Consider the following 136,637-nt stretch of genomic DNA (forward strand, 5'->3'; position numbering starts at 1 on the left):
AACAAATTAATATCAATAAACTACACATAATCCATAATCAATTCTTATGTATAAATGTTTCGAATTCTGATCAGATTAATTGTAGGCTTATTCTATAATCGTGTGTTTTGGATTAGGAAGTACTTCGACGAAGTACCCAGTAATTTTGAAGACATATTTTGGATGGAGGTAGTATTATTATTTCAATTATTATTTGTGAAGACAAGTCAAAAAACAGTAATTTTGTAGACATATTTTGGGTGGAGGTAGTATTATTATTTCAATTATTTTTTGTGAAAAGTCAAAAAAAAGTTATTGTTTGTGTAGAAATTTTCTTCTTCATGCATGCAACCTACCACTGAAAAACTCAGACTAGATCTAAAACTAAATTTTATCCTCTTGTTCAGTTTGCACCAATTCTCTCTCTCTCTCACACTCACACAGAGCAGAAACAATGGAAGGAGAAGCTGTTGCAGCCATCCTCAAAGTTCTGGTTCAAAACCTCATCGATCATTCCAAGAATGAATTCTCACTAATCCGAGGTCTCGACAAAGAAGCAGCAAAGCTAACTGGAAGTCTCGACACCATCCAGAAATTCCTCAACGACGCGGAGGCGCGCACCATCCCCGGGGAGGCTGTCAAGAGCTGGCTGAAGAAGCTTGAAGACGTGGCGTTCCATGCTGACAACGTTTTGGATGAACTCAACTATCATCTACTCTCAAAACAAATTAAGCGCACCAAACCCATGAAGGAGAAGGTATTGTCATGCTTCTCATCATCCTTCAATTCTATTGCGCGACCAAGAAATATGGCTGTTAAAATCCAAGAAATCAATGAGAGTTTGGACTCCCTTCACAAAGAGGGAGCCGGGCTTGGCCTCAATGAGAGGGTTGCTGCCGATGTGCCCACTTTGCTTAATGCTGCTATTTTTGAAACTGATTCATTCACTCTTGATCCAATTTTTATTGGAAGAGATGATGTTGCGTCGGAAATAGCTGAGATGCTTACCACCAATAGCATCACACCTGATGAACGCACAGTTTCCATCATTTCCATTGTCGGTATGGGGGGATTGGGGAAGACGACATTGACTAGAAAAGTCTTCAATCGTCTGAAGGATGAGACTCGGTTTGGATCACATATTTGGTTGCATGTTTCCCCAAATTTTGATCCAATCATTCTTTTCAAGAAAATTCTCAATGAGTTGACTTCTGACAAAGCTGAAAATACGAGTAGACAGGATATTCTTTCAAAGATTCAAAAAGCTTTGAAAGATAAATCCTATCTTCTTGTTCTTGATGATGTCTGGAATGAAGATGGTTCCAAATGGGAAGATTTTATGAATTCCTTATTGGGAGTTACTTCTGTCAAGAGAAATGCAATTGTTGTTACTACCAGAAGTATGGAGGTTGCTTCAATTGTGAATCCACTTTATACAAGTATGGAGGGTGCTTCAATTGTGAATCCACTCCATACACATGAGTTGAAAGGCTTATCGGAGGAAGATTGTTGGTCCATAATCAAAGTTAAAGCCTTCGGTGAAGGAAATGTTCCTATGGAATTTGAGAGCATTGGAAAAAAGATTGCAAGAAGATGCCAAGGTTCGCCATTAGCGGCCAACGTGGTTGGGGGAGTGCTGCGCAATAAATCCGAAGAAAAATGGCTCTCCATCGAGCAGAAATGGCTTTCACAAGATGAAGGAGCTAATATCTCAAAAATATTGAGATTGAGCTTTGATAATTTGTCTCCGCCATTACTTAAGAAGTGCTTTGCGTACTGTGCGTTATTTCCTAAAGGCTACGGAATCATGAAACAGGAACTGATTGAGTTGTGGATGGCAGAAGGTTTTCTTCAAGGTGATGGAAGGGATGACATGGAGTCCGTGGGCGAAATATTTATCAACGTTCTTCTGCACAACTCTTTACTGCAAGTTTTAGAGAGAGATGAGTACGGAGATGTAGAAAGTTGTAGCATGCACGATCTTGTGCGCGATCTCGCTTCTTCTGTTTCAAGTTCCTCTAACAATACTGGTGGTAGCAGCCGAGCTCGATACATGATGACTCTCGGAGACGACACCTCTGGAGATATAACAAATCTTATCCCAAAAGAAATGGCAAAATCTTTGCGTACATTATTCTTGGAAGGTGATATTTCTGGTATCAACTTCTCAGACTTTGAAAGTCTGCATGTTTTACGTCTTGATGACTATGGAGTTAAAGAGTTGTCAAGTTCGATTAGAAAGTTTATACATTTGAGAGATTTTTACATTTCATGGACAAGTATTGAATATTTGCCGGATTGGATTGGTGAATTCTTTCACTTGCAGACGTTGAGAGCAGAATGGGCGTTGAAGAAACTGCCAAGTACGATTAAGTACTTGATTAACTTGAGGCATCTTTATATTAGGGATAATGTAGAGTTGCCTGCGGGAATCGGGGGATTAACTTCTCTCCAAACGCTGAAGTACTTCCCAGTGGGGGACGAGAATGGGTGCAAAATTGAAGAGCTCGGAAGTTTGAATAATCTTAAAGGAGGGCTACGGATTCGCAATCTCGAAAGGGTTCATGACAAGGAAGAGGCTGCGAAAGCCAATTTATTCCAAAAGTCAAAAATATTGAATTTGTGTTTGGAGTGGGATTGGAAAAGAGAAGGTGAATCAAATGATGAGAATGTTTTGGAAGGCCTCCAACCTCACTCGGACTTGAAGAAGTTATGGATTCGTGGATTTAATGGCAGTAGATTTCCATTATGGACTCAGAAGATGGCAGTTGGAGATGTGGGACTTAACAAGTTAATGTCGTTATCACTCTGGGACTGCAGAGAATGTGAAGAGATCCCAATGTTGGGGCACTTGCCCAATCTCAAGTCCCTTGTGTTGTGTAGATTGAGCAATTTGAAGTGTATAAATTCATCATTCTATGGAATGGTGAACAACGACACACGCATTGTTTTTCCAGCTCTCGAAAGGATCGAATTGATTTTAATGCCTAAGCTGGCAGAGTGGGCAAAAATAGAAGTTTCGGGTGGTAGTGAAGTGAAGCTATTTCCTCGCCTCCGACATTTGGTAATTTGGCGGTGCTCGCAATTGATGAGTGTTCCGAGTCATGTCTCGTCATGCCTTCAACATTTGACAATTTATGACATCGGTGTGAAATGTCTCCCAGCTGATTGGTTATTCAGTAACAACCAGACTCTCTCTGAATTGTATATAATGCGGTGCCCCAATTTGAGAGAATTACGGCATAGAGATAGCGGTGGAGAAGAATCCCAACGAAGCTTCACATCCCTTCGCCTTCTCAGGATTGAGGAATGCAAAGCATTGGAGTATTTGCCATGTGAAATGATAGGATTCTCTCTTGAGGAGATATCGTTGGAGGGTCTAAGTAGCCTAAAGAATCTACCAAAGGTATTTGACAGCCTCCCAGAATCGCCTCGTCTGAAAAATTTATCAATCGTTGGCGTTCCTAAATTTATGGCCACTTGTTATGTTGAGACTCCACATTTTCCCAATTTGAGAGACGTAAAAGTCGGTGTCAGTATGAGCTCGATGGAGGCTGTAGATGGCATATTACAAGAATACTGTCACTCACTAAATAAGTTAACTCTGGTGGGGATGGAAAATTGGGAATGCCTGCCGGAATCAATTCAACTTCTCACTGCTCTTTCTGAGCTAGTGTTAGAGAATTTTGGAATGGAAGAGTTACCTGAATGGTTTGGGAACCTCTCATCTCTAAAGGAGTTGATTCTAAATAACTGCGAAAGGCTAAGGCGTCTACCCTCTATGGATGCAATGCTGTGCCTCACAACATTAAAAAAACTATCTGTTTATGGCCGTTGCCCAGAATTAGTGATTAAAAGTGAGGCAGCTGATTCTGAATGGCCCAAGGTTTCTCATATCCCCTACATCTACATTAATGGCCGCTTATACATTGACGGTGTCGGTAAGTATCAAATATATGTGTTTGTTTGTTTTAATAGAAACAATTAGTATATGTGTTTTATTTAAAAACAATTCTAATTATCATAAATTGAGATCACAGAGTTTCTAACTCGATTGCTGTTAATTTGGTGATCCACTTCATCTCAATATGCTTAAAGATATAGGAGATTAATTATTTTGAGTTTGTTTACTAACATTTTTACAGCCAGTCTCCTCAATTTACCTTTTCCCATTAATTCTTTATTGTGTAGATACAGAAAGTGGTACGAAGAAACAGTCGTGTTTGGGGTGCCTCTAAAGAATTAGGATATGAAGAAGCAATGAGTGAGTATCCATTTTCTACAAGGTAACTTGCTCAACCTCTCTTCATAATTTTTTTGCTAAGAATCATCACATTGTAGTTCGTTACATATTCCCAAACTTTCGTCTTTTATTCAAAAATCCTCTAACTTCTGACTTTTTAAAAAAAAAATGTTCCACTATACAAAATTCAACGACAAAATAATGAGTTATTTCGACAGATTATTAGGTGGAAGGACCTCATTTTATTAGATGAGGTGAGAAAAAAAAAATATTCATCTAAGAATTCAATGAGGTTGGCTCATTTTTCTGCCTTCGAATTTGTATAGCGGGACATTTTATAAAAAATATTAATAGTTGAGGATTTTATTTTTTTTGTTCTAAAACATTAAAATTTTAGAATACAAAACATGATTAATTATTTTTATTTTTGTTGATTGGATTATTATTATGTGGAGGGTTGACGAAGATGTGGATACTGATCTGTTTTTTTTGTTAATAAAGAGTATTTTATTACCAATGTACAGAGTCGCAAAACTTTATAAGTAAACAAGCAAAACAACTACCAAACTAATTCTAATTCTTCAATTACATCATTACTGTCGTGTTACTTGCACCCATTGTAGCTATGTGAATTTGGCACTGCCTTACTACTTTCTCCACAGAGCAAACACTATCACCAAATTTCCTCCCATATATTTCTTTCTTTCAGTAGACAATCCCAATAAATCCCAATTTTCTCCAGCTTGTCCACAGTAGACAATCTTCTCAAAATAGCCAACCAAGTAATGAATACAAACTTTGGTGGAGCTCTATATTTCTTGTAATCATCATTTGCCAAGTCACGTTAGGAGCATCTCCCCTCATTTCCACATACATTCTCCTAATAGAAAATGTAGATTGAGTTAAGTTACTATTGAGTTGGGCAAAATAGGACCTAACACCCAATATTTTCTGTATAATCCACGAAGTTTGTGTAGGAATGACTCATGTAGTAATGATCTACCCTTTTATACACCAATCTGTTTCAAACAGACATAACACTTACACTTGTACTCATGTTTTTACACGTTCGTTATGTATGTTTTTGTCTACCCTTTGATTGCAAAACAGATTTTCATTCGTAGACATAATTTTTTGACTTGGCTATCTGTCGTTGGAAAGACTTTTTGACGTCTTCTTTAGCATGGAGCTTGAGTTGCTTGGTTTTTATTTTCGTTTCAGGAGGTCCTTTAGTGTGTTATGGCAAAAAAATTTACAAGTCTCCGGTGAGCTGGAACTTGGATCTTGCCACGTCACGTCCGTTTCTTTCCCGTTTGTTGTTGGGTTGGCGTCACATTTATGATAGGTTTGCTCCCCTTCGATGCGCTGAATCGGGATGACAAGGCAGGTTTTTAGACAGGGTGCCGGTGCGCTGGACCTTCGGCCTCGTCTTTCTGTGATTGTCAGCAGGATTGGCGAGATGACTTCCCAAGCTCTCATGTCAAGGGCATTGCTAAATACGGGGTGATGGTTAGTTCGAAGCTTTGTTTCTGGTTGTGTTTCTAGCATGATATGTGGGGATTTTCTAGGTGATGGTTAGTTTGAATCTCTAAAAGACACTCCCATCTTTGTTTCTTATTGGTTTTTTCGGTTGTTTCGATTTTTCTTAAGACAAACACTCTTTTTACGATCTTAATGTTTTTTCTATTCGATTTTCATTAAGATGATTTTAAAGAGGATTGGCCCTTCAATTGTGTCTTGTGCATTTTATATAATAAAGCTCTATTCATGTCAAAGTCTTTGATAATTTTTATTATTTAAGTTAGTTTTTGCTTAATTTATTTCTGATTGAAATCCGAAGATTGAAAAAAAGTTTGAGTTCATATTTTGTATTTCCAAAAGTAATTTCAAACATAATCCCAAAATCAGTACAGTCCATTGGGCTATCCAAGCTCGATCCAGCGAATTGCGATCCATTTTTATTTTTATTTTTGGGAGGAAATCCTGCGATCCATTTGTGAATTCAGTTTGTAAAATGATGTTAAAAGATGTTGCTCCTTAATTTGTTAAAATAAAAATACAAACAGTATACCACAATATAGCTTATGACATTAATAATCAATTGCCACTAATTAATTAATTTGACCATTTTTGAATTAATTAGTGTAACTAATTACACTTTTATTATTTCTAAAAGAGGAAACAAGTCATTATATATGAGACAGCTCAAAAAAAAGAAAACAGACAATGAATAATAGAACAAGATGAGTAATAAAAATTTTGAAAAAAAATAGTTTACAAATTTCCAAACATTAACTTATAGTGAAAATATATAATGATAACGTGAAAATATATAATGATAATTTATCATATTCTGATAAATATGAAACTCCCTCCATTCCACAATGCATGACCCATTTTTTTTTTTTGATTTGTCACACAAAACTTGACTTCTTTTTAAAAATAATAAAAATTTTACTTTTTATTCACATTTTCACTCAAGACGCTTAACACGCAAAATATCAATCTCTTAATTCTCATGCCGCAAAAAACTGAGTCACACTTCATGCAGCAGGATGGAGTAAAATTTAAGCTCCCTCAATAATTTGGTTAATATTTAAATATCAATCTCTTAATTCTCATGCCCCAAAAAACTGAGTCACACTTCATGCGGCATGATGGAGTAAAATTTAAGCTCCCTCAATAATTTGGTTAATATTTCTTAATTTTCGTGCCGCAAAAAACTGAGTCACACTTCATGCAGGATGGAGTAAAATTTAAGCTCCCTCAAAAATTCAAACCAAGATACAAAAATATCATTCTCGCTTAATCCTCTTTCATTTAATAGATACTATATTGCATTGTTTATTATTATTATTATTGACACTATTTAAAATGCTCGACCTTACTACAATTGTTTTTCATTATTCTAATTAGGAATTCAATATGCTAATTTTGTTATAAATTTCCAATCACAGATTAAATTTTAGGATTAAGCAAATAAGATTAAAATCCTAATCGGGTGCTCGATCTGTATATCTGCAGAAGTTATTGATATTCGCAACACTAACGTTATATATTTATATATATGAAAAAATACCAACGTTGCACATAGAAATCTCGCAACTATAGTCGTATAATATAGTTCAATTCTAAAACCCAAACAAAAATGGTCATATAAATTTAATAAAGTTTAAATATAATAATATTAACAAATTAACTGTATAAATTACAAAACCAGAAGCACAAAAACACAAACTGAAAATATATTTAAAAAAAAAACGAAAAAACGGTGATTATGAAATTATTATCGTTATCCCTTTGATTGTGGAAAGAAGAAAAATATGTTTCAGCTCTACTGATCTGCAACTCCACATAAAAGAAGAAGCCGAGAACAGTTTAGAGTGACATTTGATATTAGTCCATTAGCATTCAAAGCTGCTCATTGCCCAAAGAGCTCTAAGCCTTGCCAAGAATGGACTGCTAATTCCACCACATTCAAAACAAACTCATCCAAAATAGAAAAAAAAAAATCAGTAAATAACTAAAAGCTGCTTGCGGCGCAGAAGAAGGATTAAGCTTTCGGAGCTGAATAAGAGAAGCTGCGAATTGATGGAGAAACCCTAGAAATGCTGGGTATTTTATAGAGTTTTATTGGGCTGGGCTTGAATGTTTATGGGCCTATTGTATATTTGAACTGGGGAATACTTTTTATTTTATTGTTTGAATTTTATTTTATTTTTGAAACGTATATTGATAAATTATTATCAGGTTGTATTCGGATCATCGGATGCATGTATGATGTATATTTAAAGTTGAAATTTAACTATAGATTGTTAAATTTTAATTTTGAATAAATAAATTTTAATTAACCATAATTTTAATTTTAAACAGGTCCAATTTTGCACCAACCGGGGATTGAATTACACGAGTTTTAATAAATAATGAGAAATGTGTATTACAAAAGAGTTTATTAAAATTGAGTGATGAAAGATATCCACAAGAGTTCATGTGATAAATGGTTGGATATTTTGTAAATATTGAATATAGATAAGATTTAAAATATAAGGAAGCATACGATACTTGTGAACGTACGAAAATAGTACTCCCTCTGTCCCTAAAATGTCTTTCTATGTTTCTATTTTCTTATGTCCTCAAAACAACTTTCTAATCCATTTTTGAAAATAATTTCACTAACTATATTATCTTTAATTTGTGGGACAGTTTATTCTCTAATAAAACACACAACTAATTTTTATTAAAAATTGTGTAACCTCCCTTAGGAAGATATTTCAGGAACGAATGGAGTGATAAACATACAATATATCATAGATAGGGGAGTATAATTGAAGTATTTTACACTTAACACATAGATTTGTCTATAGAGATATTTGTATCTTCATGGGGAAACTTTAATAACCACACACAAAGAGATTTTAGAGCTGCTTTTGCGTAAAGATAGTAGTATATAAACATAAACTGGTGTCATGGTTTACATAGAATACTACATAATATGGTTCAAGATAAATCCAAGCAATATACCAAAAGATAAGTAGCAGTGAAGAAAAGCAAAGAATGGTGTTTGCTATTTCTGTGGCTTCTTCCACAACACCCCAAACCTCCTCAGCATGTTGGCATTCTTCTTCTTCATCAACTCCTCGTCGAGCTCGTCCCCGTACGGCGAGCTTATCTTCCCCGTCCGCGGGCTGTTGTAGTGGCTGTCCATCGACCCCGTCCTCTCCATCATCTGCCCGTTGTTCCCGGCCGATAGCATTGCAGCCGCAGCCTCGGCAGCCTTCCTCCACTGATCCGACTGCACTTTCAGCCTCCTCAGCTCGCCTTCCATCTCCGCGTTCGCTGCCTGCACCGCCTCCAGCTGCTCCCCCACTCTCGCCGCCTTCCTGTTGCTCTTCTCCACCTCCTCCGCCATGTAGCTCACCTTCACGGCCACCTCTCTCTCCGCGGCCCTAGCCGACTCCTCCACCTCACCGGCACTCATCATCTCCTTCAGCTCGTTCTCTCTCTGCCCCGACACGGAGCTCTCGAGCTTCGTGGTGAGGCCCTCGTTCTCCTCGCATATACCCTGCAGTTCGGTTTCCTTGTCCATTAGGTTCGCCTTCAGCTCCTCGATCTCGTATTTGGATCTCCGTATCTCCACCTCCAGCTCGGCCTCTCTCTGGCTCGATGCAGATTTGAACTTCTCCACCGTCTCCATGGCATCCCGTATCTGCTCTGCACTGTGGCTTCGTTCCTCGTTGTATCTTATCTCACCGGCTTCTAAAGCCGATCTCAGTTGCTCGACTTCAAGTTTCAAAGAACTAACTTCTGTTTCACCTACGTCTTCGCGTTGGGAGTCCTTGAGCTTGCTCACCAGATCTTCGAGAAAATTAACACGGGCTCTCGACTGCTCCAGCTCAGCAGCAATGGCGTTATACGCTTCCGTGGCTCTCAACAACTTTCTAACTTTCAACAACTTTAAACGACATCATAACATGAGTATTATGTGACAAACTAATTCATGTAAGCTCTAATTCAACAATCCGACGACCATAAATAATTAATGGGACAAAATTATAAAAATTTTAAAAAAATGTTGATTTAATTTGTCACATTTCAAAATTCATATTAAAATTATAATTTTGAAATTATTTGTGATTTTCTTTCGACAAACTCCAACTTATTGGGAGTGGATTTAATGATTTATACACTCATTTTTGTTCGACTTTTTCTTTTTTTTTTAAATCTCTATTTTATGATGTACACAATACATAATTTGATTGAATTTAAGACCCACAAACTAGCATCAAAATAGGCCCCTATTTCCACATGAGTATTATTTAATAGTGATGAATGTTGGTCTAGAGTCTTGTTTGTCTATTCACATAAGTCTGGAAAGGAGAAAATGACATGTGCAGTGAATTTCTTACAAGAGAGTATCAATATCTTGACAGTGCTAAATTTTTGGTGTCATTTTATTACCACAAATAGTAATGTCTCCAAATAAGTCTAATTTAGGGTATCAATATAATTAATTATGATTATTAACAGTATTTTTTGAGTGTAATACTTTCTTCACTTCTAATACATTCAATCATTTTTATTATAAATCATCTAGTATTAATTTTTGTGAACGAATAGAATGATATTTTCGGGAGACCGAATCATGCCAAAAATTTGCTGAGATTCAAGGTTAAGACACTACTCTTCTTTCTTCTCTTTCTTGCCCTCATTCTTTATGTTTATTTTTATATTCTGTACGTAATATAGAAAATTGGGTTTATGTTTGATTTAAAATGACCAAGGGTGTTTCTGCAGATGATAATAATAATAAGGGTGCATTGTCTCTGGTTACAAATTTATCATGAGAAAATGAGGGATAAAAGAAGATGAGAAAATCTATCATAGTTATCTTTTGTTTTACATATACTTTAAAATTGACAATATAGTTTATCACATCAATACCCCAAGAAAAATATTACTCCCTCCGTCCCAATAATCTTGTCCCACTTTCCTTTTTGGGTTGTCCCAATAATCTTGTCCCATTTCCTTTTTGGGTAAAATTTAGGGGATAATTAATAACTTAATTAAAGCACTAAATATGTACTCCCTCCGTCATTTCTCACTCGGCTCTCTCTCTCTCTACTGCCCACCTTCTCCTACCTCGTCGAAAACCCCAATCTCACCGGCGCCGCCTACCCCTTTCCTCCTCCGTTCCGCCGGAGTCTCGCGGCGTACCGCATCTCGGTGTACCAGCGCCGGCTTGGATCGGTAAATCCCAATCGATCGGTGCTCTATTTCGGTAAATCCGGGGTATCGCCGCCTCCTCCCTTGACCCTTCTGTTCCGCGGTGATGAGCGACCTCTGGGAGGGCTACCTGAGCGGGGGAGGCGTCGTCCGTGGTTGGTGATATTGAAGCTGTGTGCGATTCGCCGGAAGCCTTAGATCCGCCGAAATCAAGGTTTTGCGGGCGGCGGAGAAGCGAAGGTGAGGGTGGAGAGGTGAAGGTGAGGCGACATAGAAGCTCAGATCTCGGATCTCTCTCTCTCGAGCTCAAGGCACAGGAAGTTGTGGTTTGATTTATGTATCTTTGATTTTGGGGATGAAGATTTTATGTATCTTTGATTTTTGTGGAGGATGATGCCTTTATGTATCTTTGATTTTGGGGATGAAGCTTTGATTTAGAGTACAGTTTTTTTTTTCTGTGATAATTTTCGTTCTGCATTTGTTCTGCATTTTAGTGTTTATAATTTGTTCAACATTTTAGGGATGAATTCTTGTTTGAGTTCGTTGAATCTGCATCAGTCGAGCTTCATTTAGGCATTTGTTTTCAATAATTAAGCTGTACTTACTTTTTGTTAAACATGTGGGGTCATCTACTTTACAACACTAATTTAACACTCCTTAATCTCCGTGCCCAAAAGAAATGGGACAACATTATTGGGACGGAGGGAGTATTACATTAATCCCCCTTGATAATATTATTATGAATCGAAGTAAAAATGAAGAAAAATAGGCTGCTCGAAAAAAAATATCCTTCTTACAAAAGATATTAAAATAATAAAAAATATATATATTTTCCCCTCTTTTTCGTCAAAGAGAATGCACCCTAAAAGAAAAAGATCAATTCGATTTTAAGCAATTTACATTGTTGGTATTCGAAAATACTAACCTGAATATATTATCAAAATGTAAATTAGTCGATTCACGCCCAGACCAAGTTGCTAGGCCCAAACAACCATCAACAATATATTCATTAAAATATCATTTATTTCTAGCAAAGTAGCCATGAACAGAAGTTGAAAATGTAAGCAACTATACCCTAAAAATTTATGCGAGATTGTCCAGAGCTTACAGGTCAAGAACAAATTACTAGTTTTTTATTATATGCTAACTGCTAAAAACGCGACACATGCATGACGGAGAGCTTTCAAAATACACGCAGAAGTAAAATCATAATAAAATTTTTGGATATTACAAACAAAAAAATGCTTTTTTTTAGATTTCTCGAAGCTAATATATATTTTACATGCATATATTTGCGCACAAAAATATACTTCTTCCGTCCCATAAGCTTAGGCTTGTTTTCCTTTTTTGAATGTCTCATTTATATAGGCTTGTTTCCATAAAAAGTAATATTTTTTTACTCATTTATTATTGTATCCCTATTTAATTCTTTAATTTACTCCCACTTTAATACATCATTAAATAATAAATATGGGCATACTAAAAAATTTACTTATATATTTTCATTTCCAATGATTTTTCTTAATCTTTGTGAAAATCCCAATCAGCCTAAGCTTATGGGACGGAGTGAGTATATCATTACACATAAAAATGCATTGTATGTATCGACGGATTATGTATTTCTCGCCGCCGCTGACCCCACCCAATACCTCCCTCTTTGCTTATTAATTCTTTATATTTATTTAAAGTTAAATTTTTATTATATTTATAAATATAATAATTGAGTTAGTACCGATTGTATATATAAAAAAATATAAAAATATTTTTCATATATTATACGGTGTAAATACTAATTGTCTATGAATTAAGAAATGATGACCAACTCCAGAAAGGCAAGCTACCACATGTTCACGCAAAAAATTGCCTCGATGAGATTGAAATCCATTAAAAAAATAAACAAAGACTAGATCAAAAAATGAAAAATAAAGACTAGATCTAGATAGAAATTTTGTCAACTCTTTCGGAAACGGATGTTAATAGACATCTAGAAAATGTTTGGAGAAACATATCTTCTTGAAAAAGCAGAGAAGATAAAGGAGTTGCAGCTAATTACTATCTTATGATGCTTAATTCAACACTTATTAAACTGTCTTGTACAATAATGTATTCATACCTGCTGAAATAAAATTTTATTAAAGAAAAAGGAAGGAAGGAGAAAAGCCTAAAACGAACCCACCCAATACACAGAGAAGTAAACTGAGAGTCAGGCCGCATTAAAACATTCTTGGAGAAAATCCCGTGGGAAATAATGTATTCATATCATTGACTATATTATCTCTATTAATAACATTAATGAGCTCTCATTGGCTTAAAGCCTCTTACTTTGAACATTTCATTATACCAGCTAATGTTTAATCACCTTAATTATCATTTTTAAACCTTATTATAGAGTTTTCCTCCTCGGAGTGGTTGAGAGATGGCCTGCCCTCACATGGTAATAAATATTTTTAATGTATATTCCCTTTGAGTGAATAGACTAATGAAGGATATTTTTTTCTGTTTTTGATAAATTACAATTATTAAATAAAAAAAATTAAAGATAGCGCCACAATAGATTCGAGTCCAAGACCTTTGGTGTTAAGCATTAATCACTCTATCGCTAGATCAAACACACTTACACAATTGTTGAATGAAGAAGAAGAAAAAAATAAGGTTGAAACAAAACAAGTGGAATTTAATAACATAATGTTCTTTCTCATAAGTTAAATTACTACATTTTGTTCCCAACCTCCCAATATCTCTCTTTTTTGAGAGAACATTTCTCTGTTCCAAAATTCGAATTTTTGGCAAGCTCGATTGAAGAATTTGTATTCACGACGACAATCTCTTTATCCTTATTCCTCTCTATATACTTTCACCAGTAGTAAATCAATTTGACAAAAGAAATTTGAATTCAGAATTGTTGCAATCAGAGGCGGATCCAGGATTGGAGGTTAGGGAGGGGCTGAATTTATTAATCTACGACGTCTGAAGACATTTACACTCGCCCCCAAAGCAAATTTTTTTGAGCATTCCTTACACTTCATTTTCATGCATTTTTTAACAATCACTTGATATAATAGATAATTGTTTGCAATTCAATTAATTCAACATTAAGTAGATTGAAAGCATACAAAAACATACTTTTATGCATTCTTTTAAAAAAATATATTTCATTTTCTAAACAAATAAACTAACTTTCATTGTTAACAATTAGTAATTTTACTTTTAACTTTAGAATGGACTCAAATTCAACATTAAAAATTAAATAAGAAAAAAATAGGATAAAAATAACATAAATATAACAAATCAATGTACAATGTCAAATAATTAATATGGATAGTTGGATATACTATAAATAATGTATCATATTTTTTCTTCTATTTCTTATTTATATACACATATACATATATAAAATAAAATATATATCTATAAAATAAAAACTCAAAAATTGGGAGGGGGCTTCAGCCCCCCCCCAATCTGCCACTGGTTGCAATGTAGAAGCAACAAGACTCCATTTTAGAATAAAATAGTATATTCTTAATTATTATTTTAAATAAAGGGCTATATTGAGTACAACAATGAATGTTATTGAACCCCACAAGTATAATCTTTCCTTCACTATCCTAGGAAAATTTGTAAAAATAAGTCAATTAATTTAAATTTCTAGCGTTTGTGAACCATATTTGAACTGCTAAAATTTATTTTTTAAGATAAATTAGGGTACAAAAGTATTTAATTATTTTCAGTAACAAAGATCAATTAGATTTTGTTATTTAACAAATATTTATACAAGTGGAATAAGTATGTCATATAAGTTTTTGTTAGAAAGAGATTTCGTTAGGTGGTATAGTTGATCAGTGTTAGTGTTTTGATTTATTAGCAGCAAGACTCTGTTTTCATATTGCTGCCTTGTTGATATAAAACAATTGGTTTCATAAAAAAATATTGTTATTTCAGAAATGATGACATTGGAATCTATTTTAAAAATGAAAAACAAAGACTAGATCTAGAAATGGAAAACAGAGTCTAGATCTAAATAGAAATTTTGTAACTCTTGTTCATTTTGCACCAACTCATTCTCTCTCTCACACACAGAGCAGAAAGAAACTCTCTCCCACACACACAAAGAGCTCAGAAACAATGGAAGGAGAAGCTGTTGCAGCCGTCCTTCAAGTTCTGGTTCAAAACCTCATCGACGTTTCCAAGAATGAAATCTCACTAATCCGAGGTCTCGACAAAGAAGCAGCGAAGCTAACTGGGAGTCTCGACACCATCCAGAAGTTCCTCAACGACGCGGAGCAGCGCACCATCCCCGGCGTCGGCGAGGCTGTCAAGAGCTGGCTGAAGAAGCTTGAAGACGTGGCGTTCCATGCTGACAACGTTTTGGATGAGCTCAACTATCATCGCCTCTCCAAACAAATTAAGCGCACCAAACCCTTGAAGGCGAAGGTACTATCGTGCTTCTCATCATCCTTCAATTCTATTGCGCGACCAAGAAATATGGCAGTTAGAATCCGAGAAATCAATGAGAGTTTGGACTCCCTTCACAAAGAGGGAGCTGGGCTTGGCCTCAATGAGAGGGTTGCTGCCGATGTGCCCACTTCGATTAATGCTGCTATTTTTGAAACTGATTCATTCACTCTTGATCCAATTTTTATTGGAAGAGATGATGTTGCGTCGGAAATAGTTGAGATGCTTACCACCAATAGCATCACAACTGATGAACGCACAATTTCCATCATTTCCATTGTCGGTATGGGGGGATTGGGGAAGACGACATTGACTAGAAAAATCTTCAATCGTCTCAAGGATGAGACTCGGTTTGGATCATATATTTGGGTGCATGTTTCTCCTAATTTTGATACAATCATTCTTTTCAAGAAAATTCTCAATGAGTTGACTTCTGACAAAGCTGAAAATACGAGTAGACAGGATATTCTTTCAAAGATTCAACAAGCTTTGAAAGATAAATCCTATCTTCTTGTTCTTGATGATGTCTGGAATGAAGATGGTTCCAAATGGGAAGATTTGATGAATTCCTTATTGGGAGTTAGTTCTGTCAAGAGAAATGCAATTGTTGTTACTACCAGAAGTATGGAGGTTGCTTCAATTGTGAATCCACTTTATACACATGAGTTGAAAAGCTTATCAGAGGAAGATTGTTGGTCCATAATCAAAGTTAAAGCCTTCGGTGAAGGAAATGTTCCTATGGAATTTGAGAGTACCGGAAAAAAGATTGCAAGAAGATGCCAAGGTTCGCCATTAGCGGCCAACGTGGTTGGGGGAGTGCTGCGCAATAAATCCGAAGAAAAATGGCTCTCCATCGAGCAGAAATGGCTTTCACAAGATGAAGGAGCTAATATCTCAAAAATATTGAGATTGAGCTTTGATAATTTGTCTCCGCCATTACTTAAAAAGTGCTTTGCGTACTGTGCGATGTTTCCTAAAGGCTCCGAAATCATGAAACAGAAACTGATTGAGTTGTGGATGGCAGAAGGTTTTCTTCAAGCTGATGGAAGGGATGACATGGAGTCTTTGGGCGAAAACTTTGTCAACGTTCTTCTGCACAACTCTTTGCTGAAAGTTTCAGAGAGAGATGAGGACGGAGATGTAGAAAGTTGTAGCATGCACGATCTTGTGCACGATCTCGCTTCTTCTGTTTCAAGTTCCTCTAACAATACTGGTGGTAGCAGCCGAGTTCGATACATGACTCTCGGAGATATAACAAATCCTATCCCAAAAGAAATGGCAAAATCTCTGCGTACATTATTATTGAATGGTGATATTTCTGGTATCAACTTCTCAGACTTGGAAAGTCTGCATGTTTTACGTCTTGAGTATGGAGTTGAAGAGTTGTCAAGTTCGATTCGAAAGTTGATACATTTGAGACATTTTGACATTTCAGAGACATGGGTTCAATATTTGCCGGATTGGATTGGTGAATTCTTTCACTTGCAGACGTTGAGAGTAGTCTCAGAATATTTGAAACTGCCAAGTACGATTAAGTACTTGATTAACTTAAGGCATCTTTATATTCACTGGAGTCATGAGTTGCCTGCGGGAATCGGGCGATTAACTTCTCTCCAAACGCTGAAGTACTTCCCAGTGGGGGACGAGAATGGGTGCAAAATTGAAGAGCTCGGAAGTTTGAATAATCTTAAAGGAGAGCTAAGGATTAGGAATCTGGAAAGGGTTGATGACAAGGAAGAGGCTCGGAAAGCCAATTTATTCCAAAAGTCAAAAATATTGAACTTGCGTTTGCAATGGGGTAATGAGAGAGAAGGTGAAAGAAATGATGAGAATGTATTGGAAGGCCTGCAGCCTCACTCGGACTTGAAGAAGTTAGAGATTTATAGATACAAAGGCAGTAGGTTTCCATTATGGACTCAGAAGATGGCAGTTGGAGATGTGGTACTTAACAAGTTAATGTCGTTATCACTCTATGACTGCACAGAATGTGAAGAGATCCCAATGTTGGGGCACTTGCCCAATCTCAAGTCCCTTGAGTTGACTTGGTTGAGCAATTTGAAGTGTATAAATTCTTCATTCTACGGAATGGTGAACAAGGACACACGCATTGTTTTTCCATCTCTCGAAAAGCTCAGATTGGAACACATGCCCAAGCTGGAAGAGTGGGCAGAAATAGAAGTTTCGGGTGGAAGTGAAGTGAAGCTATTTCCCCGACTCCAACATTTGATAATTGAGAATTGCGAGCAATTGATGAGTGTTCCAAGTCATGTCTCGTCATGCCTTCAACATTTGACAATTCGTTGGACCGGTCTGGAATGTCTCCCAGCTGATTGGTTATTCAGTAACAACCAGACTCTCTCTGAATTGTATATAAGGGAGTGCCCCAATTTGAGAGAATTAGGGGATAGAGATAGCGGCGGAGAACAATCACAAGGAAGCTTCACATCCCTTCGCTATCTCGGGATTGTTGAATGCAAAGCATTGGAGTATTTGCCATGTGAAATGCTAGGATTCTCTCTTGAGGAGATGTGGTTGGAGGGTTTAAGTAGCCTAAAGAATCTAGCAAAGGTATTTGACAGCCTCCCAAAATCGCCTCGTCTGAGAAATTTATCAATTGAAGGCGTTCCTAAATTTATGGCCAATTGTTATGTTGAGACTCCGCATTTTCCCAATTTGAGAGACGCGAATCTGGATGTTAGTATGAGCTCGATGGAGGCTGTGGATGGCATATTACAAGGATGCTGCCACTCACTAAATATGTTAAGATTGACGGGGATGGAAAGTTGGGAATGCCTGCCGGAATCAATTCAACTTCTCACTGCTCTTTCTCAGCTAGAGTTATATAATTTTGGAATGGAAGAGTTACCTAAATGGTTTGGGAATCTCTCATCTCTAAAGGAGTTGAAGTTAGAGAATTTTGGAATGGAAGAGTTACCTGAATGGTTTGGGAGCCTCTCATCCCTAAAGGAGTTGTCTTTATGGAACTGCAAAAGGCTAAGGCGTCTACCCTCTGTGGATGCAATGCAGCGTCTTACAACATTAAACAAACTACATATTAAGGATTGCCCGGAATTAGTGATTAAAAGGGAGGCAGCTGATTCTGAATGGCCCAAGGTTTCCCATATCCCCAACATCTACATTAATTTCGTCAAATACAACTACATTGCCGGTGTCGGTAAGTATCAAATATATGTGTTTGTTTGTTTTAATAGAAACAATTAGTATATGTGTTTTATTTGAAAAAAATTCTAATTATCATAAATTGAGATCACAGAGTTTCTAACTCGATTGCTGTTAATTTGGTGCTCCACTTCACCTCAATATGCTTAAATATATAGGAGATTAATTATTTTGAGTTTGTTTACTAACATTTTTACAGCCAGTCTCCTCAATTTACCTTTTCCCATTAATTCTTTTTTTGTGTAGATACAGAAAGTGGTACGAAGAAACAGTTGTGTTTGGGGTGCCTCTAAAGAATTAGGATATGAAGAAGGAATGAGTGAGTATCCATTTTCTACAAGGTAACTTGCTCAACATCTCTTCATAATTTTTTTGCTAAGAATCATCACATTGTAGTTCGTTACATATTCCCAAATAAGTAATCATGTTGTGTCTTCAACTTTTATCATTTTTTTAAAAAATGTCCGAACTTTCGTCTTTTATTCAAAAATCATTTTTACACACAAAGAGCTCAGAAGGAATGGAAGGAGAAGCTGTTGCAGCCGTCCTTCAAGTTCTGGTTCAAAACCTCATCGACGTTTCCAAGAATGAAATCTCACTAATCCGAGGTCTCGACAAAGAAGCAGCGAAGCTAACTGGGAGTCTCGACACCATCCAGAAGTTCCTCAACGACGCGGAGCAGCGCACCATCCCCGGCGTCGGCGAGGCTGTCAAGAGCTGGCTGAAGAAGCTTGAAGACGTGGCGTTCGATGCTGACAATGTTTTGGATGAGCTCAACTATCATCGCCTCTCCAAAGAAATTAAGCACACCAAACCCTTGAAGGCGAAGGTACTATCGTGCTTCTCATCATCCTTCAATTCTATTGCGCGACCAAGAAATATGGCAGTTAGAATCCGAGAAATCAATGAGAGCTTGGACTCCCTTCACAAAGAGGGAGCTGGGCTTGGCCTCAAAGAGAGCCTTGCTGCCGATGTGCCCACTTTGCTTGATGCTGCTACTTTTGAAACTGCTTCATTCACTGTTGATCCTATTTTTGTTGGAAGAGATGATGTTGCGTCGGAAATAGTTGAGATGCTTACCAATAGCATTGCAACTGATGAACGCGCAATTTCCATCCTTTCCATTGTGGGGATGGGGGGATTGGGGAAGACGACATTAACTAGGGAAGTCTTCAATCGTCTCAAGGATGAGACTGAGACTCGGTTTGGATCACATATTTGGGTGCATGTTTCTCCTAATTTTGATGCATTAACTCTTTTCAAGAAAATTCTCAAAGATTTGACTTCTTCTGATCAAGTTGAAGTTGAGAGTAAGCAAGATATTCTTTCAAAGATTCAACAAGCTTTGAAAGATAAATCTTATCTTCTTGTTCTTGATGATGTCTGGAATCGAGATGCTTCAAAATGGGAAGATTTTATCAATTCCTTGATGGGAGTTACTTCTGTCAAGAGAAATGCAATTGTTGTTACCACCAGAAGTATGGAGGTTGCTTCAATTGTGAATCCACTTTATACAAGTATGGAGGGTGCTTCAATTGTGAATCCACTTCATACACATGAGTTGAAAGGCTTATCAGAGGAAGATTGTTGGTCCATAATCAAAGTTAAAGCCTTCGGTGAAGGAAATGTTCCTACAGAATTTCAGAGTATTGGGAAAAAGATTGCAAGAAGATGCCAAGGTTCGCCATTAGCGGCCAACGTGGTTGGGGGAGTGCTGCGCAATAAGTCCGAAGAAAAATGGCTCTCCATCGAGCAGAAATGGCTTTCACAGGATGAAGGAGCTAATATCTCAAAAATATTGAGATTGAGCTTTGATAATTTGTCTTCGCCATTACTTAAGAAGTGCTTTGCGTACTGTGCGTTATTTCCTAAAGGCTGGGAAATTATGAAACAGGAATTGATTGAGTTTTGGATGGCAGAAGGTTTTCTTCAAGCTGATGGAAGGGATGACATGGAGTCTGTGGGAGAAAAATTTATCAGCGTTCTTCTGCACAACTCTTTACTGCAAGTTTCAGAGAGAGATGAGGACGGAGATGTAGAAAGTTGTAGCATGCACGATCTTGTGCATGATCTCGCTTCTTCTGTTTCAAGTTCCTCTAACAATACTGGTGGTAGCAGCCGATTTCGATACATGATTCTCGGAGTCGACCCCTCTGGGGATATAACAAATCCTATCCCAAAAGAAATGGCAAAATCTTTGCGTACATTATTAATATCCCAAAAGAAATGGCGAAATCTCAAAGTTGATATTTCTGGTATCAACTTCTCAGACTTTGAAAGTCTGCATGTTTTACGTCTTGAGTATGGAGTTAAAGTGTTGTCAAGTTCGATTCGAAAGTTGATACATTTGAGAGATTTTGACATTTCAGTAACAATGATTGAATATTTGCCGGATTGGATTGGTGAATTCTTTCACTTGCAGACGTTGAGAGTCTCATATAAGTTGGAAAAACTGCCAAGTACGATTAAGTACTTGATTAACTTGAGGCATCTTTATATTCACGAGGATGTAGAGTTGCCTGCGGGAATCGGGAGATTAACGTCTCTTCAAACGCTAAGGCATTTTCCAGTGGGCGATGAGAATGGGTGCAAAATTGAAGAGCTGGGAAGTTTGAATAATCTTAAAGGAGAGCTAAGGATTAGGAATCTAGAAAGGGTTCATGACAAGGAACAGGCTCGGAAAGCCAATTTATTCAAAAAGTCAAAAATATTGAATTTGTGTTTGCAATGGTATAGATACAGAGCAGGGGAAACAAATGATGAGAATGTATTGGAAGGCCTCCAACCTCACTCGGACTTGAAGAAGTTACGTATTGATGGATTTAATGGCAGTAGATTTCCATTATGGACTCAGAAGATGGCAGTTGGAGATGTGGGACTTAACAAGTTAATGTCGTTATCACTCGTTGACTGCACAGAATGTGAAGAGATCCCAATGTTGGGGCACTTGCCCAATCTCAAGTCCCTTGAGTTGAATGGATGGAGCAATTTGAAGTGTATAAATTCTTCATTCTACGGAATGGTGAACAACGACACACGCATTGTTTTTCCAGCTCTCGAGAGCTTCTATTTGTGGGACATGCATAAGCTGGCAGAGTGGGCAAAACCTGAAGTTTCGGGTGCAAGTGAAGTGAAGCTATTTCCTCGCCTCCGAAATTTGGAAATTCGGGGGTGCCCGCAATTGATGAGTGTTCCAAGTCTTGTCTCGTCATTCCTTGAATATCTGAGGATTGATGGAATTGGTGTGGAATGTCTCCCAGCTGATTGGTTATTCAGTAACAACCAGACTCTCTCTGAATTGTATATAAGGGAGTGCCCCAATTTGAGAGAATTACGGGATAGAGATAGCGGTGGAGAACAATCCCAACGAAGCTTCACTTCCCTTCGCCATCTCGGTATTGTTAACTGCAAAGCATTGGAGTATTTGCCATGTGAAATGATAGGATTCTCTCTTGAGGAGATATCGTTGGAGGGTCTAAGTAGCCTAAAGAATCTACCAAAGGTATTTGACAGCCTCCCAAAATCGCCTCGTCTGAAAAATTTATCAATCGTTGGCGTTCCTAAATTTATGGCCAATTGTTATGTTGAGACTCCACATTTTCCCAATTTGAGAGACGTAAAAATGGGTGTCAGTATGAGCTCGATGGAGGCTGTAGATGGCATATTGCAAGGATGTTGCCACTCACTTGATAAGTTAACTTTGAAGGGGATGGAAAGTCGGGAATGCCTGCCGGAATCAATTCAACATCTCACTGCTCTTTCTCGGTTATGGTTATATAATTTAGGAATGGAAGAGTTACCTGAATGGTTTGGGAACCTCTCATCTCTAAAGGAGTTGAAGTTAGAAAACTGCAAAAGGCTAAAGCGTCTACCTTCTATGGATGCAATGCAGCGCCTCACGAAATTAGAAAAACTATCTATTAAGGGTTGCTCGGAATTAGTGATTAAAAGTGAGGCAGCTGATTCTGAATGGCCCAAGCTTTCCCATATCCCTGAAATCTACATTAATGGCGACGAATACAGATACATTGCCGGTGTCGGTAAGTATCAAATATATGTGTTTGTTTGTTTTAATAGAAACAATTAGTATATGTGTTTTATTTGAAAAAAATTCTAATTATCATAAATTGAGATCACAGAGTTTCTAACTCGATTGCTGTTAATTTGGTGCCCCACTTCATCTCAATATGCTTAAAGATATAGGAGATCAATTATTTTGAGTTTGTTTACTAACATTTTTACAGCCAGTCTCCTCAATTTACCTTTTCCCATTAATTCTTTTTTTGTGTAGATACAGAAAGTGGTACGAAGAAACAGTTGTGTTTGGGGTGCCTCTAAAGAATTAGGATGTGAAGCAAGAGATCAATGAAGAAGGAATAAGTGAGTATCCATTTCCTCCATCATTGACTTGCTCAACATAACTTTCGTCTTCTATTAAAAAATCCTCAACTTTCAACTTTTTCTATAAAAAAAGTTTCTGTTATACGAAATTCGACGACAGAATGATGAGTTATTTCACCAAATTATTACACGGAACAACATCATTTTATTAGGTGAGGTGAGAAAAACTTCATCCATGCAAGAATTCAACGAGGTGGATTGCGGGTCATTTTATTGAAAATACTAATAGTTGAGGTTTTTTTATTTTTGTTTTTGTTCAAAGATATTGAAATTTGAGAATACAAAACATGATTAATTATTTTCATTTTAGTTGATAGAATACAGAAGTTGTTGATGACATTGGTTTCTTTGATGATTTTAAGGTGGTTTACCTGTCTGGGCTTACATGCACAGCGTGTTGCTTCTGCTGAGGGAGTTTCTCTGATAGCCACACACACTTCTCCTAGTGAGCCCTTTTTCTTTTGGATTGAATTCTATATATATATTAATGTTTGCTATATTTCACTTTGTGTGAGTATTGTTCTCAAGAATTTGTGGCAGAATGCTTTTTTTGCTTTGTTTAATGTTTAGAAGGTATTCTCAGACACCATAAATGAACTCGTTTGAAAGATTCTTACATGCTCCTTCATCCTCGAGAGTTTCAAGTATCTGAGTTTTCAATTATAGTTGATGGCAGTTGAGATTCTTTTGCCGATTATGGGTTCATAAATTTATTGCATCTTTGATTTTCTTAATGACTATGCATTGAAGGTGATTTGAATTTGGCACCAACTTGGATTGAAGATTTCTATGTAGTGTAATGCATTATAATGAGAATGAGGTGGGAGAATGGGACGTGGGAGTGGGATTTGAGATGGAGAAGAGAGCTCCGGGCGAGAGATGTCGAAGCCTCTAAAAATCTGGTTGCTTGTCTCTTTGATCCTGATCCTTGTGCAGGTGTCAAAGATAGATGGACGTGGAGAGCAGATAAAGATGGGGAGTACACGACAAAATCAGCATACTCGGTGATCAAAGCTTCAAGGATTACTTTCCAGCCGGTGATCACTAATAAGGAGGAGTTGGCAAAAATCTGGGATACACCTGCGATCCAAAAAGCAAAAGTCTTAGCTTGGAGGATTCTGAGGCGAAGATTACCAACTTGTGATAATCTTAGGAAGAGGAATGTGCTGCTAGGGGTGGAGGAGGCGACGTGCAATGCGTGCTTCCACAAACTTGAATCGATTGAGCACGTCTTCTTACTCTGCCCAAAAACTGGAATGCTTTGGGACAAGATCCAAAAGTGGCTCGGATGTAGCGCGGCTCGACCTCAAAGTATCTCCTCTCACTTTCAAACCTTTACTCATCTGGGCGGGGGGAAGGAAAGTGAGCTCTTCCTCAAGGCTTTGTGGATGTGCACCATTTGGGTGTTGTGGAAGAAAAGGAACGAGAGTCGCTTTGAAGGAAAAGGGTGGCAGATTGACGGTGCTCTCATGGAGGTCAAAAGGAGATCATGGAGCTGGGCTAACGAGTTTAGCAGTCTCGGTAAAGATTTTAGTTTCTGTAATTGGTGCTCTGATGACTTGTTGTCAAGACTGATGTAAGTTTCTTGTTCATGGTACCTCTGGTACCTAAGTTCCTTTTAATGAATTTTCTTGATCAAAAAAAAAAAAAATTATAATGAGAATGACTAATTGCATAACGATATGCTAATTTTTAAATGTGATGTGAATTTGGTTTAGGAATTTGATTTTTAATCTGTAATACGGCGTTTAGTTTGAAAGATAGCCTTGATAGATAAGAATAGTAAAGTTAATCCATTATTTACTTTAATGGATATCAACTTTGAGATATTCCAAGACATTTGATTATTTTTACCATTTAAACTAGTTTTGCTTTATTTTTATCTCATTGTAAGGTAAACACCCCCTAATTGTCTTGTAGATGCGACGCTCGTCTGCACCCTCGTGTCGTCAACTACCACAAGAAGAAGTGTGGACACAACAATCAGTTGAGACCGAAGAAGAAGAAGTAGACTACTGGATTGCTCGCTTATCTTGTTGCCATTTTGTCCCCTCTTCTTTAGTTATTGCCAATGAAAACTCTTCAGCTTGCACCAATCATATGTCCAATTCAATAACAATCATTCATTTTCACTCAACAAATTATCTTAAAACCCGCGTCATTTTACATGTGATACATTTTTACAAGATGGATGGAATATATAATATCACTTTTCATTTATAATAATAATGATTGATAAATATAGAGGAAGTACATGTCCTCTATGAATCCTAATCATCTTTCAGATATATGCCACTTCGGAATTCCAACACGACAAAATCTATTGAAAAGAGGTGTGATTCGCGAGCTTGATGACAAGTGTCCTTTTTGTTCAACACAAGGTGAATATGTTGAACATTTATTTTTCTCCTGCTCGTTTGCATATAGAGTGTGGGTCGAGTGTTATAGTTGGTTTGGAATTTATTATGTCAAGCATGAGACTCCGTCTTGTCACTTTTTGCAACATTTGGGAATTACAAGGAAGAAAAGTTCGATGGAATGGTGAAAAGCTCTATGGATTTGTGTCATATGGAACTTATGGACTCATCGAAACGCGATAGTATTCAAGAACTCGTCGAGCTGCTACGAGAACCTTGAGATGAATAAAGTGAAGTTTTGGTTTTGGGTATCTAATCTGTTTCCTAGTGTTGCTTGTTATATTGTGTTAAGTTGTTGTAATTTGGCTCTTTTTTCCGTGTAACTCTGGTTTTCGCTTTTGGGTTGCACTTCTCATGCGTGAATAAAATTTTCATTTACCAAAAATAAAAATATGTCACTTTAGATTGAATTTAGAGGAAATGAGGTCAATGTTAAAAATCAAGTAAGTATTGAAGTTCATGTATTTTAATTAAAAAAAAATTAAAAGTTAATATTAAAATTTGAAATTATAGGAAAGTTGGTGTATTTAAACAATAATAACCCTTTATTTATTTAATATTGAAGCTTTTATTTTGTATTAATTTTTCTGCACATAGGACATGAACAAATTAATATCAATAAACTACACATAATCCATAATCAATTCTTATGTATAAATGTTTCGAATTCTGATCAGATTAATTGTAGGCTTATTCTATAATCGTGTGTTTTGGATTAGGAAGTACTTCGACGAAGTACCCAGTAATTTTGTAGACATATTTTGGATGGAGGTAGTATTATTATTTCAATTATTATTTGTGAAGACAAGTCAAAAAACAGTAATTTTGTAGACATACTTTGGGTGGAGGTAGTATTATTATTTCAATTATTTTTTGTGAAAAGTCAAAAAAAAATTATTGTTTGTGTAGAAATTTTCTTCTTCATGCAACCTACCACTGAAAAACACAGACTATACCTAAAAATAAATTTTATCCTCTTGTTCAGTTTGCACCAATTCTCTCTCTCTCTGACACTCACACAGAGCAGAGAAGGAGAAGTTGTTGCAGCTAGGGGTGAGCAAACCCGAACCGGACCCGCCGAACCCGCCCGGACCGGACCGACCCATTGTATATGTATGGTCCGGGTCGGGTCTAATTCTTAGGACCGATTTTTTTGGGTCGGTCCGGGTCGAGACCCGGTCGAACCCGCCGAACCCGGACCGACCCATATCATTAAAAATTAATTATTTATTTTATATATTTAATATTTATAATAATATTAATAATATTAAATTTCAAAATTTTCTAAAACCTGAAGGAGGAATAATTTTGATTTATATTTTTTGTTGTGATTGTGGATTGCGAATGGTGAAACTATGATATTGATATGTGTTTGTATCGTATTTATTATGTTTTATGTATGAAAATTAAGTGCGAAAACAGGAAAAAAAATAATTTTGGCTTCGGCGGGTCGGACCCGGACCGAACCGGACCCGTTGCTCGGGTTCGGTCCGGGTCCGGGTCGGCCCGCACACATTTTTCGGTCCGGGTCGGTCCTTCATTTTAAAATTTTCGGTCCAACAAACCCAACGGGTCGGTCCGGGTCGGTCCGGGTCCGACCCGCTGCACACCCCTAGTTGCAGCCATCCTCAAAGTTCTGACCACGACATGAAGGTCTATAAAAGCAGCAAGAAGCCTCATTCATTCTTACGTTTTGAAAGTGCGAAATCAACGACCCAACATTCACTCACAACCAACTCGTCATTTCTTGCTGCAAACGTGACACCGATTCTTCAAGGATTGCTTTGACGAAAGAGGCTTAATCAGTCAATCTGTAAAGTCTCACTTTGTATTGATGGGAGGTCAAGGGCAAGAATTAAAGTACAAGGCCAGTGGAGCGTAGCAGATTGTGTGTTTGTCCGAGTAACATTTGTTATTCGGCTGCTTTGATTTCTGTGTTGATATCATTCTAGTATAGTGAGTAGATAGGTAGATTTATCTTAGGCAGCCAATCTGTAAAGATAGATCACCAGAGATGTCTAAATATGCACTCTGTATTGGTGATGATCATAGTGATTTTTGCCTTGAGACACTCACGAGTTATATTTATATAATACGTGAAAAATTACTTATGTGTATTATTCTTTCCGCTGCATGTTGGTATCAATGTTATTAACATTCTGTTGATCAACATTCGTACCAACATTACTCTTTTTGCACAGTTTTACTTTTTATTGGTAATTACGATCAACTCTACATTTCACTCAATAGAATATTCTATTTTCATGCTTTCCATCATTAAATAATTTTTTTCATTTAATTATTATAGTATCACATATATTTATAAATAATTATAATTATGCTCAATCATATTTAATTATAATTTAATTTTAATGATAAAAAATGATAAATTTATATTTCATTATATTATTATTTTATTTAGAGGGATAAAAATTAAATACACCTCGACGTATCATGTGAAACGGGAAAAAGAAGAATGTTCAATTTTCTTGTCTTTAATTGGAAAAAATTGCATTATAAAGAGGTAATGCATAGAAATTTCTATGTAACCGATTTATAAAGGTATCACATTTATATATTTTAATACGTTTACCACATAGTCAAAGTCATAGTTTTAAAAAAATGTCGGCAAAGATTAAAATATATAAAATAAAAAAAGAAAACTATATCTTTAATTGAATGAAAGGCTGTAAACTCTTCTGCTTAAACACTCACCCAATTCTATTCCTTAGCTTTCTCTCTCTCACTCAATTTCTCTTTCTCTCTCTAAGTTATCCGCACAAAGAATGGAAGAAGCTGCTGCTGCCGCCGTCCTTCGAGCTTCAATTCAAAACCTGATCGACTTTTGCAAGAATGAGATCTCTCAAATCCAAGGTGTCGACGAAGAAGCAGCAAAGCTAGCTGGGACTCTCGAAATCATGCAGAAGTTCTTGAACCACGCGGAGTCGGGCACCATCACCGGCGAAGATGTCAAGAGCTGGCTGAAGAAGCTTGAAGACGTGGCGTTCGATGCTGACAATGTTTTGGATGAAATCAACTATCATATTCTCTACAAACAAATCAAGCCCAAGAAGGCAAAGGTACTATCATTCTTCAACCATATTCCACGTTCTCGAAAGATGGCTCTTAAAATTAAAAAAATGCGTGAGAATTTGGACTGCATTAACAAAGATGCAGCTGTTCTTGGCCTCAAAGAGAGGCTTGCTGCCGCTGTGCCCACTTTACTTGATGCTGATGCTTCGGAAACTGATTCATACGCTGTTGATCCTATTTTTATTGGAAGAGATGATGTTGTGTCGGAAATAGTTGAGATGCTTACCAATAGCATCACAACTGATGAACGCAGAGTTTCCATCCTTCCCATTGTCGGGATGGGCGGATTGGGGAAGTCCGCATTGACTAGGAAAGTCTTCAATCATGAAATGGTGAAGTCTCGGTTTGAATCGCATATTTGGGTGCATGTTTCTCCAAATTTCGAACCAATCACCCTTTTAAAGAAAATTCTCAATAACTTGACTTCTCATCAAGTTGAAAATGCGAGTAGACAAGTTGTTCTTACAAAGCTTGAAGAAGCTTTGAAAGATAAAACGTATCTTCTTGTTCTAGATGATGCATGGAATGAAGATCTTTTCAAATGGGACGATTTTATGAATTCCTTCTTGGGAGTTGGTTGTGTCAAGGGAAATGCCATTGTTGTTACCACCAGAAGCATGAAGGCTGCTTCGATTGTGAATCCACTTCATGTACGTAAGTTGAAAGGGTTATCGGCGGAGGATTGTTGGTCGATAATCAAAGTTAAAACCTTTGGAGAAGGAAACGTTCCATCAGAATTTGAGACTATTGGGAAAAAGATTGCAACCAAATGTCAAGGTTTGCCACTAGCTGCCAATGTAGTTGGGGGAACACTGACCAATCAATCCGAGGAAAAATGGCGTTCAATCGAGGAGAAATGGCTTTCGCCATATGAAGGAGGAGATTATATGACAAAAATATTAAGATTGAGCTTTGATAATTTGTCTCAGCCCTCACTTAAAAAGTGCTTTGCGTACTGTGCAATGTTTCCTAAAGGCTCCAGAATCATAAAGCAGGAACTGATTGAGTTGTGGATGGCAGAAAGTTTTCTTCAAGCTGATGGAAGGGATGACATGGAGTCTGTGGGCGAAAAATTTATCAACGTTCTTCTGCACAACTCTTTACTGCAAGTTTCAAAGAGAGATGGCTACGGAGATGTAAAAAGTTGCGGGATGCACGATCTTGTGCACGATCTCGCTTCTTCTGTTTCAAGTTCCTCTAACAATACTGGTGGTAGCAGCCGAGTTCGATACATGACTCTCGGAGACGACACCTCTGGAGATATAACAAATCCTATCCCAAAAGAAATGGCAAAATCTTTGCGTACATTATTCTTGGGATGTGATATTTCTGGTATCAACTTCTCAGACTTGGAAAGTCTGCATGTTTTATGTCTTAATTACTATGGAGTTAAAGAGTTGTCAAGTTCGATTGGAAAGTTGATACATTTGAGACATTTTGACATTTCATGGACAAGTATTGAATATTTGCCGGATAGGATTGGTGAATTCTTTCACTTGCAGACGTTGAGAGTACCTTATGGATATAAGGGAAAACTGCCAAGTACGATTAAGTACTTGATTAACTTGAGGCATCTTTATATTAATGAGAAGGTAGAGTTGCCTGCGGGAATCGGGAGATTAACGTCTCTTCAAACGCTAACGCATTTTCCAGTGGGCGATGAGAATGGGTGCAAAATTGAAGAGCTGGGAAGTTTGAATAATCTTAAAGGAGAGTTGCAGATTCACAATCTCGAAAGGGTTCGTGACAAGGAAGAGGCTGGGAAAGCCAATTTATTCAAAAAGTCAAAAATATTGAATTTGTGTTTGGAGTGGGATTGTAAAAGAGAAGGTGAATCAAATGATGAGAATGTATTGGAAGGCCTCCAACCTCACTCGGACTTGAAGAAGTTAGAGATTCGTGGATTTAATGGCAGTAGATTTCCATTATGGACTCAAAAGATGGCAGTTGGAGATGTGGTACTTAACAAGTTAATGTCGTTATCACTCTATGATTGCGGAGAATGTGAAGAGATCCCAATGTTGGGGCACTTGCCCAATCTCAAGTCCCTTCAGTTGGGACGATTGATAAATTTGAAGTGTATAAATTCTTCATTCTACGGAATGGTGAACAAGGACACACGCATTGTTTTTCCAGCTCTCGAGAGGTTGACATTGTGGTTCATGCCTAAGCTGACAGAGTGGGCAGAAGTAGAAGTTTCGGGTGGAAGTGAAGTGAAGCTATTTCCTCGCCTCCAACATTTGGAAATTTGGTGGTGCGAGCAATTGATGAGTGTTCCAAGTCATGTCTCGTCATGCCTTCAACATTTGAAAATTGATGGAATTGGTGTGGAATGTCTCCCAGCTGATTGGTTATTCAGTAACAACCAGACTCTCTCTGAATTGTATATAAGGGAGTGCCCCAATTTGAGAGAATTATGGCATAGAGATAGCGGTGGAGAACAATCCCAACGAAGCTTCACATCCCTTCGCCGTCTCAGGATTGAGGAATGCAAAGCATTGGAGTATTTGCCATGTGAAATGATAGGATTCTCTCTTGAGGAGATATCGCTGGAGGGTCAAAGTAGCCTAAAGAATCTACCAAAGGTATTTGACAGCCTCCCAAAATCGTCTCGTCTGAAAAATTTATCAATCGTTGGCTTTCCTAAATTTATGGCCAATTTTTATGTTGAGACTCCACATTTTCCCAATTTGAGAGACGTAAAATTCGGTGTCAGTATGAGCTCGATGGAGGCTGTAGATGGCATATTACAAGAATACTGCCACTCACTAAATAAGTTAACTCTGGTGGGGATGGAAAGTTGTGAATGCCTGCCGGAATCAATTCAACTTCTCACTGCTCTTTCTGAGTTAGAGTTAAATAATTTTGGAATGGAAGAGTTACCTGAATGGTTAGGGAACCTCTCATCTCTACAGCAGTTGTCTTTATGTTATTGCAAAAGGCTAAGGCGTCTACCCTCTATGGATGCAATGCATCGCCTCACAACATTAAAACTACTATTTATTTGGCGTTGCTCGGAATTAGTGATTAAAAGTGAGGCAGCTGATTCTGAATGGCCCAAGCTTTCCCATATCCCTGAAATCTACATTAATGGCGACGAATACAGATACATTGCCGGTGTCGGTAAGTATCAAATATATGTGTTTGTTTGTTTTAATAGAAACAATTAGTATATGTGTTTTATTTGAAAACAATTCTAATTATCATAAATTGAGATCACAGAGTTTCTAACTCGATTGCTGTTAATTTGGTGCTCCACTTCATCTCAATATGCTTAAAGATATAGGAGATTAATTATTTTGAGTTTGTTTACTAACATTTTTACAGCCAGTCCTCAATTTACCTTTTCCCATTAATTCGTTTTTTGTGTAGATACAGAAAGTGGTACGAAGAAACAGTTGTGTTTGGGGTGCCTCTAAAGAATTAGGATATGAAGAAGGAATGAGTGAGTATCCATTTTCTACAAGGTAACTTGCTCAACCTCTCTTCATAATTTTTTTGCTAAGAATCATCACATTGTAGACTTGTAGTTCGTTACATATTCCCAAATAAGTAATCATGTTGTGTCTTTAACTTTTATCATTTTAAAAAAAATGTCCCAACTTTCGTCTTTTATTCAAAAATCCTCTTACTTCTGACGTTTTTATAAAAAAAATGTTCCATTATAGTACAAAATTCAACGACAAAATAATGAGTTATTTCGACAGATTATTAGGTGGAAGGACCTCATTTTATTAGATGAGGTGAGAAAAAAAATATTCATCTAAGAATTCAACGAGGTTGGCTCATTTTTTTGCCTTCGAATTTGTAGAGCGGAACATTTTATAAAAAAATATTAGTAATAGTTGAGGATTTCTTTTTTTGTTCAAAAACATTAAAATTTGAGAATACAAAACATGATTAATTATTTTTTATTTTTGTTGATTGGATTATTAATACGTGGAGGGTTGACGAAGATGTGGATACTAATCTGTTTTTTTTTGTTAATAAAGAGTATTTTATTACCAATGTACAAAGTCGCAAAACTTTATAAGTAAACAAACAAAACAACTACCAAACTAATTTTAATTCTTCATTTACATCATTACGTACTGTCCTGTTACTTGCACCCATTGTAGCTATGTGAATTTGGTACTGCCTTACTACTTTCTCCACAGAGAAAACACTATCACCATACTTCCTCCCATTTCTTTCTTTCCATATTCAATACACAGCAGTAGATAATACAAGCATGTATAATAGTTGCTTCTCGGATTTGGATTTGCACTGTGATACCATAACAATATGCTCTCCTTGCCCATCAAAAACCTGCTCATGAACTCCACTCCAATCAGCTAACATCTTCCAAACACTTGCCGAAAATGTACATTTAAAAAATAAGTGATCAATTGTTTCATCCTCATTCATGCACAAGCAACACTCTTTTGTGGCCAATTTCGTGTAATCATCATTTGCCAAGTCACCTTAGGAGCATCTCCCCTCATTTCCACATACATTCTCATGATAGAAAATGTAGATTGAGTTAAGTTACTATTGAGTTGAGCAAAATAGGACCTGACACAAGTTTGTGTAGGAATGACACATGTAGTAATGCTATGCCCTTTTATATACCAATCTGTTTCAAACAGACATAACACTTTCACTTGTACTCATGTTTTTACACGTTCGTTATGTATGTTTTTGTCTACCCTTTGATTGCAAAACAGATTTTCATTCATATGCATAATTTTTTGGCTTGGCTATCTGTCGTTGGAAAGACTTTTTGACGTCTTCTTTAGCATGGAGCTTGAGTTGCTTGGTTTTTATTTTCGTTTCAGGAGGTCCTTTAGTGTGTTATGGCAAAAAAATTTACAAGTCTCCAGTGAGCTGGAACTTGGATCTTGCCACGTCACGCCCGTTTCTTTCCCGTTTGTTGTTGGGTTGGCGTCGCATTTATGATATGGTTCGCTGCGCTGAAACTTGGGCCTCGTCTTTCTGTGATTGTCAGCTGGATTGGCGAGCTGACTTCCCAAGCTCTCATGTCAAGGGCATTGCTAAATACGGGGTGATGGTTAGTCCGAAGCTTTATTTATGGTCGTGTTCCTGGCATGATCTTGATGAAGGGATTTTCTAGGTGATGGTTAGTTTGAATCTCTAAAAAACACTCCCATCTTTGTTTCTCATTGGTTTTTTTCGGTTGTTCCGATTTCTCTTAAGACAAATACTCTTTTTTCGATCTTAATGTTTTTTTCATTCGATTTTCGTTAAGATGATTTTAAAGAGGGTTGGCCCTTCAATTGTGTCTTGTGCAATTTATATAATAAAGCTCTATTCCATGTCGAGGTCTTTGATAATTTTTATTATTTAAGTTATTTTTTGCTTCATTTATATCTGATTGAAATCCTAAGATTGAAAAAAAAAATTGAGTTCATAATTTGTATTTCCAAAAGTAATTTCAAACATAATCCCAAAATCAGTACAGTCCATTGATACCAGCTCCCTTTTTATTTTTAATTTTGGGCGGAAATCCTGCTATCCATTTGTGCATTCAGTTTGTAAAATGATGTTAAAAGATGCTGCTCCTTAATTTGTTAAAATAAAAATACAAACAGTATACCACAATATAGCTTAAGACATTAATAATCAATTGCCACTAATTAAGTAATTTGACCATTTTTGAATTAATTAGTGTAACTAATTACACCTTTATTATTTGATAATTTACCATATTCTGATAAATATGATACTCCCTCAATTTCATCAAGCATATCAAGCATACCCAATTTTCCTTTTAGTTTGTTCAATGAAACTTCACTTGTTTTTAAAAATGACAAAAAATTTAGACAAAAAATTTATTTTTTATTCACACTTCATGCGAATGGAGGTAGTAAAATTTAAGCTCCCTCAAAAATTCAAACCAAGATACTAAAATATCATTCTCGGAATCCTCTTTCATTTAATAGATACTATATTGCATTGTTTCTTATTATTATTATTGACACAATTTAAAATGCTCGGCATTACTACAATTGTTTTTTATTATTCTTATTAGGAATTCAATATGCTAATTTTGTTATAAATTTCCAATCACAGATTAAATTTTAGGATTAAGCAAATAAGATTAAAATCCTAATCGGGTGCTCGATCTGTATATCTGCAGAAGTTATTGATATTCGCAACACTAACGTTATATATTTATATATATGAAAAAATACCAACGTTGCACACAGAAATCTCGTAAGTATAGTCGTATAATATAGTTCAATTCTAAAACCCAAACAAAAATGGTCATATAAATTTAATAAAGTTAAAATATACTAATATTAACAAATTAACTGTATAAATTACAAAACCAGAAGCAAAAAAACACTAACTGAAAAAATAATTTTTAAAAAACGAAAAAAAAAAAGGTGATTATGAATTATCGTCGATATCACTTTGATTGTGGAAAGAAGAAAAATATGTTTCAGCTCTACTGATCTGCAACTCCACATAAAAGAAGAAGCCGAGAACAGTTTAGAGTGACATTTGATATAAGTCCATTAGCATTCAAAGCTGCTCATTGCCCAAAGAGCTCTAAGCCTTGCCAAGAATGGACTGCTAATTCCACCACATTCAAAACAAACTCATCCAAAATAGAAAATAAAAATAAAAATGAGTAAATAACTCAAAGCTGCTTGCGGCGCAGAAGAAGGATTAAGCTTTCGGAGCTGAACAAGAGAAGCTGCGAATTGATGTAGAAACCCTAGAAATGCTGGGTATTTTATAGAGTTTTATTGGGCTGGGCTTGAATGTTTATGGGCCTATTGTAAAATTTGAACTGGGGAATATTTTTTATTTTATTGTTTGAATTTTATTTTATTTTTGAAACGTATATTGTTAAATTATTATCAGGTTGTATTCGGATCATCGGATGCATGTATGATGCATGTTTAAAGTTGAAATTTAACTATAGATTGTTAAATTTTAATTTTGAATGAATAAATTTTAATTAACCATAATTTTAATTTTAAATAGGTCCAATTTTGCACCAACCGGGGATTGAATTACACGAGTTTTAATAAATAACGAGAAATGTGTATAAAATATACAAAAGAGTTTATTAAAATTGAGTGAAGAAAGCTATCCACGAGAGTTCATGTGATAAATGGTTGGATATTTTGTAAATATTGAATATAAATAAGATTTAAAATATAAGGAAGCATACGATACTTGTGAGCGTACGGAAACAATACTCCCTATGTCCCTAAAATGTCTTTCTATATTTCTATTTTCTTATGTCCTCAAAACAACTTTTTAATCCATTTTTGAAAATAATTTCATTATCTATTATTATCTTTAATTTGTGGGACCTTTTATTCTCTGATAAAATACACAATTAATTTTTATTAAAATTTGTGTCACCTCTCTTAGGAAGATATTTCAGGAACGAATGGAGTGATAAATATACAATATCATAGATAGGGGAGTATAATTGATGTATTTTTCACTTTAGACATAGATTTGTCTAAAGAGATACTTGTATCTAGGGATGGCAATCTACCCGCGGGTAGTGGATATCCGCGAAAACCCGAACCCATTAGGGTGGGTTTGGATACCATTTGATATCCACGGATAGTTTCGTGGGTACAATTCACTATCCATTTAGTTCGTGGGTATGGGTTTGGATACTTACTATCCATACCCGCGAAACCCGTTTACCCGCGAAAAATACCCGCCAATTACCCGTCAATTATCCGTCAATTACCCGTCAAATATCCACAAAAAATTCTATAAAATATGGGCTTTAAATACATATTTTGAGATTATGGGCTAGTATTTTATATTTTAAAATAGGCCCCAAACAATAAGGCTCAAAGTCTAATACTGAGCTAAATGAAAGAATGGAAGCTTTTGGACTTGTCTTGAAGATGAAGAAGAAGAGTTCAATGAAGAGGGTTCTATTTCTACTGTCGAGCAATTATAGACATTGTTCTTTGTTGGATTTTATATTTTAGTTGATGAATTTGAACATTGTTCTTTGTGAATTTGAATTTAAACATTGTTCTTTGTGGATTTGAACTATGTTATTTGTGTTGATTTTTTTTTTCTATTAAATTTGTTGTAAATTTATATTTAAATTCTATTTCGTGGGTATCCAACGGATAGTGGGTATCCGGCGGATAGCGGGTATCCGGCGGATAGCGGGTGACGGATACCCGTCGGATAGCGGGTTTCGTGGATACCCGACGGGTAGCGGGTATCCGCGGGTAGCGGGTTTGGATACCATTTGATATCCATGGATAGTTTCGTGGGTAGCAACCACTATCCATTTAGTTCGTGGGTATGGGTATGGATAGTCACTATCCGTACCCGTCGTACCCGATTGCCATCCCTACTTGTATCTTCATGAGGAAATTTTAATAACCACACACAAAGATTTTAGAGCTGGTTTTGAGTAAAGATAGTAGTATATAAACATAAACTAGTGTCATGGTTACATAGAATACTACATAATATGGTTCAAGATAAATCCAAGCAATATACCAAAAGATAAGTTGCAGTGAAGAAAAGCAAAGAATGGTGTTTCCTATTTCTGTGGCTTCTTCCACAACACCCCAAACCTCCTCAGCATGTTGGCATTCTTCTTCTTCATCAACTCCTCGTCGAGCTCGTCCCCGTACGGCGAGCTTATCTTCCCCGTCCGCGGGCTGTTGTAGTGGCTGTCCATCGACCCCGTCCTCTCCATCATCTGCCCGTTGTTCCCGGCCGATAGCATTGCAGCCGCTGCCTCGGCGGCCTTCCTCCACTGATCCGACTGCACTTTCAGCCTCCTCAGCTCGCCTTCCATCTCCGCGTTCGCTGCCTGCACCGCCTCCAGCTGCTCCCCCACTCTCGCCGCCTTCCTGTTGCTCTTCTCCACCTCCTCCGCCATGTAGCTCACCTTCACGGCCACCTCTCTCTCCGCGGCCCTAGCCGACTCCTCCACCTCACCGGCACTCATCATCTCCTTCAGCGCCTCGTTTTCCTTCGATGTGTTTTGCCACTCCGCCTCCTTCTGTTGCAGGCTGGCCTTGAGGGCTTCTACCTCCGCCTTTGAGTCGTGGAGCCTCTTCTCCAGCTCGTTCTCTCTCTGCCCCAACACGGAGCTCTCGAGCTTCGTGGTGAGGCCTTCGTTCTCCTCGCATATACCCTGCAGTTCGGTTTCCTTGTCCATTAGGTTCGCCTTCAGCTCCTCGATCTCGTATTTGGATCTCCGTATCTCCACCTCCAGCTCGGCCTCTCTCTGGCTCGATGCAGATTTGAACTTCTCCACCGTCTCCATGGCATCCCGTATCTGCTCTGCACTGTGGCTTCGTTCCTCGTTGTATCTTATCTCACCGACTTCTAAAGCCGATCTCAGTTGCTCGACTTCAAGTTTCAAAGAACTAACTTCTGTTTCACCTACGTCTTCGCGTTGGGAGTCCTTGAGGTTGCTCACCAGATCTTCGAGAAAATTAACACGGGCTCTCGACTGCTCCAGCTCAGCAGCAATGGCGTTATATGCTTCCGTGGCTCTCAGTCCATCTGACCTAAGCGTCTCCATCATCTTCTTCGCCGTTTCCAGCTGCAACAGAGTTTCTCCAACAAGCGCCTGAGCCTCAGCTTCGGATTCTTTGCTATGCATTACCTGCTGTTTCATTTCTTCCACAATCAAGAGTGTTTCGGTCAAGTTCTCTTTCAGTTTAAGGAGATCGCTTTGCTCAGATTCCAAGTTCTTCGATTGAGTAGCCTCGGATTCAGCTACAGTCTCAATCTGCAGCTTAAGCTGCTCGATCTCATCCAATGCAGATGCCAAAGCAGCGGACTCGTGAGAGCTCTTCTTCTTGATAGCCTCGAGCTCAAATTGTATGCCCGATTCTTGTTCCTCCGAGAGCTGTTTCTGCAATTCCTCGAGCTTCAAAGAGAGCGACAAGAGCTGCTGGTTCGACTCCTCTGCATCTTTCTGTGCTTGCTTCTTCTGCGCTTCCGTAGAGATCAACTGGTCCTTGACAACTTTCAGATCATGTTCGAGCTGAGAAATCTGACTCTCGAGCTCGGGAACTTTGCTAGGCCGCTTCTTCTGAACATCAGTCGAATTAGGACTGCTCGCGAGCACATTATGATTCTCGTTACACAAGTAGAGAAAAATGAAGCATCAGTACCTCAGACAGCGGGCTTCTAGGGGATTTGTGTTCGGCTACTTTAGGACTTCTCTCTTTTGGTGCTCGGCTCGCTTGGTTGGATGAAGACGCGGTAGGGTCTAAGAAACGGGGACCTGTCTTGAGCTGACGCACCACTTTAGGCGAAACCTTCTCCGAGGAAGCGGCTTGAGGGGACGAGCTTTTTAGAGAAGCCTCTGATGAAATTGATCGAGGAGAGCTCTTCTGGGGCGCGCTGGAGGGACTGCCTCTGCACTCGCATCAAATTACATACATTTAACAGTCGTTCAATACGAAAACGGTAGCAATTATCCTCAAGAACAGCATACAAACATAGATATCGAGTCTCTACAATGAGAGCATAAAAGCAAAAGAGCAACAACTAGATAGAATTCCCAAAAATGAATTAAAGCCAAGAAGCATATTGCAAGGTGCTAAAATGCAGATTCTAAGCGGAAACACAACCATGGTTTGCTACAAATAATATGCATTTCAAAATACAAAAGAACTCTTAGCTTGCTCTCACCAATTTCAAGACTCACACTAATTCAAATGAATGTTGTAAAACTACATAAATCTTGCAAGAAGCATATTGCAAGATGCTAAAAAGTAGATTCTAAGTGGAAACACAACAATGGTTTTGCTAGTTCTTGCCCACAAACAATATGCATTTCAAAACACAAAAGAAAACAACTCTTAGCTTGCTCTACAATAAGAGTGTACAAAGAGGAGCTCAAGCAAGTCAAAGAATGTATAGTCCAACTACTAAAACAAAAGCTTCACATACACCAATATGCATAAGAGCAACAACTAGATAGAATTCCCAAAATAAGTCAAAGCCAAGAAGCACATTGCAAGATGCTAAAAAGTAGATTCTAAGGGGAAACACAACCATGGTTTTGCAAGTTCTTGCCTACAAACAATAAGCATTTCAAAACACAAAAAAACCAACTCTTAGCTTTTGCTCTCACCAATTTCAAGACTGACACTAATTCAAATGAATGTTGTAAAAACTACATAAATCTTGGAAGAAGCATACCTTGCTTTAGGGGTCTGCATATTCTTAACTAGAGTAAATTCAATGTAGTAAAAGAAAACGGCTTGAGCTCCTTAAATGCCTCCTACCACACAACCTGCAACACTGCAGCAATTTCACAAGCTAGATTAGATAAAAATATATATATACAGATAAAAACATGAGAATCCAATGAAATTAAATGCAGTAGGGCATCCGAAATCCACACATTTAAGGCCACCAAATGCATCTACCTAGACGAAGACATTTAATCAATTCACGCAGCCACTAACGGTGTTGTGATGAAAAAAGAGTGCAATAACTCAATGATCAAGAATTGTAGGCGTGCTACATATGCCAGTGTAAATGCAGTCACGAGGCAAATGCAATCACAGCTATAAAAGGGGAGGGGCAAGTTGGCAGATGGTGTGGGGACACGAGGGGGGAAATATCATTTTCCAACAGGGGCAGTTTCGACAAACTACAGCATCCCCCATTGCAGCCGAGATTGGTGGGGAAAAAAATTGAATCTTTTTTCATTATAGTAATGCAGATGATGAAACAAGTCAAAAGTGGCAGTTGCAAAGGAGTAATCTAAGTCAAATGCAAAGGGGTAATGTAATCTAAGCAGTGTTTATGTTTGGAGATTAAATTAATGGCCATTTCTGCTCATAATTATACAAGCTGAGAGATTATTTACTTTTTTTCTTCCTTCATTATTTTTTTAGAGAGAGAGTTGCAATTAGAGATGGCAATGGATCCTGGACCCGGTCCAGATCCGTGATCCGACGGATCTGGGTCGGATCTGGATCTCAATTTTTAAAACGGATCTGGATCTGGATCTTAAAATTTTAGATCCGGATCCGACCCAGATCCGACCCGTGGACCCGTTTATTTTAATATATATTATTTATTTTTTATATTTAATTTAGTAATAATATTAAATATATTAAAAATTAATATATAATACACCAAATAGAATACAAACCCTAGTTTCTACATTTGTCTCCCAAATCTCTCGGTTCCTCCTTCTCCAGCCTCCATTTCGCCGCCCTCCCTCACCCATCTGGCCGTCCCTGCTCGTCTCCCTCCCGGCCTCCCTTCCAGTTCACCGGCGAAGGTGAAGTCACATGTCGCCGTCCTCCCTCACCCCTGCCCATCTGACGACGCTCCTCCTCTGCCGTCCCTCCAGTTCGTCGGCGGTCGGCCTCACCCTGCCGGCCTCCCTCTCAGTTCACCGGCGAAGGCGGAGTTACAGGTCGCCGCTTTCTCTTTCACACTCAGAATCTAAAGTTAGCCATTTTGTTAAATAAATTGTTAGATTTAAGACTATATTTGAAACTTATTGTTAGATTTGTTGATTTGGCAGCCATTAAATTGTTAGATTTTGTTAGAAAAATTGTTGATTTCAGCCATTTTTGAGAGATTGAGTTTGTTTGATTCAACCATTTCAGATTGGATTTATCGAAACTTGTTGATTTTTTGAATTTTTTTTAAATTAATTAAAAAATAGTAGATCCATGGATCTGGACCCGCGTACCCGCGGATCTGACGGATCTGGATCTGGATCCAAAATTTTCAGATCCGCGGATCTGGATCCGGATCTGGATCTGGTATATGCAAACGGATCTGGATCTGGTATTGGCCAGACCCGGTCCAGATCCGGCCCGTTGCCATCCCTAGTTGCAATCAGAAAAAAAATAACATAACATGGAAAGAAGACGAAAAGGGAAAACCGGAACCAAAAAATATCATTCATTTATCAGAAATGAGTTTGAAAAAAAAGATTCCATTTTTTCACCAGCCCACTATTTTTCAGCTCTTGAAAAGTTCAAACACCAAATAAAAGAGTGGCATTTTCCATATTCGACGATTCCCAGTTGAAGGAGGCTTAGAAACCATTTTTCTCCAAACCCATTTTCTGAAAACCAAGAATTATGGGGAGAAATCCATTTTTGAATAATTTGCTAGTTTCAAGAAGAGAGGGAGAGGGAGAGAGAAAGAGAGAGAGAGAGAGAGGGAATGTGTGTAGGCCTTTACCAAGAAAATGTTGGAAAAGAGAAGCTGGAATTAATGTTGCGCTGCAGCAGAAGAATTTAGAGGCATTTTTGGAAGAAAAAAGAAGCCATTGTTAGTGGGGGAAGGAGCTCGATTTTCAAGGCGAATGGTGGGGGTAATTTCATGTGAGTGGGTGGGGTGTGTGGAAGTGTGCTTCATTAGATAGAGTTTAAGACAAAAAATTTGGGATATACGACGACATCCACACTTGTCGTTTTGGCTTACGAAAATTTGCTCCAATTTGGCCATTTCTTTTCCCCTACAATTATTGGTTTTGTTCCTTTTGTTTATCATGATTTTGGTTTATTAAAAAACCAAAAAAAAAAAAAACTTTTGGCAAATAACGAATTATAATTTTAAACAATTTTTTGAAATATAAGAGCATTCACACTGGTACGCCCATTTTCGCCCTTAAAAGATAGCCCACCTTAAGATAGCCTTTTTTCCTACACTGAAGAGCTCATAGGGGCTCACTTCAAATTTTTTATTCATTCCAGTCATTTCAATTTTTATTTTTATTTTAATCCGTCTCAAAATTTTTATTGGGCGATGCGTCGGATGCGCTCATCCATTTCTCCTTTCGAGTCAGGCGCGGCGAAGAAGCCCGAAACGAGCCAGGGCGGAGCGGCATTAGGGTGGGCTGGGCTGAGTTCGGTGCGCATCGACTCCCGAGCCCCTTAGTATAGATGCTCTAATGAATGAAATTATCATCTTTTTTAGTTTTTTCGATCGCCGAATATTTTTGAGTTAAAGCTTACGTAGATTAGTAAAACGATGTCGTTTTTGTGAAGGTTAAACAACGTTATTTTATATATTTTTAATTAAAAAAAATTAGATTATAAATAGATTATATTCTATATCTGAAAGAAATTGAAAAAATAGTGATTTAATTTGTCACACTTCAAAAGTTACGTTTTATTTTTAATTTTAAAATAATTCGTGACTTTATTTGTCAAAATCCAAAAAAACAAAAAATTATTGGAAGGTTAAAAGGACGACGACTTTTTCTTAACGGCCTTTTTAGATAATTTTATTAACGGCCTTTTTTCTAATATAGAGTCGTTTATTGCTTGTATCCATCATAATATTCGAATGGAATAATACTATAAAATTTATATTCGTCTCCTAGAAGCCCATCTAGATTCTTATTGGTTTTTTTTTATTGTTATTTTGTTGAGTTTTCAGAACTTGAATCTTCACGGATTGAACATGAAATCGAATCAATATTTGAATTTAATCTCACTCGTTTAATTATTATTTTATTATGGTTTATAGCATGGCATCATTATGCGATGATTAATAAGTCATTCTCGTATATTGAATTAATTGGTCTTTAATCGAAATACTAAACACTACTATTATAAATCATTAATGACCGTTACCGTTAATTAAAAAACACGATAATTTGGCTTTGGGGAAACACAGTTCGGCTACACTATGTTCGTGTCTCCATTAAAAAAATAAAATATCTGGATAAGTTTGGAAAAAGTTAAATCATTTTTTTTTAAGTGGGAAAAAGTTAAATCATTATTAGGTTGTCTATGTTTCAAATTATTAATAGAAAAACATCGATGTGACGTTCGAGAATCCATTTGATATTTTAGGTTTCGATTTAATATTTGTATTCCTAGGAATCCATTTGATAAGTTTGAAAAAGTAATTAATTCATTGTTTAGGTTTATGTCTGTATATAACATTTGTTCTTCTTTTTTATAAAAATAAAAAAATTAAGCATTGAGTTTTGAAATTGTAAGTTTGTAACAAATGTATTAGTAATATATTCCTGTAGACAGTATAAAATATAATTGAAATATTTGAATTTGATTTACCGTAAGAATATATACTTCACAGTTTCAAAATTCTAGCACCTATAGACACACACAAAGAGGAAAACAACAATGCAAAATAGATATCATACTTAAATAGATAGGGGGCTTCTGATTGAATAGGTATTATTGTGATTAAATGTTTGAAATTTGAATTTTATTAAAATTTTATAAATTGAGTTGATTGTAGTATTACTTTTCTTATGCGATATATACTCCCTCTGACCTCTGTCCCAACGAAGATGAGACATTTTTTTTAATACATAATTTAAGGAATTAGTGTTTAGTGTTTTAAGTATATTTTTAATTTTGTAGATAGATAATTATATGTATAATTAGTGACTTTGAATCAATTTTAAGGTCGTTTTTTTAATAATACGTTAATTTTCAAATTTATAATAAAATTAATTAACCTTTCATTTAGATTATTAATGTTGCCTATTTTTTTTAAGTAAATTAAATATTGAAAATAAAATAATTTGTGCACCCCCTGCGACCATCGTTGCTGAGTTTTTTAGAGCGAAAAACTGTTTTGGGTTAATTAAGAGATGTAATTAGTTTTATAATTATTACTTTAAATTGTCTAATTATATTTTAAAAAAGAAATGACTCATTTTCGTTGGAACGACTCGAAAAGAATACGACTCATCTTCTTTTTAATGAAGGTGTAATTTACAATCTATTATCATCCTAATGAGCAATACTAATAATCAAACTTTTTTACTCTCTCGTTTCTAGTGGTGAAATACATATGATCTCATAATAAATTGAAAGATTGGAACTCGGTTGAAATTTTAAATCCAACCACAGCCAGCCTAATGCATGCTCATGATTAGTGACAGCATGTAATTTCAAAATCGAAAAACAAAATAGTAGTAAATTAATTATAAAAAAAAGACAAAATTATAATATGACCTAGTTTGTAACTCAAAGTTTGGTTGGAAGATTTTGAAGGGAAAGTGTGGGCCCATAGCCTGCAGGATTCTCGTAGTTGCTCACATGGGTGTATGTTTAAGGCCAATTCCGTCTATTTCAGGTCAGTGTCCTTGTTTTTGTAATTTTTACTATTTTTCACAAAATAATCTCATTACTTATCACTTTTAAAATATTTAAATCATTATAGTACTATATATTTATATTAATTGATTCACATAAATACACTTACTATCGTCATTTTTTCTAAATTACTAAACTTTTTCTCGATTCAATAAATACATAATTAACTTTTTTTAATAATTACGTCTACTTCGAAGAAGAGTTTTTGTTGAACGAGAAAATCTTTACTATTTCGTTCATCTCTTATTTTTTATTTTCACTATCATAACATTACAAAAAAAATTTAGAGTATTATTTTCTTCATTCATAACATACTTAACTATTCCCTCTGTCCCGCCGAAGATAATGTGTTTCTTTTCGACACGGAAATAAAGGAATTAGTGTTTAATAGTTTAGTGTTTAGTGTATTTATGATTAAGTCATTACCTAAACTGAATTTTAAGTAAAATAATGAATGATTAAATTATCTCTAATCAAATGCTTAATATCCCTAACTTTTTACCAAATATAAAAACGTAGCAACTTCGTTGGAACGACCCGAAAGGAACACACATCATCAACTTCGGTGGGACGGAGGGAGTAATATTTATTAAAATTCGTGTCATAAAAACCGATGCTCAATCTACGGAAATGGATTGAGTAGTATTTTTGTTAAGAGTAAATGGGCTCAATTAGCCTATCCCACATAACAAAAGGAAAAATTGTCCACCAAAAACAAATTATGGAAATAGTAGCCTTTATGACTTTTCTACCCTTATTTAAATTTTCTGGAATTTAGAAAAACTGAAAAGTTTTATTTAATATATTTGAATTAAAATACAAAATTACTTTACATAAAATTACTTCAAACAAAATTACTACCAAAAATTTACTACATCTAAATTTCAAAAAACTCAATCCCTAGAATTCAGCCGCCATTTTCACACCTCCGCCACCGGGCCGCCGCCGTCACCGTCTCAGACCGAACGTGCCGCTGCCTTCACCTGCGCCGGAAGCCCCCGAACATAGATCCAGCCAAGTCAAACCCTTGAATTTTGCCGCCGTCTTCACGCCTCCGCCCCACCGCGCCGCTGCCGCCACCTTCTCTGACCTAGGCGCCGCTGTCACCGCCTCAGACCGCGCCGCTGCCTTCACCCGCACCGGAAGCCCACATAGATTTTCAGACGCCGCTGACTTCACCCGCGCCGCTGCCTTCACCGCCTTAGACCGCGCCGCTCTCCCTCTGCAATTTTCATTATTACACACATTTTTTGGCCGATAATGTGTGTAATAAAGCATTTTGTATTGTTACACACAATTTCGAACGATAATGTGTGTAACAGTGAAGTTTGAACCATTACACACAATTGTGGTCGATAATGTGTGTAACAGTAAGCAATTTCCATTATTACACACATTTTTGATCGATAATGTGTGTAATAAAGCATTTCGTACTGTTACACCCAAATTCGGACGATAATGTGTGTAATGGTTAATTTCTTACTGTTACACACAATTGATGACGATAAAGTGTGTAACAGTGTTACACACATTATTTTCTAAAATTGTGTGTAACCATCGTTTTTGTGTGTAACCATCAGTTTTGTGTGTAACCAAAAACACATTGCGAAAAAATCGAATCAAAAACCAAGAACTTCATAAATATTCACTAATAATATAACAAATCAAACATATCTCGTGGTTTTGAACATCATTACAAAGAGGATTAACATATTTTTCTATTATCAACATTTTCCCAACAAATTTTTTGAAATTCTACTTTTTCAAAAACCTCACAACAAATTCAAAAGATACATGAAATTAGAAGGAAGTAACTTACCGGAAACGAGATGAAGAGGAGTAAGACGGCCGTGGAGACCGCCTTGCGAAACCGCCGGAATGAGGTCGCCGGAAAAGGTCGTTGGTAATGAAGGTGACTTGGGGAAGAATGATTTCACCCAAAATCTAGGTTTTGTTTTTACTATTTCTCTTTTTAATATTTTGTTATATTTTCGAAAATTATAAAATATTAATTAATCAAAATATATTAGTAAGGATAACTTAGTCATTTCAACACTAAAAAGGCTATATTTTCCACATTTTTATCTTCATGAACATTTTTTCCTACAACTAAAAGGTTTTGGCTAGAGTAGGGGTTTCACTCTTTTGTTAATGCCTATAAATTTTCATGTAATACTAATAGTAATTTATAGTACTACTAATTAGCCTCTAGTTAGTATAAATTAACATCTCCAATCTCAACATATTCACTCTCATGTAATGGCTCTTTCATATCATATCAAAAGCAGGAATTTTCCTTAAAAGAAAAACAGTACATATGTTTATATATATGAGTTGTTATTGTGGGCTGTACTGACTTGTTTTGAAATAGACAAAAAATTATAGTGGATCTAGATTAATAGTGATGAAGTCCACCAATTATTACTTTAAATGAATTTTGAAATCTTCTCTAGGCACCTGCTTCTGACATAAATGAATTATAGTCTACCACATCACATGACAAAAAAATGGACTAACATTGGAGCTATAGGTGTCACTTTCTCCGACAAACATAAACTTGGACACATTAAAATAAGTCACACAAATGTATCATGTATCTGCAATGCTCACCACTGATATATTAAAATAGCACATAATTTAAGTTTCATTTCTAACTATATGTTCTACTATATAAAGAAAAATAAATTTTCCAAAATCATTTTTTTAATTATTTATTAATGATTAATAGGTGTAATTTATTACAAATAATAATAATACTAATAATAAATAGAGCAATGAACAATATCGGTCTATTAATAATGTAACGTTGTACATTGCACCAAAATAGCGCTGTAAAAAAGAATAGGATATGGGCATTTATAAACTATTTTCGTTGCTCTATGGATAATGATTCATTTTTTTTTTTGTTCTATGGATAATGATATGATTTATTTTTAGTTTTTAATCACTTTTTTTCTCAATAACCTTGCGACGTTATCAATGGAATGGGGAGAGTATAACATGATTTGAGATGATCTTACAATTAATTCAAACTATTTGTAACACATCTAGTTTCGTTATGGCCAAGAAACTAGACTCGCATGAAGTGAAAGTTTGGGATCATATCTAAGAAACCCATAATTGAAAGCTCAAATCTTATCCAAGCTTGAAAATTCTCAAAATAGAACATTTATAATACATGTAATGTTAATTTCACACTAAAAATAGAAGATGAATTATTTATTTACAAATACAATAACCCGTTTAGTCTGTTTTTCCAAGCAATAAATGTCTCAAAATAGCACTATGAGTTGCCCAAAGCCAAATGCCCAAGAATATCGATAAATTAGGCTCTAAATCAAGCAGCCCAAAATTGATAAGCTCAAATTATTAACACAGTTTAATTGGTCATGGACTCAACTTATCCTGTTATCCACACTAGAAAAATGGAATTAAAATCTTAGCACAGTTTTGAATTGGCCATTAGTATCTTCTTTAAATCGTTACATGCTTCTTTAAATCGTTACATGAATTATGTAATTTTTTTAAAAAAATGTCATTAGTCAAAGGCTAGTCAACGTCATTCTTAGTAATCATAACTAGTGTTTATAATTAATTTAATTAGTATTAGTAGTTAATTAGGATTTATAATTATAATTTAATAACTAATTTAATTAAAATAAAGGAAGCGCATGGTGCACATGCATGCACACTCAACATGCATTAATAAATATTTGTGAGATATATTTTCTTTTTCTTTTTTTTTTGAAAAGAAACAATACTTTATACAATTGTATATATATAAATGAATAAAATAAAAATGAGAAAATGAAAACCATAAAAGGTGGGCTTTCCACATTTCCTATATATAGTATATCTTGATAAATTAAAGTTGCAAAGAATAAGTGAGTCACCCAAAAAAAAAAAAAAAAGATGGCGAAGAGCAACAACCTAATCGGATTCCTCAATTTCCTGAGCTTCCTCCTCTCCCTTCCGATCATCGGCGGCGGCGTGTGGCTGAGCAGCCGCGCCAGCAGCACTGACTGCATGAGGTTCCTCCAGTGGCCGCTCATCCTGATCGGCGTCGCCGTGATGGTGGTGTCGCTGGCCGGCATCGCCGGCGCCTGCTACCGCAACACCTTCCTCATGTACGTCTACCTGTGGGCCATGTTCTTCGTCATCGCCGCCCTCGTCTTCTTCGTCATCTTCGCCTACTCCGCCACCGAGAAGGGCTCCGGCCGCCCCGTCATGAACCGCGTCTACCTCGATTACTCCATCCAGGACTACTCCGGCTGGCTCGCCGACCGCGTCTCCGCCCCGGCGTACTGGGCCAAGATCAGCGACTGCATCCGCGCCTCCCACGCCTGCCGCCGCCTCCATAGGTTCGTCGGGGGAGTCCCCGAGTCCCCCGAGCTCTTCTACCTCAGGAAACTCACCCCTATTCAGGTAATGGTTGCCCATTCCCCCCGACCTATTGGTTAAAGGGGAAGCGTTTTATCAATTGAATTGCGCTTCGTTATCTTCGTTTATTCGTTTACTCGAAAATTCGATCGTTAAAAATCATAAAGGATGAAAATTTGAGAACAAAATCGATATTTATAACCGATCGAATTTTCAATCGTTAAAAGACGGAACGATCATCCAAATAGCGACACCTCAAATTTATCGTCAATCATTTTAACGATCGAATTCTCATTTTTAACGATCGATTTTTCAGTTGTTAAGGCCGTTTTCACTAGTAGTGACCAAATATCACATTAAAGTTATTTGGCTCGATGTTGTTTAAATTATGTGATGTTCCAATTTAAATTTCATAGTTAGTTTTTGAGGCATTTATGCATTACGTATATCATTTGCATGCTGATTAAACTTATAGTTCCAACCGAGAAAATATATTATAGGAACTTCACTTTTGTTATTTCTTTTTTGGGAGTATTTTGACAAATATATTCATATATATAAAAAAGAATTAGATCGTGAGAAAGAGAAGAAGCTTACTAGTTAAGAAATTTCCCTTATTTGGGAATATGGATATATAAAAACCTTCGATCAAACTACAATAATTAGATTATTCTTGTAAAATTTAGTGTATAATAGTGGTGGTGCCACTTTTGTGTCACTTTAGTTTTTTTTATTTGATTCCGTGAAAGTAGAAATGCTTTATTTTGAGAGAATCCAAACAAGTTAATGTGTCTCCCCCAATTGGTCACTTCATTTGTGCCATGCATATCATAGATACGAAACGAATTGCAAATTAATATTGCTTTCATATAAATCTAAATATAGTTAGGTCTATTTGATTATAGTCGAATTCTTGAAAAAAAGAATAATTTCAATTGGTTAATTACATACATATTTCACCAAATCGAGTCCCTATAAATTACCTATAGCAGTCTAATGGAGTATAATTTTCAGAATATAAAAAAGTAGTTTTTTTTTTAATTGCTTGTTTCTACTTTTTTTTTTTTTTTATCGGATAAAATTATGTTAGATGTTAACAATGAGGCAAATGCAAGTTTTTTTTAATTGCTTGTTTCTACTAATGAGGCAAATGGTAGATAAGCAACATAGTGAGATAACCTTTTATGTTTTTTGTCTTTTTTTTTACTTTTTATTTTTCTCGCTTTATTCCCAGCCCACTATAAAATCTCTTTTTTCTTTTTTGCTTCAAAAATGTTGGTATGTTTTATCTTTGAGATTTCTGTTTCAATATGCAGGTTTTTTCTTTCTTTTTTGCCTTTCTAGAAAGCTTATCTCAAAGTGGTATTTATGATTCTTTCGAGTTCAAAACTTTGAATCGCACTTTTGAATATTATTATGCTTTTGGATAATAATAATAAAATTTTAAATATAAATATACAATATACTATATTATAGCAAGAAATAATAATTTTAAACTACTGATAAATGTGTGATCACATATATCAAATGTTTATTAGCTTATTATGCAAATCCTTGCAATACCATTCTTTGTTGACATCTCACAATCAAAATCCATAATTTTTTTCTTTCTTTTTTTTCCCCCTTTATTTATTTATTTATTTATTATTACTAATTTCAAAACCGTAGTCGGGATGTTGCAAGCCACCAACGTCGTGCGGATACACGTACATGAACGAGACGTTTTGGATCTCGGGCGGGGGGATGACGGGAACGGACCCCGACTGCGCGCAGTGGAGCAACGACCAGCATCAGCTGTGCTACAGCTGCGGCTCGTGCAAGGCCGGCGTAATAGCCAGCCTCAAGAAGAGCTGGAGAAGAGTCTCCGTCGTCAACGTCATCATCCTCATCATCTTAGTTTTGGTTTACGTCGTCGCCTTGGCTGCCGTAAGACACAACAACCGGCTCGACGAGCCCCATGGCGAGACCCGGATGCAGAAAGCCCGCCCTAGCGTGCTTTTCTGAGGCCGGGCCCGCCCTAATGAGGAAAGCTTTTCTAGCTATAAATCTGTGGATACTTATTGTAAGTTATGTGTATGTTGTAAGATTTGTAATTGTCTTGTTTAATTTAATTTAACCTTTGTGAGCTTTTGAGATATGAATAAATAATTTGTATCCAAAAATTACAACTCTTTCCCATTTTTTCCATTAAAGCAATAATCAGAAATGATAGTCTAAATCAATTATTTACACGAGGCAACATTAACTATATGTATTAACAATTCGAACAAGAATAGTAATAAATTACAACTAGAATCTATATAGGGTTCAAATACTCCAATGCATCTCCAAAAATGTGGACAAAAAATGCATCAAAGCAGCAGCTTTTGTGATCATCTAAATTTGTGTTTCAGCTTCTAACCAAAAAGAAGAGGTGGAAAGGAAATTTGACCTGTTTATAGGTGCCGATGTCTGCCTAAGGTCTTCTACAGTCGAACACGCGCCGGTGTCTTCGCGAAACGAGAACCTAACTTTTACCCTCAGCTGAGCAAGATCAGAAGCATGAATACTCCTACAAAATTCCCAGAATCAGCACCTTCTAGAAGTTCAGCTACCATCAGATTCCTCCCCGTTCGCCACTAGACCAGGCCGACCTAGTTTCTGCATCAACACGGGTGTTCCATTGCTCGATATTGCTTTTTCCTTTGATATAAAGAAATATGCATATACACTACTTGAGAACTGAATAATCTTTTACCTCGTTTAATGAAGAATCGCTTTTTTTCTCGAGCTCACGCATCATATCCACGTTCAGCCCATACCACTCATCAATCCATCCGAAGCAATTTCTATGACTTTCAAGGAACAGCGCCTTTTCACCCTGCAACGAGATTACGCAGAACTCAGACGAAGGCCGTGATCACGAATACAAGTAGTTGTTTCATTCAAGCTACGTCGATGCTATTAAACTAGGTAGTATAGTATAAACTGATGGCCAGTGGCTAGCCTACGACTACGAGGTATGTGCCATCAAAATGTGTTTTGGCGAAAAATGATATTTACTTTTTTCTCAATTATAGCTATAATTGTAAAGTGCATGAGAAACATAGGATTTATGAAAAAATAGTCCTACTAAAGAACGACGACGCATTTTTCTACCAAAAATCATACCGCAAGCAAAGCTTGTTCAAGTTTACTGCCGAAGCCCCAGTACGGGACGTCTATCGTCACCAACTTGTAAGCTGTCATAACTGGATCGCATTGCTCCTGCAATTGTCGGGGAAAAAAACATCAAGTCGATGAAGCTATATTTTGTTTATTATTTTTGGAAAATTTCTTATGAAATAAGAAAGGAAAAAACACCCACAACTTTGGTTCAAATGAGGAGGAGGTACGAACCTGCCATCCGTCTAATAATGGACCACGGCCAGTTCGAGCTGATTGAAACTGAGAAAAATCGAAATTGCTAGCCCCAATTATATAGCTCCAATAATCACTCGCATCTGAAGCTATGTCGAGAGTCTCCACCTGTCTAATTGCTAATTGCTCTTTAGTGAGACCGTGCACCTACATGAGCAAAAAAGAAAAAGAAAAAAAAAAGGAATTACGTACTCGCTTGCAGAAACACCTAAATAGCGAATTCGTGTCGTGATAATTACTTGTTTCCTAAATATCATGAGACGGCGGGTAGGCGGCGTATAACTTACATTTTCAGATAGACCACAGTCAGCTGTGTGAATAGTTTCTATAGTAAGAATGAATCTTGTGAAATACAGGCACTGAAATACGTTAAAAACGAAAAACTAGTATTAGAATCCAGGAGGATCACCTGTAGAGAGAAAAATCAAACAGTTTAAAGTATTTATTTTACCTTGATAACTGCTCGAGTTGGATCAAAATTCGCAGCCACGAACATGAATAACGATGAAAACATTTCAGATGAAAGACAACTCAAACAACAAAACATATTTCAGATAACAACATGAATAGAAAAGAGAGAAGGACAAACCTGATTTACATCTTGGATATGCATTCCAAGCTTCCTCTTGCATCACAAGAGCATCGGCCGGGGCAAATTTAGACAACCAAGCAGGAGCTTTGCTGAAAAGCACAGATTCTTTTGATTAAAAAAAATAAAAATTCATCGATCAAAGTAGAATTTCATGCTAGATTGAAACAAGAACAAATGGCAACGAACAACTAGAGCACCACTGCCAAAATTACCACTCTCTCTTAACAAAATTACAGCAAAAAATAGTAAATGCGGAGGAAGATGGTGCAATGTAATGATGAACATGAACCGTAACGATAGAAACTTTTTGATTGAAAAAACAATCCCAACAAACCAGTTGAAACAATAAAGCAATCTAACTACACCCAAAACATAAAAAACTACTTTCGCAGCCTATAAATTTTCAAGAACAACTAGAACACCCTGCCAAATTACCACTCTCTCTTAACAAAATAACAGCAAAAAATAGTAAATGCAGAGGAAGAGGGTGCAATGTAATGATGAACACCAACTGTAAAGACTAACTACGCCAAAAGCATAAAAAACTACCTTTGCAGCCTATAAATTTTCAAGAACAAAAATTACCACTCTCTCTGAACAAAATAACAGCAAAAAATAGTAAATGCAGAGGAAGAGAGCGTAATGTAATGATGAACATCAAACATAAAGATAGCAACTTTTGGATAGAAAAACAATCCCAACAAACCAGTTGAAGCAATAAAGCAATCTAACAATGCCAAAAAGCATAAAAAAGCTACCTTTGCAGCCTATAAATTTTCAAAGTATATTGCCCTTTTCCAATTTCATCGTCTTCGAAAGGTCTGTTCTCCAACACCTCCACCCCTTCCGTTGAATTCGTGTTCTGTTGCTGCATTTTCATCACCATGTACATCTGAGCTACTTGAAACTGCCCAACAATCAAGAATTAAAAAAAAAAACTGCAAATGAGCATCACATAATAAAACACCAAATTTCTACATTTCCTCAAAACATTAATCAAAATCACCTCTTCCACTGATAACGGCATAACAATCCGACTGCAACACAACCCCAGTTAGGAAAAAGCAGGCTGGTCAAGGAAAAAGGCAATGCAAAAATCCCATACATAAATTTTTGCATAGAAATCAAGCAATTGCATTAGGAATTCATGATCCATAACAATACGAAGGCATGATAAGATAGAATTCAAGAATTCCCAAAAAAGGATACAACTCTTTAATCTGAACCATTTTGAAATATGTGCAGCCCCTCCGTTCCTTGAAGATTTGTTGAAAGATTGGATTTTTGTTGGGGAAGAATTCAAGAACGGAAGCGGCGAGGAGTTTGTTTGATATGGGTCAGAAACGCAGAGAACGTAGGAAACGAAAATGAAACAAATGATGTGTGTGTAATAATAGAATAGAATGGAATCGGTGGGAAGCAAGATTAAGATGGTGAAGAGGAGAACGCGTGGCGATTGCCATACTTTTCCTCGATTCTATATTTTCTTGGGAAAGTCAAAATGGGAGGTTTCAACGTTGGAGACGGTCCGACCACAACATTCCCACCGGCTCTCCACCGGTTTGGGTTTTTTTTTTTTTTTTTTTTCCCACTTTGGATATTTGTAGTTTGCATCTACGGCTTTCCTTTCTTGGCTTGTCTGCACAATATAATTTCAATATTGTTTTACGATTTTTTATAAATATTATGAGGACTTATTTGGAATCTATGCTTAAAAAAAAACTTCATCCATCTCAAAATTTAATAGGTCACAAGGCAATGAACAAACATGAATAGGTCTAAAGCCAGGCACCTTCGGCCGTCGTCCGATCAAATTTTTTTTTTTGTTACCTAGATCTATATATGTTAATATCGCCCGATTATAATTGTGTAATTTAAAATAATTATTTCAATATTCAAATCGTTTTCTTTACTAAAAATTTATTAGAATCATCCGGTGAAATCTCACCCGGTCATTATTAAATTCCTAGGTCCGTCCCTGTGAACAAATATGTTAAAAAACCAATAATTTATAATAAAATAAAAGAGAGAAAATAATTTTTTTTTATAAATATATTTATCCTAAAAATATGAGAGAAAAATAAAGATAATTATGTGTGGAATAGAACGACATTTGGTGTAAATAATGAATTATGTAGAGATATTTGTTATGTATTGACTTTTTATTTTAGGAAGTAGTCTATTGAAATGAGACGTCCAAATAAAGAAACATGATTTATTGAATTGGGATAAGGGAGTATTTATTAATAAAAGTAAAATAACTAATACAATGAATAGTTATTTGTTGATATTCCGAACTAAATTTATTTTGGATGGTTTAAAACCCAAAAAAAGTGCATTATATCCATTATTAATTGATATTCCGAACTATTTTTTTTTTCTGGATATATTTAACTTCATAATTTGTTTCAACGATGAAATAATTATTTGATTTAGGGAATTGCGATTGAAGTTTTAGATTTTCTACAAAGCTTGATGTTAAGAAAAACGTAGACAATAATTATGAACTGATTATATCTTTGTTTATTGAATTTGGGACTTCAATATATTGTATAAATCATTGGAAAATTATGTTTTCATCATTGTAGAAACAATAATTAATAATCATAAACTCAATCATTATTATTTAAAAATGATTAAAAATTCCCAGTAAGTGAAAAAAAAAGAGAGAGAGAGATCATTGATGCTGAGAGAATGTGAGCTGACATTAAAGCTTTACAACCATTTCAGCATAATATGATCTGTCATTTTTCTTTACCCATTCTACTTATATTTGCTGTAAAATAAAAATCTTCCTAATAAATATTGGCTGTTTTGGTATAAATTCATCACATTCTGATAAGAGTAAAATTTTGAAGTAGCCAAAATGAAGCATAAAACACAATTTATGGCCACACATTGAAAAAACACAAATTTTGGCCATTTTTATAGCTTTGGGACGTTTTTGCCCTTAATTGGGCGGACTGGGTAAGGTCAGGAGCGCGGGTCGCGTGCCGGGTAGGATCAGGCACGCGGGTCGGGTTAGGCACTTATGGCACTATAAGTGCCATAAGTGCCAACGAAATTTTTTTTTACTCCCCCTGCCCTGTCTACCCCCCAGACCCCCGACCCCACCCACCCCCAAGCCAAAAAATTTTACTTTATTATTTTATTTTATGGCACTAATAGTGCCATAAGTGCCAACGAAATTTTTTTTTACTCCCCCTGCCCTGTCTAACCCCCAGACCCCCGACCCCACCCACCTCACCCACCCCCAAGCCAAAAAATTTTACTTTATTATTTTATTTTATGGCACTTATGGCACTAATAGTGCCATAAGTGCCAACGAAAATCCAAAATAAAATAAAGTAAAATGGTCTTTTCAGCACTTATGGCACTATTAGTGCTATAAGTGCCAAACATGCAGAACAAATATAGAAACAACAGCATCATCTAAACCCTAAATGGAACATTTAAACCCTAAATGGATAATCTAAACCCTAAATGGAACATCTAAACCCTAAATGGATAATCTAAACCCTAGGGGAAGTGTTTTAAAAGTTCCTTTTGGCTTGGGGGGGTGGGGGGTAGGGTCGGGGGTCAGGGGGTAGGCAGGGCAGTGGGAGTAAAAAAAAAAAATTATTGGCTTGGGGTGGGTGGTGGGGGGGTGGGTGGGTGGGTGGGGTCGGGGGTCTGGGGGGTAGACAAGGCAGGGGAAGTAAAAAAAAAAAAATTTTGGCTTGGGGGTGGGTGGTGGGGGGGGGTGGGTGGGGTCGGGGGTCTGGGGGGGTAGACAAGGCAGAGGAAGTAAAAAAAAAAAAATTTGGCTTGGGGGTGGGTGGGGTCGGGGGTCTGGGGGGTAGACAAGGCAGGAGAAGTAAAAAAAAAAAAAATTTGGCTTGGAGGTGGGTGGTGGGGGGGAGGTGGGTGGGGGGTGGGTGGGGTCTGGGGGGTAGACAAGGCAGGGGAAGTAAAAAAAAAAAATTGGCTTGGGGGTGGGTGGTGGGGGGGTGGGTGGGGGTCGGGGGTCTGGGGTCTGGGGGGTAGACAAGGCAGGGGAAGTAAAAAAAAAAAAAATTTGGCTTGGGGGTGGGTGGGGTCGGGGGTCTGGGGGTAGACAAGCAGGGGAAGTAAAAAAAAAAAAAAAAAATTTTGGCTTGGGGTGGGTGGGTGGGGTCGGGGGTCTGGGGGGTAGACAAGCAGGAGAAGTAAAAAATAAAAAAATTTGGCTTGGGGTGGGTGGGTGGGGGGGTGGGTGGGGTCGGGGGTCTAGAGGGTAGACAAGGCATGGGTTAATCCCTAAATCTGGATTCGGGTCGAAAGAAGTTGTTGGATCTATTGGGTTAAATGATAGATTAGGTAGAACACATAAAAAATAGCCAAATATTAATATTTTAAATTTTGTGGACAAAATTTAAGTTTCAATCACCAATAGGGCCATCCGGCCCTATTGTTTCTTCTGATAACTCGTAAATAATATGGAGTATCAGAATTTTGCATGGAAAATATCGCGTGACATATATAATTATTGGCTGTTTTGGTATAGTACTATAGAACGACATATAAAATGCAAATAATCAAAAAGTGTAGAATGACAAATAAATTGAATATGAGGAAATACAATATTTAATCAAATACTAAATTAATTTTTTTTTTTAGATGTTGGTATATATTCTTTCAGAATTCATTCAAAGTCCAGTTAGATAATTTTTCCTTTTTTTGACAAAAAAATATTTTTTCCTAATGGATCTCACAACGCTATGCTACACATAATTATGGGCCATTAAAAGCTCGGCCCAATATCTATATATTGTCAAAAGCCCACCCACGAAGATAGTGGGAGCCTAAAAACTCAATTTTAATGACCCAACTCCTCGAAAAGAAATTAAAAGACAATAGTATTATATATTTATTTTCACAATGTAACTTTTTTTTTAATATTAACTGAGCGAGTGACTCATGAAAAAAAAATCTTTTTTTTAGATAAAAATTCATATATTTATCAGTGCTAGTTTATCTATATAATCTATATTATTAGTACATCTTTTTTTAAGGGAAATGTTACTATGCATTATTAAACACCGTTTATTCTAGTTGGTACTCACGAAAATAAAGTTATAAATTACTCAGGTAACATTATTATGCACTTAAAAAACTTACTAATAAAATAAAATACGATAAATATTGATGAAGCTAGACACCATAAAAAATGATAATGTCATCATCTATATAGAATTCAACGATTTAATAATGTCGTATTTGATTAGAGTAAGTGGAATGAGATTGGCTTGTTTGGTAGTTTCGAAATTCTAATTATCTTAAAGAATGACTAAATTGTCCCTTTCAAAAAGAGAAAAAAGGAAAAAGAATGACTAAATTTGCGGTAAATTGGATAAATATAGTTTTAGAATGGTCAAGATAAACCTAACTCAACTAGCCATCGAGACTTTGAGTTGATTAAGGAAAGTGATCAGTCAGTCATTTGACTATAAGATACATTAATATTTAAGATTTCAAATTAAATGACCTAACTATATACGTTGTCTTGAAATACTCAATAGATTGTTGACAAATACACAAAGATTCTTATGGAGTAGATATTTTTTATCTTTGTTATATAAAAATAAATATTTTCATATATGGACTTTAGATATCTCTATGCAGAAAGGTTCAATAAAAAATGTTATATATTTGAAAGAATGAAGAATGAATATGGAATAATTAATTCTTAGTTCTCAAGAAAATCGTAGTTCTCACTAGAACCACACCTTATATGCAGTGACGTAGCTAGGGGGTCCAGTGGGGGTACTGGGCCCCATTGAATTAAAAAGAAATAGTATATATATATATATAGGGGGCCGCTCCAATGAGACCCCCTAATTTTAGTGAGATATAGGGCACGATCTGGTGCGTTTATTTTATCAATCCTATGGCTGATATTGTATCTGAATGGTGATTTTTTTCGCAGGGTTCGAATCCTGGAAGGAGCAGAATATTTTAAATTTTGTTATTCATCAGTATATACGGCCATGTTCATCAGCTTATATGTCTTATTCATTACGAATTTTTTAAATTTTATTTTTCATCAGTATATACATCTTGTTCGTTAGATATACGTTTTGTTCATTAATGTTATATGTCCTATTCATTGTACTCATGTTACACGAAAAATAGGGGGTCTCACTGGAGCGCGCCCCTATATATATATATATATATATATATATATATATATATATAATGTATTTCTTTATTTAGTATTTAAATGAAAATTCATTTTATTTTTACAACAAAATTCTCATAGGGATTATATGATGTAACTTTGTTGTTATATGAGTTTCATTTTAAAAAATTTATAGGGTAATTTTTTGTATTGGACTCAAAAAATCAAAATTTGAGTTTAAATGTAGAATTCTTTACTATATTATTTTTTCTTTTGACTTGGAGGAGGGGAGCGATGAGGTTTGAACCTTAGATCTCATTGTTCGTAGACACAAATTCGCACTATTTGGCGTCCCCTTGGGGACATTTAAAAAAAGGCACCAAAATCGCATAAGTGGAGGCTAAGAGTTTCGAGTTTTGAATAAGTGGAGGCTAAGAGTTTTGAACTCCTAGCCTCTTTGAATAAAATGGAGCACTGATACCACTAGTGACTCTAATGTAGAATTCTTTACAAACATACTCGTAATTTACTTTTTATGTTGGATTCTCTATGATATTTTTATGTAATAGCTTATTTCTTTAGGTTTTTCACACATTAAATTTTTTATTATTATGTGAATTATTAAAATATTAGTTATTAACAGAATTTAACTAGATATTTCTAACTCATGTTAATTGTTAGCTCAGACCTTGTACATGCAAGTGAATTATATTTCATTTATTTTTGTTAGATAATTTTATTTGTAATAACTTATTATTGAATATTTTTTGTGAATATTAATACGTGTTTGGGCAAATGAATAAAGTTCTTACTAGATATTTATAGCTTTAAACATGTAAGTCATTAGGATGTGTGATAGTCATATATAAATATTTCAAAAAAATTATTATAAATTTTAATTTATAATATATATATATATATATATGGGGAGGGCTAAAATAAAAACACTTCAAATATATATATATAAGTGTCATATGACATAAAATTATACTCACCAAGAAAAAGTATAATTTTACATGCTTTAAGATGAAGTATAGAAAAAATGACATGAGTAAAATTGGAAGTTTAACTTACTTTTACTCTTAAAATTTCACAATATGACATTTAAAAAGGAACAAGAAAAATTCCATAAATGACACTTATATATTTAAAAATAGAGGAAATAGAGTAAAATTATTATAAATTGGCCCCCACTGAGGTGAAATCTTGGCTACGTCACTGTCTCTGCCTATATGTATGTGCGTGTGTGTATGTATATATAGGAAATGGTCCAATGAGATCCCTCACATATGATGAGATCTTAGATTAATTTATAGGTGTTGATTTAATAATGTATCATATGACTGATATTTATATGGAAGATAAATGTTTTTACTTAGGTTTAAATTCTGGAGGGAGCGAAAATTTTACTAATTATTTTAATATCGTTATTCAATATTATATACTAACTTATTCAATACTGGCTTATTCTTTATTCTCCCTTGTTACGAAAAATAACAATCTCACTATAACCTAACCTCATGTATATATATTCGAACACCATCCATTTTTATATATTTACACGTCATAATGACGTTTACTTTGGTTGATAAAGATAAAAAAATTACGAATCACAAAAAATATACAAAATATTCCAGAAATTATAAATAATGAAGGCCTCGTGTCCGGATTTCAACTTCAATATTTTCACACACACACACAATGTTTGAATTGATGATAGTAAAAAACATTAGGTAAGCAGAAAAGTTGAACTAATAGGCAAGAGATGGGACGTGGAAAAGGACACTTCTCCTTTCGAAATGATGGAAACATTACATTAATTCATCTGCCTTAAACATAATCATTAGTAATTAATCACCCTAACTATTAGTACTATGCTCCAACTATTAACTTTAATTCATAATATAGTACAATTTGAATAGAATCACCAATCACCTTTATTCATTAATTAATTAATACTTAATTCCCTAATTATAGAGCCCGTGGCTTCACGCCCAAAGAGGGTGCTCGCACGAAAACCCGAGATTGCCCTCGTCACAAAACGACGTCGTTTCGGCCAAGTTATTTTGTGATGACATCTCCATGCAGATAATGGCCATGAGATTTGCATTTTGGCATTGCACGTTGACAAGTTCAGCCTGTGCTTTAGCTAGTTGCTCGTGGAGCTCGTTGACTTGTTTCTGGAGCTGGCAAATGGCGCCGGCGCAGCCGTACACGGGCTCCCGTAGCCTCGCGTTCGCCTCGTACACCATGCTGCTCACCGCGTCGTCTCTTTGACTCTCCGGAAGCTCCTGACCATTTTTTTTCTGGATGAAATTTCTTTACAAATAATACAAATCACACACCCACACCTCACCTATGGTAGTTATTGTGGCCGAGAGTACTCGAATCTGTGACCTTTTGGACAACAGGCAACCACCCTAGGTCATCCCAAGGGGACTCTCCTGACCATTTTTAAACGTACATTTTGTTGAGGATTGAACCAAAGACTTCTCAATTAATGAAAAGAGATTTATGGTGCTTTCACTTTCACTACTCGGGCTCAATCTCATCATCATTATTGTATAGTAGAAATATGATGGTGTCTATTTCATATTCCACTCTATTAGTACAGCTAATGAAATATTTTAAAGAGTGTTTGACTAAACTTATTTCGAAGAAATTATATGCTTCAATAGTTCATAAGATGGAGTTTCTCATGAGCTTATGAGATGTCAAATTATAAAATGACATATGATAGAAATAACAAATTCTATATAGTTAAATAATATTTATAAAATAATTATTGCATATGAAATTATAAAAAAATAAGGTGGGATAGAATAAGTTATAAGCTCAGTTAAACACTAAATGCAAGTTTTTTTTTTTTTTTTGACCAACTAAATGCAAGTTTGAAACACACAATTTATAAGATTAGTTTTGACTTTTTGTACTTATGCATTCACACTATTACTCGATAGAAATATAAACAAATAAAATCAAACAAAACATATGGAAGTCGAGATCAATTATAGTATTATTATAGATCGAATTAATGTTATGTACTACTCCATCCGTCCCGCAAAATTTGAACAATTTCTTTTCGGCACGAATTTGAAAAAGTTAGTATTTTGTGTGTTAAGCGTGGTAGGTGAAAAAGTGAACAATTTCTTTTCGCCACGAGTTTGAAGAAGTTAGTATTTTGTGTGTAAAGCGTGATAGGTGAAAAAGTGGATAAAAATTGTCATATAAAAAAAGTGCTCGATACAACTCGAAAAAGAATACTGCTCAAGTTTCGTCATTTCGTGAGACGAGGGAATATGTGTGTGTACCTGCAAGAACTTGATAATATTGCTGGCACCAAAGACACGATGAGCAGTGGTGAACTTGAGAGGGTCATGAGGCGGGAAATAAGGGGCGAGGACACATTTTTCGACGCATCGGCGGCGCAGAATCTTGCAGGCGGCGCAGGGGCTGAGCACCACCGCCGATTGAGGAGGAGGAGGAGGAGGAGGAGATGATGAGGAAGAAGGTGAAGTTGCAGTTATGTCGCTGCCCTCCATTTTCTCTCAAGAATGTGGTTTTAGTAGTTAGTGAAGAAAGATTTTTGAGTGTTGAAGAAAGAAAGAAAGAAATAAAATAAGGTTGGAAATGAATTAATGTGATGTTGTTAGGCTCAGAATTTATAGAGCAAATCAAAGCAGAGGGGCGCGTCGTTTTCTTTGAAAATAAAAAATAGAATATGATTTTACATATATATATATATATATATATATATATATGGTTGTTAATGTTGAATATTATTGATAATTTTTCTTTCTTTTCTTTTATAAAGCTAGCTGTGTGGAATTTAGATTGCAGTTTTTGGACTTTGGGATAAAACTTTTAACTTTAATTTTGTGTTATATTCCATGTTATGTGTATGTGATCATCACCTGCATAGGGGTGTAAATGAGCCGAGTCGAGTCGAGTATTGCTGTGCTCAGACTCGAACTCGGCTATATTGATGAAGCTCGAGCTCGAGCTCGACTCGGCCGAGCTTGATTTTTTTGAGCTCGAGCTCGACTCGATGCCATATTCATGAGCTCGAGCTCGACTCGATTCAGCTCGATTGTGGAGTCATACTCGAGTTCGAGCTCGTTTAAATTCAGTGAGCTCGAGCTCGTTTAAGCTCGTCTGATTAATGCTTCAACATGTTGTGGTTTGTCGGATTGAGAATGTGCCAAATACACAAAGTAAGAACACCAAAATTACGTGATTCGATCTTTCGATCTACGTCCACGGAGTAACCAAGAATTTCACTACTAGATCACTCAAACAATTTACAAGTTACAATAATGGAAAATCAAAAACAAGAAAACCGAAAGAGTAAGCTATCTAAATCACCAAACAAGAAGCTCAATTTCACTCTCTTTCTATCTCTATTTTTTGCTAAACAAACTGTAACGAATCAACCACAATACAGCTGGGAAAGTAAGGAATTTATATGTGAGAGAAGAAGAATGAACCTAGACGCATATTCTAAAAAACAGATACACAAGCACAACTTTTAGCGTGAGTTCAGTCGGGGCTAAGAGGGGTTGAAGTAGGGAGAGCAGCGGTGGCGGCTGATGGGCTGCTGTTGTTCGAACTGAAGGAGAAGGGGGCGACAATTTTGACGGCCACAGGCTGTCCGGCGAGGGAGGAGAGAAGAAGGCGGCGACGCCGCCACTGTCGTCGACTGTGGTGGTAGGCGGCGTGGGTGAGAAAAGAGGAAAAGGAGAAAATTAGGGATTTGGGAGAAGGGAATTTTAGGGATTCAAGGCGTGGAGAGTCAGGATAGGAAGGAGAGGTGGTGGCCGGCTGGAGAAACGGCGGCGACGGCCGCCGGAGTTGCAGGAGCAGCCAGGCCGTGCGCGGGAGGGAGAGATGAGACAGGGAGAGGGAGGGTCGAGCGATGGAAAAGGAAAGCCAAAGGCAGCGGCTCTGTGCTGCACTGCTGCTGTTGTTAGGCTCGCCGGAAGAAAGAGCCGCCGTCGCGCCGAGTGCCGGGGTGTGCGTCAGCGGTCGCTGGTCGCCAGTCAGTCGAGAGAGAAATGGGAGATTGGGGGCGTCTGCTAATTGAAATAGGACTTAGGGTTTTGTTCAATTATTGTATAATTCAAATGTTACAATGGGCTTAGGGTTTGGGGATTGGGCCATCTTTGTGGATTTGAAATATATTTAAGTTTGGGCCTACATATAATATATAATTGTTTGAGCTCGATTAGGCTCGCGAGCCTAACGAGTCGAGTATCACGAAACTCGAACTCGGGCTCGGTACCTACTCGAGTAGCTCGAGCTCGAGCTCGACTCGACTAACATCGAGTCGATTTCGAGTAATTTTCGAGCCGATCCCGAGTAGCTCGCGAGCTAGCTCGACTCACTTACACCCCTACACCTGCATTTCTTGATGTGTAAATTAACAAAATTACAACTAATTATAAGTTTTCTTCTTCCAAAAAAAAAAAATGAATTGTAAAATACCGGTCAACAGTGGAAGTTTGAACCTATAGTTTTTTTTTTTTTACTAAAGATGTCGTTTTTAATATTTAAATAATGGATAAATATTATATTAAACCCAAACTATATATATCCTTTTTATCAAAACTGTCCCGATCTATGAGAAATATTTTTTAAAATTCCAAATTATTATGTTTGTATAAAAACAATATTCATTTTTCGGTATTCGGCAGCATGATGTGGCTTGCCGGATGCCACCGTATAATTTATACTTTATTATTTTAAATGACATGTCACAAAAACAATATTGTTTAGTGCAACATCGGCTCATTCAAATCGCGTTGAAGGTCAGTCCATCCATTGCCGACTTAATTTTCTTAAATAATATGGCATTAAACGACTTAATTTATTATTTTAGTATTTTTTAAGTTAAAGCCATTATACACATATATATATATATATATATGTGTATATATATAGGGAGAGGTTCAAATAAGAACCACTAATAAAATAAGAACGGAGAACCATTTTAAGCCATTCGATCATCAAGATCTACGGTGGATGCATCATCTTGGTGGATGGATGCAGGTGCTGGGTTCGAATCCTGAAGGGAGCAAAAAAATTATTTTTTTCGGATGCATTAAATTTAATAGCGGATGCATTAATTTGTATAGCAAATGCAGTAATTTTATTGGTTCTTATGTTCTCACGATAATTGTGGTTCTTACTATAACCGCACCCTATATATATATATATATGGAGATGTTCAAAAAAGAACCATTAAATAAAATAAGAACGGATAACCATTTTCAGACATTCGATCATCAAGATCTACGATGGATGCATTATCTTGTTGGATGAATGTAGAACCTGGGTTCGAATCCTGAAGGGAGCAATTTTTTTTAAAAAAAATTTAGTGCATTAATTTTAACAACGACTGCATTAATTTTTACAGTAGATGCATTAGATTTAATGGTTCTCACGTTCTCACAAATAATGTAGTTCTCTCTACCATATATATATATGAGTTTAACTTAAAATTCTCGTGCTTCACAAAATTGAAAACAAAAAAAAACTAGAGATGGTCAGAATAAGGATGAATCATCTTCACAAAGAAAAAGGTAGGAAATTATATAAACAGAAAAAATAAAATAAGGTAATAAAGGTGGAAATTAGAAACACATTGTTGAAGTTTATAGTAATTAGTAATACACAAAAGGCCATTTGGTTTTTCCACGAACACTTTCCACCTATGAAGAATTTTCTACCCTCTCAAAATTCAATTTTTCTTATTGACTTAAAATAGTTAGTTTCGAATTAGTTATTTTTTCATATCGGACAACAACTTCTCCAACTCTTTTGGAGTCAAGTAAAATAAACAATTCTAAAATCTAGGTAACAAAATTCAACTTAAAACAACCTACCATTCAAATTTAATAAAAGGGGATAAATATATATGTTTCTAAACCCGACCTTTAGATATATAATTCATGCTTCGGTCTAATGATTATTTACTAACTTTATAAGTCAATAATTTTCACATATCACATTAACACTTTTTTTCTATAACGACCTTGTATTGGAGTACACATTAAAGTCCATTGTCCAAATTAATTACTCCTATATATAGTATACTCAAATAGTGTCTATTTCATATTATCTCCCTATATATGTCACCTTAATTATGTGCTCTATTTATTAGTACAAATTAATATGCCAATCATATGATTAGTGTATTGAAAAAATGTGAGAATAAGTAAATATACAATATAAGAGCAAGTTATCCAAGAATTCATGATTTTGACTAAGTCAACTAAAATAAAGTGGATTCCATTAATATATATATATATATATATATATATATATATATATATATATATATATAATCATAGAGTTAGCTAGATTATACTCACTTCGTCAGCCAAATGCATTTTCGATTGAGAACAACATGAATTTTAAAAAATTGATTGAATGTGTGAGTGGAATAAAATTCATTTTTATTGTTAATGAGTTGTATGGGATATAATTATTAAAATTAAAAATGAGAATGCATTTCGGGAATGATTCAAGAAGAAAATATGAGAATGCATTGTGAAGAGGAAGGGAGCATAACTTTTTTTTTTTTTTAAATGTTCCATTTATTTATTTCTATTTCTTTTTTTCTTTTTGTAAACTTTCAATCTTATTTTGACATTTGGCCTTATTTTGTGAGGTTGTTCGAATATAGATATAATTAGAGATGCTAATTTTTAAAAACTGAGTTGCAACTTGCAACCCATTATCATTTTCATTTTGCAAGATTTTCAATTTAAGAATAAGATTAACACTAGCAACACGTGACATGTTATAATAAAACAAAGCACAAAAAGAAAATAATATTAAATGATAAAGTATAAATCATGTGAGTAAACGATTCGATTAAAAAGGATATTTCATTGTAACCATTTAGATTTGGACGTATTCACGTGTATATAATGGCCATACTTTTGGAGTAAAGTTCATATAATGGTCAATTGGTCATCTCATAATTTTTGGAACTAAGTTCATGAATGTCACATTTTATTATGAATTATTTGATCGAGTTCATATCTGGACTAAGAAATACTTACAATTTTTTGAAGATAGTGCTTAGTAATTAATAGTATGTTAAAATCTCTACAGACTACAATCTACGGTTGATTCATCACCCTATTGTATTAATTCATGGTTCTGAGTTCGAATCCCAAAGGTAGCAACCCAAAGGTAGCAAAAAATTATTTTAAGAATTACGAACCAGCAAAAATGTATGAATTTTATGTATAACACGTATGAATTCACTGTATAAAGGTATGTATTGTGAAAAATAATTTTTTGCTACTGTTGAGATTCGAACTCAGAACCATGAATTACTAAGTTAACTCATGATAATTAATTTTCATAAATGAACTCATTTATCTTTATACTAAAGAAATTTGATTGTTGTCATATTTAATCACAATAATATAGCACTACATATATTGGTATGAGTTGTATTGTACTAGTAGAAGGAAAAAAGAATAGGTTTATTAATTGACAATGTATTGTTAGAGTTGATAAATTTAAAGTTAAACTATATAATTTTGTAAATTTTAATTTTCAAAAATAAAAAATAAATATAATTCATGATTCTATATTTTATAATAATATTTTTAAAATAATAAATATACTCATTAGACACGATGACATTCAAAATTATAGGACACCAAATTTCATCCACGTTCGCTGAATTAAGGATTTTTATGAGAAAAGCAAAATTCCATTCAACGTGGAATGTTTTTCTTAAGATCTTTAATCAAATCCTCTCCAAAAAAAAAAAAAAAAAATTTAATCAAAGTTGCACGTGGTTTGTAGACGTTTAAGTTGTTTCTTCCTCTCTAAAATTGACAACTCTGGCTTATATATATAAAGCATTAATTATTCTTATTCACTATACAATATTGTGAGAATTAATAATTTATATTCTGTCCGTCTTACTTCAATAAATTACAATATGTTACTTCTTAAAATAAAAAAAATTATATATAATAAATACTTATGTATAACTCATTATTTATATCAAATATCATTATAGCCCACAAACAATTATCTCAATTCTCACTTTAAAAAAAAAATCTTCCTTTTTTTCTTATTCTTTTGACGAATACACCCTTTAAAAAATCACTTTCTCTAGCTCCTATGTTATTATAAAAGGTTAATTGCATATAAATTATTAAAATTTGAACAAATTCTTATTTTGAATACAAATATTTAAAATGTGCATTTAAATTATTCAACTATTATTTTTTTCATTTTGCATATTCGTCTACTTTTTGACAATATGATCGCATGGAGAAAAAAATAATAATACGATAATTTTAATATAAATTTTAAAGCTTGTGTACAAAATGAGAATTTTTGAAAGTTCATTACTTTGTATCCAATTAACTCGATTATAAATTATTCATTTTTTAATATCTGTGTTCGAACCTTGTAATCTATTGAAATGACGCGGAGAAACTGCATCATTTGTGATCATCGATTACTTTGACTCCATATCAGTATTTTATATATATGTCTTAGAAATTATGATTAAGATCATTAATTTATTACCCGTCGAATTAAAAGTAAGATTCAGGTGCTCGCACGCAAACGTTCGGACTTCATGTCGGCAAATTTCCGGTAAATTAAAAATAAATAAATAAATAAAACAATGCAGACAACAATTTATAGTTAGTTGCGAATCTAAAAAATTTATAATAATCTGCACAAGGCCGATTATGTTTGATTATGTACAAATTAAATGGGACATACTTTTTCAGTTTTGGCCCAACCACCTCTTATTTTTTAGTATTATTTTCTACACTTTGTCTTAACAAAGTATGAAACGACTTGCCTCTTTTGTCATTACATCTGCTATTTTAGTCAAATTTCACAAACTTCTAAGTGTCTTCATCATGGGGTCTTCTTGCAAAAATAATTAAAATAATTATGAATGTACTATTTTACCCTATAATATACGGCCTCCAAATTAAATATCCTACATTCCATAGCTCCCAAATAATATACTCTACTTTATTTTCAGAACAATGTAATTAAATAATCTCAAGTTTTGAAGTTCTCTTGTGCCTTCTCAATTTTCATTGTCTCTTGAAATTTAACAATCGTCAAATCCAAATCTTATAACATTGAAAGATTATTAAGTATTGGAAAATGAGAATTTTTAAAGCTTGTGTGCAAAATGAGAATTTTTAATAACTTTGTAATAATTTTTATTATTTTTGAAGGACAAAGATTACAAAATAAAACACGATAATGCCCACAAATGATTTTTTTATTTATAAAGAGTATTGTTATTTTAACAAAATATGTTCGAATTAAAAAAGGTTAAATACTTTAGAAAACCAAATTATTTAAAATAGTAAATAATGTGGGAATTTAAAATAGTAAATCACTTGTGGATATTTTCGTGAGCATCGCTAGTTCACATTAGTATTTTTTATTCATTTTTTTTCTTATATTGCTAATATATAGTTTACGTTAGCTTCATTTTTTTCATTTTTTTATATCCAATTGATTATGACTATAATTATCAAAATTTATAAATTGTATTAAGACTAAAGCATGATTTGTGATTTTGCCATATAGAGAAGAATGCGTTTAATTATTTTAAATGCGATTATAGAATTTTAAATTATTTTATTCAATTATTAATTTATTAAAAAAACCACCGCAAAAAATTGTTGCCTTAAAAGGGTAGCTATTAATTCATGATAATGATGATGATATTGACTAAAATTGATGACTTTGTTCATGTCTCGATGCATAATTGCCGTGTAACCTTCGAAGGATATTATTGTTGATAGTACAAAGAAATTCCAAACAATTATTCCAAATCAATAATCATAAAGATAAAGGGACCTAATGGAAAGTTCGACTTTATATAATTAATTCCATCAACTTTTTTTCCATTGTCAAATCAGTGAAAAAAAAATGCTTTATTCATTATCAGAATGCAGGTATTATAATTGAATCAAATTATTAATAATAATAAAAAAACATATATTACCCCATCCCATCCATCCCTGAAAATTAGGACTTTATTATCATATTTGAACGGTCTTAAAAATTATGATATTTTCTTATTTAAAAATGACCCCACAAATTTTCTCTTTCACTGCCACACTTCGTATCACCTTTATTGGGTCACAATTTTTAGAGTCGGGGGAATATTATTTAATGAGATTCGTTCATTAGTCTATGTCTTTGTACTGTCAAGGATGGTTAATTTTTTATCTTTTTTTTTCGTCAATTAAATTTCAATTTAATTATATATCATTGAACTTAAATTCTATTAGGCGTTAATCATCACAAATTCACGATTAACATATTGCAGATTTTTGAGATGTCATTTTGTAATACATTTATGTTTTTTCTTATAACGAAATTTAAAAATACGACAGAAGATTCGGATACAGAACCTCAAATTTTGGACATTACATCTGATGTTAAATTATTATACAAAAGTTTTGTTGTAAAAGTGTTGAAGTCTCATGCATAGGACTCTCCAACAACTAAACAACAATAACAACTTTGATGATTATTTTCAACTGAGTTATTTTTAATCGAGTACGAACTTGGTAAATTAATAATTGGGCTTGGTTGAATGCAATCATTTCAAATGATTTCATAGCCTATGCCTCCTCGACTACAAATTGTAGGCTTGTTGCAATTAATTTTTAAAGGTAATCTGACTAATTTGATTTTTATGTATTAATTTAAATTTTGTATAACACATTGATTTAATATTAATTTACGCCAATGAAACTAAATTTCAAATTAATTCCAAATTAGAGATCCTCCTTGATACTTAAATTAGCATTTATATTGCATGCAATGCACGGAAAAATATTTTTAAAATTTTATATTTATATAAAATTGATACAAATTCAATTATCATATTTATAAATATAATCAAAAAATAATTTTAACTGAATATAATTGAATTGAATATTGAAAAAAAAATAAAAACTAATTCACAATTATAAAATTTGATATTATGAAAAGTATAAAGAAAATAAGTTTAAAAAAAATACCAATAAAAAAGAGTTAAAAAATAAATTTATTCAGAAAAGATGATAGAGGAGATACAAAGTCAAGCTTTCAATTTGAAATCAATTTTAAATTGATTTCAAAATTGAGTGACAATTTTGTAGTTATAATAAAATTGAAGGTTTATTTGTAAATGATAGTATATTTTTTTATTCATCTTCTTATTTTTTTGGTTTTATTTATTTCTAAAATTGTGAAATTTGTCTTGATGAGGAGTAAAATATGTGTGTGGCTAAGATTGTGACGCGTATGTCCCTTTTTAAACTTATTTAATAAATTTAATTTTCAATTATTTTCAATTTTTATTTTTATAGTACTTTTTAAATTTTCCTTAACCATTTCATAATATTATTTTTTTATTATTGTTCATTCTTCTTTATTTTTTTTTATTTTTCAATATTCAACTTAAATATATTCAAATAAAATATTTATCGTCAATTGCATGTGGTGTAAATGCTAGTTCTATTTTATTTTTAAGAGTTTTCTCATTGGATTTTTCTTAAAGATATTTTAATCGACCCTTAGTCTGTTTCTTTGTCCTTTCAAGGATTTTTTAACTTTTTTTTCCTCTTTCTTTTTTATGTATAATCTCATTTTACTAAAGTAAATGCTAGTTTCTATCTAAAAAGACAACATTCAATTTTTTGGTGGGCTTGGCGAAAATTAAAGCTGACTTACAAAACATATGTTACATGGTCTGGGCCTCGACTTAATATGCTTGATTGTAATTTATAAAATTATTCTTACTGCACTTGCATACTAAGTCGAGTAATGATAAATTTGAGCCCAATTTAAAATTTTGTGTTGACTCGAGCTTGATAATAATGCATGATAATGTTTACTTTTTGCATATCATAAAGTAAAAAAAAAAAAAAAATTAAATAAATTTTATTATATTTTAAATATAATATAAAATTATTACGGACTATTATTAATTAAAAAGAAAATATATGTTAGATTGAGTTGATGTCATTAATAAGAGTATAAATCTATCTATTATTTAATAGATTACATATTCAATGACTCCCCTTAATTCAAGATCCTATGTGGCACATCCTCTATTCTCTATTCTAATTTATCTTAAATCCCCATTTAATCATTCTAATCTATACATTCTCTCATCCCACATTGAATTTATAGTAGTCAATGACTACTAGAGAACACATATAAAAGGATTAGATATAATGTGTATTTCTCCATCCCTCAATTATTTTGCACATTTAATTAAATTTGATTTATTAATTAGTTGGCCAAATAAATAGTTTTATTTTTATTGAAAATTTTGTTTTTATCAATTATTAAAACGTCAATGCTAATTGGCTAAGTAATTGATTTTTTTTTTAATTAGAAAATATTTAACTTCACAAAATTGTAAGTTGACGTAATTTGAAGAATCGTAGAATTGCATTTCTCCATATGTTAAATATTTGAGCAAATAATTAGAAAATATTTGCTAGATTTTTATAATTTTTGAAACATAAATTTTTAAACTGATGTATCCCTTTAGAAAAAATTGTCATGATTATATGATTTTCTCTATTTTTTAATTTTATTCATCTCAAGTCCTCATTTTAATTATATTTTATCCAATCTCACATCAAATTTATAGTAGTGTATGCCTACTAGAGAACATATATAAAATGATTAGATACAATGTGTATTTTCCCATATTTCAAGTATTTGCACCTCCAAATAAACATATAGTAGTGTATGCCTACTAGAGAACATATATAAAATGACTTGAAGAAATATAGAATTGCATTTCTTCGTATGCTAAATATTTGAGCAAATAATTAGAAGAAAATATTTGAAAAATTATTAGAATTATGAAACATAAACTTTTAAACTGATAGTATAAGATAAAATCAATATACTTCTCTTAGAAAAAATTAACATGTATGATTATACGATTTTCTCTATTCCTTATTTTTAATCATTTTTATCCATATCTTCTCCAATACCACATCAAATTTATAGTAGTCTATCATTACTAGAGAACATATATAAAAGGAGTAGATATAATATGTATTTTCCCATCCCTGAATTATTTTGCACCTCAAATTAAATTTGGTCAGTTAATTAGTTGGGCAAATAAATAATTTTATTTTTATTGAAAATATTATTTTGATCTATTATTAAGATGTCTAGCTAAGTAAATGATTTAATTTTAACTAGCATTTACACCCCGTGCAATGAACGGAAAAATATTTTAAATTTTTATATTTATATTAAAGTAATACTAATTTAATTATCATACTTATAAATATAATAAAAATTTAATTTTAACTGAATATATTTCAATTAAATATTGATTGAATAAAAAATAAAGAAGAACTCACAATTATAAATTTTGATATTATGAAATGTAAAAAAGACAAGAAAAACTAAAATTAATAAAAAATAATTAAAAATTAAATTTATTCAAAAAGATGAGAGAGGAGAGAGATTTTTTTAAAAAAAAATTAGTATTTAAACAAATATAACTTTTACATTTTAAATCAAATATTTACGTAAAATATATCAAATTAAAGCTCTTATCGTGATCTTTAATTTGATATCGATATTAAATATTTTATAACCAATCGAATTTCACGATTTTGGAAAGAAATAAAATAAAAAATAAGAAGTTAAAGAAAAAATATAGTTTACAAAGTAACTTTCAAATTTATTATAACTTCAAAATTGCCATTCAATTTTGAAATTGATTTCAAATTGGGAATTGTCTTTTTAATATAACTAGCATTTGCATCCCATGCAACGCACGAGAAAATATCTTTTATTTTTTTATATATAAAAGTTAATACTAATTCAATTATCATACTCATAAATATATTAAAAATTAATTTTAACTAAATATATTTGAATTGAATATTAAAAAATAAAAAAATAAAAAAGAATTTACAATTATAAAATTTGATATTATGAAAAGCAAGAAAAAAAGTTAAAAAATACTAATAAAAAAGAATTTAAAATACATTTTTTCAAAATGATGAAAGAGGAGAGATAAATTTATAAAATTATAATAAACAAATTTAATTTGTACATTTTAAATCAAATATTTACATAAAATATATCAAATTAAAGCTCTTATCGTGATCTTTAATTTGATAGGTATATTAAATATTTTATAATTAATCGAATTTCATAATTTTGGAAAGAAATAAAACAACAAATAAGAAGTTAAAGAAATAGAAAATAAAAAGAAAAATATAGTTTAAACATAAACCTTCAATTTTATTATAACTACAAAATTGCAACTTAATTTTGAAATTAATTTGAAATTGATTTCAAATTGGAAACTGCCTTTTTAATATAGTATAGATATAGATTATAGAATATTTAATTTCATAAAATTATCAAGTTGGTGTAACTTGAAGAAATGTAGAATTTCATTTCTCCATATGCTAAATATTTGAGCAAATATATATATATATATATATATATATATATATATATATATTTGAGCAAATAAATAGAAGAAAATATTTTCCGGATTTTAGAAATTGTCATGGATGATTATACGATTTTCTCTATTCTCTATTTTTATTTTTCTTATGTCCTTATTTTAATCATTTTTATCCATATATTCTTCAATCCTATATCTAATTTATAGTAGTCTATGACTACTAGAGAATATATATATAAAAGGATTAGATATAACGGTAAATATTACTTTAAACCCCAAATTATGTTCACACAATTAATTATATCTTGAACTATTGAAAAATATTTTTTAAGACTTAAACTATCGATTTTGTATTAATTGTACCCTTCATCCATTTTTCACTCCTTAAATTTTCAATTAATAAAGCATATAATGATGTTGTTTTATGGAGTATAAAGCATGTTAAAAAATGATTGATTTTGAATAATCATAACATCCGGCGAGCCACGTCAAATTTTCAGAGCCAAAAAAATAGACGAGTGGTGCAATTGATACAAAATTAATAATTCAAGGTTTGTAAAAAAAATCTATAATTAAGGATATAATTGATAGTGTAAAAATAATTTGAGGTTTAAAGTAATACTAGCATTTGCACACCGTGCAATGCACAGGAAACTTTAAACTTTTATATTTATATAAAACTGATATCAACTCAATTATCATATCTATAAATATAATTTAAAAATAGTTTTAACTTAATATATTAATTTGAAATGTATATTGAAAAAATAAAAAAAATTACAATAATAAAAATTGATGTAATGAAAAGAAAAAAATTACAATATACTCCCTCCGTCCCATGAAGCAAGATCAAGTTTCCTTTTTGGTCTGTCCCACGAAGCAAGACCAGTTTCTAAAAGTAGCAAAAAATTTACTCTTTATTCACCTTTTCACTTTTTCACCTACCACACTTAACACACAAAATACCAATTTCTTAATTCGCGTGCCGAAAAGAACTTGGTCTTGCTTCATGGAACGGAGGGAGTATATTGCATACTGCATTCAATCCAGAAGTTTTTAAGGATAGAGATATTTTGGAGTAACTAATGAGATGATTATTCGTGTAAATTTTGTCGACATCATTAACCAATTATTGATTTATATTTTGTTTATTTATATACATATTTTATAAATTTAAATAAATTCAAGAAATTAATTGGTATTACACGCACACACATAGACACACACACATATATATATATATATGTATATGTATATATATGGGTTTGGGACGATAATAATATTAATATCATCACATATATAATTAGAAAATGGAATACTCCTATGTAGCATCACCATAGTTATGCATTTTTATCTATCCTATTTCTCAAAAAAAAAAAAAAAAATCATATTTATTAATTCTTATTTATCTAAATCTTCTCATCCCACATTGATTTTTTTATGAAAATTTACCAATTGAAATACTAAATAAATTGATATAATATAATTTGAATCTCGTATCAATTTGTTAAGCCTTAGACGAGATGATTCTCAAAACTTAGTTATGGTCTTTCAAACTTCAAATAAGATGATGCTTACCCAGTTTTATTCTTTCAAACTCCAAACGAAATGATGCTTGAAATTTAGTTATTCTATTTTAAGCTCCAAATGAGATGATGCACATAACTATGTTATGGTTTTTGAAGCTCCATACAAGATGATGTTTAGAAGTTAGTTATGGTATTTTAAACTCCAAATGAGATGATGCACATAATCATGTTATGGTTTTTCAAGCTCCATACAAGATGATATTTAAAAGTTAGTTATGATCTTATAAGCTTCAGATTGTATAATCTCACAAATCAGCTCTGATCTTTCAAGCTCCTAATGAAAATAATGTTTAGAAGTAAGTTATGATATTTAAAGTATCAAATAATGATGTTCAAACGATTGACGCATAAAAGCCAGATATATTGTTTCAGGGTCCAGACGAGATAATCCTAAAAAATTTGGCGTTCAAAAGTTAAATATTGTCTTTCGAGTTCTTGATGATCCTCTGGTCTTATAGAGTTGAGATGAGATGATGCTTATATGGTATATGAGATCTTAAATTAATTTTTATCTGTCAATATAAAAAAATTGTACAAAATTTATATAAAAGAGTATTTTTTATTATTCTAGCAAAAATTGAACATTTAATTGACGAATATAGTTGAAATTAATATAACGTAAACTCTATTACATCAAGTTAAATTAATTAAAAATAATATAAATAATTTAAATCAAAATTTAAAGTCCCGTCGAATTTCGACGGGTTATACACTAGTATTATGTATGTGGATACCAGAGAAATAAATATTTTATCGAAAAATTGAATTAGGTTGAGTTGGATTAGTGTCACGTAATTTGTGAATAATCTTTAAAAAAATTTAATTAAAAAAAAAGAAGCATTTTAAGCGGAATATTGTAAGTCGATGAGGCAGGAATTTTGGTCTCCAATCGAAATCTGTGTAGTCTGCAAAATACACAACAAAATAGTCGCTGAGCCTGATGTCGCTACCGACGGCGTCGTTTGACTTCGGATTGGACTCCGACGCCGACGACCTCCACGCCATCGCCGCCGAGCAACGCTGTGAACTCATGGCCGCCAAAGCCGTCGACTCCGACCTCGACTTCGCCTTCGATCTCCAACTCCAGGAAGCCATCACCGCTTCTCTATCCCTCAATCCCCAACCTTCCACCTCCTTCGCCGCCGCCGCCGCCGCCGTCGACCAACCGGTACCGAAGGATGACGCATTCAAGTTCACCGACGTCCTGTCCGATGAGCTCCTCAAACTCGAGGTGGAGCTCAGGGACCAAGCAATCTCCGAGAGAGAATTCCAGAGGTTGAAGAATGATCTCGATCGTCGCCTCCACGATCACAGGCTGGCGCTTGAGATCTCGAGAATGTCGGAGGACGAGTGGGATGATTGGGGGGATAATTTCGAGCGGCCGTTTGGGGAAGGCAGTTCGAAAGGGGGGAGCAAGGAGATTTTTAGGGTTTATTTCAAGGGTTTGGTGGAGAATCAGTTTCCCAAGGAGACTTGCCTGGGAGGAATTGGCGTCGCGATATGCGATTCGAGGGATGATTTGCTGTTTGAGCTGCGGAAGCCGCTTGTGGGCAAGGGGACGAGCCGGCGGGCTGTGGAAATCACGGCTCTCATCGAGGGGCTCAATGCTGCATTGGAACTCCAATTGCAAAGGATTGTTTTCTACTGTGATTATCACCCGATTTTCCAATTTGTAAGTTTCGGTACTATCTTCAATTGGAGCTTCATTTGAAAGTGTTTACTTTACTGCAGCTTATGTATGATTCTGCTGAGTTGTTAAATTAGATGAAGTGAATTTGGCACCTTCTACTTCTAGTGACCTAGATGAAGTGTTTATCAAGAAAATGGACTTTTAGTTTGTGAAATGGACTTTTAATTTGCTAGATTGATCGTTATTACTGGTGTGTTTACTCATTCCAAAGTGTTATCCCTACTTGCTGTGATTTTGAGTTTCAATTGTGGTTTCTAGAGCATTACAAATGCATGATATAGTTTTACAGTAACATAATACCCCCTCTGTCCCATTGATAATGGCTCATTAAGAGTGATTAAATGATAAAAATGATATAAAGTGGTGGAGCCCACAACTTTTTGTGAGGGAATGTGGTTTCATTTTTTGGAATAGGCCATTATCAATGGGACAAACGAAAAATGAAAGTGAGCCATTATCAATGGGACGGAGGGAGTAATTATTAGAGTCAAGGATACGGCTTTGCGTTGCATCTCCTCAACACCCTGATGTAGCTAGAAACAGGTGGATTGGTCATATCGATCGTGTGCAGCTGATTAGCTGACTCCTAAAGTTGTAAACTATAGATTTTATTGTTTGAGTTGGATGATCGTCTGCCCATTTGCCTCTCTACTTTACTTTATCTTCTAATAGAGCTGCAGGCCGCTTACCTGTTTGAACTTTGATGTTAGGAGGAAAGGGTTGCTGTAAGCCTATTTTGTTCTTGTTTGTTTGTCATTGATGAAAATTTCTAATTTCTTTCATTTGGTCCCACGTGTTGAGACATTGTGATTGTTCTGTGTTGCGTAGAGAAAGAGCTATTGAACTAGTCGGATTGATATACCGGTGCTCTTTGTCTATATTTTAACTTTCTAATTTCACATTTGATTGACCTGGCTTTGTTCTACTAGGATCTTGCTTGATTTTAGTGCATACACAGACTCTTATTACCCCCCACCACCCTTTCTCCCTTCCTCACGGGATAATAGTATGAAGAAACTTGGGACTTGGGAGAGATGATCTGGGTGGCTTGTTTTTATTGAAACAGGATTATTTTTCACTTACCTAAACTCCATCTCACATTGGTAAAAGTATTGCTGTTTAGTAAATTCGTTCATCCTTAATAATTGCATGTGATGGCTTGGGCAGTTGGGCTAAGTAAGTATTTGGGGTTCTGCATTTGCTAATAGCTAAATTGGCTGCAATTCTTGTCGAACCTCAGGTTACTGGCCGGTGGTCATGCAAACAGAGAAAAATTACTGCACTGATAGAGCAAGTAACCAATCTTTCAAAAAAGTTCATGTACTGCCAGCCAGCTCTTGCAGCTCGAAAAGAGATAAAGTTTGCATTCAAACTAGCTAGAGAAGCGATAGATGCTCAGGTGAACAGAGCTGCAGAGGCAAGCGGCTCTAAGACTCCAAAGGAGACATGTGTCATTTGTTTGGAGGATTCAAATATAGACCAAATCTTCTCCATTGATGATTGTATGCACCGCTATTGCTTTTCTTGCATGAAACAGCATGTGGAGATGAAGCTACTCCATGGCCTGCTGCCGACTTGTCCAGATGAAGAATGCAAATCTGAACTGAAGATTGATAGTTGCAGAACATTCTTGACGCCTAGGTTGTTAGAGATTCTGAGTCAGCGGCTGAAGGAGGCTTCGATTCCAGCGACAGAGAAAGTTTACTGCCCTTACCCGAAATGTTCAGCTCTAATGTCTATGGCAGAGGCTCTAGAACATTCAAAACCTGCCATAGTAGGAGCAGAAAGATCAGGAGCCAGAAAGTGCGTAAAATGCAACGGCCACTTTTGTGTTAAATGCAAAGTTCCCTGGCACAACAACAGGACTTGTATTCAGTATAAAATGCTTAATCCTCATCCCCCGCAAGAAGAGGCGAAATTGAAGAATTTAGCAGCAACGAATTTGTGGCGTCAGTGTGTAAAATGCAACCATATGATTGAACTCGCTGCCGGATGTTACCACATGACTTGCAGGTATGGTCGAACCTCATATATCCTTATCAAGTTGATGTCATGCTATATCATATGAAATTCCTTAAACTTTTTGTTTTTCTTGTTTGACATCTTAATATTACTGAATTATTCACTCGAAAATTATCAGAAGAGAAACAGAAAAGCCTCCATTATCTTTCATTGGATAAAGTGGTTGGCTGATGAATTAGTTGTATGCCAGTGGATTTTTGATTTCAAGTGATTTTTGTAGAGATTTTTATACTATAAAGTATTTGGGTTTTCACATTTCCCTGCAGATGTGGCTATGAATTTTGTTACACATGTGGTGCTGAGTGGAAAAACAAGAGGGCTTCTTGCAAGTGTCCACTTTGGGATGAGGAGAACATTCTAGAAGATGACTTCGACTCGGATGAAGAGGACGACGAAGAGGACGAAGACGAGGAAGAAGATGATTACTATGATTCAGATTCAGATTCAGTTGAATATCTATAGATTAGATGTTCTAATATAAAGTTATCCAAGATTTTTTGGATACATTTTGGCTTAGGATTGTAAATATAGCATGGTGTTTATCCTAAAGCATGAGAATCATGGTTTTATGAAAATATTGGTATTTTGTTTATTTGATTTCCCTTTGCTTTATTTTCTTGACATTGCTACAATATTCCTAACGATATTTGTAAATTGCCTATATATTTGCTGAAAATTTATATTTAAAAAAGAAAAGACATTCTTATTTTAGAAAATGACTTTTAATTTATCCATTCACAAATTTATCGTTACCAATATCTTATGAACTCGCAACACAACTTAATTATTGAATGAGACACGCTTTGATGCCTCGATCTTAATTAAATTATTATAATTATGATTATAAATTTTTAGTTAAGAATTAATAATTTTAATTGAGGATTAATAAATCCTAATTGCATTAGATGCGCCATACATACACAGATTTTTCACTTGGCAAATAAAAAATCGTATTCGATATATAAATTTATGACAGTAATTTCACAGACTTGTCGATATGTCCGAGTGGTTAAGGAGACAGACTCGAAATCTGTTGGGCTTTGCCTGCGCAGGTTCGAATCCTGCTGTCGACGTTTTTGCTTTTTTTTTTTTTTTTTTAATATTTATTTTATAGTATTTTTTTTGGCTCTATTGAAAATATTGAAATTTCCATGTGTACCATAAATTACGATACCGATATATTTCATACGAAAATTTTGATTGATCCACAGTATGTCAAAACATCAAATGTTTGACGTGACAAATTATTCAAGACTCGACTAAAAAAAAAATTATTCAAAATTTAATTAAATACTAGTAAATAAGTCGAACTTAAAATAAGGCTCAAATTAAATAATTTTATCGAGTCAAGTTTGAGCTTGACAACGCTCGACTTATTGAATTTGCAGACAAGTTCAGATTCAATTGTTCATACATATGTTTATGAGCCTCTTCACAAACCTCCAATCGAGTTAGAGCACGAATCTTAAATAAGTTGAGTTCAAGTAACACATTGACTAAAATCAAAAGCACATTTTGTACATATATCAAACTTTTCTTAAGTTTTTAATGAGTTTGAGCTCTAACATCATATATGCGAACATCTAAAGAGCCAAACCCAAGTTTAAATTGAACATTATCGAGTCACATGAGCCGAGCTCGAGCTTGGTAAATGAATTAACGAGCTGAGTTCGATCAACAAGATAAAAATTCGAATCGAATGCGAATACTCAAATATTTAAACGAATCGAGCTCGAGCCTGCTAGTATTCAGCTCCACTCCTTTACATAATTTTTTTGGTATAGTACCGTACCGACCCACCTAAATGGCTTTCCTCCATCCTAAGCACCGCGTCGCTTTGTGTGATAATTTTGACCTAAATCTTAAGTTCGTAAATCCAAATTCGTATTTATATTGATTTGAAATTTTGAATTATTTCTCAAATATTGTTCACTGCAAATCTTTTTCAAAGTTTGTCCATCTTAATATTTTAATAAAAAATAATTTCTTTTGCATCTACATACGCAATCTATAATCGAAATTTTATACTTTATTATTGTTTAAACTAGTAAATTAGGTTTAAATTAGTAGATATTATGGCATCTTATTAAATTAAGTTGGATAAATGTCACCATTAAAGATATAAAACATAAGGAAAAAAGAGAAGTATTTTAAAAGAAAACAACGTCCTTTTTCAAGGAAAAAAAAAATCAAGTGTGTTAATAAAATGACTTTAACATACCTATAAAAAAATTATCAGAAATTAAATAGAACATAAAAATACTAATAATGACCCTTCCTCTTTCACTATTCTCTCTCATTCATGCAAAGTAATCGCTCTATCACACAATACTATCAAAGATCATCGTCGCTACTATCCTCGATTCGATTGACTCTCACCCTCTTCTTCCTCTTCCGTTGCGACATCTCCATACGTTCGCCCTCCCTCTCCTCGTCGCTCACCTCGACTCTTCCGTTCACAAGAACTTCCCAACGATCGAGCAGTCGAGTGACGAACATGTCGTAGTCGACTCGGACCTCGAAGCAAGGCCCCTCTTCAATAGTTTGATCAAAGACTGCTTGACATAATGGCTTCAAATCATTTGGCATGCAATCCATCATGTGTTTGGTAGCTGCATAGTGACTAATCAAATCACCCATTTCCTTCAATTTATTACACAAACCATAAATTCTTTCTATGTGAGCTCTCACTCCTCGATCAGATTGCCATTCATAGTTATAATATTGCTCTCTTTTCACTATCTTTGTACGATCAAAATGTGAAGTCCCCTTCTTCCCATTTAAAAATTTTCGCATCATCTATACGATCGAGAATAATAATAATTAAAAAAAAAATCAATGCTAAATAATGAATATCATGAAAAAAAAAAATCTCCTAAAATGAATTCCCAAAAAATTGGTTTGAAGTTTACCTTGAAGGGATGAGTGCTAGCTGGTAACTGGAATGAGATCAAAGAATTTGCTATTTCTATTTGTGTGGGTGAAATATAAGAAGTAGTTTTGCGGGTGGTCGACCACACGGGATCCCGAAAAATATGTAACCTAAAATATATATGTGTCCATATAATGTATATGCTTATATGGTTTTTTTTTAAATAATAAAAGCTTAATTGTTTTAGTTACAATTTGTAGAGTGTGTAAGGTTTAACCAAGATCCAAAAAATATGGATCCATGGTTCAAAATTAAGAATCTGTAAATAACAAATAGTGAATAACACATGAAGTCAAATATTGAGAATCTGTAAATAACAAATTGGTTGAATATCTTGCTGGAAATGTGATGTGAAGTATATATTTGATTATGAAAAATTATTTATATTTGTTCATAAAAAGAGAAATAATTTCTAAATGTGGATGAGTATGTTGAATCAGCAATAGCTTAAATATGATTTAAACAGAAACTAGAAGCCAACATATCCACACTTCATCTTCCAAAGGATGAATGATTTCTAAATGTGCAGAGCATAATTACACATAAATTGCCCAGGAAACAAAAGAAAGGCACATGGATGAGTATGTTTGAACCAGCAAAACAATAGCTCAAAATATGAACACAGCAACAGGTTTTCATCTTGCAAAAAAAAAGTCGGTCGGCCTGCAAAAACGAGAACGGGGTAGACCTTTACCAAGAAAGGTGGAGCGTAGAAGCACCCTGCATCGTGCTCTATCTTGCTCGGTGTCAATCTTAATCATCATATACAATGTTGCGCTCGTCCCAGATAGGGCAAGAGCACGTAGCTTTCTTGTTCTGCCATTCTGCTCCACATGTATAGCAAAACTCGTGCCCACATCTGCACATTCAAGTTTGGACAATGTGAATCTTCAAAGAGCATAACAGAGTAAAATCTCAAGACAAACAAGAGCAAATATTGACAGTTCCCAACAGCTGAGAGAAGCTAAGAAAGCAAGAGCCTTAGAAGAATCGTAGTTGAAAGCAATTAAAATACTAACACACAAGCAAATCCCTGCTACAAGAAACTAGGATACATAAACCAGTAATTTCACTCTCATTGCATAAACCAGTAATGCATTGGACATATAAACAGAAGATCAATGGCATCATACTCAGAATTTCAAACCATCTCTTAAAAAATAGAAACATGTTTTGCTTCAATAAACTAGAGCAAAGCTCAGACAAGAAGGATAAACATAAAGGAGAGAAAAAGCAAACTTATGCAATCAGATGCTGCTACCAGCTGTAATTGGAAGATCTGCTACTGTCACAGTACATTTTAGAGAACACGCGAATAAGTGATCGAGTTTCAAAAGAATGGTGTGTATACCTGCAGTAAATGTGGTAGCATCCTGTAGAAAGTGAAACCATGTGGTTACACTTGGGACATTGACGCCATAGATTCTCAGTAGCCAATGATTTCAGCTTCTTTTCATCTTTACAAGAGTTGGGATTTCGCCTTTTAAAATCAGAGCAGCTCATATTACTATGCCAAGGGACTTTGCAATTGATGCAAAAAAGACCACCACAACGAGGGCACTTCCTACCACCCAATACTGCAACAGCATCAGCACCACCCTTGGAGCCTTGAAGCTCTGTTTTTGACAACAAAGTCGAGCATCTTGCATAGGGGCAATAGATTTTCTCCGCTGGTGGGATGGATGCTTCCTTCACACGTTGGCACATTATGTCAAACAATTCCGCAGTCAAGAACTTCTTGCAGCTATCAAGTTCCAAAAGAGATTTGCAGTTCTCATCGGGGCATTTAGGTATAATCCCGTGAAGCAACTTAAACTGGGCATGCTTCGACATACACGAGAAGCAGTAGCTATGCAGACAACCTGCAATTAGGAGCATCTGATCCACATCTGTATCTTCCAAACATATTGTACATGTCTTTGTCAGATTCTTTGTACCACTGCTTCCTGCTGATCGATTGACCTCAGAAGCAATTGCCTTCCTTGCAAGTTCAACAGCGAACCCATTATCATCGCGAGTCACAAAAGATACGCGAATATTGCCTAATTTCCTCAGAAGAAGATCTATCTGGTTAGATAACACAGCAAAATTTTCCCTCAGTTGCTGGGCTTTGCCAGTGATCTGCATTCAGAAAAACAGGATCTACATTAAGTCTCTGTAAATGTAAATGCGCATGAAATCAACTATGAGCGAAAACGAGAGGAGAACATAGTGCAAGGAGACACACTCAGCCCTAATCAATCCTAATTGTGATTAATAAACCCTAATTCGAATTGATGAACCCTAACCGCAACAATTTAATCAAATTACAATAAAAATCTTCATAGATCATGGCAATCTTCATGAAATAGAGAAAAATCAATTCATCACTGTTAATAAATAGTCATGGCAATCACTAACATGTAAATACAGCAACCGGTTATCAGTAACAAAGGTGACCCCCTTTAACTCCAGCATCACGGCGGCATCAAGCCCTCCAATCAAAGCTTTCAACTCAACCATCTCTTCATCCACAGTCTGATCCTTCCCGCTCAATCCCTTGCCCAATTCAAACACCAGCCCGTCGTTGTCGTCGCGTATCACCACCGCAACGCCGCCCACGAACCCCTCCACCAAGCCCTTGACGTAAACCCTAAACCCTAACCCTTTCCCATCCGACGAGGAGGAGGAGGAGGAGGAGCCCTCGCCGTACGGCTTCTGCAGATAATCCCCGGTTCTCCTCCACTCCTCCTCCGGCGTGTTCGAAATCTGGCACGCGAAGGCGCGGTCGTGGACCTGGCGGCACAAGTCGAGCCGCAGGCGCTTCGCCGCCGCCTGCGTCCCGTACTGGTCGAGGAGCTCGCGCTCGTACTTGAAGAGATCGTCGCGCTGGAGGGCGTCCGACAGAGCGGGGCCGAAAACGGCGTCGTAGGGGACTCCGTCGGCGTTAGGCGACGAAACGGCGCCGTCGAGGAGGGAGGCGGTGAGTGCTTCTTCCAACTGGAGATTGAAGGCGAAATCGAAGTCGTCCGCCATCGAATTTTCGCGCCAATTCTTCGAAGAAAGCCGTTACAGTTTTTCAACCCCTCACTGGTTTTTTACAGAGGTATGCATTTATTTACCATGAATTCTTACTTCTCGCCTTTATACCTAATTCACGACTCTTCGTATTTTCTTTAGTTAATTAACTTGAAAAGTATCCTAATAATTTAATGATATGCTCTGTTTTTGTAGTTGGCAGATGTAAATTGTAATGATTAGAATTTGTAATCATTCATATGTATAAATGTGACGATGTGAGTTACGATGCTAAAGTATTAAATGATATGTTATAAATTATAATTTGTCATTCGATTTACGAGATTTAGTATTTACTTTCCTGGGGAAAAAGAAGAAGCAGAAAAGATCGCTTTTTTGGTAAATTAATTTTAAAAGTATGATGTGTTCTTTTTTTTTAGTGTGTTATTTTCTTTCATTGAATAATTGAAAATGAGGTATTGTTGTTGAGTTTAAATTTTGGATAGAAGTTGAAGTTGATGTGAATATCTGATAATGATTAAACTTGTATCTAAAATTGGATACAACCACGAAAGATGTTCTAATAAATTTTTTAGTATATTTAAAAAATTATAAATATTAATTCGAAACTACTAAATTCTAATAAAGAACTTTAATTAACTACTAATTAATTTAATCTGAATCGATCAAATTTTTCATATATATATTTATATTTTGTACGTAGTTCTTTAGTGTTCTATTCTAAGATAAAGAATGTAAGAAATAAATCAAGATGTCACCTAATGCCAATTATCATGATAAGAATAGATCAAAGTTTAAACTATCTATTTTTTTTTCTTTCATATGTGCATCTAAATTCACGTGTAGTTCCAATTTTGCAAAAGTATTTAAATTTAGATTTTTTTTTAACATAATTTATAAACAATCAAACAATAAAATCTTACCCGTCTGAGTCCACTATGAAAATTATGTGGATTTTGCCGCAACCAACATATTAACATTTCACCTCTAGAAAACTAGAACATGAAGTCAGTCCAAGTTAACAACCTAATTACACATAAATTACATAGGAAGCAAGAAAGATTTTTAAAAATATGGAATCTTGATCAGGAAACTCACTCAATTCTTGGACTCCCAGATAAATATCTATGCAGACTTTCAGAAAATGGTTTAAGTCATCAAAAACCATGTTAAGACTAAGAGCATACAAGCTCTGTACCACACTGCAATCATCTACCTTGCTGCCTATTTTGCTCGTATATGAGATTGCGCTCGTCCCAGATCGGACACTTGCAGGTTGCCTTCTTGTTTCTCCATTCAGCTCCACAAGTATAGCAAAACTCATGTCCGCATCTGCAGAACCATTTTCGACAGTTATCAGTGGCTTGGAGTTGGTAAAGTCATAGGGAAACGACGAAAAGGAGAGGAACAAACAGAAGCTCATCATTTCAACTCAGTATATAATGAGAACTATCTTGTATAGTTGTACTAACTGAACCCTTATACATATGCATGAGTTGATCATGGTAGCAAGAATTATAGTAGACACTATTTAGTCGAGGAGAATATCAAGTCGCGCATTAAATAACTAAGTGGAGGTAATGGGCTAACAACGAAGCAAACTTGGAGAAAATCACAAAGAAATACACAGAGAAGCTTAGAGGTTGAAGGAAAAAGACACTATATAACCTTGGTTACTTGAAAGAAATCCTCATAATAGAATCACTATATTTGGTGACATATAAAACAAACATGAGCTAAAATTGAAGCATGGAAAGGCTGGAGAGAAGCAACTGCAGTCATAAGTTTTAAGAGCCGAAAGAGGATGATACCTGCAATAAATGTGGTAGCATCCGGAAGCAAGTGAAACCATATGGTTGCATTTTGGACACTGACGCCAGAGGTTCTGAGAAGCCAAAGACTTTAGTATCTTGTCTTCATTACATGGGTGAGGGTTTCGTCTTTTAAATTCAGAGCATTCCATGCCATTGTGCCAGGGAACTTTGCAATCAATGCAAAAAATGCCACTGCATTTGGGGCACTTTCTGCACTTGAGTACTCCATAGACAGCAAGCTCTGTTTTTGATAACAAAGTAGAACACCTCGGATAAGGGCAATAAATTTTATCTTCTGCTGGAATGGATGCTTCCTTCACTCGTTGGCTCATTATTTCAAGTAATTCTGGAGTCAAAAACTCTTTGCAGCTTTCAAGTATCAACTTGGTCTTGCAGTTCTCGTGAGGGCATTTGGGTAGCATCCCTTGAAGCAACTTAAACTGGACATGCCTCGACATGCACAAAAAGCAGTAGCTATGTCCACAACTTGTAATGAGGAACATCTGATCCACATATGTATCCTCCATACAAATAGTACAACACTCGGTCTGATTCTTCCTGTTGCTACTACCTGCGGAACGATTAACCTGAAATGCAATTGCATTCCTTGCAAGTTTGACAGACTTATTGTCATTAGAGGCAACAAGAGATGCATGAACCAGAGTAAATTTTCTCAGAAGAAGATGTATCTGGTTAGATAATGCGACAGCACTTTTTATCGTTTGAGTGTTTTCTCCAGTAATCTGCATTTAGAAACACTACATCAATGTTGCATACGAATACATTCATGCATCCAGACCCAGGCCTTAGAGATAAAATATGGAAGAAACCCTCTTAGTTTCTTAAAAAAGTAGAAAAAATACACCTAAGAGACAATTAAAGAAATCGACACACAAGAGAAAACCCTCGGCTTCTCAGAGCAGCACAAATACACAAGACAGCTTCTTTAAAAAGGGCAGCATAAATAGCCAAGTCTTGTGTTTGCTATCTGCATTTGGCTTATTCCCATACAAGTCTCAGCTAAGGGGATAGAACTCGAAAGAAAGAATCCGCGTCAAGAGCTTTATTTGCAATGTATAAGCAGCACAACTTCAAGTTCAAGACAGATAGTGTAACTAACAAGGCTTACTTTCACTTTCACACAAGGTGCCTCACTTAATCATAAAACAAAGCTTCAATCACCATCTTTGAGTGTGTGTGTGTGTGTATGAGTGAGAACATGAAGACTAACAGTTTATGAAGTTAGTAACAATACAGACAAAAAGCTCAAATTAAACAAATAGCAATCAAACAAAAACAATCAATTCAAACAAAACACAATAAAGCTTCAATAAATTAATAGCATTAAAGCCACCAACTATCTTAACTAAAAGAAGCATTAATTGTGAATTAAGGTAAAGACTACTTAATTAAGTTTGAACTGTATACCGACATGTTGATGGAGCAAAGGATTATCGGTAACAATGGTAACCCTCTTCAAATCCAGCATCACGGCAGAATCAAGCCCTTCAACAAGCGCTTTGAAGTCAACCAATTCCTTATTCGTTTGCTGATCTTTGCCGCTCAAACCCTTACTCAACTCGAACAGCAAACCATCATTCCCGTCGCAAATCGCCGCGCCGATTCCGCTCGCCTCCCCCTCCACCAAACCCTTGACGTAAACCTTGAATTCGAAGTTTTCCCCATTCGACGACGACGAGGAGCCCTCTCCGAACGGCCTGTGCAAATTATCGCCAGTTTTGATCCACTCCTCGTCCGGCACGCTCATGATCTCGCAGGCGAGGGCGCGGTCGTGGACCTGGCGGAGGAGGTCGAGACGCAGGCGCTCCGCCTCCACCTCGGCCATTACGTCGTAGAGGAATTCCTGTTCGCACCCGACGAGGGCGTCATAGGGGCCTCCGCCGTCGGTTTCGGGGGGCGGCGCGGCGGCGCCGTCGATTAGGGAGGCGGCAATGGCTTCTTCCAGTTGGAGGTTGAAGGCCATCTCGGAGTCGTCCGCCATTATTGCTTTCTTCAATGGCTTCGCGCGAAAGAGTCGAAGTCGCAGCTTGTCAACTCTCTCACTGCTTCTCCGCTGCTTTCTTTTATTCTTTTTTTTTTCTTCTTTTGTACTCCCTCCGTCCATAAAAGAACTTCCTAAGAGGGAGTGACACGAGTTTTAATAAAATGTTGTATAGTGTATAGAGAGTGGAGAAAATGTTGTAAAGTATATTGGGAATTGTGAAAAAGTATTAATAATTTATTGTGTTGTTTTAATTAATGTTATTTGAGTGGTGAAAATTGTCTTTGGTGGGGTATTGTCCCAAAATAGGAAAAAGTAGGAAGTTCTTTTGTGGACGTCCCGAAATAGAAAAATAGGAAGTTCTTTCGTGGACGGAGGGAGTAGAAGATAACTACAGAGAATATATACAAGAATATAGTGTAAATTTACACCCTAATATTTAAATTATTAATCTTTTCATATAATTTATATTTTGATTTTGGAAAACGAAGCTTACATAGTTTGGAAAATATTATTTCCATAACAAAGCTTACATAATTAGAATGCCATTTCAAATCATCATACTCTTTTTTTGAAATAATTATAATTACAATAGTATTAAATAAAAAGAAAACGAACATTGTATTTGTTTCCTATTCAAAATTAAATAAAATGTATAGCAATATCTTGTAGTAATATTTAATACATTTTTTTTCTTTATAATTTACAAAGATTTTATCCCATTCACCAAACTTATACATTACTTATAGTGCATGTTTACTTCTAAAATAAAAATAAAAATAATACAATAAATACAAAAGTTTTATATAATGTAAAGGCGTCATTGAAAATAAATTTTATATAATGTAAATTCGTTGGATTTATATTTTTCTAATAAAATAAATAAATATTTTAAAAGACCGTTTAACGATGAAGTTTATTTAAGGGTTAAGTACCAAATACCCCCCAACGTTGGGGCCCCTATCGCGTATAGGACCCGATAGTCAGGGTCCGCGCTGTTTACTACCTCAACGTGGCTAAACCTAAGCAAATTCCCCCCCCCAACGTTGGGCCCCTATCGCGTATAGGACCCTATAGTCAGGTATTAAGTACCAAATACCCCCCCAACGGTGACTTAATGCAGGGGGGGTATTTGGTATTTGAGGGGGGGATTTGCTTAGGTTTAGTCACGTTGAGGTAGTAAACAGCGCGGGCCCTGACTATAGGGTCCTATACGCGATAGGGACCCCAACGTTGGGGGGTATTTGGTACTTAACCCTTTATTTAAAATCTTTAATTTCAAGCATCAATCATTCTACATGAATCGATTTTGGTGGCCCGTGATTATATCAACTTCTACATAACTTTGGTTCGATTTTGACCCGTGATAAACGATTCGGAACCTAAACCATTATTTAAAATATTGAGCCGAATCAATGAAGATCAATTAATCGAATAACCGACCTCACTGGTTTCAATTCGATGTTTGGATATAAGATTCGCTAATATATGTTATTAGTTATACTGATACAAATTATATTTATTTTAATTTTGATTATATAATTATTGTAATTATTAAATTAAATTAATAATAGATCAGTAATGGGTACATTGGGTAGTCTCGATGAAATATCATGGCAAAAGGAAAATAGATCAAATGTGTAATGTGACTGTGAAATCATTATTCCTTGCCCTATTGTTAGTCTGTTGTCTCTTTATTTACTTTATTTTTTATAAAAAAATAATGTAACAAATATTTTAATAAGTAAATTTACATGGTGAAAAATAAAAATTATGTGGTATTTTAATTGCTACATGAATAAAATTATTAAGTTAGTTGAATTTAAACCTTCGATAACAATTAACTATATTGACTGAGTTCATTTAGCTCGCCGAATTAAGCTTCAACTTTTAAATAATAAAGAATATATTGATGCTTCAAAAAAAAAAAAAATTTGATAATCACTCGATTCGTTTAGCTTATTTTGGTGGAGGGTTAGAATTAGAGAGAGAAACATACAAAACAAAGGAAAATAGTTTCAGCCCTCTCCGACTGGTAGCATTCCGCTGTCGCAAAATCGCAATCGCCGCCGACATCAATTCGATTCCAACGAGAGGTAGGGAGAAAATGAGCGGAGCGGGGAAGAAGGTGGTGGACGTGGCATTTAAGGCCGGGCGCACTATCGATTGGGATGGTATGGCGAAGCTTCTGGTCTCCGACGAGGCGCGCCGCGAGTTCGCCACCCTCCGCCGCGCCTTCGACGAAGTTAACACTCAGCTCCAGACCAAATTCAGCCAGGTTGAATATTTTGCCCCACTTTTGTTTGTATTTTTGTGTTGATAAGGTTCCAGATCTGTTTATTTTGCTTGTGTGCGTGTGTATGCGTGGTTTGTCTTATGTTTGGTGATATATTGGTGATTCGAATTTCGTTTATTGTTTTAGGTATTTGGATTAGGTTTAATTTGGTGGTGTTTGAAACTGGATTAAATAATGAGATTATTTTGTTGAGGATTGTGTTTGTTGTTCTTCTTCCAGTTTTGCTTTATATTTTTGTCATGTTTTAAACCATTGCTAGAATTTGCGGTCTATTTGTAATCTACGGCAAAAAATGGAGCTGAGGTGGTTTCCTTCCTTGTGTCAGATTGCTTACAGGATGCAATTCAGACGCGAGATGTGCAAATATGCATAATCTCTATCATGATGTTTATGAATTATATGTGCAAGTGGATCAACTGAAAACATATTTTTGGAATTTTCAATTTAGAGAATGAAAGGACTGTTGTGGAGAAGTAAAGAAAAGATGATGAATAGTCTAGGCAATGCTACACCGTAGTCTATATCTCTGCCATTATTTAAGAAGAAAAGAGTTTAGGGTTTATGGGGATGCCTGTATTTAGAGATATGGCTTTCATGATACTTTGATCTCACACAATTTATCAACATGATTCCTTTTGAAGTTCATTTCTCTCATTTTAAACATGTTTAATCCTCTACATATATCTTACTTCATCGACACAAAATTTGATTTTTTAAAATTATTTTTATTGTTATTATTTATTTATTTTATAAATTTCAGGAACCAGAACCTGTGGACTGGGAATATTACAGGAAAGGGATCGGATCTCGTTTGGTTGATATGTACAAGCAAGCTTATGATGGTATGTGCTACCTGATGTTCTTATTTCTTTATCTCTTGATTTCCCTTCCTTTTGTTCATAATATTCTTTTATATATTTATTGTGCATGTGTATTTATGTTTTTCAATATCTCTGAACAACCTCTTATGATGGCTTTTACACTGAAGAACACACAGACACACACACACATAATGTTTGAAATATCTTGGATATATTGCATTTACAGGAAAGCTGATGGCCCGATATGGATATATGGGGTAAAGAAGTTCTTTCTGGAATTTCACTTAAATAGCATTACCATTATCAACATGGGAGATCTTATAGTACAAACTGGACGAGCATTGATGCTTGTTATTTGATACTTGATAGCATTTCTATTTGTTATTATATTGCTTACCAAGGGGTGATATTTATGTTTTGAATTAACTTACAAATGTATATCCTCATACTACACTACACAAATAATAACTTAAGCTTCCTAGATTATGTAAACCAAGTGCCTGTATTCGTGTTATCATGAAACTAAACCATGTCTGACTTGGCTACTATAACATGGAATATGACTTTCTCTTAAAACTTGCAAGGCTGGCAGAGGGTAAGGGGAGGTAAGAGAAATTAAATCTTCATATTGGAATGATGATGAAAGTAGTAATCAAATGATCTCTGTGAAATACATGTTTCGGATCCTTTCATGTCAATGAACCTAATAATTGCCTTGGTATTCTATTTAAGTGCATCATATTCTTGTTAAGCTAAAAAAGTACTCCTATAACATTTATCTGGAAACTTCTATTTTGATGGTTATTACTTTAAAAAAATTAAATGTCTTCACTGCCTTTATGAGTTTATGTGCGCTAGTGAAACTGGTTACGGTCTACTTTTGTACTAAACTTCCTTTATCCGGAAACCGGTAGCATTGTCATTTACAAGAGTCCAGTGATCCAACCAATCTTTTGACAGATTGACCTGTTATATTATTTTTTATTTTTAACTCTGTTTGATTGCAGTTCAGTTTTCTGATTTCATTTGTATATTATTTCCATGCAGAAATTCAAATCCCAAAATATGTTGACAATGTTACTCCTCAGTACAAGCCTAAGTTTGATTCCCTGGTGAGAATCTTGAGTGCTACCTATATTTCATGTACTTTTCAGCTACTTTCTGTATTTGTTTCTGTGCTTTGTTTAAGTGGAGAAATTTTGTTGGAATTGTAGCTTGCAGCTATTCATGTACATGATGCATGACTTCATAAGTATTAATTAACACAAACTAAGCATTGTTTCATTAGACATGTCACGCATTGCATCTGCTTATTTTAGTCAACGAACTAGAACAGGATTTATTCTTCAAAACAACCTTTTAAAATCACTTAATGAGCATTATGATATCATCTAATATTTCAGATAATGTTCATGTTTCTAATACATTCTTTAAGAAAAGTAAATGCCAAAATGGCTCTAAGTAGGCGTTTCAACTATGATGAATGTATTGCTGTATATGTATTCCATCTAATAACTAGCAACAACCTGTAGACAATGAGAAAATCTATCTTACTGGTTGAAGTTCTCATTCGGCTCATAAATGTGATTCTTATAATCAAATCCACTTGCCTTGCAGTTGGTAGAGCTGAAAGAGGCTGAGGAGAAGTCATTCAAGGAGTCTGAAAGATTAGAAAAAGAAATTGCTGATGTTCAAGACTTGAAGGTAATGAAAAATGGTTTTTCAGATTCTTCAATTCGGAGTCCCATCTCTGGGCCACACACACACACATACGTGACACACTTGTCTGGATTTTAATTCCTTGTGTTGGTGTTAACAGAAGAGGCTTAGTACCATGACAGCCGACGAATACTTTGAGAAGCATCCTGAACTCAAGAAGAAGTTTGATGACGAAATTCGAAATGACTATTGGGGCTATTAGTTTTGACTGTGCGACATTTCTGAGGTGAAAATCTTTGAGTTCCAACTCCAGCTTAGAAATAAAGAGAAAGAACAAATTCGTTTTTTTCCCTTGATTTCTTTTTGTGTATTTTGAAGATTGTGAACAAGAATATGGTCCGTGGGCTAGATGCCTTTTGTAGCATCCATCGAAATAATAATTTGTTATATATTCAGAGTAACTCCTATCTTAGAAGAGATCTTGATTTCTAAATATGCCTTGTTAATTTTAGCTAATAATCCTATTTTGTTATGTGAAGATTTTGTCTGCAGCATTATGATTATGATAATGTACTCTTCCAATCATCTTTTTTTCTTTTCAAGAATAATTTCTAGTGCGTGATTATTACTCAGAGTAAGTCAACTTTTTCCCACTTTTCAACTTGTCTTTGATTATCGTGTTTGATAAATCTGAGCCTTTCTTGACACCGACACCCGCAAATTATCCCATGATTGTTATTATATTAAGATTTGTGAGAAATCATTTTGTAAGTTTAGATCTGTAGAATAGTGTTCATATTTAGTGGCACATTCGTCATTATTTGATTTAAATATTTATTGAATTGGATTTAAATCTTAACAGTAAATTTCTAGAAAACAATATGAAACAACTTGAATAGACTAAGAACAATTGAGATTGGTAGAGAGAAAGTGTTTTTATTTTTACTAGACGAGCATAGAATGACTTGATCATTTTTCACACATTAGAGTTCGGTATATATATTACAAGGCAAATTTAGCTCAAAGGCCCATTCGTCGAGTCAATTGAGTTCAAGTCTCGTTACAATAATGTCAAGATTGGTAGAGCTGACCGCTAAGAACGGCTAAAAGCAAGGCTAACTATTAAGGTCGATGATAAGCGGGGCTAATATGTGCGAAGCTGACTCGTTAAGAACGCTCGGCAAAGGTGACCCGTTAAGGGTAGCGTTCAATTGAGCTGATCCATCAAGGTTTGACTCGTTCAAATTAATGCTCGGCAAATGTGACCCGTTAAGGGTAGCGTTCAAATGAGCTGATCCATCAAGGTTTACGCTTGACATGACTGTAGTGTCTAGGTTGATAGAGTTGAAAACTCTTTTTTTTCTCCTATTATCAGTCTAATTTTTTTTAATAATTTCTTTTCTTGTAAATTTTGTTCATTATACCCGATTCAAAAAGAGAGGAGCATAGTATCATCCACGAAATGATTAAATTCAAGACTGACATTATTATTGTAGTCTTGTAGTATCTAAACTTTTATAATAGACTTTTCATACAAGACTGAAGTTTTTCTTACCATAAAGCTAAATTTGGTTTTGACTTATTCGAATATTGGGTCCATCAACGTGATGTACAATAGGCACTCAAATTTGACTCACACATTCCTGCATTTTCTATTGATTTGTTTATATTTGTTTCTTATGAATTGGATGCATTAACAAGATAATTACAAGTGTCTCTCTACCTAAATCCTTTTGCAGATCATTAAATTGAGCCGATAAATTCAAATAATTATGGGGCAGGAACGATAAATTTGTATCCATTGGGCAACAATTATTATTACCATATTATTGACACATTCATTAATTGAAATTGTTACATAGTATATTATAGCTATTCAATTCTTGTTCACCCATCGGCAATTCCAATGTGAAATCATTAATAAAAGGTGATGCAAAAGTTTCAAAAGATCCAATTATATCGTTATGTGTTGGATTTAGGCCACAATACATGGGAAGAGAGAGTAAAATATTTAAACGAAATTGTGATTCTACAATCAATTTAATTTTCCTATTTACTTTTAAGCCTCTTCAAAGTATTCAATATATACTCTTAAATTTATCTCTTTCGATGTTTTCTCTACCTTATAAGCTTAATTATCTAAATACTTTATTAATTTATAAATTTTTAAAAAATTATATCTTAGTATAAATTTTTAGTGCTCATAAGCTTATTAAAATAAGCGTAGCCAAACCACCTCTCAGTATCATTATGAAAATATTACTCCCTCCGTCCCACTGTAACTGAGACCTTTTTTTTGGGCACGAAAATTAAGAAAAGTATATTTTGTGTGTAGGTGAAAAAGTAAAAAGGTGTTTGAAGTGAAAAACTTTTACCCAAAAAGGAAAGAGTCTCACTTACAGTGGGACGCCCAAAATAGAAAGAGTCTCAGATACAGTGGGACGGAGGGAGTATTGTCTTTAGTCATTTCAGTCGGTATCATATAATTTCATATTTTGACTAAGAAAATATCAATTTATCAATAATAATAATAATAAATAAATAAATAATAAGGCCAAACTTCCGAACATAATGAGAATGGAGAACTTTTTCAAATAAGAAATTCTGGAATTTAATTTGTAATCCGTAATCTCTAATTAAAAAAAAAAAACTTCAGTGAAAGTCGTTAATTTTTCAAAACCTTTAATAACCATACCGGAAATGGGCGGTTAACGACCGTTAAAACCCCGTTACACGGCCACCTCCTCCGCGGGCCCCGCCACTACGCAACCACCTATGTCGGCGGCGCAGCGGGCCCCACCTGAACGCCACGCCTTCTGAACATGGTGGAATTGAGGGCCTCTGCTGCACCTAACGCAGCGATCCCGCATTCTTGAAAATTGCATTCCGGCCCCTCCCACGCCGTCCATTAATTCCATTAATAGCAAACAGCAACAACTCATGCACCAGATTCATTAGCATGAAAATATTGAATTTTTTATCCATATATTTTTCCATTAATGTTTCGTAACACTCTGTAAGCTGCCGAAACAACCCATATTTGCAACAAACAATTGATGGGAGCAAATGCAATTATTACTGTATAATATAATCTGTACAGCGACAGCATCTGCTTGTCTACTTTGGTTTGTCATTTTCCGCCTCAGATTGATGCAATGAGATTATGAAAATTACTCGCACGCGCAGTTCGCAAACATTTGAGGTCGAATTCGGATGAAAGATTGAAACTTGTGCCGTTGAAATGGGGAGAGTTCGCTGTTGAAGAATCTTTTTTTGGGGGGAATCTAATAGTAGCTTTTTTTTGTAGAATTCTGTTGATGTCTGAAGTCAACGAGTTCGGGGATCTTCTTGATGAGAGAGGTAACGGTGCGGCGGCGGGGGAGGTTGGGGACTGGAGGTTTCAGGCGGCGGAGTTCGCGAAGGGGGCGGCGGAGATGAGCGTGGAGTTCGGGAAGGGGGTGAGGGATGTGGTGAAGCAGACGGTGCTGAGGGAGGATTCTGTGATTATGAAGAAGTTCAAGGGCCCTTGTCAGAAATTGTTTGGGAGGTTGAGGTTTTTGAATGAGTATTTGCCCGAAGATCGCGATCCGGTTCACGCTTGGACCGTCATTGCCTGCGTCTCCATTCTTGCTTTTGCAGGTCTCTATCAATGTGTGTGTGTGTGTGTGTGTTTGGTGATTGTTTCTTGTTTTGATGTGAATTATTGAAGACTAATGGAAAAGTAAGAGCTGTGTATGTGAATGATCTCATCAAGATTAAATCTGTGCTGTTGTTTCTGAATTGTATTTACTAGTGTGTGTGTGTGTGTGTGTGGTGATTGTTTCTTGTTTTGATGTGAATTATTGAAGACTAATTGAGAATAAGAGCTTTGTATGTGAATGATCTCATCAAGATTAAATCTATGTTGTTGTTTCTGAATTGCATTTACTTTTTTCAAGATCAGCATATATTTGGAAATGGAATGTGTGTATATTGTAGAAATATAGGATTACTGCTTGAATTCAGTAGTAAAAGTTTGTATAGAAATGCTCTGTTTAGATGAACTTGTTTTGATGTGAATTGTAGAAGAATAATGGAAAAGTAAGAGCTGTGTATGTGAATGATCTCATCAAGATTAAAACTATGACTGTTGTTTCTGAATTGCATTTTGCTTTTTTCAAGATCAGCATATATGTGGAATGTCTGTATATTGCAGAAATATAGGATTACTGCTTGAATTCAGTAGTAAAAAGTTTGTATAGAAATGCTCTGTTTAGATGAACTTGTTATTGAGCATTTGATTCAATTAGATATGTAGCAGATGAGATCAGAAACAATGGGAGTTTTCTCTCTGCAATGAATTCCTCTGCAATTATACAAATTTGGAGCATTTTGAGATAGATTTTAAGGGCCTTAAGATTGCAGCTACTTGAAGTGGTTCATGTCTTTGTGTTTCTTTACTAACAGAGTGAACAAATTGGTGCAGTCTTAACTGTAAATACGACTCGAACTACGACTCCATTGGTTAACAAGATGAAGCTGCACCCTTCCACTGCTACCCTTATACTGCTTCCAGACGGGAGGCGATTGGCTTATCAAGAACAGGGCGTCCCGGCTGATAAGGCCAGATATTCAATGATAGTTCCCCATTCGTTTCTTTCATCCCGGCTTGCAGGTTTTGATTATTCTTCTGTCAATCTCTTCGTATTGTGTGCTTGAAAAGGCAGTAGAGCTAAAAGTTGTGTGTGTTCTTGGGAAGTAGGTGTTCCGGGTGTCAAGGGTGCGTTGCTTGAAGAGTTTGGCATCCGCCTCTTGACATATGATCTACCGGGATTTGGGGAAAGTGATCCTGATCCGAAGAGGGACCTTGAGTCCTCGGCTCTGGATATGCTGCACTTAGCGTATGCTGTCAATGTCACCGAGAAGCTGTGGGTGTTGGGCTATTCGGATGGAAGCAAGCATGCTTGGGCTGCCCTGCATTACATTCCTGATCGGATTGCAGGTAAGTCGACAAACTCATACGCTGGTGATCACGATGATATTACAACGTGCATCTAAGGTTAGATTATGGGATTGTTTCAACATAAACTTGAGAAAACACACATCACTTCTTGCATAAGTTTAGTGTTAAGTTGTGAAGAAGAGGAAGGAGAATTAGGCATCTAAGGTTAGATTATAGGATTGTTTCAACATAAACTTGAGAAAACACACATCACTTCTTGCATAAGTTTAGTGTTAAGTTGTGAAGAAGAAAAAAGAGAATTAGGCATCTAAGGTTAGATTATGGGATTGTTTCAACATAAACTTGAGAAAACACACATTACTTCTTGCATAAGTTTAGTGTTAAGTTGTGAAGAAGAAGAAGAAGAAGTAGAATTAGGCATCTAAGGTTAGATTATGGGATTATATCAACATAAACTTGAGAAAACACACATTACCTTCTTGCATAAGTTTAGTGTTAAGTTGTGAAGAAGAAGAAGACGACGAAGAAGAAGAGTTAGGCATCTAAGGTTAGATTATAAACTTGAGAAAACACACATTAGTCCTTGCATATGTTTAGTGTTAAGTTGTGAAGAAGAATTAGTGTTTGTGTTGTGATGAGTGATTCATCGTTTACGAATCCTCAGGTGCTATAATGCTTGCTCCGATGGTTAATCCATACGATCCAAGACTGAGCAAAGAAGAGAGCCGGAGAATCTGGTGGAAATGGACACTAAAGAGAAGGCTGATGTACATTTTAGCTCGAAAATTTCCTAGTTTGCTTCCGTATTTCTACCGGAGAAGTTTCCTTTCTGGACACCACGGTGAGGTAGACACGTTGCTCTCGGTCTCATTAGCGAAGAGGGTGAGTCCCTTTAACTCAAAACTATCCTTTTGAATTCAATCTTTTAGTACTAGTATTTATGATATGGATATTAAGAGTTGTTTCTCATCATAAGCTACAATTGTCTAGGATAGAGCTGTGGTTGAACACAGAAGCTTCCGAGAGTTCTGGCACAGGAACGTTGAGGAGTCCGTTAGGCAGGCGAATGCAAGGCCGTTCGTTGAGGAAGCTGTCTTGCAGGTCTCGAATTGGGGCTTCAGCATTGGCAACCTCAACGGGCGCTACAAGTATAAGGGTAAAGGCCTTCTTGCTTGGCTCAAGTCACTCTACACTCCTGCAGAGAAGCGATTGACCGGCTTCCTTGGCCCGATACACCTATGGCAGGTAACTGCACGTCGTGTTTTGATGAATCTTGCGTGCAACGCGATCACTCTCCCGTAGATTAGAGTGCTCCAATCTGATATATATACATCCTGAGTGTTTGAAGGGATGAGCCTCGGCCTATATTATTTTTATCTATCTAAGCTAAGCGAACGCCCTTGATGTCGAGCAGGGAGACGAGGATATGATCGTCCCTCCGTGGATGAGCGAGTTCGTGCAACGGGACCTGCCGGACGCCATCCTGCATAAGCTCCCCTACGAGGGTCATTTCAGCTACTTCTACTTCTGTGATGAATGCCATCGGCAGATTTTCACTACGGTTTTCGGACATGCTCGAGGCCCTCTAGCCGCGAACGAGGATCGAGCTCCGGTGGAAGATGAAGTTCAAGAAAATGGTGAAGCAATCTGCAGTGATGCAGCAGCAGCAGCAGCAAAGGAATAGAATGTGGCTGCATTTGCAGAGGAAGATGATGAATTGAGGTAATTAAGATTGTGGTTTTTGATAGGGAGGATAGAGTATATAGTGAAAAGCAGATTAATTCATTGAAATGATAAATATATATATTTTGGATAGTGTTACACAGTTTCTCACATACATTATTTCCAAGATTTGTTGCAAAGTACTCCATCCTTTTCTGATTCAGTAATGAGAGTTCTATTTTGGAATTCTATAGAAAAATAATGTCAAATTTTTCATTTTATCTTGTCCTAGATATAATTTTTTTAGTAGTTTGGTTTTTCATGCAATCACTAAGGGTAAAAAAAAGTAAATTTACCCACTTCCATGATATATGATAGATATGACTATATGAAACACTTATTCAAAAATGGAGGAAATAATGATTTTTTGGAGTGACAATGAAACTCAAAGTCTAGACTACACTTTAGGTAAACCCAAGCTTCTAAGCATCATTTTGTTTTCTTCTTATATTTGTATTTGAAAGCTTTATTAATTGCAACATAATGATTTTATGATATATACGTGTGTGTATTATTATTATTATTATTATTGTAAGGCATTAGTTAAGTTTTTTATTTTATTTTTAAGTTGAAAATTTATTTTTTATTCTATTTCTTTTTTAAAATAATTTCATTAACTATCATCCTTAAAATTTTCATATTTTTACACATGTTGTGGCTAATAAATTCATATAAATCCACTAATAATAATATACATATTTTTTTAATTCGTGGATCTCTTCTCCACTCACTAATACACATTTTTGAAGGAAAAAAAAAAATCTTGTCCACTCCATTGAGGAAGAGCTTTCGTGAACAGAGAGTATATTATGATATGTGCACAGGGACGGATCTAAGAATTTAATTAGGACCGGGCGAGATTTCATCGGGTGTTTTTAATAAATTTTTAGTAAAGAAAACAGACCGGGCGACCGCCGAGATTTGATCAAAATATATACATATATATAGATAATAAAAAAAAATTGACCGGGCGACCGCCGAGGCTGCCCGGCCTCTAGATCCGTCTCTGTATGTGCATTAATAATAGTATTTTAATTTATATCAGAAACTCAATATTGGTAGATGTTCATGTTCTTAAAGTGCTAAACTATAATTTCTAGTATAAAATTCCTTTTCTCAAATTGAACAAAAAAAAAAACCACACATTTATGCGACTGAATAACACACATTATATATATAGATATGTATGACTCGAACTTGAACACAACTGTTCATGCACCACATGATAACCATGAAGTAACGAGAACATACGCTAAAGGAAAATTGTAAAAATTATTCATTTTCAATTTAAAAGGACAAAATTATTCTTACATAAATCGTAAACTCCAAAATTGCAAATTTTGCTCGACATGTTCGACTAATATATATCGAACATTATTTATAAATGCACTAATATTCGATCATTACGAGTTGAGTATATTGAATATTAGTATATTTATGACAAATGTATTAATGTTCGCCATATCGATTATTACGAGTCCAGTAATTAAGCATTAATGAAAAACGTACTACGGCTTAATATTTGTCGATTGTGAGTCGAGCATCAGTGTAAAATACACTGATGCTCGACATTGTAAAAAAAAATATCTTTCATGATATCATTTTGCCCAAAAATAAATTTTCAGCTTTAAAAAAAAAACATTTGAAATTAGTTTGGTTGTCTAAATCCGAAGCAGAGAGGCGTGGAAAATCAGCTCACGAGGATATTATATTTTGAACACGTGTGGGAAGTCTGTGCTCTCTTTAGTTTCTCTTTCATTGAAAATGGATCATAGATTCATAATATATGCAGAGATTTGCATGAGATGAAGGGATCCTTCATGTCTGTCTTAACCAGAGAAGGCCACCAAAGCCACCCATTCATGCATGGCCGACACCTGTATCTTTCCTCTCTCTCTAAATATACACACACTGCACCCTCTCCTCCATTCACCACTATTCCATTCATTTCACACACACACACATTCATCATGCGTAACACATGTGTGCTGTTGCTGGCCGTGCTGGCCCTGCTGGCGGTGGCGCTCGCCGTCTCCGCTCACAGAGACGACGAGCGCTGGGGGAGGCGGGGCGAGGAGGAGCGGTGGCCGGAAGGGCGGGGAAGGAGAGAGGAGGAAGAGAGAGGCGAGGAGGAAGAAGAGAGGCGGTCGGAGAGGCGGGGGAGGCGGCGCGAGGAGGAGAGGGGCGGGGACGAGGGGGGCACGGGGCGGCGGGAGGGGGACGAGTGGTTCCTGCTGCAGGATGCGAAGTCGGTGGTGAGGACTTACGCGGGGAGCATGAAGGTGGTGAAGGGCTTCGGCCGGAGTCCGATGCATATCGGCTTCATCACCATGGAACCTAAGAGCTTGTTCGTTCCTCAGTATCTCGATTCCTCGCTCATCCTCTTCGTTCGCAGAGGTAACGATGGCTCTCTCGCTATTATTACTATTATTAAGGGTGTTTACTTTTGAAAATTAGTCTCGATGGATGGATAAAAATAATAAGGTTAATCTTATTTGTTTAGATGGACTGGAATTTTGGGATATTACTAGACTCGGGGGCGGCACTAGGGGGTTTTGGGGGGGGGGGGGGGGGGTTCACTGGAAATTTTAAAACGGACAGGGGTAATTTTGTAATTTTATACTCAGCTTCGTCCACATAAATAATGCATAGGTGCTTCCATCACGAGTTTTAATGATAAGTTGTTTAGAGTAGTGATAGTGAAATTTTAATGATAAGTTGTTTAGAGTAGTGATAGTGAAATTTTAATGATAAGTTGTTTAGAGTATGGATAGTGGAGAAATGATCTCACATTAAGGGTATTGTTAATTAGATTGTTGGTAAATAATTGTAAGTTACAAGGATAAAATTGTTTAAATTGTGTGTGGGATAATACTCAAAATTAGAATGTGCATGAATTTGGGGGACGTACTAAAATGGGCAAGTATCCATAAATATATGTGGGGGACAAAATGAGTAAATATATTATATAAAAAATCAATATGATTTTAACTCTACCACCGTTATCGAGTTAAATTATTTTTATACTGTGATTGAAATGCATGTTTTAGAGTTGAATCAATATTTTAATGTACTGAACACATAAATAATTTATGCATGTCATTTTTTAATATAGAGATTTATTTTTTGAATTTGATATTGGAAACTACTTTGTCTTGCAAAGTTTTATCCGTCTGAATTTTTTGAAGTTACTTTGGGTAAACTTAAAAATCTTAAAAATCAATTTGAAAGGTACACTTTGTAATTTAAATTACATTATCATTGTGTCGAAAGTCTACACTTTGGTTATTATTTGAAAGGTACATTTTGGTAATTATTTATTTTTAATTTAATTATTAATTTTATTAAAAAAATTGAACTCCTTGATTTGAATGGAAAATCGAAAGTCTGACTTTGCCACTGACTAGACCTATTTGAGCTTGAATTATATCTTATTTGATGGTGGACTGAATAAGTTCAAAAATAAAAATACTCAATCATGTATCGTATCAAACATGCAAAGTAAACGCTACCTTATTAAATTGGCTACCTTATTGAATTATTTTGATTGCAGGGGAAGCAAGAGTGGGGAATATATACAAAGATGAACTGGTGGAGAGGAGATTGAAGGTGGGAGATATATACAGAATCGGGGCCGGATCGGCTTTTTATCTGGTGAATGAAGCGGAAGGCCAGAGGCTTCATATAGTCTGCAGCATTGATACATCAGACTCCTCCTTACCTCACACATTTCAAGTACCACAATTACAAACCATAACTATTTTGCACCCCACATTTCAATTCTACTAACAATCTATGATTTCAATTTGGCAGTCTTTCTACATTGGTGGCGGAACGTATCCAAAATCGGTGCTCTCTGGATTCGATCGTCTCACGCTGTCAACAGCACTCAATGTAAGAGGATCCAGCCAATGTGCATAAGTATTTTTTGTTGATTGAGTGTTTGGCTAAATTTATTTTTCAAGAGCATTTTAAAGTATTTGGATGATTAAGTTTAGAAAATTTTGTGCTACAGGGAGATAATCTTTGTTAAATAGAGAAAATTGAAGAAAGAACAATATAATAAAGTATAATTGAATAATATTTGTAAAATAATTATTTTAATTTGATATAAGATTATAAAGACAAAAAGAAGTTTAGAGTAGGGGGATTTATTTTTCGAAAACTTATAAGCTCTTGGAATTTTTGAAAACTTATAAGCTCTCGGAATTTTTGAACTTATAAGCTGTTGATGAGTTTATTTTATCAAATATTTTGAAAGAGTTTATAAGCTTTTGAATAAGGTTACTTAATAAGGATTTTTATATAGGTGACAGAAGAAGAAGTGAATGATATGCTGACTAGCCAAGACGAAGGCCCGATCGTGTATTTATCGAACACGACTCATTCTCCGAGATCGTCGATGAGGCGAATCTCCCAAATGAGAGGAGAAGAATCGACATGGTCGTTTAGGAAGATGATGAACTCTTTCTTGGATTGGAGTGACAAGAAGAAGGGGGATAAGAAATGGGGTGGAAGAACCGGCAAAGGCCCGGATGCTTACAACCTCTACGACCGAAAGCCCGATTTCAAGAACGATTACGGGTGGAGCATTGCTCTCGATCATAAGGCTTATCCCCCCCTTAGGCACAACGATATCGGAGTCTATCTTGTCAACCTCACCGCGGTAAATCTAATCATCGCTTTGATTTTTCACTCTTGTTATGTGATGTGATCTAATCGAGGAAGGAATGCAGGGAGCGATGATGGCGCCTCATATCAATCCGATGGCGATCGAGTATGGCATTGTGTTGAGAGGGAGTGGGACGATACAAATAGTGTATCCAAATGGGAGCTTGGCCATGAATGCCAAAGTGAATGAGGGAGATGTGTTTTGGATACCTCGCTTCTTCCCCTTCTGCCAGATTGCGTCGCGGACGGGCCCGTTCGAGTTCTTCGGGTTCACCACCTCGGCACGGAACAACTGGCCGCAGTTCTTGGTGGGCGCCAACTCGTTGCTCCACGCCCTGAGAGGGCCCGAGTTTGCGGCTTCCTTCGGGATGAGCGAGGCCGGGCTCGATGGCATCATTGATGCGCAACGGGAGTCGGCCATCCTGCCGACGGCCACGGTGGCTCCCCCGGATGAGAGAGCTCCGGTTGGAGGTGGGGTGAGAGAGATGGTGACTTAAGTTTTGGAGCGAGTGGTGAAATGGGGATTGTGTTAGTTTGTGGTAAAATGTGAATTGGTGTTTGTAATTGTTTTGTTTATGTGTCCTTTTGAGTTTGGATGATTTTGTAGATGTTGGCAATGTGCACTTTTCGAAAGTTGTGAATAATCTGGACTAGTTCGTTAATTCTTGTCCCGTGGTATGTTTTGCCTTTACAAAAACCTTATTATCAAGTGATTTACTTGAGAACCAAAATTTAGGAGTCGAAATTTCATAAATTAAATTAAAGGGGTAAAATGATAAAATTTAAATTTTTTTTTATAAAATATAGAATATATAAATTATATATTTATTTAGAAATTTTCTATTCTTATATTAAGAATTAGTGTATTTTGCACTGATGTTCGTCTGTTCAACTCACAATGATAGAGTATGTCGACAAAGAGTATGTCGAACATTAACGCTTTCAATTCACAATGGTAGAGTATGTCGAACATTAACGCATTTTTTAGGAGTGCTCGACTATGCTTGGTTGTTTGATTTGTAATGGTCGAATATGTAGCATTGGTGTATTCATTAAGAATGTTCGACTCGAAGCTTGGTTGTTTGATTCGTAATGGTCGAATATGTAGTATTGGTGTATTCATTAAGAATGTTTGATTCACATAAATAAAACATGTCGAGCATTAATGTATTTATCATATAATAATGCTTGATATACTTGTTTAGTGTATCAAGCATTAATGTGTATTTACCATTTATGTTCATTAGTCGAGCATGTCGAGAAAAGTTCATAATTTTGTCATATAATAATGCTTGATAGACTTGTTCAGCGTGTCAAGCATTAATGTGTATTTACCATTTATGTTCATTAGTCGAGCATGTCAAGAAAAGTTCATAATTTCAACAAAATGATGTGATTTAGCATATCAAGTAGTGTGTATTTACCAAATTTTTAGTTACCACCGATGTTCATTAGTTGAACATGCCAAGAAAAAATCATAATTTCAACCAAATTTGCGATTGAAGTAAGAATAATTTTATAATTTCATTTTATTATGAGTATTTTTTTTATCTTTGAGGAGTAAAATAACCTTAATTCTAAATGGAATGGATTGTCCTAGGGGTTGAATCTTCAATCTACAACCAAGTGAGAAGGTAAAAGCAGAGAATATACACTCCAATGCCGAAAATGGACTTGAATTCATCAATAATCGTTGTTTGCTCTCTGCAACGACAAAAACAAGACGTTTTCATATCAACAAAACTAATCTAACTCTGTTATCCTCAAAAAACAGGGGATAGAGAAAGTGGGCAAAGCAAACTAAATTCAGAAAACCGTCTCAAACAGAAGTGTGAGCTTAGGTAATGTAAAGAGAATTGCCCAAGGCTTCATTTAGCACCCTTCTTGGCAGCAGCCTTGGTCACCTTAGCACCGGACGGGTCTTTCTTCTCCACGCTCTTGATGACGCCGACGGCAACAGTCTGCCGCATATCACGAACGGCGAAGCGACCGAGCGGCGGGTACTCGGAGAACGTCTCCACGACCATGGGCTTGGTCGGAATCATCTTCACGAATCCGGCGTCACCGTTCTTCAGGAACTTGGGCTCCTTCTCGATCTCCTTGCCCGACCGTCTGTCGATCTTGGTGACGAGTTCAGCGAACTTCACGGCAATGTGGGAGGTGTGGCAGTCGAGCACCGGGGCGTAGCCGTTACCGATCTGGCCGGGGTGGTTCATGATGATGACTTGAGACGTGAAGTTGGCAGCTTCCTTGGCCGGGTCGTCCTTCGAGTTGGAGGCGACGAAGCCACGCTTCAGATCCTTCACGGCGACGTTCTTCACGTTGAACCCGACGTTGTCGCCGGGGAGAGCTTCCGGCATCGACTCGTGATGCATCTCGACGGACTTGACTTCGGTGGTCAGGCCGGATGGGCCGAAGGTGACGACCATACCGGGCTTGAGCACGCCGGTCTCCACACGACCCACGGGCACAGTACCAATACCGCCAATCTTGTACACGTCCTGAAGTGGGAGACGGAGGGGCTTGTCCGTGGGTCTCTTGGGCTCGTTGATCTGGTCGAGGGCATCGAGGAGGGTCGGGCCCTTGTACCAATCGAGGTTGGTGGATCTCTCGATCATGTTGTCTCCCTCAAAACCAGAGATGGGGACGAATGGGATCTTGTCAGGATTGTATCCGACCTTCTTGAGGTAGGAGGATACTTCTTTAACAATTTCATCATATCTAGCCTTTGAGTATTTCGGCGTGGTGGCATCCATCTGCGTACAAGAATACGATATCAGTATCTCACAAACTGCAAATACAAAATGAGAAGATAATAATCACAACATCACTAGTTAGCTAACCACCTTGTTGCAGCAACAGATCATTTGCTTGACACCAAGAGTGAAAGCAAGCAAAGCGTGCTCGCGAGTCTGACCATCCTTGGAGATACCGGCTTCAAAGCCACCCGTTGTGGAGTCGATGATCAGGACAGCACAATCGGCCTGTGAGGTACCGGTGATCATGTTCTTGATGAAGTCACGGTGGCCGGGCGCATCAATGACCGTGCAGTAGTACTTGGTGGTCTCAAACTTCCACAAGGCGATATCAATTGTGATGCCACGCTCACGCTCAGCCTTGAGCTTGTCGAGCACCCACGCATACTTGAACGACCTCTTGTTCATCTCCGCGGCCTCCTTCTCAAACCTCTCAATCACACGCTTGTCGATACCGCCGAGCTTGTAGATCAAGTGACCGGTGGTGGTCGACTTTCCAGAGTCCACATGGCCGATCACCACAATGTTAATGTGAACCTTCTCCTTACCCATCCCCAACTCTCAAAACAACACTGCCGCAGCAATACACCAAGTTAGGGGAAAATGTCATTGCAAGAGTAATCACAACAACAACAATCAGGCGTTTCACTAAAATACTGAAAAAAAAAACACCAGGAGCTTATCTATGAATTTTGAAATTTCCTTTAAAATTTAACAAAACTTCGACCAAAATCCACTAAGACTCGACGCAGAGAAGTAAACCAATTCATAATCAAACTTTGTATAGATGACTAATTTGCAGATTGCTGTTTATGCTAAAGCGTAAAAGAACTCGAAGCACATAAAAAATCGGATCCACGGCGCACACCTTACACTTCCATAAATAAATGAAAATAGCTTAAATAAATGATTTATTGATACAGCAAACACATATATCAGCTGAAACATAGAGGTAGGAAGATATAATCAACAAAAATAGCAGTAGAGGGAGAAAGAAATTATATAGTAGCTGATGCAAAAGAGGTTAGATAATCCATAAAAATAGCAGTACCTATGGAGAGTTGTAGCTGATGCAGAGAGCTCTCTCGCCTCGCCTTCGATTGTAGTGAGAGAATTATGCGATCTCAGTAGTGAGTGAGAGAGCTTCAGCATGGTTGAAGATGAGCATACATATATATACAATCTAGGTGGGGATTAGGGTTTTTGGTGACCGTTAGATTTGATGATCTGACGGATATAATTGAGTGAAATTAATTTTAATAAATAGCGCATCTAATTAAAGGAAGGATTTTTGCAAATATCATATCCAGATAGTATTAGATCACAGATATTAAAACAAATTAAGGAAGCAGAATTTTTTTTTTCTTTTTTTTTCTTTTCAATACTATCTAATATGTTAAAATAATTATTATAGAAGTAGTAAATGATAATAGAAAAAATATTTCGATGAGAAGTATGTTTAAAACTCACACAAACATACAAACATTCACACAAATATCCATGTAGATAGATACCTATGATAATTTTGTTGTATATTTCACGTGGCATGTAACTACAAATCTGCAGCTGCACAGATTCTATTGATTGTCTGACTATACCTGGAACTTAATTAATTATCAATTTGTCATCAAATTCCTCAACAAATTACCATTTTTAACTTTTAACTCTATCCCTATTTTTTTTCTTTGAATTTATATAAAAAAAATAGTTTTATTACATTTATAGACACTTACAATAAACATATATAATGATTTTTCATATATTAATTTATTCACTTATTTTATTACATTAATTTTTTTAACGGATTTTATTACATTATATTCCACTACTTTAATTTAACCAAAATTCTTTTACAGAAAATAGATGAATTTATCAACTCACAATATATTGAATTATAATTAATAATAGAGTGGATTTTTAAAATGGCCACTTTCATATTGTAAAGATAAAAAATGTCCACTAAGATAAAAAACTTAAAAAATGTCCACTGTTACCAAAATACCCTTCACATTAAAAATTAAAAAAATGTTCACTTTACACCACCCCTTTAAAAAATCCCGCAATTCACAACCCGTGTGAATTCACAACCAAAATTTTTTTGTTGTGAATTTACACTAGTTGTGAATTGAGAATTCACAACCAGTCGAATTCACAACCAGAATTTTTTGTTTGTGAATTCACAACTAGTCGAATTCACAGCCAAAATTTATTTCACAATCAGTCGAATTCACAATCAAAATTTAATTCACAACTAGAATTTTTTGGTTGTGAATTCACACCAAACGAATTCACAACCAAAATTTAATTCACAACCATATTTATGTTGGTTGTGAATTCACAATCAGTCGAATTCACAACCTGAATTTAATTCACAACTAGAATTTATTTTGGTTGTGAATTCAAGTAGTTGTGAATTTGAGTTTTTAAAGTTTGAATTCACAATTAAAACTGTAATTTATTTTAATTGTGAATTCGAGTTTTAGTTGTGAATTAATAGATCTGGTTGTGAATTCAAGAATATCAAGTTGTGAATTCATAGATGTGGTCGTGAATTCAAAAACATTAAGCTTCTGTGAATTCATAAATTTGGTTGTGAATTTAAGAACATTAAAAAAATAATTATACAGCTCAATCAACAATCAAAATACAGCAAAATATTATTCGAATCAATTCAATCTACAATTAAAATACAACAATTCCTTTGAATCAACAATCTCAACATTCAATCTCGGAATCAACAATCTCAACAGATCTTAGAACGAAAATCATTCACAGACGTATCAGATCTAAACTTTTTTTCAAGGAAGTAAAACAAAAATCCCCAAAATTACTCAGATATGGAATTAGGGTTTTTTTTTTACTGGGAAAACGCGCCGGCTCTGAGCGCGCTGCACTGCGCCTTTCCTTTCGCCGCCGAGACCACTTCCCGGCGGCCTCTGCCAGACGCCAAACACTGTCCTCAGCAACACCGCCTCCGTTCTGTACCGTGAAAGAGGAGGATGAGAAGAAGAAGCCGAAGGAGCGCCGCCCCTACCTGACGTCGGAGATGGCGGAGGCGACGAGACCGGGGCAGAGACGACGAGGCCTGGGCGGCGGCGCTTCACGGCGGGGGGTGAAGCAGAAGATGGCAGAGGCGACAAGGTCGGGGGCGGCGGCGCTTCGCGGCAGGGGGCGAAGCAGGAGATGGTGGAGGCGACGAGGCCGAGGCGGCGACGCTTCGGATTTCAAGCCCCAAGCCGCCTGGAACCCTAGATCTACCACGCCTGGAAGTCTAGAACCCTAGATCTGCAACATCCCCCCACAACCACTGCCGGATTTGAACCAGCAACCTAAGGATTAAGGCGGCGGCGGAGATGAAGGCGGTGGAGATAGACGGCGGCGGCGATGGAGATGAAGATAGTCTGGAACCCTAGATCTACCACTCCACGCCGCAGGCGATGAGGCAGGGGCGGCGGTGGACGACGTAGAGGAGGTCGACGGCGTGCGGGCCTCACGGAGGAGGAAGGTGGTGGCACGGACGGCGGTGGAGGAGGAGGTGAGGAGCTCCGGGCACATGGGGAAGATGCGGCGGAGGTCGGCGACGGTGATGCGTGGAGAAAGAGAGAGAAGAGAACGAGAGAGGAGAAAGATGCGTGGAGGGAGAGAGAAGAGAATGAGAGAGAGAAAGAGAGTACATGTATTTAAGAGAGGGTATTTCTGTCTTTTCAACTACAAAGTGGATAGTTTTTATCATTTTTATCTTAGTGGACATTTTTTATCTTTACAATATGAAAGTGGCCAGTTTTATATATTTGCTCTTAAATAATATTTGTGTCACTTCCTCCTATAATTATTTTTACATAAATACAAGTACAAATTTTGAAGGGCATACTCAGGTGCGACAATTGTATATATGTGGCAGTATAGGACAAAATTTCTGTAATAGGATTCTCAGCTGCGGCGAAGATTTCTCTAATAGGATATCTGTGAGCGTCATGTTAATGTGTACATCAACATTAAGTAATTAAATTTCAATTAGTTTTAATGCATAAATCATTAGTAATTGATTAAATATTAATTAATCATAATTAGAATTAATTAGGCTCAATAATAATAATTAATTAAAATAAATACTAGATTTAATTTTCTTTATAAAATAGTCCTATCTAAATGAAAATTTTGATTTATATTTAAACAAAGTATTATTTGCAACTATAAAATGTCCTATTGGCAATTAAATAATTATTTGATGTATAATTTACATTTAAGCAAAATTTCATATATGAATAATAAAGTTTTCATTCAAAAATAGCAAAAGCTCCATTGCTTTTCATATAATCAAGCAAATTAATTGCATATATGCATCATTTTATTTAGCAAAGGAAATGTCTCATGCAAACACACATAAATTCTAATAGGGCCCTCTTGATTTCATATTATTATGTGTGTCATTGCCACATACATATGAATATCATGCATGATTTTTTTATCAAATTTTGATCAAAACCAGTTAATCACAACTCACAAGTTAACACTACCAAAATAAAAACAAAAGTGTCATTTTACAAAATTATACTTCATTCATCTCATCTTTTTTACAAAAATAACTACAAAGATAAAAATAAAAAGTATTGAAATACACGAGTATTTTAATCTTAAATTGCTACTTCAATCACTCAAGTTCTAAATTAACGATTTTTATCTTTTGGAGTTTGGTAGTTGCTCTAGTCTCAAGTCATAAATAGATATAACTTGACACACAATTAACTCCAAAAATATTTTAGCTTCTTCTAATTATTTAAGGTAATTCCCAAATCGATATAAACCATATAATGCATATATTAATTATACACCTAATTCTTAACATATTAGAATTCCTTCCAAAAACCATAACTCTTTTCCTTGTCAATGTCAACAAGAAAAACACACACACCTTAGCCTATATATATACATACATACATTGATACATACATACCTTGATAACTCAGTTGCAAATTTCCTTCGTCTCTTTTCTTCTCTCTAGCCTTAATATTTAGCACATAGCTGCAAATTCCCTCTGTTTTTTTTCTGAATTTATACCAATGGAAGAACTTACTTTCGATCCACAATTCTACTCTGAATACATGGATGACGTTAACTACAGCCAGGTTTGAATCTTCAATGTTTTTTGTGAAGAGTTTGAACTAAGTGATTTATAGGCTATTAAACCTTTTGTGAACATTAATTCAGGGATTCTACGTGACGCCGGCGGAAGATGACCTGGTGCTGCGGGGAGGAATCAGGCGCGTCGGAGGCGTCGACCGTCTCCGAAAGGCGGAGCGCGCCGCCGTGTTTGCGGTGGAGGAGCACAACAAGGAGGCAGGGGAGAAAGGATTTCTGAAATTCGTCGCGATAGTGAATCTCAACGTGGAGCCCTCCGCCGGCGCGATCTACTACATCACCGCGGCGGTGGCGGACGCCGCCGGCGAGATTTGTCGCTTTCAGATGCAGATTTGGGAGAAACTCAACACCGGATACAAAGTGCAGATGTTCCGGCCAGCTCCATACTGGCTGAAATTATCAGGTAATTTCATCATCAAAATTAATAAATACATAAATAAATCAATATTTTAGTCGATTGATCGTGTGATTTGGTATTGCAGAAAAGCTAGCACGCAAAAATTGCTGCGTTGCGATTAATAACTTGGAGCATTGGATGGATGAAAATTATTTATACTACAAGTGTTTCAAGGCTGCACCTGAGGTAAATATTATATATTAAATCCTATTTTTCTTGGCTAAATCAATGTAATAAATTGTGTTTTTGTGTGCGATTTGCAAATTATTGAATCTAAATTAATTTTACGATTAAATTTTCAGATTTTAGGTATCGAGATGGAGGGGAATACAAATCAAGCGTATATATGGATGAGAAAATCTGCACATATAGGATGGATTGTGAACAAGTATGAAGGGAAAGAGATGCCGCGCTCTGATATTTTCTACACTTTTAATTAGACTTTTATTTAAGTAATTATTAGATTTTGATTTTAGATTTAATAGAGTTAGGTTCCATATACTTGTCATCAGTAACATTTAATTTTTAGTTTATAGGAAAAATCATTCTTATGCTACTTTTATGTTGCAGTTATTTCGATATCTTTATAATTATTATACTTTGACAAACCAATTAAAATGAATTATACAAAAAGATTAATGTGAGGGAACTCATAATTTTGGAACTCAATTAGCTATAAATTTGGATAAAAAATAAGTTGCATGTAAATAGCTCATTATGTGAATTGAGTAGACTATAGATTCATTATGTGTTGGCCTCAAAAATAAAAAAGAGATTCATTATGTGTTACCAAGATTTTAGTAAACAATAATTATGTGTTGGCAAATTGTTGAAATCATAAATAAACAATAAACACAAGAGAACTAAACAATCTAACAAATTATACTAGCAGTTATAATCCCAATTCCCACATAATCAAGTCTTTCGTATATTTATTTGAATATTATAGGATACATTTTTTTTTATGAATCATCAAATAACTCAAAAGAATATTGTCTATATATTGCTTTTCATACTAATTTTTATGCTTTTTCACTCATACCTATATATATATTTTTTCAAATTACACATAAGATCATAAAAATATTTAATCACTAAATTCATATAAAATGAATATTATATGGAATACTCGATTATCAATAGATAAAAGGCGCTAAATTGAACATTTACAAGTAAGAGAATTTTACACAATTTAAAAAGAAATACTACATCAAGATAAGCCACAACGTGCACATTAATTTGAAGCAACTTTTATACATTAGATCATAAATAAGAAACAAATTTAATAAAACAAATAAATAGTAATACATAATAATCAATAGCATACGTTTAATATATATAAATTGGAGCCATAATTAGACGAGTTGTGTTAAATAGAAAAAAAAATTATTTAGTATTTTTGATTGAAAATAAAAAATAACTTAATTAATTTCTGTTTTATTTTAATAAAAGTTAAAAACTCCACAAAAAAAATTTACTCCTTCCATCCCGCTTCTCTGACCTGAATTATTTTTTGGATTGTCCCATTCGATTTGACTTAATTCGATTATGGTTGAAATAAGGACTACTAATCTATATAATATATAAAAGAGTTTTTCCCTCCATCTTTTCTCTCTCTTCTTCCATCAATTTTTTCACTCTTTTTTTCTTTTAGTTTTTCATAATTTAATTCTTTTGTAAATATTATCAAATTTATTTCATGATTTTTTTTCAATATGCATCTTAAATTTAATACTATTGTATAAAAACATCAAAAATAAATTTAAAATGAATAAGTTATGAAAATTTTAAAATATTTTATTTTCTCTCTTTTCATTAAATATTTTATTTTCTCTCTTTTCATTAAAATTTTATAACTTTTTATTTATGTTTGTATATGAAAATATTTATTATGACATGTAACTCTATAATAATAATGTGTAAATGCTAATTTTTGTTATTGAATAATTTTTATTACACTTTATACAAAGTTGTTAATATAATTTTTAAATTCAAGATTTTATTGTATAATTGACGTGAATTATTTTATTTTATTTTTAAAATATATTTTAAATATATCGTTAATTTCGATGTTCGTCGTGCATCGCACGAATGGACATTCTAGTTTACAAAAATAAATGTGAAAATTAAGAACAATTGTCAATCGAGGTGGGACGGAAGGATCGAAGGAGAGTTCGATGATGACGACTCACTAATTTTACTATTTTATCAATTTTATTAAAAAAAAAACTAATTTTACTATTTTGTCCATATTCCTGCAAATATTTTGACTATGGTAAGCCCAAGCCCATCAAAAAGCCCAATAAGCTAATACCGTAGAAGCCCAGAATCACTCATTAGCAGTTTTCTGGAAACCGGTGCGAAAGCCATATTTCACTGATATCGCAAAAAGGAAAAAATCGGAATCGAAATTTCATCTCATCGGTTAGAAGTATTTCACTTTCTCAGCTTAAATCATGTTTTTTTTATTTCGGAATTTGGATTTTCATTCGTAATCAATTCGATTTCGTGTTTTGTGTTCCCTTTTAAGTTCTTCTGTTGCTTCTGTTTGGAATGTTAAAAACCACTCTGGCATTCTCTCGACCAGTTTGTGGAAGATGCAAATTTGGAATAGACTGCGTGTTTGTGTGTGTGTGTTTATTCATTTATGTATTGTTATTGGAGACTGCGTGTATGTACGTGCTGTTTGTTTGTTTGTTTGTTTTTGGGATTTTTTTCTGGTTAAAGGCTAACTAGAAGAAAACTATGGTTTTCGACGATTTAGTTTGGATTGGAGGTTTGGATTTGGGTGGATATGGATTCCATTTATTTAAAATTGTTGCATTTCGAATCCCTGAATCCAAACGCAAGTTAGTGTTTTCTTGTTTAAGATGTAGAAGTTTCTCTAGAAGCGGCTTTATTATATGGTGAATTTTTTATATGTAGAGATAGATTGGTACATGAATTGAGTTGCTGGACCATCATATGTTGTGCTCAAAAAGTTATCCAAATGATCTAAGCATATTGATCCTAAAACAAGTCAGATAAATAATATGGTGAAGCATGGTTGTTGGTATCAGGTTGCACTTTCTACTAAATTACTGAAATCCATCTTCTTATTTCATCACTGCTGATTGGTTTCCTTAGTTCTTGATATGGCTTTTCTGCCGTATGTCTTCTGTGTTTTGCTTCGATGTATAGCAGTCTAAGAGATGCCATCATTGTGGTGCTGAATGTTATATAGGTTATAAGCTCCAATGGCAACTGAGAAGAGTCCAACTGAGAATCCATCATCCATAGCTTCTACCCCAGCTGCAACTTCATGCCGGAAGAAGAAGAGTGAAAGTGGAACATTCCTAGAAGATGTGAAAGATCATATTGATGAATTCATCCATGCTTCTATGGACGAACACAAAACTTGCTTCCAAAAGACAATCAAGAAGGTTTCTTAAAGAATTGGGATTTCTCTTCTCGTTTGTGTAATACTTGATATCTAATTGCCACTCTTGATGTTCTTTTAGATGTTCGGGATGTCAAAAGCTGTTGCAGAGAGGAATGCTGAGGCCAAGGAAGTTGAAAGTTCTTTGCCTCTTCGAACAACTGTAGCTGAGTAAGGTGTACTCTTTCCTGCCTTGACATGAACTTCATGGATATATTTAGTTGTCACCATGTTTTAGATATGTTAAAGAAGTCATGCTTTGAGGCTGATCCTTGGAAGTTGCTAGAAAATGTGTATGCTAATAAGGATGAACTTCATGTAAATCTTGTACTTTTCAATCTTGAGCCCGAACTATATTCACAGCATCTTGCATTTTCATACCTACTGATCTTTTTCTTGCTTGAGAAGCTTTGTTCTTGTTATCATTTTCATACCTACTGAGTACTGAATCCCTATTTAGCATTCTAACTCGGTGTCGGTGTCCTATTATACTTGTGCACATGGCGCGCACAGTGTAACACGATTCATATGAACATGGCATACAATAATCTGCTGAAATACAACATGAAAAACCATTTTGCAACACTCAACCATCGCTGCCTTCTCTTCAATATTTTTGACATCTTAGTTTAATTTGAATTTTGTATATAAATAATTTCTCCAAGCCTGCTCATATTATTCTAAGCTCAAATGTATCTAAAACATGTTGCAACTGCTAGCAAGGTTTCAACAAGTAGTACTATTGTAAGATGTTATACTTTCTATAACATTCCACCTCTCTGTTCTCTTTGTCTTACATGGGAAGAATTACCCCAAAAAAGGGAGGATAGAAGATTTTTATGGCATCCAATCCCAATAGAGAAGTTCCCATATCTCACAACATTCATAATGAAAAGCAACAATAGAAGAAAAAATGAAACCTAGAACCTAATAGTACTAAGGAAATATAGTAGTTATGCAGCTTTTGCAGTACAGGGTAGAGAAATGCATGGACAAAACTCATTTGTTGCAGCATCCCCTTCACGGTTCTCACTTTCATTGGCTGAAGCCTCTCCCTTTTGGACCCTAATCATCTCATGTAGCTGCAACACTTCTTGAAATTTCTTCCTTTTCATGGTCTCCCTCCTCCTTTCATGATCATCCATCCTGAAACATGACAGCCAACCACATTTATCAGACCACTCCATGCTTTCCTGTGCGACTGTGTGTGTGTGTGTGTGAGAGAGAGAGAGAGAGACTCTTGTGAGAGAGGAAGAGAACAAGAGATCCCAGTTAGAGAGATTGGAAGGCCACAATTGCTCCAGATTGGTAGCATTTCTTTTGCTTTGTTACTCTTGTTGGAAGAATGCTGGGAGATTTAGGAAGAAGATCTGCTTCACCTTTTGGATGTGGGAAGGAATAAATTTGGGGTTGGTGGTAATAAAGAAGGCTGCATTGGGAAAAGTCACTAAAAGCATTGTGGTGATTGGGGGGGGGGGGGGGACATAATAGACCGGTGTAGAAAAAGATAAATGCTTGTCAGTTCTTGAATTTCACTTGAGAATTGAGATGCAGTGTTTTTATTGAGTAGTAATCTTCAAAAGCTCTCTTTCTTGGATCTATCTTTAGCTTTGTTATTTGAAATGATGTTGTTGGATTAGTGTGGATATATATATATATATATATATATATATATATATATATATATATATATATATATATATATAGGGGCGCGCTCCAGTGAGACCCCATATTTTTCGTGTAACATGAGTACAATGAATAAGACATATAATACTAATGAACAAAACGTATATCTAATGAACAAGATGTATATACTGATGAAAAATAAAATTTAAAAAATTCGTAATGAATAAGATATATATACTGATGAACAAGACAGTTATACTGATGAACAATGCAGTATATATTGATGAATAACAAAATTTAAAATATTTTGCTCCCTCCAGGATTAGAACCCTGCGAAAAAAAAATCTCCTTCCAGATACAATATCAGCCATTGGATTGATAAAATAAACGCACCAGATCGTGCTCTAGATCTCACTAAAATTAGGGGGTCTCATTAGAGCGGCCCTATATATATATATATATATATATATATATATATATATATATATATATATATATATAAATCTATGCAGCCACATTGTGGCCACCCACACACTAGTATAATAAGGAAAATCTTGATTTATTTAATTTATTTTTTAAAATAAAAATAAGATTTAGTTATTTTACTATATTCTCTACATTGTACTTATTTTTTTTGTATTTTTAATTTATTTTTTAATAAAAATAAAAAGTTACCAAAAAATTACAAAAAAATGAATTAAATTATTTTTTATTTAGGTAAATTGTGGGTGACCATAATGTGATTGTTTAGCATTACTCTATAATCTATATATATGTGTGTGTGTGTGTGTGATTATATTCAATTCAAATTTACTTGAAAGACGAATTCAAAATTCAAATGTAGCTCGAGCATCCGAGAAGGAGAAAGGGAGAAATATTTTTTTGGTTATTTTTATTTTTGTTCTGCTTATATAGACGTCGTAGATAGTGAACTGGTCCTATTTTGATGTTATATCTTCTATTTTGATGATTGGATTATTGTCGCACGTGTTTTGTAAGAGGATAATTGGTAGTACTATTTTTCATTTTTGAAAGGTATTGGTAAAGGTGTTTGGTTTTTGAGAGGATATTTGGTGGTACTATTTAAAATCACAATGGTCGACCTAATTTTGAATTTTCAACCCAACTTTTAAGATAGTAGCAAACAAGTACACAATCTTTCAATATTTTGAATTAATCTCTCTCTTTCTCTCTCTCTCTTTTGGAAAATACTCCATCTGTCCTACGAATCTTGACACGTTTGGTTTCAGCACGGGAATTAAGGAGTTGTAGATTAGTGTTTTAAGTGTGTAGTTAATAAAGTATAAAAGTGATAAAGTAAGAGAGATAATGTAATAAAAGTGATAAAGTAGAAGAGATAATGTAATAAAAGTGATAAAGTAGGAGATAGAATGTAGTAATAATTTATTACGTTATTTAGAAATGTGTCAAGATTCGTGAGACAGCTCAAAAATAAATATTTATCAAGATTCGTGGGACTGAGGGAATATTTATTTTGGACTCCAAAAAATTTGCTACTTATGCCAATATACTCCTTTCATCGAGCTTGAAGAAGCTCAACCTAGATCTCTCGAGTTAAAGGCTCGAATGACATGAATTTATAAGGTTTGGTTGTCGAAAAATTTGGGTAGATTTTAATTGCAAACACTTTAAAAGATGTGTTTATTTGTTATATTCTAAAAAACATGTTAAAATTATAAAGTCGACCAAAAATCATTTAAATGGTAAATCTCCCATTCGAAAATCTCTTAATTGTTGCTGGCCATTTTTAATGGGTGTTTATATTTTTAATGGATTTAAAATGAACAAATTATGATAATAGTATATCAAGAAACAACTTGAATATGTAGGTGAAGGCATTATAAAAAATTACCTATGTAGAATCCCATAGTGCAATTTTCTTTGTTTTGGTCACATATTCTTCATTTTAATGTTGATTTTGAATTTGTTTTCGTCCACGAACTCGTATCGAGATAAACTTTAATCATATTAAATTTTAAATCCTCAAATATTTAGTCCATTCATTGCAACTTTCAATCTTCAAACACCTTGTGAAAATTTGCATCAAACATGTAAACCTATACTCAAACGAGACATCTTTGTATAATAATAAAAACAAATCGAAAGACATCACATAAGTGCATAATCTCAATAAACATGCAAAGAAAATTAACCAAAAATAGTGCAAAATAAGTGCTTATCAAGAAGCCCTTCGGAGAGATGGATGGCAATGCTCCAAATGTATGCTCTAGATAAACTTTTACTCGTATGAAAAAAAAAGAAGAAAGTAACACGATAATATTATTGAATGGAATTAAATTGGGTCGATATTTAAGGGCATTTATAAAAACATGATTTATTTATTCTCCATTTATTATTGCAGTGGGCCAGTGGCCCATGAGATCCACTTAGAGGGTGTTTGGCTAAGCTTATTTTAAAGAGCTTATAAGCTCTTGGAGCTTATAAGATGTTTCAAGAGCTTATAAGATGTAATTTTTAAGAACTTATAAGCTATTAAAGTGTTTGGATAATTGAGCTTATAAGCTAGAGAGATAATTTTTTTGCTAGAGAGAGAAATATTTTTTTAGAGAGAGAAAATCGAAGAAAAATGAATTTGAATGATATATGATGAAAATAATAAATTATAGTTGAAAAATATTTGTAAAAAGATTGTTGCATATGAGATTATAAAAAAATAAGTTGGGGTAGAGGAACTTATTTTTTTGGGAGCTTATAAGCTCTTGGGGCTTATTTTGGAAGCTTATAAGTTGTTTAGGAGCTTATTTTGCCAAACACTTTGAAAGAGCTTATAAGCTCTTAAACATCTTATAAGCTATTTTGAGGAGTTTATAAGCTCAGCCAAACACCCTCTTAATTTTGGGTCTGGGCTTGTGAACTAACCCACAATCAGCAAAACCGCACATTCATTATGTGCAGCTTATCTTATCTTATTTTAAAACCCACAATTTATACCTTGTTAATTTTAATAATAATTATTTCATTAAATGCAATATATATATATATATATACGACAAATTATGTACTATTAGTACTATTATATTTAATCTTAATTATTAACGACAAATTATGTACTACATTAAAGTTAGTAGTATATTATATTTAATCTTAATTTGCAATTGATTTCCTTCGTTGGAATTGGTGAAAATCCACAATTTATGCCTTCTTTAGATATATACTGGTGGCGTGGACCGGGAAGCAGCCAAGCAGAACCCGGACGTATTCGCAGCGAATAAACCGAATTCACAACACCGGTGATACGTCCGGAAATTTGGTAGGTTCTCACCTTTCCGGCTGCTTTTTTTGGGGCAAAATTAAACACACACCAACACCTTCCAGTGTGTGGATTCTCGCGAGAGATTCGGGGAGAGGCGACGAGCCGTTGTTTAGTACCCGCCGCAACCCTTAATTACTTGCCGCCCTAATTGCGCCGTCGATTTTACTGCGTTTTCCGGTATCTATCTTTTCTATATTTGTGCCTGCGTATTTATATTATTGTTTGGATGAAGCGAATTGGTTGATGATGTGAGGAAGTCTTGATTCCGATGGCTAATTGAAGAAGGCGCATGGCTCTGGTGAGCGGCAGCTTTATGTGATCATTCGGTGTTGTTTTTGCTGACTTCGGCTGTGGGGTGGAGTGAATTTTGGGAGTAAAGAGGATGGACGTAGTGGCTGGCTGCAAGGTAATCTTAGTCTCATTAGGACTTTATTGATTTTGACATTCGGATTGTTTATTTATTGTTTTCAGTTTCGTTAGAGGCTTAGAGCAGGAATTAGCAGGTTGCACAGTCCATCTGATATTGTACTGCTGTGCCCGATAGACTTCTGTAATCTGGAAACAAGTGTCGATTAAGTGCTTCATGTGATCGTTGTTATTTGAGTGTGCCGCTTGATACAGAAGTTGGTAGAGACATAGGATTGGGTTGGGATTGAAGCTTAAGCTTTTCTGAGTGGAGGTACATGGAAGTTAGAAATTTTGGTTATTAAGAATTGGACGATCGTGATATTCTTGAGTTAGCGTTGTTCAGGTAAGATGAAATAATTAATCTTGTTGAGAAATGATCTTGAGGTTTTAGTTTTCTTGAACGTGGAGAATGAGATATTGTAGCCGTTTGATGGCTGTTTCCGATTTTGGATGACTTTATCTCTATGTAGGATTTCTTTCTTTCTTCATTGTTGGAACATTCAGAAATATGTCAGTTCATGAATCCACCATAGCCTATCACTTAGAGAATGGTGAAGAGGGAAATTTGTTTGGTATACAGAATCTGGGTTATGTTTGGAAGCTAGTCTTGAGGAGCAAATTAAACATGCACATTAAAAGCCAATATGTATGTATATAATTTAATTTGCTTCTTTTTGTGCGTGATCGTGATCGCATAACCAATCTGAAATTGCTAAGTATCAAAACCATATTTATGCCCTTCAGCGAATTGGTTTATTTCCAATGTCTGTACTAGAGTTTTTGTTGGTTTAGATATAAATGCTAAATGAGTATATTTTTTAAGGTAAAGTAGAAGTAATTTGAATTCCAAAAAAAAAAAAGTCGAATAGGTCATACATCTACCCCCCCTTTTCTTTTATTTATACAATTATTTGGTTTCTTTGTGTCTCTCAACTGTTCGAGTATATTGCGTGATCGCAATTGCTTGTAGTGAAATTACCAATTCTCGTATCATTCTAGGAGAAGAATCCCATGTTGCCTGTATGTTTATAATTCATTTCTGGTTCACAGAAACCCCCAGAATGAGCAACTTGATTGTTATCATGGGTTTGCTACCTGTTTCCTAGCCAAGAGGGGGAAGCCTCGGGTGAAGCTATGTATGACAACCCCACATTTTACTTTTTGCCCATGTGAGGAATCTTTTTTGTTAGTTTTTGGAAGTGCAGCAATTATTTAAATTGAAAACCTGTAAGAAGGTCAATGTGTATATTCATGCAGATACCTCATACATGTATGATGTGCCAGTGACACACACATGAATATGTGGTTCTTGATGAGTAACAACGACAGAATGTTAAGTTTTAAGAACAAATATACTCTGACAAGGAGTATTGAAAGACAGGATAAATTATCAAAAAACCTTGGAGTTAGAATAAATGATCAATTCATATGTGTTTGATTTGATATGATCAGGTATACTCATTGAATTCATTTTGATTAAAGATATCAGTTATTTGGTATATGAAGGACATTTGTGATGGGGATTGATATATATAAAGTTGTTGTAAAATTGGTGTGTGCTTAAAAAATTATCATAATCCACAAATATATTAGGTAATTTGTAATGTATCATACTTTCTTTGCTGGGAAGAGTTCATATGCATCATAACAGTTTGCTAGTACCGACTTTGAATTAAATGTTTTGTTGTGTTACCCTTCTCTTAAAGATGGAATTCTCATGTTTCTTTGTAATCTTTTGTTGTTTGCTTGTGTTGGTCTTGTTATAAAAAGGAGAGTTTAGAAAATGATACTTATGTTTCTCAGCTAGTACGTTTATTATCTTGAGAAAAATATCAATAATTGTTTTTCACAGGACAAATTAGCATATTTTCGGATTAAGGAGCTTAAGGATGTCCTTACACAACTTGGGCTTCATAAGCAGGGAAAGAAGCAGGTATCAATAATTTACTCTAAGCAGAAAAATATCAATAATTGTTTGATATATTGCTCACTTTGCCATTTCTACAATAAGGAGACTTCCACTCAGTCCTAGACTCCTAGTCTCCTCTTTCTTTTGTGTATCCTGGAGCCTGGGAGCACCTAGTTGGACCTTAAGTCTCCAAAATATCTATGTTGTTCCACAGATGGAAACCTATTTGTATACCGGTGCTACTATCCTGCATGTTGTAGATTTTTTACTCATATGTGCACAATGAGTATTATGTATTACTCTCTACTGTCCCGTTAATGTTTCATTTCATGTTTCTGAATATTCTAAGTTAAACAATGTTCTGAATCTTTGCTGGTATTCAATTGCCACAGGACCTTGTTGATCGAATATTGGCCATTCTTGCTGATGATCGAGGTAATTGGCTATGCAATCTCTCTGTTACTTTTAAATAACAAAATCTATTGAATGAGGACAGCTATTCCTTATGTTACATCATCATCTGTCAGAATTACATATTAAATTTAAGCAAACTCAATTTGCACTGGTCCAATGAAAATTATGCATCAAAGTAATTTTGCATTCATAGCTGTTCAATGGTTTTATGTAGCCAAATTAGATCTTGTGAGAAAACAATATGATGTATATGACTGCAAAAGTCCCTGAGAAAGTTGGTGTGCTCTTATCTAAAATTATTTGAAATAAAGTTCAAATCTCATAGTTACTGAGAAATCAAGTGAATATGGTAAAGTCATTGTTTGGATCATCAGATTAAATAAATAGTCCAATTACAGACAAATATATGATAGCATGTCCCTCAGTACTTAAGAAACATGAGGAATCTGTGTGTTGCATACTATGAGACTTGTAAACCTCATTTGCATGACATATAATATCTGACAACTACAGAGCATGAATGCAATGCAATATATTTATTCGTAACAATTTCAGGAACCTGGGCCAAGAAGAATGCTGTTGGAAAGGATGAAGTGGCAAAGCTCATTGATGACACGTACAGGTGGTCTTTTTTTATTTCATTCACGGACTTACTGCAGATAAATGCTTTGAGAGCTTTTCTTATCTACTTACTCTGTTCATTTTTCTTCTGTTGTCTGTATATCGCCAAGGAGCAGACTATTGTTTCATTTTTCTTCAGTCACTTGTGCAAATTTAAGTTCCATTTAGATTTCAGAGCTATAATACTTTTGCCCATAGAAAAAACAAACATGTAAAGACAGCAGAAGAGGTGGTGGGTTAGAAAATGTTAAGTGATAACACGAGGAAAAAACTGCAACTTTGAGATAAAAGGTTCTTCGAAAGTAGGGAGGAGTACTCATAGGTTGGACCTGATCTTATGCCCATCATCTTCTTTCTTTATTCAGAAAAATGCAAATCTCTGGGGCGCCTGACTTGGCATCAAAATCCCAAGGCCTTTCAGATGGTACAAAGGTAAAACCTAAAGAGGAGATAGTAGATTCAAATCACAGGGATACGATACGCTGTCTCTGTGGAAACTCATTGCCTACTGATTCAATGATTAAGGTATGTACATTTTGCTGAAGTTTGATATTCCCAACCTTCTTATACTCTGTTCATCTTGATTTAGTTGTTGTTCTCAACTTTTCTAGCGGTTGGGGGTAGGGTGTGGATGGTTGTTAAAGGTGTTCCAGAGGCACTAAGTGCACCAAGCTATGTTTGGCTTGGTGCGCCTTGAGCAAGTTGGCCTGCATAATGTTTGTTATATATTTTTTCGTTTTCTTTTGGTTCGAGTAAAGTATGTTGAAACTTGTACCATTGATTTTAAAATGAAGAATGCTCTTAAGGTACCTAACTGAACCTCACTGTTTCAAGGGAAAACTTAAAATTTCTACTGTCAATTTAATTATGGCCTCTTATTTAGTATTAAGCTCATGAACCTATATATTTAGGATTTGTAAAAATAATATTCTTTTTCCGGGTTCCTCTATCATGATTCCGTTTATGCATTACTAGTTACAGTGTTGCATAAGATTTCTAGTAGCCCATAGCATTATTCGTTAATTACTTATTTAATATGATTTTTTTGCATATTGTATCTGTCAGGTGCCTGTGCCTTGCACCAAGGGTCCACTACCCCTTTGTGCGCTTAACTATGTTTTCGTGTCATCTGACCTATGAATTTCTGGATCTGTCTTGTTTTTAGTGACCATTCTAAATAATTTTTATGATGTAAATAATGGTGCAGTGTGAGGATCCAAGGTGTAATGTATGGCAGCATATAGCATGTGTGGTGATTCCCGAGAAACCAATGGATGATGTTCTACATAGTCCTCCAAAAACATTTTACTGTGAAATATGCAGGCTGAGTCGAGCTGACCCGTGAGTGAAATTATGTCACCTTGTCTTTCATCGTATATCATCGGACCGTCTTATTACCTTTACTGGGTCTTCCTTATGCATTACGAGTTGATTGCTTTTGTTTGAGCTTGTTGATTAGGCATTATATTCACCATCCGACTACCTTATTTAATTTTTATCTGTTAACCTACTTGCTACTCTTTACCTTTATTTTGTTTGAGCAGTCTATAAAGATTGTGCCGTTTCTATAAGTAGGCCTTTGTTATCTACTTCCTTCACGATCTGCCTTCTTTTTATTGACTTCAGTAATTCGTAAATAATTATTTAGTTGCTTGTTACAATCTGAGGTTGAAAGTGTCCATAGTCTCACTCTTTTGGATACTGTTTAATGAGCTGAACATTAATTAAGAAGGAGCAGATACTTGTAGAATTCTTGAGATGCTTTGGTTGTATGTTTTTATTGACTGCAGTAATTCGTAAATAGTTATGTAGTTGCTTGTCACAATCTGAGGTTGAAGTTGTATCCATAGTCTCACTCATTTGGATGCTATTTAATGAGCTGAACATAAATGAAGAAAGAGCAGATGCTTGTAGAATTTTTTAGATGCTTTGGTTGTATGTTTATCCATTCATGGGATTTATATCTAGTGCATATTAACATTTCACAAGCAGTTGCTTGTCTTATAGCCTGTAATCTGGTTCAAGTTTCCAACTTTTCTCCTGTTCTTAGAATTTTCTAGGCTTAATGTCAATATATTTACAATCAGCTGAAAGTATATGCTAATTTATTTGAGAGCTTACCTAATGTTGGATACTTGTTTGAATATTATCAGATAGGCTAAACTTAAAAATGTTGAGGGTTCTATGTACTGCTGGGTGCTTCAATTATTAATCAATGTTTTAATTTATGTGAAACAGCTTAACCATGATATGTGCCCCATACTGCATTTTAAACTTGATATTTGGTTTCTTTTGTACTTGGAATGAATTCATAAGGTTGTTTGATGCCTGATAGTCGTCATTGTATTGAAATATGCAGCTTCTTGGTGTCAATTGCAAATCCTCTGTATCCTGTGAAATTGAATATCACAAGTGTTCCTGCAGATGGGTATGTCGATCAAATATCGTTCTTTTATCAACTTTCTTTAATGTTCACATGTATGACAGCAATATGTTACCCTCTACTTCCTGAACCCAATCATTTGTGTGATTTAAGTTCCTTGTCACAAGTGATATAATTTACTCTAAAGATGACATGCAGCTAGTTTTTCAATTTAGTATGTCAGATGGCCAATTTGATTTCGTTCTAGCATTGCAATGTCTCAAGACTCTCAACTCTTTCTTTTTTTCTGGCGCATGTACGATATAAATACAGCGTACTATGGAATGGCTGATCTGAGTCTTCTATTGCAAATAATAAATTCAATCCTCTTTTCAAAAAAAAAAAAAATACATTCAATCCTAGTTAAAATTCAAAATTTGGTGTCTTGTGTTGCAGTATACCTAAACTTTTCCCAAACACTGTTGCACTCTTTTGTTGAATCCATATTTTGGGAAGTGGGATTATAAATGCTGGCAATTTTTTGTTATCTGTCAATATTCTTATTATTCTGATGCTTACCATGTCTTCCTTTTTGTTTTTTTCTGTGGTTTTCTTGTTTATGTATGTTCCATTGAGTTGTTTTAATTTGTGGCTGCATATTTGCACATTTGTGTCTTGCAGCTCTAATCCTGCTCTGAGCATTGAGAAAACGTTTCAACTAACAAGGGCAGACAAGGACTTGTTGTTGAAACAAGAATATGATGTTCAGGTTGGTGAACTTAATGTAAAAATAAACATTGTATGTGTTGTTCTTTTAGAATATACTAATCTTTTACATGATTATGGTCATTTTCCACCTAGGCATGGTGCATGCTACTCAATGACAAGGTCACATATAGGATGCAATGGCCACAATATGCAGATCTGCAAGTGAATGGTATGATATCCTTTTAGATTGCTCGATTTTTTTAGTCTATTAGGAGTAGAAGCTCACTTCTTCTCCAACTCTACCAAAACCGACTATTGTTCTTTAGTTACTGCTAGGTTAGAGATGCTCATCTAATTCTAAATTGTTATTGTGCTTTTAGTACATTTCAAAATCAGGACTTGCCTATTCATCCATATGCAAAGTATAATATTATAACCTTCTTCTTTGGGATTAGGGTTGCCAGCATACATTTTGGGTTTTGTGTAGGCATTCCGTTTTCTCTTTTGTTCTCTTTGATTTGAATGATAAAGGACATAGTGCTGCCCTTGCTCACATGCATAACACTTTTGTCTTATTAACCTCATAGGTGTGCCAGTACGAGCAATAAATAGACCCGGTTCTCAACTTCTTGGAGCAAATGGTCGAGACGATGGACCTATTGTGAGTTTTCTCTTTAAATTGGTATCTTTTTTTTTTTTTTTTTTTTTTTGGTATGTATCAAAATTAGAGAACTGTGCATTATTGAGCAGCAATGTTTCTTGTATGGGGAAGAATGTTCTTGTTAGCTCTCTCTTATCCACAATTGTTTTCATTTCTTTCCTTTGTTACTAAATTGATGTTCATCCTCTGTAGATGTTACTCCCCCTTTCAGGTTTTCCCTTTTTGGGACTTTCTTAATTGGGTGGAAGCAGGGGGTTTATGTGGGAAATCATTAACTCAATTTTGTTGTTCAATCATGCTTGACTAGATACTGTTGTTTTCTACATATCCCTTAGTGTATATCTTGTTGTTTTGTCAGATTACAACCTGCACCAGAGACGGAATTAATAAGATTTCCTTAACAGGATGTGATGCTCGCATTTTCTGTGTGGGAGTTAGAATTGTAAAGCGAAGGACTTTGCATCAGGTTAATGATCCTTCTGAAATCTTTATTTTGGTGTATATTGTGAAATAATACCCTTGGTGTATATTCATGACTTGGGTATTTTAGTTGGTTTAAAATAATGCACGGATAATATGTTTCCGAATGATACTGTATGCACATGACCTTACCCTGTTTCATAGGACAAGACTTTCTAGTGCTCTCGTGGCCCTTTGTAGTTCTCTTGGCTGTACCTCTTTATGTCGAAGTATATAGCATGCCATCATTCTAATTGTGTCATTAAACATCATTCTTTTGTGTGTGGGGGTTTGGCGTAATTTTTCTTCTTGAGTTTGCATCTAAAGATATGAGGGACTTGATTTTGGTTTCTCTTGTATCGTGAAATCTGAACTTTGTGGAACTTATTGATGGTGTACATTTGTTTCAGTTATTAACTTGGACTAACGGTCAACTTCTGTGATCTTTTTCTAGATTCTTAATTTGATCCCAAAAGAGGATGAAGGTGAGGGTTTTGAGGATGCACTAGTTCGTGTGCGTAAATGTGTTGGTGGGGGAGCTGCCACAGAAAATGCTGATAGTGACAGTGATATTGAAGTTGTTGCTGATTTTGTTCCTGTCAATCTCCGCTGTCCTGTGAGTAGTCTTATCATAAATACTTGCGCTGTTGGGCATAGATTCAAAGAGAATAAGATGTCTCTGTTGTCTGTACATACACTTCCCATGAGCAGATCTAAGAAGTCTGCTGTTGATGCATTTTGTGAGCATAGTATACTTATTTGCTTTATGAAAAATCTTTGATTCACTTTAGATCATCTACTTTGTAGTTGCAAACTATCTATTTCTGAAACATCTCAGTGTATTCTATCCTAAAGAATTACTTTTATCATTGAAATTCCATCAGAAATTTCTTGGTCTTGTTATTATCCAATTAATTTATTTTAATGCTATTGAATTCTTTTAATTAGTTTCTATGATTTTCTAAAATTATATTTCATCATATGCTCTGTTTATATTTCATTATATGCTCTGTGTATGGGTGAGATTGTAGCATAGACAATGTCTACGACTTTTCCATCATGAATCTGCATTTTGCTTGATGCAACCTTGTTTCCTTTCTTTAAGGTTGCTATTGTGGTGCTATTCTAATGAAACTTGATAGACTCTACTTTTATGATTGAATTCTTCAGATGAGTGGTATGAGAATGAAGATCGCTGGAAGGTTTAAGCCTTGTGCTCACATGGGCTGTTTTGATCTGGAAGTATTTGTGGAGATGAACCAACGCTCCAGGAAGGTAATTTAATTTATATTCTTTATCTGCCTGTTCTTTTTGTGTAGTGAATGGACAAGAGAACAAGTTGTACATTGTAAGTTAACTAAGTAGTCCTTCCTTGACTTTGTTTCTTATGTTCATGTATGCTTTTTGAGAATGCAGTGGCAATGTCCCATTTGTCTGAAGAACTATTCTTGGGAGAAAATCATCATAGATCCATATTTCAATCGGATATCACACAAGGTACTGTCTTGCGTCTTGTGAGTGTCTCGTGTCTTGGCGTATTATATCTCCTGCCTATACTCCCTTCATTATGTATTACAGATGCGGGATGCTGGAGAAGATGTGGCAGAGGTTGAGGTAAAGCCTGATGGCTCTTGGCGTGCTAAGGCAGAGGGAGATCGTAGAGGACTTGGGGAGCTTGGGCTGTGGCATTTGCCTGATGGTACCATCTGTTCGTCAACTGAAGCAGAATCAAAGTCAAAAGTAGAACTTAAACCAGTTAAACAGGAGAATGGTTCTGATGGTCATGGTGTTCTAAAAATTGGAATCAGAAAAAACCGAAACGGTTGTTGGGAATTTAACAAAGCTGATAATGTGCGAGGTGTCTCACCTGCAAATAAACTTCAGCAAAACTTCAAGAATAATGGTGAGACTATAATTCCTATGAGCAGTAGTGCCACTGGTAGCGGCAGAGATGGTGAAGATGGCAGTGTTAATCAGGATGATGAGGGAAACCTCGACTTTTCTGCAGTTAATCGTACTGAATGTGGGTCCATGCCCCCGAGTGTTGAACCACCACATGGATTTAATGATCCATTTTCTTCTACTCCAGGTGGAGATGCTGACATAATTGTCCTTAGCGACTCTGATGAAGAAACTGAGCCGCTAATGTCCCCGAAGGCTCACAAGAGCAGTGGGGCAGATAGCATTCAGTTTCCGGCTCCACAGCATGGGATTCCTGATTCTTATTATGAAAATCCTGCTGTTAGTAATGGTGCAAATTCATGTCTCGATCCTTACAATACAAATGATGATGAGTTTGGGAGTAATATTTGGTCATTGCCACCTGGTGGTCAGAATTTTCAATTATTTGGGTCTGATGCTGACATTACTGGCCATTTAGTTGACATGGAAGATGTCACTCTTAATTGCCAGTCATCTATGAATGGCTATAAATTGGCTGCGGAGACTTCTTTGGGAGCTGCTGCACTCATCCCTGATTCTGATGCTCAACTTACTGATATGAATGGTGGTTTAGTAGATAATCATTTGCCGCGTAATGGCAACGACCCCTCGCTTCAAATATTCCTTCCTACAAGGCCTTCGGACGCTTCAACTGTGCAGACTGATATGAGAGACCATCCTGATGTTTCAAATGGTATTCGTACTGAGGACTGGATTTCTCTCAGGCTTGGTGATGGTGGCGGAAGGGGTGGGGGGGAACCCACAGCTGCAAATGGCATAGGTTCAGCCAATCAATTACCACCCAAAGATAGTAACTTGAACACGTTAGCAGATAATGGTAACACTACTGCTATCTTATTTCTGAATCCCCTCCCCTCATCCCTCCAAAAATGGATAAAAGACGAGTACTCTTAGGTTACCTCTATTCTTTAAGAGATGAGTTGTTTCACCCGTGCGTAACTTCTCAGAGGGAGAAAAAGCATAATGATCGTGGAACAGCCTCACCAAATCGCGACTAAAATTGCATCTCAGTTCCAAAATGCAAATTTTGATAAACTTTTGTTATTGGTATAATCCTTCTGCATTTTCACTTGTTTCCATTTCTTGGTTGGCAGCAACTTTTTTGCTTGGTATGAATGGCAACAGGACCGGTAAGACGAGTAGGGAATGTTCAGATAGTCCTTTTTCATTTCCTCGCCAACGGCGTTCTGTAAGACCAAGATTATATCTCTCTATTGATTCAGACTCCGAGTAGCGCCACTGGAGAGGCAATGCGGAGGAAAGTCCTTTTCTGTTAGACGTCGATAGGACTGCTGTCAGATGCCTTGTTTTTTGTGGAGAGACAGTCTCATTCTTGCTTCCTAGCTGATCTGTACATTTAGTAGATAGAAGAAGCTGACCACTTCACCTGCATTGGGAACTTACTAGTACCTCTTATGCTGCCTCTACTGAATTTTGGTGAGCCATTAATTATCTTCTATTTTCTTTATTAAAGCTCCTTAATTCCTCTTGTGCTCTCCTTAATCCTTTTTTTTCTTTTAACCTTGTTGCTTTGCTTGTTTGCAGGTGCAGTGCTTCTAAATTGCTCATTTTGTGGTTTTAGTAGATGGTGAAGTGGGAAATGTCAGCTAATTTTGCTCGAGGGGAATATGGAAGATTACATTTAGGTTAGGAAAAATAACCTGTAAATTGACATAAACTAAGTGTTTCCTTTTCTTAAACTAGTATTAATATTAATTAATATAAAAGTATTTGTTTGCAAACATATCTCCAGCGCACTTCGCCCTATTTAATTTCGCCAGTATTTCCTTAAAGCAAAAAATCTCGATTTTTTTGTACATTTTGAGTTTGATTTCATAATATGATAATAATGATAATTACAAGATTACAAGATAATTTATGTTGTCATTAGCTGGTTGGTTTGTAACAAAGAGGTGATATTAAGCCGAAAGGTGGTAGCATCTCAAATCAGTACAAAACAAGTGTTTTGATATAACGCATCATCAGTTACATGGTTGTGACTACCTACCTAAAACAAAAGGATCAATAGAAAATTTGTCGGCTACATAACGTCGTCTCTGTGATCTGAGACGACGTCCTCTACAGAAGGCCGTGTGCGTCACAGCAGCAGAATTGACCCAATAATTTGCTCAGTCATCACTTCCCTGGTCAAGAACTGGAAGAATGGCTAACGCTGACGAATCGAGGTGCATGCCTCTAACAATACCACCATAACTGATCTTTATTTTATAGCACAGAAGCAATATGGAATCCCATAGCGCAGTTCTTCCCTGCAATCGAAGGACATGAATGGTGTGTTATGCATTTGGAGTAACAAAGAACAGACACCACTAAATGAATATATGTGCAGACTTCCAAGTAAACTGACATAATCGGTCACTTAAATAGTCTCGATTCAAACGACGTTCAAATTGGAAAAGAGGGAGTAAGCAAGAAGAGAGGAAATGATGGCACATGTTCTGCAAGTCCTGGTCGAGTTAGACATGTATCTGGTTAGCAGTTGCCGTAAGCCGGTTAAGTAGACAAAAGGAATTGAATAATGTCATTTGAAATTGCATATAAATTTCTAATCATCCAAGTAGTGTTTCAGTTAATCATATATGAGAAAAAGCATATACTGCTAAAACATAGTACCTGGAAAGAGAATTGAGGCTTCTTGTCCCAGTACAAGGCAAAAACTGGGGGGCTTTGCTTCCCAACAGCAAGAATACACGCCCCCGGATGTAGCACCGAGGGAACACCAGATATAACAGCTACGTACTTCTCAGGAAACCTATCTTTAGGGGGGAGAACACCCAAAAACAAAGGGTTCTTGCTTGCCTGAGGCCCGGCATATGTTGTAGGATCAACATGCAACATCCATTTTGGGTATTCCAGGAAAGCACAAAACAGATAAAGAAGCAAATGAGAATCACTAGGAAGCTCAAGACTCCATTTCTTATTCTTTTTATCGTAGACCTCGCCATTTCCCAAATACTCATAGTTCTTCAAACACGTTCCTTCAGCAAGTTCTACAAGATATTGACATATAAATATATATATATGAAATATCAAATGGTAAAGACCACACTAGAGGAAGTCCATCAATTAATTATTTATCAATTTGTTTAGCAATGAACAATTAGGAAAGCACTTACCACGAATCCTTTGGACAGTGTAATCTGCGCGTACACTACTTTGAGGAAGTAAACCTTTACCCCATTCTCCTTTCATCAAAGAATGGAGTCTCTGATGCTCCATAATGGCATCCATACCCTCTCGCAAAACCGAGATTGACGCAGCATGCTGAGGGGATTGCTGGAAATTAATAGCTTGTGATTTTGCTGGAAATGAAAAAGAACACTTAGCAGTTAAACGAAACTTTGCCATCCAAGTCAGGAAGAAATATTAAAATCCTAATTTCCATAATGGGTAAAACAGGTAAAACATACAAGCATCACAAACTTGAGCAAGAGTTGCACGAAGCTGATGAAGAAGTCCATCCTCGTCAACTGCAAATGCTGGCTTCCAGTCATTACTTCTATCAATTGGAAATACATTAGCAGCAGCAGGCGCACTTGGTGCATCACTTCCAATTTGGCTAATGTTAATCGAAATATTAAGTTTTGCAGCTGATTCCATAACCTAAAAATTCCAAGAGATGAGTATTGTTTCTTCTAGTAGTGAAACAAGATTTGAGAACTACGATTTAATATACTTGCATTTTAGAATAGGTCATTAATTTAAGTACATCTAAACAAGTATGCAGCTATCTGTAGAAACAACAAACTACGCCCATTGATGAGAATCCCAGGCAAATGATTACACTATCTTGAAACAAAACGAGGACAGGCCTCATTGTTCCATGGGAAAAATGCTTCAAATCTTAATTTTGAAATCTTTAGATTTATACAGTGGCTCCTGAATATATATAGAGTTTGTTGACCATCTCTGGGAGTACGAAAAGAGGTTAACCAAAGAGTCTCACAGCTATATCAAGAGTCTCTGAAAACAAAATATATAAACCAAGTGAACTGAAATAAAATGACAGAAACTAACAGGTGAAGCCTCAATGTAAGGTTTTGACTCTCCAATCTATAAAGAGAATTTCTAGTGCAATGTTAGAGATGCAAGCTCCATGTATTCATTTAAAAGACTCATCTTTTTTGGCTATCATCTTTAGAAGTGAAGCAGAAAATTTTTCAGTTAAATCTTGACTGCCAGAGAGACAGCCAAAACTCTTAACTAGAGATATGAATCCACGCATACTCACTGAAAGAATCTCTACAAATGTGGTAAAAGGCATAGGGGAGAAGCAATTTCACCTTTATGTGGCTGGTATCAATCTTTCCAAGAAGAGGATTAAGTAGAAAAGCAGAAAACCACTGTCTGAGAGAATCGCGCCATTTCTCTATATGTGGATGAATGCCCAACCTTTCAAAAGCTTCAATCGACTCTTCCATAGACATTGGAGGAGGAAGCTCTCCCTCCCCTTTCTTAGGTGGGGTTGTGAACTTCTGGGAACCAGGGGACATCCTAACTGGCCTTAAAGGCGTACTTCTTGTAGGTCCAGAAGTATTAACTGAACCAGTGAGGGTGTTTGGACTGGTCATCCCAAATGCATTTATGCTGGGGGGAGGAGTTGCCAATTTGTTTGCTGTTTCAGATATCTTCTCGTCTATATCAGCCAGAAAGTTTTCAAGATCTTTCTCTGTTGCTAAATCTTTCTGAAAGGCACGACGCTTACTTGACCAAGGGGTGGCATTCAACTGATCTACTCC

The 136,637-nt window shown here is 35.4% G+C and overlaps 21 protein-coding genes, 2 long non-coding RNA genes and 1 other non-coding gene across 51 annotated transcripts in view; 13 read left to right on the forward strand and 11 right to left on the reverse strand.

Moving 5' to 3' along the window:
- The first annotated feature begins 403 nt into the window (after positions 1-403).
- On the forward strand, positions 404-5,997 carry LOC131000019 (disease resistance protein RGA2-like). 2 transcript variants are annotated; one of them, XM_057925747.1, is made up of 3 exons: positions 404-3,920; positions 4,171-4,265; positions 5,444-5,997. In XM_057925747.1, the coding sequence occupies exons 1-2, from the start codon at positions 434-436 to the stop codon at positions 4,215-4,217; spliced, it is 3,534 nt and encodes a 1,177-aa protein (XP_057781730.1). In that variant the 5' UTR covers positions 404-433; the 3' UTR covers positions 4,218-4,265; positions 5,444-5,997. The 2 variants fall into 2 exon arrangements, with proteins under 2 accessions (XP_057781730.1, XP_057781731.1); XM_057925748.1 differs by having other exon boundaries at positions 5,447-5,997.
- Positions 5,998-8,647: 2,650 nt separating this feature from the next.
- Positions 8,648-9,913, reverse strand: LOC130997133 (interactor of constitutive active ROPs 3-like). Its single transcript, XM_057922394.1, has 2 exons — positions 9,908-9,913; positions 8,648-9,674 (listed from the first exon to the last, which is right to left on the reverse strand). Exons 1-2 carry the CDS (start codon positions 9,911-9,913, stop codon positions 8,787-8,789), a joined length of 894 nt encoding a protein of 297 aa, XP_057778377.1. The 3' UTR covers positions 8,648-8,786.
- A 4,946-nt stretch (positions 9,914-14,859) lies between these two features.
- LOC131000018 (disease resistance protein RGA2-like) lies at positions 14,860-25,688 on the forward strand. 9 transcript variants are annotated; one of them, XR_009093637.1, is made up of 5 exons: positions 19,062-20,063; positions 20,103-22,617; positions 22,869-22,957; positions 23,341-23,423; positions 24,899-25,643. XR_009093637.1 is itself a non-coding variant. In XM_057925746.1 (3 exons), exons 1-2 carry the CDS (start codon positions 19,098-19,100, stop codon positions 22,913-22,915), a joined length of 3,567 nt encoding a protein of 1,188 aa, XP_057781729.1. In that variant the 5' UTR covers positions 19,064-19,097; the 3' UTR covers positions 22,916-22,957; positions 23,341-23,604. The 9 variants fall into 9 exon arrangements, 1 of the variants encoding a protein (XP_057781729.1); XR_009093639.1 differs by lacking the exons at positions 19,062-20,063; positions 20,103-22,617 and adding an exon at positions 14,860-18,572 and having other exon boundaries at positions 24,899-25,686; XR_009093640.1 differs by lacking the exons at positions 19,062-20,063; positions 20,103-22,617; positions 22,869-22,957 and adding exons at positions 14,885-18,572; positions 18,824-18,896 and having other exon boundaries at positions 24,873-25,688.
- Positions 23,794-24,989, forward strand: LOC130997134 (uncharacterized). Its single transcript, XM_057922395.1, has 2 exons — positions 23,794-24,554; positions 24,899-24,989. Exons 1-2 carry the CDS (start codon positions 23,794-23,796, stop codon positions 24,987-24,989), a joined length of 852 nt encoding a protein of 283 aa, XP_057778378.1.
- Positions 25,689-28,106: 2,418 nt separating the features above from the next.
- LOC131000021 (putative disease resistance protein RGA4) lies at positions 28,107-33,807 on the forward strand. Of its 4 annotated transcripts, none has more exons than XM_057925753.1 (3): positions 28,107-31,611; positions 31,867-31,955; positions 33,309-33,807. In XM_057925753.1, the coding sequence occupies exons 1-2, from the start codon at positions 28,182-28,184 to the stop codon at positions 31,905-31,907; spliced, it is 3,471 nt and encodes a 1,156-aa protein (XP_057781736.1). In that variant the 5' UTR covers positions 28,107-28,181; the 3' UTR covers positions 31,908-31,955; positions 33,309-33,807. The 4 variants fall into 4 exon arrangements, with proteins under 4 accessions (XP_057781736.1, XP_057781733.1, XP_057781734.1 ...); XM_057925750.1 differs by having other exon boundaries at positions 28,108-31,611; positions 31,861-31,955; positions 33,306-33,807; XM_057925751.1 differs by having other exon boundaries at positions 28,108-31,611; positions 31,861-31,955.
- A 3,091-nt stretch (positions 33,808-36,898) lies between these two features.
- LOC131000022 (interactor of constitutive active ROPs 3) lies at positions 36,899-41,918 on the reverse strand. Of its 4 annotated transcripts, none has more exons than XM_057925754.1 (4): positions 41,683-41,918; positions 39,667-39,768; positions 38,631-38,877; positions 36,899-38,548 (listed from the first exon to the last, which is right to left on the reverse strand). In XM_057925754.1, the coding sequence occupies exons 2-4, from the start codon at positions 39,684-39,686 to the stop codon at positions 37,037-37,039; spliced, it is 1,779 nt and encodes a 592-aa protein (XP_057781737.1). In that variant the 5' UTR covers positions 39,687-39,768; positions 41,683-41,918; the 3' UTR covers positions 36,899-37,036. The 4 variants fall into 4 exon arrangements, with proteins under 4 accessions (XP_057781737.1, XP_057781740.1, XP_057781738.1 ...); XM_057925757.1 differs by having other exon boundaries at positions 36,899-38,545; positions 41,683-41,852; XM_057925755.1 differs by lacking the exon at positions 41,683-41,918 and adding an exon at positions 39,897-40,350.
- A 3,445-nt stretch (positions 41,919-45,363) lies between these two features.
- On the reverse strand, positions 45,364-46,649 carry LOC131000035 (uncharacterized). The gene is made up of 2 exons (XR_009093643.1): positions 46,402-46,649; positions 45,364-45,804 (listed from the first exon to the last, which is right to left on the reverse strand). It is a non-coding gene; the product is annotated as an uncharacterized LOC131000035 (long non-coding RNA).
- Positions 46,650-48,434: 1,785 nt separating this feature from the next.
- Positions 48,435-51,124, forward strand: LOC131000029 (tetraspanin-3-like). Its single transcript, XM_057925765.1, has 2 exons — positions 48,435-49,007; positions 50,631-51,124. Exons 1-2 carry the CDS (start codon positions 48,495-48,497, stop codon positions 50,964-50,966), a joined length of 849 nt encoding a protein of 282 aa, XP_057781748.1. The 5' UTR covers positions 48,435-48,494; the 3' UTR covers positions 50,967-51,124.
- LOC131000034 (uncharacterized) lies at positions 51,111-54,504 on the reverse strand. The gene is made up of 10 exons (XM_057925769.1): positions 54,163-54,504; positions 53,960-53,990; positions 53,712-53,860; positions 52,951-53,042; positions 52,813-52,820; positions 52,649-52,720; positions 52,341-52,508; positions 52,113-52,208; positions 51,700-51,822; positions 51,111-51,602 (listed from the first exon to the last, which is right to left on the reverse strand). The coding sequence occupies exons 1-10, from the start codon at positions 54,180-54,182 to the stop codon at positions 51,549-51,551; spliced, it is 813 nt and encodes a 270-aa protein (XP_057781752.1). The 5' UTR covers positions 54,183-54,504; the 3' UTR covers positions 51,111-51,548.
- Positions 54,505-60,865: 6,361 nt separating this feature from the next.
- Positions 60,866-62,801, reverse strand: LOC131000030 (LOB domain-containing protein 1-like). Its single transcript, XM_057925766.1, has 2 exons — positions 62,404-62,801; positions 60,866-61,383 (listed from the first exon to the last, which is right to left on the reverse strand). The coding sequence occupies exons 1-2, from the start codon at positions 62,632-62,634 to the stop codon at positions 61,081-61,083; spliced, it is 534 nt and encodes a 177-aa protein (XP_057781749.1). The 5' UTR covers positions 62,635-62,801; the 3' UTR covers positions 60,866-61,080.
- Positions 62,802-76,869: 14,068 nt separating this feature from the next.
- Positions 76,870-80,457, forward strand: LOC131000024 (E3 ubiquitin-protein ligase RSL1-like). The gene is made up of 3 exons (XM_057925758.1): positions 76,870-77,825; positions 79,084-79,856; positions 80,132-80,457. Exons 1-3 carry the CDS (start codon positions 77,094-77,096, stop codon positions 80,325-80,327), a joined length of 1,701 nt encoding a protein of 566 aa, XP_057781741.1. The 5' UTR covers positions 76,870-77,093; the 3' UTR covers positions 80,328-80,457.
- Positions 80,458-80,856: 399 nt separating this feature from the next.
- Positions 80,857-80,938, forward strand: TRNAS-CGA (transfer RNA serine (anticodon CGA)). The gene has a single exon. It is a non-coding gene; the product is annotated as a tRNA-Ser (tRNA).
- Positions 80,939-82,059: 1,121 nt separating this feature from the next.
- LOC131000033 (uncharacterized) lies at positions 82,060-82,929 on the reverse strand. The gene is made up of 2 exons (XM_057925768.1): positions 82,778-82,929; positions 82,060-82,664 (listed from the first exon to the last, which is right to left on the reverse strand). The coding sequence occupies exon 2, from the start codon at positions 82,662-82,664 to the stop codon at positions 82,200-82,202; it is 465 nt and encodes a 154-aa protein (XP_057781751.1). The 5' UTR covers positions 82,778-82,929; the 3' UTR covers positions 82,060-82,199.
- Positions 82,930-83,228: 299 nt separating this feature from the next.
- LOC131000027 (E3 ubiquitin-protein ligase RSL1-like) lies at positions 83,229-85,953 on the reverse strand. The gene is made up of 3 exons (XM_057925763.1): positions 85,198-85,953; positions 84,149-84,918; positions 83,229-83,656 (listed from the first exon to the last, which is right to left on the reverse strand). Exons 1-3 carry the CDS (start codon positions 85,810-85,812, stop codon positions 83,551-83,553), a joined length of 1,491 nt encoding a protein of 496 aa, XP_057781746.1. The 5' UTR covers positions 85,813-85,953; the 3' UTR covers positions 83,229-83,550.
- Positions 85,954-86,769: 816 nt separating this feature from the next.
- LOC131000025 (E3 ubiquitin-protein ligase RSL1-like) lies at positions 86,770-89,731 on the reverse strand. Its single transcript, XM_057925760.1, has 3 exons — positions 89,062-89,731; positions 87,627-88,372; positions 86,770-87,147 (listed from the first exon to the last, which is right to left on the reverse strand). The coding sequence occupies exons 1-3, from the start codon at positions 89,629-89,631 to the stop codon at positions 87,024-87,026; spliced, it is 1,440 nt and encodes a 479-aa protein (XP_057781743.1). The 5' UTR covers positions 89,632-89,731; the 3' UTR covers positions 86,770-87,023.
- Positions 89,732-91,477: 1,746 nt separating this feature from the next.
- Positions 91,478-94,900, forward strand: LOC131000032 (ATP synthase subunit d, mitochondrial-like). Its single transcript, XM_057925767.1, has 5 exons — positions 91,478-91,909; positions 92,688-92,769; positions 93,796-93,860; positions 94,366-94,452; positions 94,568-94,900. Exons 1-5 carry the CDS (start codon positions 91,544-91,546, stop codon positions 94,667-94,669), a joined length of 702 nt encoding a protein of 233 aa, XP_057781750.1. The 5' UTR covers positions 91,478-91,543; the 3' UTR covers positions 94,670-94,900.
- Positions 94,901-97,260: 2,360 nt separating this feature from the next.
- On the forward strand, positions 97,261-101,270 carry LOC131000026 (uncharacterized). 2 transcript variants are annotated; one of them, XM_057925762.1, is made up of 6 exons: positions 97,261-98,046; positions 98,873-99,061; positions 99,149-99,388; positions 100,014-100,231; positions 100,340-100,594; positions 100,764-101,270. In XM_057925762.1, the coding sequence occupies exons 1-6, from the start codon at positions 97,725-97,727 to the stop codon at positions 101,031-101,033; spliced, it is 1,494 nt and encodes a 497-aa protein (XP_057781745.1). In that variant the 5' UTR covers positions 97,261-97,724; the 3' UTR covers positions 101,034-101,270. The 2 variants fall into 2 exon arrangements, with proteins under 2 accessions (XP_057781745.1, XP_057781744.1); XM_057925761.1 differs by having other exon boundaries at positions 97,268-98,046; positions 99,146-99,388.
- Positions 101,271-103,041: 1,771 nt separating this feature from the next.
- On the forward strand, positions 103,042-106,412 carry LOC130997136 (vicilin-like seed storage protein At2g28490). The gene is made up of 5 exons (XM_057922396.1): positions 103,042-103,468; positions 104,625-104,806; positions 104,885-104,965; positions 105,381-105,737; positions 105,808-106,412. The coding sequence occupies exons 1-5, from the start codon at positions 103,042-103,044 to the stop codon at positions 106,237-106,239; spliced, it is 1,479 nt and encodes a 492-aa protein (XP_057778379.1). The 3' UTR covers positions 106,240-106,412.
- Positions 106,413-107,402: 990 nt separating this feature from the next.
- On the reverse strand, positions 107,403-109,788 carry LOC131000028 (elongation factor 1-alpha-like). The gene is made up of 3 exons (XM_057925764.1): positions 109,550-109,788; positions 108,589-109,070; positions 107,403-108,498 (listed from the first exon to the last, which is right to left on the reverse strand). The coding sequence occupies exons 2-3, from the start codon at positions 109,048-109,050 to the stop codon at positions 107,611-107,613; spliced, it is 1,350 nt and encodes a 449-aa protein (XP_057781747.1). The 5' UTR covers positions 109,051-109,070; positions 109,550-109,788; the 3' UTR covers positions 107,403-107,610.
- Positions 109,789-113,460: 3,672 nt separating this feature from the next.
- Positions 113,461-114,590, forward strand: LOC131000036 (uncharacterized). Its single transcript, XM_057925771.1, has 4 exons — positions 113,461-113,624; positions 113,707-114,040; positions 114,120-114,220; positions 114,337-114,590. The coding sequence occupies exons 1-4, from the start codon at positions 113,559-113,561 to the stop codon at positions 114,472-114,474; spliced, it is 639 nt and encodes a 212-aa protein (XP_057781754.1). The 5' UTR covers positions 113,461-113,558; the 3' UTR covers positions 114,475-114,590.
- Positions 114,591-116,334: 1,744 nt separating this feature from the next.
- Positions 116,335-117,832, forward strand: LOC131000037 (uncharacterized). 3 transcript variants are annotated; one of them, XM_057925772.1, is made up of 3 exons: positions 116,335-116,458; positions 117,258-117,456; positions 117,535-117,832. In XM_057925772.1, the coding sequence occupies exons 2-3, from the start codon at positions 117,271-117,273 to the stop codon at positions 117,625-117,627; spliced, it is 279 nt and encodes a 92-aa protein (XP_057781755.1). In that variant the 5' UTR covers positions 116,335-116,458; positions 117,258-117,270; the 3' UTR covers positions 117,628-117,832. The 3 variants fall into 3 exon arrangements, with proteins under 3 accessions (XP_057781755.1, XP_057781756.1, XP_057781757.1); XM_057925773.1 differs by having other exon boundaries at positions 116,350-116,465; XM_057925774.1 differs by having other exon boundaries at positions 116,450-116,661.
- A 362-nt stretch (positions 117,833-118,194) lies between these two features.
- Positions 118,195-119,109, reverse strand: LOC131000038 (uncharacterized). Its single transcript, XR_009093644.1, has 2 exons — positions 118,691-119,109; positions 118,195-118,598 (listed from the first exon to the last, which is right to left on the reverse strand). It is a non-coding gene; the product is annotated as an uncharacterized LOC131000038 (long non-coding RNA).
- Positions 119,110-122,181: 3,072 nt separating this feature from the next.
- On the forward strand, positions 122,182-133,621 carry LOC131000039 (E3 SUMO-protein ligase SIZ1-like). 10 transcript variants are annotated; one of them, XM_057925784.1, is made up of 19 exons: positions 122,245-122,370; positions 122,606-122,779; positions 123,832-123,950; positions 124,634-124,714; positions 125,083-125,125; positions 125,660-125,726; positions 126,091-126,250; positions 126,933-127,066; positions 128,085-128,153; positions 128,769-128,856; positions 128,949-129,024; positions 129,383-129,456; positions 129,815-129,922; positions 130,370-130,531; positions 131,086-131,190; positions 131,332-131,412; positions 131,494-132,694; positions 132,972-133,314; positions 133,423-133,621. In XM_057925784.1, exons 7-18 carry the CDS (start codon positions 126,095-126,097, stop codon positions 133,109-133,111), a joined length of 2,394 nt encoding a protein of 797 aa, XP_057781767.1. In that variant the 5' UTR covers positions 122,245-122,370; positions 122,606-122,779; positions 123,832-123,950; positions 124,634-124,714; positions 125,083-125,125; positions 125,660-125,726; positions 126,091-126,094; the 3' UTR covers positions 133,112-133,314; positions 133,423-133,621. The 10 variants fall into 10 exon arrangements, with proteins under 10 accessions (XP_057781761.1, XP_057781760.1, XP_057781758.1 ...); XM_057925780.1 differs by lacking the exon at positions 123,832-123,950 and having other exon boundaries at positions 122,249-122,550; positions 122,631-122,779; positions 132,972-133,007; positions 133,101-133,314; XM_057925781.1 differs by lacking the exon at positions 123,832-123,950 and having other exon boundaries at positions 122,249-122,550; positions 122,656-122,779; positions 132,972-133,007; positions 133,101-133,314.
- A 151-nt stretch (positions 133,622-133,772) lies between these two features.
- LOC131000041 (uncharacterized) overlaps positions 133,773-136,637 on the reverse strand; it is a 4,150-nt gene continuing 1,285 nt past the window's right edge. Inside the window, exons 3-7 of the mRNA XM_057925786.1 lie at positions 136,182-136,637; positions 135,309-135,501; positions 135,015-135,200; positions 134,512-134,888; positions 133,773-134,147 (exon numbers count right to left, since the gene is read on the reverse strand). The exon at positions 136,182-136,637 is cut by the window's right edge and continues 455 nt beyond it. Coding sequence (XP_057781769.1) covers positions 134,007-134,147; positions 134,512-134,888; positions 135,015-135,200; positions 135,309-135,501; positions 136,182-136,637 — 1,353 coding nt within the window. The 3' untranslated portion in view covers positions 133,773-134,006. The remainder of the gene's footprint in view (positions 134,148-134,511; positions 134,889-135,014; positions 135,201-135,308; positions 135,502-136,181) is intronic.

This window comes from Salvia miltiorrhiza, chromosome 8 (genome assembly GCF_028751815.1).
Source record: "Salvia miltiorrhiza cultivar Shanhuang (shh) chromosome 8, IMPLAD_Smil_shh, whole genome shotgun sequence".
Taxonomy (NCBI): Eukaryota; Viridiplantae; Streptophyta; class Magnoliopsida; order Lamiales; family Lamiaceae; genus Salvia; species Salvia miltiorrhiza.

Bases quoted from the DNA above. Each gene is read 5' to 3' on its own strand.
- LOC131000026 (XM_057925761.1), top strand. From the start codon at position 97,725: ATGTCTGAAGTCAACGAGTTCGGGGATCTTCTTGATGAGAGAGGTAAC. The intron at 99,389-100,013 runs GTAAGTCGACAA...ACGAATCCTCAG, and splicing joins CATTCCTGATCGGATTGCAG to GTGCTATAATGCTTGCTCCG. The intron at 100,595-100,763 runs GTAACTGCACGT...GATGTCGAGCAG, and splicing joins GCCCGATACACCTATGGCAG to GGAGACGAGGATATGATCGT.
- LOC131000018 (XM_057925746.1), top strand. From the start codon at position 19,098: ATGGAAGGAGAAGCTGTTGCAGCCGTCCTTCAAGTTCTGGTTCAAAAC. The intron at 22,618-22,868 runs GTAAGTATCAAA...TTTTTTGTGTAG, and splicing joins CAGATACATTGCCGGTGTCG to ATACAGAAAGTGGTACGAAG.
- LOC131000028 (XM_057925764.1), bottom strand. From the start codon at position 109,050: ATGGGTAAGGAGAAGGTTCACATTAACATTGTGGTGATCGGCCATGTG. The intron at 108,499-108,588 runs GTGGTTAGCTAA...TCTTGTACGCAG, and splicing joins TGATCTGTTGCTGCAACAAG to ATGGATGCCACCACGCCGAA.
- LOC130997134 (XM_057922395.1), top strand. From the start codon at position 23,794: ATGAGGTGGGAGAATGGGACGTGGGAGTGGGATTTGAGATGGAGAAGA. The intron at 24,555-24,898 runs GTAAGTTTCTTG...ATTGTCTTGTAG, and splicing joins GACTTGTTGTCAAGACTGAT to ATGCGACGCTCGTCTGCACC.
- LOC131000025 (XM_057925760.1), bottom strand. From the start codon at position 89,631: ATGGCGGACGACTCCGAGATGGCCTTCAACCTCCAACTGGAAGAAGCC. The intron at 88,373-89,061 runs GTCGGTATACAG...TTCTAAATGCAG, and splicing joins ATCCTTTGCTCCATCAACAT to ATTACTGGAGAAAACACTCA. The intron at 87,148-87,626 runs GTATCATCCTCT...ATGGTTCTGCAG, and splicing joins TGCTACCACATTTATTGCAG to ATGCGGACATGAGTTTTGCT.
- LOC131000027 (XM_057925763.1), bottom strand. From the start codon at position 85,812: ATGGCGGACGACTTCGATTTCGCCTTCAATCTCCAGTTGGAAGAAGCA. The intron at 84,919-85,197 runs GTTAGTGATTGC...TTCTGAATGCAG, and splicing joins ACCGGTTGCTGTATTTACAT to ATCACTGGCAAAGCCCAGCA. The intron at 83,657-84,148 runs GTATACACACCA...TTGAATGTGCAG, and splicing joins TGCTACCACATTTACTGCAG to ATGTGGGCACGAGTTTTGCT.
- LOC131000039 (XM_057925778.1), top strand. From the start codon at position 122,756: ATGGACGTAGTGGCTGGCTGCAAG. The intron at 125,727-126,090 runs GTGGTCTTTTTT...TTCTTTATTCAG, and splicing joins CTCATTGATGACACGTACAG to AAAAATGCAAATCTCTGGGG. The intron at 129,025-129,382 runs GTATGATATCCT...TTAACCTCATAG, and splicing joins TGCAGATCTGCAAGTGAATG to GTGTGCCAGTACGAGCAATA.
- LOC131000034 (XM_057925769.1), bottom strand. From the start codon at position 54,182: ATGGTTCAGATTAAAGAGTT. The intron at 52,209-52,340 runs GTTCGTACCTCC...CGACAATTGCAG, and splicing joins CATTATTAGACGGATGGCAG to GAGCAATGCGATCCAGTTAT. The intron at 51,823-52,112 runs GTATGATTTTTG...ATCTCGTTGCAG, and splicing joins TTGAACAAGCTTTGCTTGCG to GGTGAAAAGGCGCTGTTCCT.
- LOC131000019 (XM_057925747.1), top strand. From the start codon at position 434: ATGGAAGGAGAAGCTGTTGCAGCCATCCTCAAAGTTCTGGTTCAAAAC. The intron at 3,921-4,170 runs GTAAGTATCAAA...TTTATTGTGTAG, and splicing joins CTTATACATTGACGGTGTCG to ATACAGAAAGTGGTACGAAG.
- LOC131000030 (XM_057925766.1), bottom strand. From the start codon at position 62,634: ATGGAGGGCAGCGACATAACTGCAACTTCACCTTCTTCCTCATCATCT. The intron at 61,384-62,403 runs GTACACACACAT...AAAAATGGTCAG, and splicing joins ATATTATCAAGTTCTTGCAG to GAGCTTCCGGAGAGTCAAAG.
- LOC131000037 (XM_057925772.1), top strand. From the start codon at position 117,271: ATGGCAACTGAGAAGAGTCCAACTGAGAATCCATCATCCATAGCTTCT. The intron at 117,457-117,534 runs GTTTCTTAAAGA...ATGTTCTTTTAG, and splicing joins TCCAAAAGACAATCAAGAAG to ATGTTCGGGATGTCAAAAGC.
- LOC130997136 (XM_057922396.1), top strand. From the start codon at position 103,042: ATGCGTAACACATGTGTGCTGTTGCTGGCCGTGCTGGCCCTGCTGGCG. The intron at 104,807-104,884 runs GTACCACAATTA...TCAATTTGGCAG, and splicing joins CCTTACCTCACACATTTCAA to TCTTTCTACATTGGTGGCGG. The intron at 105,738-105,807 runs GTAAATCTAATC...GAAGGAATGCAG, and splicing joins ATCTTGTCAACCTCACCGCG to GGAGCGATGATGGCGCCTCA.
- LOC131000036 (XM_057925771.1), top strand. From the start codon at position 113,559: ATGGAAGAACTTACTTTCGATCCACAATTCTACTCTGAATACATGGAT. The intron at 113,625-113,706 runs GTTTGAATCTTC...ACATTAATTCAG, and splicing joins ATGACGTTAACTACAGCCAG to GGATTCTACGTGACGCCGGC. The intron at 114,041-114,119 runs GTAATTTCATCA...TTGGTATTGCAG, and splicing joins ATACTGGCTGAAATTATCAG to AAAAGCTAGCACGCAAAAAT.
- LOC131000021 (XM_057925750.1), top strand. From the start codon at position 28,182: ATGGAAGAAGCTGCTGCTGCCGCCGTCCTTCGAGCTTCAATTCAAAAC. The intron at 31,612-31,860 runs GTAAGTATCAAA...TTTTTTGTGTAG, and splicing joins CAGATACATTGCCGGTGTCG to ATACAGAAAGTGGTACGAAG.
- LOC131000029 (XM_057925765.1), top strand. From the start codon at position 48,495: ATGGCGAAGAGCAACAACCTAATCGGATTCCTCAATTTCCTGAGCTTC. The intron at 49,008-50,630 runs GTAATGGTTGCC...TCAAAACCGTAG, and splicing joins GGAAACTCACCCCTATTCAG to TCGGGATGTTGCAAGCCACC.
- LOC131000022 (XM_057925754.1), bottom strand. From the start codon at position 39,686: ATGCAGACCCCTAAAGCAAG. The intron at 38,878-39,666 runs GTATGCTTCTTC...ATGCGAGTGCAG, and splicing joins ATGCAGACCCCTAAAGCAAG to AGGCAGTCCCTCCAGCGCGC. The intron at 38,549-38,630 runs GTACTGATGCTT...ACTGATGTTCAG, and splicing joins CTAGAAGCCCGCTGTCTGAG to AAGAAGCGGCCTAGCAAAGT.
- LOC131000024 (XM_057925758.1), top strand. From the start codon at position 77,094: ATGTCGCTACCGACGGCGTCGTTTGACTTCGGATTGGACTCCGACGCC. The intron at 77,826-79,083 runs GTAAGTTTCGGT...GTCGAACCTCAG, and splicing joins ATCACCCGATTTTCCAATTT to GTTACTGGCCGGTGGTCATG. The intron at 79,857-80,131 runs GTATGGTCGAAC...ATTTCCCTGCAG, and splicing joins TGTTACCACATGACTTGCAG to ATGTGGCTATGAATTTTGTT.
- LOC131000032 (XM_057925767.1), top strand. From the start codon at position 91,544: ATGCTTCAAAAAAAAAAAAAATTTGATAATCACTCGATTCGTTTAGCT. The intron at 92,770-93,795 runs GTATGTGCTACC...ATTTCCATGCAG, and splicing joins GTACAAGCAAGCTTATGATG to AAATTCAAATCCCAAAATAT. The intron at 93,861-94,365 runs GTGAGAATCTTG...CTTGCCTTGCAG, and splicing joins AGCCTAAGTTTGATTCCCTG to TTGGTAGAGCTGAAAGAGGC.
- LOC131000033 (XM_057925768.1), bottom strand. From the start codon at position 82,664: ATGATGCGAAAATTTTTAAATGGGAAGAAGGGGACTTCACATTTTGAT.